A 143,686-nucleotide genomic window follows, 5' to 3' on the forward strand; every position below is an offset into this window, starting at 1 on the left:
TTCAAAGAACTTTCTGCTACATCTTCCCCATTCACTTCAAAACCTCAACCTGAAAGTGCTTGATCTGAGGGACAACAGACTTTCTACCATCCCCTCTGGTCAGGCTAATGCATTAGCCCCAAAGCTGCAGACTATTTTCCTCACAGGAAATCAATTCAACTGTTGCCAGACCGAATGGTTCAGGACATTTGAAGCAACAAACACCATCCACATGGTCGAACAGTCAGCCATCACATGCAAGGATCTCTTCCTAAGGACACACAGAGTGGAGAATCCACAGTCGTTTTTGTGCTTTGATGACGGGGAGTCGATCTTTTGGTACATTCTGCTGTTTGTCCCCGTCTTTCTTTTTTTCACAGGAGTCTCTATCATTGTTCTCCTCACCTTTAAGCCCACACTGCTACAAAAGTCCATCAAAAAGAAGTGTTTGAAGCCAACGTCTTACTGATGTCACCATAACTGTATTTTGTCCAGTACATTATTTAGAAATGTAGCCGAATACATATCTGAAATAAATACATTTACCGAAAAGGTGTGTGGGTATATGAAGTATCTAAAAAAGAAAAAGGTCAGTTGTTGTTTTTTTTAGATTGCTCGGTTCAGTGAAGTGTGGTTTAAAACAAGGCCCTCATCCTGATAACCCAATGTAAAAAATGTGGCTGCGCTCTGGGACTTGACTTGGTGAGTGTGTGAGCGTGTGTGGGCGTATATGTGTATGTGTGTTTGTATGTGAAGATATGCAGAAGTACTGTGATGCAAGCTGTTGCTATAAGCAGCAGAGGAAACATGAAATTTCCTGTTTTGCTAAGATGTGCAGCAACTGCCCAGTTTTGTATCTCAAAGAGGAGGGGTTTGAGGTTTCCTTCCTATCAGTGAGACCAAGAAGCATCATCAGTGTGAAATTCCAGTAAGTCAGGAAATGATTTGGACCCCCCCAAAAATGATTGATTCACACGACTGGTTCAGTTTACTGTGCTGGGAGCACGTACACACACGAACAAACACACACATGTACAAATGGGTGCACACAAACACACAAACATGCATACGCCTTCACAGACACACGCACATTCACACATATTTATATATATACGTGCAATGCATTTAACGCATTTTCTTCGAGTTTTATGTAAGTACTCAGGGGCGTAGGAGTGGGAAGGCTGGTAGATTACTGTGTAGCTGTACAGCGTGCTGGAGGCCTAACCAGAAAGTAACCAAAATACCGCTGTGGTGATGCTCAGGGTCATGGTGGTTGGAACGTAAGAAGAGAAACCAGAGTAAAGCCTTGTCAAAGCCTCGAAATGTTATTAATATTGACATATCTTCTACGATATGAAGTTGCCAGTAAATCAGTTGCAGAGAAACTGAATGAAGTTTTTATTTCCTTTGTTGTTCATTTGAATTGATGAAAACTGGTTTAAAATATGCAAAGCTTTAAGAACTGAAGTCGTTGATGAGAGATTCATTACTCGAAGGCTTTTCATTTGAATGTCATTAGGTCACAGATAATGGTTGGGAACAACGACTTGTCTTGGATTTCCAAACTAATTTCCACAGGTATCTGGAACTCAAAACTGACAGATACTTTAGGGATGCCAATTAAACCTATATATTTCCCGTATAGCGGTGATGTATCACCTCTATGGAAGCAGGAAGTGGTTAAACTGGGCTGACAAAATGGCTTAAGGGCTGGATTACACTGAAAAATACATTTGAGGAAGGCACTTTGGCACTGGTTGCAGATTGCTGACCAAGAGGAACTTTATTTGATTACTCAGCTATAACAGTTAAAAAGTTAAAGGACAGGGGAAAAAAGGGGGTTAAAGGGGGCATTCACAAACGCAGCTAGACTCAGTTTTCTAAGACATGTTCAGACCACATATACAGTATATGAAATCAGGTTAGCCACAGGCATGTACCATACTACAAAGCTGCCAAACACGCATTCATGCAGCTGCATTTTCTTTGCAAAACAGCTCAGCTGTGGTTACGGGGTCCATAGTCGAGGTAAGTTGCCAAATGTACGTCACACGGGCAAGCAAGTGTGAATTAGTGAAAGTGCCGTGTGTTTATTTCTTCTCTCATAGTCATAGTTTCTTGCAGATTAATCAATGGAAATGTGAAAAGAGAAGTGACATGTGACTGGATTGGTCTAATGCAGGTGTGCACACTGTCACATATAGGTATAGCATTTTGAGTTAAAGGCTTCACATCTTTAGCCTGTTTAGCATGCTAAACAAATAGCAAGCTGACTTTAGCATGTTTGACGCGCTTTTAGCAAGTGTGCTAAACATATAGTATGCATATAGATTTGGGGGTTTTGTTTTTTAGATTTAGCAGGCCAACAGAAGCAGAGAAACTATTATAAGAGAGGGAATATCAAATAATCCTTTGATATTCTTCATTGTTGTTGAGTTGTTGCAGAAATAACACTGCAAAAAAAGTTACAAAAAAACAAAACCAAGCAGTTCTTTCCAGTTGTTAACTGCCACACAAATCATGAAACAATTCAAATGTCACAGATAAGTTGAGCAAGTAAACAGTACAAACAGAATTTAAGCCAAAGTCATATAGATCAGTCTTCCCAGATGAATAATTCAATGTGCCCCATCACATTGAAAAAATTTCCTTCCCTATAACTGCTGCTTTAATTGCCTTTTACCACTTTTTGCACTCTTAATCTGAACTTGATACAGCTTGATACAATAGTTGATACAAAACTCTAATACTTAATACTTTTAACACTTATCTGTGTTGGGCAAAGGTAATGTAAAATGTCCCATAATTGCATCATCAATAGGAATCGATAGGCACCAAGGTGGGATTTGTCTGTATCTCTCTCTAAAGGCTGAACCAGCAATCAACATTCAAATAGAAAATTATCTGCCTCTTTATTAGGTACGCCTTGGCAGTACGGGGTTGCACCTCCTTTTGCCTCAAGGCTTTATTGCACAGATTCAACAAAGTGCAGGAAAAAGTGATACCAAGCAAGATGATGATCTATGCTTACATGTTGTTTACAGCAATTCCAAACCTACTATCTGTACGTCTCAACAGACCAGGCAACATTTTTCCAGTCTTTTGTTTTCTAATTTTGCGAGAATTGTAGCCTCTGTTTTCTGTTCTCAGCAGAGCAGCACCAGCTGGGGTCATCTGCTTGTGTAACCCATCTGCTTCGAGGTTCACCGTGTTGTGCTTTCAGATAAGTTCTTCTTCATACAAGTAAGGAGTGATTAGTTGAGTTACTGTTGCAGTTTATCAATTCTACAACCCCTGATGTATCCATTAGAGGACGGATGTGTGTTAGAAGCTTTCTTTTAGCTAGTTTACCATTTGTATACCATTTTATTAACTCGTGACCAATTACAGTTATGTCTCTATCACATTTCATTTATATACAGGTTTCAAAGGTAATGCCCAGAGAAATTACCAGGATGCCCCGAGTGGCAAGACTTCCTTGGCAACTGACAGTAAGGTTGTTTTCAGGTCTTTGGTTAATTAAAACAATGAGCATTTGACCTGGTGTGGCACCAGAAGAAACCTTTAAGAATCACCACAGACATTTCCATTTTATCCAGAAAACAAAAATTTGCGTCACATTTGACTGTAATCTATTCAGTATCTGCAGCTATTGTCACTCAAAGTCATAAACGTCAGCAGCAAAAGTAGATAAGATATAACCTTTGTACATATTTTTGCTCTGACACATCCAGGAGAGATCTCATGAAGGTTCATGCACTTGACTTGCCCTTCTAATCTGTATAATTTAGCTGCTGCGTGGCAAAAACATGTGGCCAAGACGTTGCCATATCTGAACTGGCTTATTCAGCAGATGTACCAGATGAGCATCGGTACATTTCAGGTTATCACACTTCACATTTTCACCCTGATTTTTCCTGCGCCATCCTTTGCCGATAAAAACGGACAAATACGTGACTTTTTGCACTTCGAAAAACATTGTTGCCCCTATACAGGATATTGTCGAGGCATCTGTCAAAAAGATGAAACCGTCTGATGTCAAGCTGAGATCCACTGCTGAAATGGCAGATGTTAACAAGTGCTTTTAGTGCAGCATCTGAAAGTCAATAAGGACGGATGAAAGAGGAAATCCCTCTTCTCTGACAGGCTATCACTCATCTGATCATCTGCATGAAGTGTGTGGGTTATTTTTAGAAAGGCAACAATATGAATTGTGAAAGATCTGGAAAAACATAAATGCAGAGTTAGGGATTACTGAGCGCTGCGCAACCGACGAGTTAATGTAACTGTGGTTTTACTGGGGCCAGTGAGTCACTGTCAGGCTGCTGCTTCATTTCAGAGTTCACATGATTCAACGGATCTTATTCTTACTGTCAGAAGATTTTCTCTTTCACCGTTTAAGTAATTCGTGTTAACAATACACTCAAAAAACCCTTTCGGTAAGTGCTACTGAAGGCTGCTGAGGCCAAAGGGAAGCAGTTAATGTCTGAAGTTTCGCTGATGAGTGCATGCTGGAAAATGAAAATATTGCCCTGTGTATATTAATGTTGAGGCAACTTCTTAGTCAACAGGCAGTTTGCAAAATTCCACTTCCTCTTAACCCTTCCTGCTCCTCTGAAAGGCCAGGATGAGGCCCCTTTGTGCTGGACTTACTGTTGAGCTAGAAAAGAGCTTTCTTGATTATCTGGCTAACAGAAGCTAGAGACAACTTTACAGGCTCATTTAATGAAATTACTGTGACATGTTAAGGTCAAAAAAGGCAAAAACTACTACGGTACACAGATTAATGTACACAGACCAAGAGGATTTAGCTAACCCTTTAAATCATCTTCAGATAAAGATATTATGTTCAGCTGGGTCAGTTATTATCTGGGGATTTGTAGCTAGGTTTGTGGTCCACAGCTGCTAGCGCTGCAGCATGAGGCTCTTCTGGGAGATGTGGAAGTCACCGGAGAATAGGTCAGGAGAGAGCCCAAACACCGGGGTAAAGATAGTATGCTATATTTTCAAATTAAAGTAGCCTGAGAATCAGTGGGGTCAGTTTTACATTAACAAAATCTCTGCAGTGATCGAAGCAGCTGGCTCTAAAGTATAGTGGACATTATGAATTTATTTTAGTCCTCGGGTTCAACCTCTCCTCCCAGTTGTGGCCCAGTAACTGCCTTGTAAATACTGTTGCGGTAGCACGTGTTCAAACCAAAGAACGCTTTTGAAATAAGTCTTCCGATGTCTGAATTTTTACTTCAACAAAAATCTGTTTAGTATGTTCTTCTGCACATAAAAGAAGGAAGCAGTTGCTACAAATGTATCATCCAGCTGATTCGAGACTGTGTGTGTTCCCTGCTTGTCCTGCCCTCTGGTGGTTCCATCAGTGAACATGAACACTCGAGAGTGAGGGGAGCAAATTTACACGCATCCAGTCTCTAAACACTTTATTTTATGCATCTTATTGGGGTTTTTTCTTCTTTTTACAACTGTGTCATCTTATCAGTTACACGCACAAAACAAAAAAGCAGCCGAGGGATAGCATACTGAAATCTCCCAGAATGTAACAAAATATTTTGGAGAAATTGTCTACATAATAGTTTGAAATGCATGTTTATGGGAAACTGATGAGGGATGTTAGTAATGGAAAAAAGGTAGATTAAATGTTAAATGTTTTCTTTCAGGCCTTTAAATAAAAATAAAAAAATCAAACACCAAGCTGACCAAAATCACCAATGTGTCAAACGCAGTCGCTGTTTGTGGATGATAAATATTCGACCTAAATTGTGCATGAGCCGAGTACAAATATCAGGATTGAACACTTGTAGAGGAGGCTTATCTGACAGCCTCAATACTGCTGGTTTAGCTGCAAAAAGGCACTGACTGTGAGAGGGCACATGTTGTCTCGAGGCTCCGTGTGAGTAAAGCTGACTGACAACACTGTTACAAACAATTCATATTCAGGCTAAACCACAACAGCTGCTACTGCATCACAAGATCATTTATAAAATAAGACTTTAAGAAGATCAGCATCACTTCAAACTGAAGTGCTTTTTTTTTTTTTTCACCAAATTAAAAGTCTTCTCTGTATCACTACTTACACACAAGAACAAAAATGCAAGGGAAAAACATGACGGTCACCATCTGAGATATATATATATGCTGTAAACAAAGTTTGTTTTTCCAAAGTTACAGTTTGGGAGATGTTCTGGCACATGTTTCAGGTCGTATGGCATCAAAGAGAAAAAAAGGCAAGGAAGCAGGTTTTACAAATGTATGGCATACACATGAGAGGATGGGTCAGTTTGCTTTCCCTTCTCTCCATTTTATTCATCCCAATTCATGTCTGCAACAAGTGGCACGCCTCCTTCCTGCAAATAAAACTCATTCTAAACGGCTGAATGGAGGAGAAAGTGACGCCTGCCCCTGCATATAAATATGAGATCACAGCTGGTTACTGAGGGCTGGACAGATAGAGGGGCAGAGAGAGAGAGAGAGAAGGGACTGTGGGTCTCAGTTAAGCAGCTCCAGGTAGGTGATTGGCACTTTGCCTTTCTGGCTGCCTCGCTCGCCCATGAGCCAGTCTGAATCCATGCCTGGGACGCTGCTGACTACAATCACCTGGAAGCACAAATGCAAAACTGCATTAAATGATCACATCTGTTTTTCTATTACAGGCACTCTCTGAGATGCACATTTGTTATAGATAGTGCTATTTTCAGGCGGCTCAGGCTGCAACGTTAGCTCACAATTGCAGCGTCAGACTGGGGTTTTTTCTGAATGTAAAATAAGGTAAACTTGCTTCATGGTTACTCAACCGCAAGGAAGAGGAGTGGCCTATGTTCTGCTGAATAGAGGTTATGATAGAGGAACTGCTACAGGACCATGCGGTTAAAGACACGTGAAGAAAATGACTAAAATAGGCTTCTCAATCTTCTGGATTCTTGCATGAAGTTAAACTGAGAAGGAACAGTGAATATTTCATCCTCACCTCATCAGCCAGCAGGGAAAGCTCACTGCTGTTGCCAGCATCGTAGTCATAAAGGACCCGGGCTTTCCGGCTGCCGTTGGAGCTGCGCAATTCACTGAATCCACCTGAAGCCGAGGAGCTGCTGCGGCCTGCAGACACACTGGGCAGGGAGGCGGACATTGGTATGGTGGGCACCGAGATGCTGGCCCCGCCCGACACTGACGATTGGTTGTTGTTAGAGAATGATGTGGGGAAACTGGAGGGAGGAGGAGACGATAAGCAACTGTGGACTGCTGGGGAACCCCAGAACCACAATGAGTGTTTGAGTTCAAGTTCAGTGTTATCTCTCTCTCAATTAAATTTGTCAGCATTACTCTTTCATTTTTTTACAGTTCAAAGGGAGGAAATTTTTTGCAACCCCTCCTCAGACTTGCTAACTTAGATATTAACAAACACAAATGACAAAAACATCGTTAAAACACTTTTGTTTGACGAGTCAGGCTCTAAAAGTGAATAACATCAAAATGATAAGGAGTAGAATGACTCAGCTTCTTTACAGTCAGAGTACATTAAAACTATTATGAGTAATAACAAAACACAGGTTCTGTTTGAAAAATACTGATGAGGATTGCTTGTGCACTTTTCACAGATGCTCCAGTCGTGTGGTTCAGAACAGCTACGTATCATCGCTGATATCAAAAACCTCATGTTTTCTAACAGCAGAGTAAGATATATTCTTGACATAAGGAATGAAACGTAGCAGTAGTATTTCACCTGCCAAGCTGCTTTTGGAGATCCACCATGTAATGGTAACACTGTGCGTAGTAAGTAGTCTCGGCCTCCACAAAGTCATTCAAGCAGCGTAGGTGGTGTGCCTAGAGGTGAGACGGCATTAGTGAAACATCAATAAGAGGAAAACAAGAGTGCAGTCCTCCCAGTGTTAAACAATGTTTTATTTACTTGGTTTCATTTTTCAGACAGGCAGCAGCACAGAAAGCAGCACTATAACACAGTAACAGTGTTAGCTGGGCTACATTAGGGCCGTACACCACACGTCGACTAATCGTTGCCATTCTTACTAGTAGGTACCACATGTACTAGTCGTGTAATCTAATTGTTAACATTTTAACTGAAGCCCAATGCTGGTAAATTGTTGTGTCTTCCACAAGATGGAGCTGCAGCCTCCACATGTTGTAGGAAAAAAAACACCATAAATATTTGTTAAGCCTATTATTGTTAGTTATTTTGAACGCAAATAAATGAGATCATGATACAAGCGGTGGAAACGAGCTTCCTCCTAAAGGTGGCTGGCCTCTGCCTTAGAGATAAGCTGAGGAACTCAGTCATTTGGGAGGGGCTCAGAGTACAGTTGCTGCTCCTCTACATTGAAAGGAGCCAGTTGAGGTGGTTTCCTCCTGGGGTAGAACCAGGACACGCTGCAGAAAACACATCTCTCAGCTGGCCTGGGAACGCCTCTGTGTTCCCCCCAGATAAGCTGGAGGAGATGGCTGTAGAGAGCGAGGTCTGGGCTTCATATCATGTTTAATATCAGTTTTTTCAAGGGTTTTTCTTCTTCTTCATCGTCTGTGTGAAATGTTCACAATGTGCAACGTTCCTTATGCACAGTATGAGGTGCCACATAGTGTACCGGCACTGAAACTAGGATTCATTACTGAAGAATGTGGTTAATGGTTTCAAATGGATTTGTTTAGACAGACATTGTACATGAAAGGATCCTGAAACCTAACTTGATATCTGAGTGTTTGTAGACTAACTAGTCAGTCAGTTTAATTAAGAACTAAGAAATCAGTCACCAGGAACATCCTTACTACATACATGGGTGCTGCTGACGCCTTCTAACAGCAGTCTGGTGATTTCTGCCTGCCGGTCGAACTCGCTCTGGGTCATCTTGAGTTCCTGCTCTGCCTGTGAATGAAGAAAGGAAACTATAATTTACAGAAAAACCTCATTTGAAAACTTTCAAGGCTATGGATGACAAAGATGACACAGATAAGGAAAAGCGTAGGCGAGGCTAAAGGAAATATGATTTAAAGATGAAAAAAAAAAAAAGATGGGTTTAGTTGGCAGAGTGTGGATCTGTGCTTTTCATAATATACGACTTTTATGGAATGAGTCAGATGTCTTTAAAAAAAGGAAAAATAACACGATTTGCAGTATGGATAAACAGGGACAAAGACACAGCTGAACATGACGTTTCCTTTTCCGTATACTGAGCAAGCCAATTCAATATGAGGTCTGCTGGGATGGCTAAGAGGTCCAATAAACATGTGGACAATGGCCTCACTGTCCTGCGCGCGCCACAGCCTACTTCACAGGCTGAGGGAGAGCTGTGGAGGATGGAAGCTTCTGCAGTGTTTGGTCCCTGTCAGGTTTGTCTGCAAGGATTTCATTTCCATGAGGTATCACAGCATGTGTGATGGAGGAGATGGAGAAATCGACAGCAGCTGTTGACACTACTACCAGGAGGCTTGGTCTGTGCGTGTGTGTTCAGTTCAAAGATGGCTCCAACATTCCACTCACCTCTGTCACTTCCTCTGCTCACATCTGCTGCTTTGCGTTTTAAAAACAGTGACACAGTAGTTAGAGCTCCAGCTGCTGCACAGCCACAGCCAACACAAAACAAGCGTACACACTGCGTTTGTGCGAAAGTGCAACAGTGGCATGCTCTGACAAAACCGCACCGTGATCATGTAGCACATCAACCGTTTCTCCTCAGACGCCCGCTGATCTGTGTGCTACCCTCCTTATGTCACACCATGATTCAGCTTAAGATTAGAGAAACGACTATTTACGTCTCACATGTTTAGTTTACAGTGTTCTCACTCATGAGTGAACATGTTTACTCAGATAATGTGGATACAAAAAGCTGTTTTTAGAGATTTAACACACAATTAAAGCAACAGTACTCACTAGACTGTGCTGTTTGAAAATGCTACATTAAAACACTTTAAATATCCTACAAGAGATAATAGAACAGACGATCATAAGGAGGAGGAAGTTATGCTCACTCTGTTTCAGTGAGATTGTTTCTTCCCAAAGGAAACTGTGAGCAAAAGATACGAATGTTTTCTGGAAACACTGAAGACTGGGACTGCTGGGATACTGTCATCTACGGCTCTTACATGATACTGTACTGCTTCTGTTCAGTATTTGTACAGCAACACCGGCTCAGACACATCTAACCTATTTCCTTACTGACAACCTGAATGCTTTAGATGTAAGCTGAAAATAATTCAAGCCTAAGATGATAAAAAAAACTGAGGTCATTAGTGAGACCATCTTCAGACAGTCTTAGCTGTGAGAGTCATATCCCCTTAAACAAAATCAAAGCACATAAATACCCATTAACATTACAGAAAACTCTTTTTGCTTGTAGACAAAAACAGTTGAGCACTACACATTATGCACGTAGATTAAAAATGAATACATACCATTATATTTAGCACTTAATAACTTAAATGTTTAAACAACTTTCTGAGCTCAGTTTGAGTGGGAGAGCAGAGAAAAATAGGGGCAGCTTTGAATTTGTAGTAATACACACATTACAAGACATTACAGCCAAATATGCACTCCTCATATACGGTTTAATGTTATATTGTTAATTGGCAATTATGTGACAACAGTGGAGAAGAACACAAGAGTTTCTACTAAGAGCGAATATGTAATAAAATATTTTTAAACACGTCACCACTTATATTTCATTCATTGGACAGTTTATTAGGTTCAACCACTCATTAACACAAACCTAAATCAGCCAATCACATAGCTGATGGCTTACAGCCTTGCTGAAGTTCAAACAGAGCATTAAAATGAGCATTAAAACTATTCAGTGACCTTTTTTAACATGGCTCAGGATAACGTACCATATCTCACACAGAGTTATCAGATGTCAATCCAAACTAGCATCCTTGGGATGTTGTGGATTTGCATTATAGACCAAAATCTCTGAAGATTGTTTCCAGCTCCTTGTTTTATGCTTGCCAGGAAGAATTAAGGAGGTTATGATGGCAGAAGAAGGTCCAACCTAATAGTAACAACGTGTACCTAATCAATTGGCCAGTGAGCTTACATATTAAACAAGGCTTTTACGTGCAAACTGTGGCACACCATGCGGTACAAGGACAAATACATGCTCCTCACACCCACACACACCTACACCCACACACCTGGCCACCTCACAACCAGAATAAGGACATGCTTTGTTGCCACACTTGGTTTAATCAAGAGTTTCAACAGTCTGTCTGAAGAACATGAACACAAAGCATGAGATTAAATTAAGAAAAGGGAACTCTAAAACTTCCCATGGTGGCTCATGTGACTCTTTGCATGTCACAAGAAATAAAATGGTCAGCCTTGTGTTGTGTAACATAGTGTGTCAGGCAGTACTTGTGTGACTTCAGACAGAGTGACAGTGGGACACGCCCAATAGATTTTCTTCCCCAGTGAAGACGTTAGCCAGTGAATGTACTAAAAGCAGAATTCACTAAGCTGTTCTATCAGCGTGTGTGTGTGTCCTTACTGCAGCTCTTGCATCAGCCATCCTGGCTTTCTTTAGTCTGGTTTTGGCTGCATCCAGATCCAGGCGTTTAACCTGCAGCAGCTTCCTCTCTTTCTGGACACAAATCACAACACAAAAGTCTCACAGATAAACGACACATGGACACAGCACAGTGTAAACAAGGCTTCTACTTCATTCATCAGGTGTTTACTTTAGATTATAACACGATTATAAGGGCTTGTTTTCTATAATCACAGTGTGGGTTTGCACACACCTGACAGTCTGAACACTAGACTCTAAACTGAAGTGAGCATAAAGTACAGACTTCAACAGGATCTTTCACTACTTTGTAAAATAATGGCTATAATCATTAAAGCTATACTCGTTGACCCTCTGCAGCCGTCACTGTTGTGAATGAGATCCAGATTTAAAGGTCAAAGTCCGGGAAAAAGCGAAAGTGATTCAGGACAGGTAGCCTGCGGGTCCAACTCACCAGAATAGTTTTGAAGTCGCCCTCTAAAAAGTTTCTGAACGGTGTCAGGAAGTTGATGGCGGCACTCTGGATGAACTCCCGTTCTGCCCCACCAATCTGCTTCTCCGTCTCTCCACATTTTATCAGAGCGTTTCCTACAATGGTCAGCAGCAAAAGGAAAGTTTAGTTCCAGCAGAAAACCTGGGAGGGAGAATGGTGATATTGTTTCAGCTTGACACTGATAAAGGGCCTGGCTGGGACTGAAAATAGCAGAAGATGGTTCTCAAATCATCAAAATGTTCTTTAAAGCAAACAAACCAGAGTTTAACTCTGTTTTACACGTTTTCATGAGACAGAATACTGGAATACCAAACAAGCTGATGATGTTTTGAGAAATATTTAGAGATTTTTAAGATTAGGCTTAAAAATCTTTCCTTCTGATAAAGCTTATAGTTAGGGCTGGACCAGGTGACTGGATCCTTAGTGATGCTGCAACAGACCTAGGCTACTGGGAGCGACCCATGATGCACTGCATTTCCTCTTTGTTCACACCACCCTGCATGTAACCAGTAGTTATTATTAATCTCTGGCTCTCTTCCACAGTGTGTCTTTTGTCCTGTCTCCCTCCCCTCCCTGCTAACCAAGTAACTGCCTCCCCCTGAGCCTGGTTCTGTGGGATGTTTCTTCCTGTTAAAAGGGTGTTTTTCCTTCCCACTGTCAATCGTGCATTTATATTCTATTAACAACTGAACATCTAGAGCGACCGTAATTTCTTTTAGTCTTTTGTCCATTGTGTAATGTCAGGAGGCTTGCTAATGATCAAACAGCTACTCTGACCTGAGTTGCTATAAGGCCTCTTTTAGTTGCCTTTGTAGGGTTTAAACTAATTTTTTGTTAAAGATTCAAATCAGCGAAATAAAGACCACAAAGTTTCAGCTCAGCTGGTGCTCCCAGTAGGACTGGGGTTATCTCAGGTTGATTGCTCCGACTGTGCAAATTCTCATTAAACTCACAACAACATTACTTTAAGAAGGACAACAAAAAAAATCTCCATCAATAGTAGCTAATTATTTCTGGAAAAGGAACAGACTACCTGGGAAAACTGGGGCATGATTTAGGTTTTTCTGCCAGATTTGCTGTTTGATGTATGAAGCTTTGTGAGTGAACAAATCAAAGCCAGAGTAGCTTTGGTCTATCGGCTTTCTAACGGCAGATGCATCCAGCCACAGCTGAGACAGGCCTATTAGCATTATTCAGATATCATGAGCCTATGTGCAAGTGCAGAGTACCTGGCTCAAAGTCTTTTCCCATTTTAATACAAAAAACAAAGTGAAAATCATTAAATATGGTGCAAATATTAGGTTTTTATGCGTATTTATAATTCATGCAGTCTAACTGGGCTAGCCGCTCTGTAGCTGATTTATTTAATCTGGAGGTAATGTGCAGACTTTCTTTCCCTGAGCAAAGACAGTCTTTGATCGACTACAGCCCCAGTACTTGTCAGTGTTTCACCGTGGCACTCACCATAGGCAGTTCCAGGACCAAATTCATTCCCTGATTCAATCATGGACTGTCCCAGCAGCTCATGGTTGTTCATACGTGTGGGGACCTTCTTCTCCAGTTTCTCATAAACAAATTCTTCTAGCCGGACATCTGCAGAGCGCAAGGAGAAAACTCAATTACAAAGTCACAGGACTACAGTGAGCGAGCCAAATGCAGGGAGTGACTTTAGTATGCTTCAGACAGCCCGACTTAAAGACCCACACTGAAAGCTTTCATTGTGACAGCTATGACAAACTACAAGCCAGCGTCTCTCGGAAACCGCTGTAATTTGTTTCATGTTACTACATCACGTGAAAGATTATCTGTGCTGTGTTTAACGTGAACACAGTAAAATCCCGTTTCTATGACTGTTGCACAAGACTGCAACCGCCAGATGGTCGGTCTGTGTTTGTTGTGCCTATGCTGGTGTTCGGCTGCAGAGATGCAACATCATGGTGTGAAGTGAGGAGGATGCACAGCTGAGTTTACAGACTTCACAGGCACCCTACATACCCGTGGAAGTCAAACACCCTCTCTGAGAAGTAAAGCTTTTAATGTGAGCCTTAGTGGCAGCGACAAATCTTTCATCTTTATTGAGCTGCTCATCAGGGAATTCCTGATTCCTGAATATCAGGTTGCAGGTCTATAAGAACATTGTGTGGGTGGGTGCCCTGTGCTGCTTAGAGATGTCAGTGTCAGTCCTTCGAAAGTCAAAAAGAGTGATCTTACTGGGGTTGGGCTGTAGTAAGACTTCTGTCTGCTTCATAATCTTTTCTGTCCATTGCTTGGTGCTCTCAGCTCTGATCAAAAGTTTCTCCAAATGGGCATCCAATTCTGTCTTTTCAGCCTGACCAAGCTTCTCTTCTGTAAACTGAAAAATTAAAAAAATATGCGTTTACATTGCGCATGCGAGTTGTAGCTTTCACAGATGTATTCAAAGATACACACAAGACGACTGAGAGTAAAGAGCTAAGCAACGTTATTAAGCTCGGAAAATAAAGGTTAGCGCTATCTGCCAGCTGCTGTTGATAGCTTCATGTGACGGTGTTGAGGCCTTCAATGATAGTTAAGTTGAACAAATAGCTTAGTGTTAACACAACCTGGGTGACGCACGTGCTTTTTAAATACATCCTACAATGCAAATTATAGAAATTAAGTTACAATTAGGTGTAACTGCTAAGCTACAAAGTAACAATCACGGTAACGTTAGCTCTTTAGCAAGGAAGCTAAGGCTACCTCACAGTGGCTAACATTGGCTAGCAACAATTCCTATGAACTAAATGAGTAGACTTACTTGTACCGCTCGGCTCAGAAAAGTACCGGCGTCTGCGGCTAGCCGTTTTACATTAAAATCCATGGCACAGCAGCGAAAATAAACACTTAATGTTAACAACTGGCTTGTCTCGCCCTCAAAGAGCCATCACTATACAAAATGTCATTGAAGCAACTTTTTTTTGTCCAAGTTCCACCCAGCTGTTGAGCCAGGCAAAGATAGTATAGTGACAAGATTGTTCCCTTCCATCCATCCATCCATTCGCTTCCGCTTATCCTTTTCAGGGTCGCGGGGGGCGCTGGAGCCTATCCCAGCTGTCATAGGGCGAGAGGCGGGCTACACCCTGGACAGGTCGCCAGTCTGTCGCAGGGCCCTTCTATAACTTGTCAGTGGATATTGCCAATGCGCATAATAATATACGACGATGGGTGGGGACGTTGAAAATGCAGTTTAGATGATGCGAGGGACAGCACTTGCCTGAAATTATATGCAACTGCTGAAGCAAGTGATTTTTGTTCTAACAGCCAAACAGTACCCTGAATATTCAAAGGTCGCCGTATGACCAAAGGAATACAGTAGCGAGTAGGAGATTTCTCTCTTGCTTTACAAGTAATCTTTGGATGCATTCACGTCACACGGAAACATTAGCCGCCATTGTATTTATTTTGATTTTGTACTTCTTAAAAAAAAGCGAATTTTAAATTTTTTGTCTTTTTTTTTTAAATTCTGCTTTTTAATTTAACTGAGCCCGATTTCCTTTTATTTTATTTACTTATTCTAATTTTCTCCTGCAACACAGGAATGTCCCAGCCTTTGGGAAAAATAAACTATTTTTTATCTTCTAAACTATAACAACTTTTTCATTTTATACTTCTCACTCATTCTGTAAACATTTCAATATAAGCTAGACATGGGGGGAATTCAGTTTTAACGAGGGCAAGTTTTTATCAGGGTGCTAACAGTAAAAAAACAAAAAAAAAAAATTTCTTTTTTAAGTCACGTTAAGTTTCTTTTTTAAGGCCTCTGCCATTTACTTTCTCATGTGCCTTTGGTAACTGTGTGAAACTATTCTGTGAATCTTTCGTTATTATACCATAAATACAAATACAAAAGATTGTTGTTAATAATAATAATAATAATAATAATAATAATAATAATAATAATAATTCTTATTATTATTATTATTATTATTATTTAAGGATACATTATTTCTATGTTTGACATCAACAGGAGGAGGTGGTGTTGGTTGGGTTTGTGGAGGCTCATTTGCCTCCTATAAATTAATTTGCAATTCCACTGAAAGTAAAGTGCACATTAGTGCACACACAGAACTGTTAAGTACACTTTTTCCATAAAATCTGCTGACACATGTGCTGTACCCCATCAGTAACACAATATCTTTTGCAAACATCAGCCCTTTCTCCAAAAACATCTTAACAAAAGCAGAATTTGGAATAACAAAAACACTCTTCAGGTCTGGATGTGATTATGCCAAAGTGAGCCTGTTACCTGCTGTGTGGGAGGAAGTCAGGCAGAGGGAGACATCAAATGACTTCCCCTTGCAGGCTACCAATGCACAGTCAGCCTCAACCTTTCCACTCACCAAAGCCTTGGCTCTGAGATTTCTTCATCCAAACATTAGTGCAGTCAGTGTTTAGGAAACATAGCTTAAATTCACACATAGCTCCCTTTATTTCTTTGCTAAGATAACAAACAGTGCCAGTTTAAATACATTGACTGACTGCGTTAACCAGTCAATCTCTGCATGTAAAACTTTGACTGGAAAAGCAACCCAGAGTCTCCAACGGCAGCCTTTTTTCTTAACTAAACTCACCCCATGTCAAAGATATCAAGGATTTGGCACTGCCTTATGTTTGGCTAACTTTCAGAAGTGTTGGGGCGGGTGCATTAAACATGTGAATATTAATGTCAGCACTTTCAGGAAGGCAGAACAGCTCCTGTGAGAGAGAAATAAGTGGCAGTCTCTGCGTGTTCCAGTAGTAAGTAAAGTGTATCTGCTCTTTCACTTCACAATAACAGAAAGTTCTCAAAGGAGTAAGAAGACAGAAACCCACTTAATGGTTCAGCAAAACTACTCTCTCTCATCAGACATGCTTCCTGAGATTAGGAAATCCCTACTTTCCACTCCGCAGGAAAGCAAACAGCAGACAAATACAAACGTCTCAGTAACACAAGTTTTTATTTGAGAATAGGTTATACAACGTTATTATTTAATTTCATTTTTTTTACATGATGCAGCTTCGACCGAGCAAATAGATTCGAGTTTCATTCAGCACAAGACTTTAGAATGCAACTGTCATGGATGGCTGTGCCAAAGTACATCTGCAACTTGAGAAAGTCTCTTAAAATGCAATTATCCACAAATTCTACATAGATGATGAATTTATGGGGGCAAAAAAATTAAAACTGAACTATGATTACTGAATCTTTTTGAGCACTTTTTCAGCTAGCTCCAACAGCAGAGGGTATCTGAGCGTCCTCTTCCTCCAAGACTCTGGGATTCCCCGGAGGCCGGTCTGAAAGCACATCAAGATGACAGCTGAAAGTATCAAGCAAGCACAAAGCTCTCCGAATATCTGAGCTCACTGTGAAACTCATCAAAGGAGCTCCAGGAGTGCACAGAACAACATGCAAAAAAGGATGGATTTTCATGTCTCTTGCAGAGTAGATACATTTGGACTGGATTGTGCTTGATGGCAATAAATAAGTAGAATATTTTCTCCCATTAGTGCTGTATACCTCACATCTGTGCTGGAAGCTTGTGGCTATTCTGACGCTGGTGATATCCCACCTACAGCTGTGCAAATATTGGTATTGATGCAATGTCGTCTGGCTGACGAGCTCGCAGTTGAATGTCTTCACATTCTGGTGGTGTCACAGCTGTATGAGGTGCCGTTAATGTCTTTTCCCGATTCTGACTTTGCTGATTTTGTTTGTACAAAAGTAGCAACAGTATCCACTTACTCCATGTTGCCTTATCTTTTCAATGAGCAACATGTAAAAAGTGTCAGTGTTGAATGTAAACACTTTTTTTCTAGTCATACACTAATTTGGATAAGTGACCCATGGCTCTTTTTACGTATCCAACAACCATGTTCCTACAGTACCTGTGCCCCAAAACAGGCTCCAATGAAGGAGGCTCGACTGGCGGTGCATCCCCCGCAGCGCATGGTGTCTCTGACTGCTTCGTCCAGCTGGTTGAGTGTCAGGACTCCATGAAGCGCTCCCTGGAACGCACCGGGCAAAGCTGGAAACAGATGCAGTATGAATGGCACATGGTTGTATCCACGTTACTGGGCTCTTTAATGTTTTTACTCTTCCTTATGACGCCACACTATGCTGTAATTCAGTTCAAATTAGTTTCATTTATATAGTGCCAATTCCCATCAGCCAGTCAACACAAGATGCTTTATATTGTAAAGTAAAGACAATATAACAATGCAATATTAGATAGAACCCCATTGGACGACCCCTGTGCGCAAGCACTTGGCAACAGTGGGAAGGAAAAACTATGTTTTAACAGGATGAAACCTCTGGTAGAACCAGAAGGGAGGGAAAAGAGAGCAGAGAGAGAGACAGGACAAAAGGCACAGTATGGAAGAAAGAGACAGAGTTTGATAATAGTAAGTACAGCAGTGGTATAAAAGCACACAGGAAGTGAAGAAGAAAAGCTCGGTGCATCGTGGGAAGCCTCCAGCAGCGTAACTAAGGGAGGGTTTAACTGTAAAAGCTCTATCACAAAAGTAGAGACAGAGTTTGTTTCCTGACTCCAAACTGGGAGCTGGTTCCAAAGAGAAAGGCTCTGAAAGCTGAAGGTTCTCCCTCCCAGTCTACTTTTAAATACCCTAGGAACCACAAGTTAGCCTGCAGTCTGAGAGTGAAGTGCCCTGTTAGCATATTAAGATACTATGAGGTCTTTAGCGGCTTTACAGTATACTTAAAATGTACATTATATTAATGGTGTGAACTGGCAAGCAGAACTTTCCACGTGTACATTAAGTATCTGAACCCTTTTAGCCCTGTAAAACCTGAGACACTCAACTCAGCGGGAACGGGAGAATGAAAAGCCAGGAGGAGGGATACCATTAGTCAGGAGATCAAAGACTGGAGCGCTACACTGACAGGAAGGGTCCTGCTGCTGCCTGCTAGCTTACCTCATGTGTTTGTGAACACGGCAGGTATGAGCTGTTGGGATGTCTTGGTGAGGTTGTCCTTCACCTGGCTGATATGAGCTTGAGTGGAGACACGGGAACAGAGATGAGATTTTTGTTTGTTATTGTTTTTCTTGTAACAAATGACTTTTGACTCTGAAATACAAACTGCCAATTTTAAATGTAACCGTGTCCTGGTATGCAATATCTTCAAGTCTTAAACGAAAAGTTGATTTCTGTCGACATGCTTATTTAAAGGACATAATGGAGAAGTAATGCAAAGAGAACCACCAATATGCAGCTTTTTTGTAACAAAACCTACGATAGTGCCTTACATGGACTGTATGTACAGGTATGCAATGTACAGGCTTCAGTCAGCTGTGACCTTGGACTTGTTCATGGCTACAGATCACACCACATAGCAGCGTGTTGCCTCCTTCCTGACCATGTCTATACTGTCCTACCAAATCATATCTATAAAAGATAAATGCAGCTTATGTCAAGATAGTGGTGGACTGTGACCAATGCTACAATTAATCACTGCACTTAAGTGCAAACTTAAGGTTTGATTTAATGCAGTTTTATCACTCTTTTCATGCCATTTCTGCCCAGTGCAAGCTGGATATTTCCAAATGCGGTGATTATGAATGTTTGTGATAAACTGGATCTGGGTTTGGAAACTTAAGTTAAACAAAATATTTCATAACCCCTTGGATTAGCTGCAAAATGCGATAAAGCTGAAGCAAGACTTTTTATTTTTTGAGCTCATGGAAGCTGACTTTATAGGAATGTGGTTCTCACAGTTAAAGCAGTTAAAACATCTGTAAACATAAATAAAGCAGTCAAATACAACAAAACCATGAATGCAGCATACTTTAAATTCACATGCTAATAATGTTTTCTACTTTTTCCTGTTAAGTTTGTGAATGCAATTATTGTAAAGTATGATTAAAGTGAGGCATAAGCACTTTTGCTGTAGTAAAGGATTTAAAGACAGTCCATCCTGTGTGTTAATATTAGTAGTTAAGACAGATGCACCAGTTAGCATAAACTAACAGATGCACCAGTTAGCATAAACTAACAGATGCACCAGTAAGCTTAAGCTAACTGGTACATATGGACAAAAAGCTTAATATCTTTATCCTTTTTCTAGCTTCTGAGTTAAAGCTAGCTTGACATTTTGTGATTTTCTATGAGTAAATATGCTACTACCTTTTCATTTTATTGTGAAATGTTAACTGTCAAATAGAAAAGTGATGCCATTTGTTGATTGAATCTAAAGCTATGAAGCTAGAAACTGCTAACCTTGGTTTAACATAAAGGCTTAAAGGGAAACTTTAGACAGTATCAAAGATGGACTTAGCTTTCTAGTCAGAAAAATGAAGCCAATGCATTCTATGTAAAGGCCACCAGATGGCGATATGCTTTGGTGGCAAAAACGTCCTATAGAAATCTATGGGAAATTGCTTTGTGTCTCGCTCTCTGTGAACACTTTTTGGATGATTTCCCTGGCTCAGTCACTCAATTTAAGCTATGCTAAGTAAAAATTGAACAAATCTAAGTTATACTTTGTTTTGAAATATGGTATGAAACTACACACTAGTTGGCTAAGAATTTAGTCATTAGCCAATGTTTACAGTCAAAATTTATAGCCAGATCCTCCTCTCACTGTTACATTCCTTTTTTTCCCTTTTGTGCAACAAAGATGAAACACTTATCTCGAGGCTTCAAAGCAGGACTTGGAAACTAATGGCTGATTTTGCTGTAGCTCTTTTATACTGTCTCTGTCCAAGGGTTAAAAACATCGGCTAATCAGCAGCTCTATAGCTCATTAGTTGTTTGTTTAAACTGCTCACTCTTGGGCTATTTATAAGATTTAGTGAGAGTTGAGCTAGCCATTTCCCTCATATGCCAAACCAAAGCAGGCTAATCAAACTTTGGTTCTAGCTTTATATTTATATCCGTCTGTTTTCACGGCTGCTTCTCCTGTTCAAGAGTAACCTGCAGCCTATCACAGCTGTCACTGGGGAAGAGCCTATCACATGGTTAACAAGGACGGTCATTCAGAGCTAAGGCCATTTAGACTCACGAGTCAACCAGAAACACTCATATAGGTACTGGGAGAACATGCTAAAATCCACCCAGAAAGGTTCACCCAGAACATTCTTGTTTTTTATAGTGATCCTTTTATTTAAGAGTAGCATCAATCTTCTCCTGTATTCTTCTTGCATTATTCCTTTAAATTCCATATTGAATGAGTCTTCAAACCCTTACCAATGACAGCCTTGTCCAGCTCTTGAGGATTCGGTCTATCGGGGTCATTCAGCTGAGCCAGAACTGCATCCAGAGCGTTGGGATCTGGACCATTCACAATGAAATGCTCCAAAAACCTAATGTTGCACAAACAAAGTCAGACAGATGGATAGAGGCTTGCAATTCCCTAGCCTGCCATGACGTATCCACTTACCTCGCTGCAGCCAGTGTGACAGCCACACACATGTCATTATTCTGGGTCACGCGAATGGCTTTTTCCACTTTCTCCAGCATCTCAGGTCGCCCGGCGTACATAGACACCACAGGAGCGATTTTAGTGACACCGTCTATCTGACAGTCCACGTCACAGCCTCAAAGACAAAACACATGAAGATCACAACCTTGCAAATCAGGGCATGGAAAAGTCTTTGTGCAGTTGTGATATTTACCAGTTTCTTCTTTGCCAGCATCGACATTTCTGATGAAAGCCTTCAGGCTCGCATTCCTCCATGGGCCATCGATGGGGAGAATTGCCTTAGGGCCTATCAAATGCAACAAACAGCTGCTTTATGAGGGAGGGAAGAATTGGTAGATATACAGCAGGAAGAAGAGGAAAAGAAACATTCCCTTGGATATCCTGATGGAGCTGTTTAAGTTTCTGCAGGTGGAGCTCTGTTCTCTGTTCAGTCATGATGGCTATCGCTGATGACACAGCTCTTCTTATACTATTCCAAGAAGACATAAAACCATCTGCAGTTCATTGTACCCAAAGTGCCCCGTGGTGCTGTGGCAATTTACTGCACAACAATATTTATACGACACCCTGACAGCAGAAAAAACAGCCAATATTCAAAGTGCTGGACAAAAACCAACTAAAGAAGAAAAAAGGAAGTCTGACTGTGGAACATTTTCATGGAAAGGGAATGCCCCCATCAGCAGGAGGAAAAACAGCACGCACAGAGTTATCATGCAGAAACACAGGCTCCCACAAAGTTAATCACCACCTGTTAAGCTGGTGATTAACTCATGGAAATTGCAAAATTGATAGATGGCAGCCACACAAGCACAGTACCTCCTTTCTTTCTGTATGGATCATTCAGGGGCAGATCGTAGACCGTTCCCGGTCCAAAGAACTCATGAAAGCGCTTGGTCAAGTCTTCCACATTAACGCCTGTCGAAACGGGGCAATACTCTGCGTCAGTGTAAGTGGTTGTCACAGGCTGCACGTTAAAAGGTCATGGTTTAACAATGTTATAATCTAATAATATAAATGTTGGGTAACACTTTATAACACAGCTGATGACTGAGGGCACAATTCCCCAATAATTAAAAGGAATTTAAATGTATTTGCAATTATGTTACCTATAAATACTTAAAGGTAGGCACACTAGACAAGGAGGGTAACAAAGACATAATTACACTGTGAGGAAAACCTAAGTAGTATGTAAGTCATTTTTGTTTAAGTAGTAGTACATGACTTTTGGGTTTTTACAAGAAAGGGGCAGAAATATATTATTTAAGTAATCTTAAATGCTGCATAATTTCCTCGTAAAATTTCCACATATGACATCATAAGTATGCTAAATTTTCATATCATGGTTTACCTCGTCTAAATTGGAGGTGTTTTACAGGAAAGGAGACTTTCAAGTTATGCAGAACTTAAAATTACCCATACACTATATAAAATTATTTATGATCACTTAAAAGTATTTGCACACTACCTAAATTTACTTACAGTAAAAATGTGATTTGTTACCATCTTATTCTAAATTCTAAATTAAACACGCTGGCAGGTGTATGACACACAGTTGCCGCCTGTCTGAGCGACTTTCACTACCTCCACACCGACTCAGCGACTCCAGCAGGACGTATGCCTGGTCTCCATAGCAGGTCTGCTCGCCCGTCGTCCTGCGGTAGAACGGATTCGCTGACTGAGGCCGAAACTCTGGACAGGGCTCCAGATCACGGAGCACTTCTTTCAGTTTGTCCAGGTCGTAGATCCAGTGCATGGGCTGGGCTGTATGTGTGTGGAACATTCAGTAATGGATATATTATTTCCCAGAGTTATTGAAAATACAGACATCCTAATGCATTACAATAACAAGCATGTTTTAACAATGGCAAACGGCAGTATGTGGTGTTTGGTTGCTATGCAGAAACTCTGGTTCCATAACATCATGGGTGAAGATGACATCCAGGCACCACCCCTGTGCTTTATCAGTCAATACAGATGCTGCTTAATTGTACTGAACACCAAACAAGGGAGAAAATGTGACGTATAAAGGCTTCTCAGTTTTACTCTAAGAAATAAACATGAATTCAACATGAACCCTGTGAAAGTATCAGGCCTATGAATTATTAGGATTCGGGGGACTAAAAGAGAAAGATCTGCAATATGTAAAACTCTGTTGCTAATTAACTCACTCCCGGTATCTGCACTCGGTTTATCTTACCTGCTGCATCTGCCACTGCTGCCCCGATAATGGCCCCAATGGCTCTGTCTGCAACACTTGAGGACATCTGCTTTCATTACAGCCAAACAGCAGTATAAACAGGAAATGCTGCATTCTTATATAAAATGGTTATTCTTATGATAATAAAGCATAAGCCATAAAAAGCAACTCTTGTCTGAAATGTCTGTAATTTTCATTAAAGAAACAGGAATGTTTCTCCGTGACGTTGGAAATGCTTTTATGTTGCCAGCAACTAAAATGCTTTGACATGTTTAATTTTAATTCCCTGCTTTCGGTGGGTAATGCTGCTATTGAAAATCCAGATGCACAAATAGATCTTTTATAATGGGATCAAACTTGCCTTCATGGACTTAAATGCCACCTATTTTGACAAGAAAAAGACGTTACCATGTAAACTTATACAACACAGCTTTGACTATATGTGATTATGTAACGTCTGGTGAAAAGATTAGAGGTATTCATGTCTATTCCAGACTTTATATCTATAGGGAGAGCATGCATTTACTGTATATGGTGCATCATAAAGTATAACTTCTGTTAATAACAAGAAAATGTTTTATTGGTTCCTACCTTACGTCCAGTCTTCTCCCTTTGCCATACCGCTTTAAGTGCTCTTGTGTCACTGACAGTTTAGGATAAGGGGAGGGCAATGATAAGCACACGGCAACTCAAGAAAAATGGAGGCCAACTGGACGTTGAAATGCAAAGAAAAGTATAAACGGAATACACGGGGAGGCTGATGATAATGTCATCAGTTCTAATGACATTATCAAATGAGATGAGAGTCTAAGATAGCCATTTAATAAGATTGCTGTAAAACATCCAGCCATTATAGATAGACAGACTGATTTCTCACAGAACCACACGAATGTCGAGTTTATGGTACATATAGTGAGAATCACTAAACTACAAATATCTCCAGCAAGCCATCCAGTTACTTCACACAATTAAAAACTAGACAACCTTGAATAATTTGGGTTCATCTCAGGAGTCCATGGTCATTTTGTATTTAAGGAGAAGTGAGAGTACACTTTCAGAGGAAGGAAACACACATTTCACATTCTGCAGACCTAACACTGGGGGTCACACCCTTCATCGTCTCAGTCTGGCTCTTTTATCACGCATAGAGTTTCCTCATTTGACTGCATGTGTTTAAACTCAAAACTGTTTGAATAACCTCTTTTTTTTCTTTTTGGTTAACTTGCACTTAATAAACTCTACTCCAATACCGCCTGGCAAATTGCTCCCTGCAGAAAATAGCCCTCATAGACTCTCTTTGTCACTTTGATTTGGTATGCTCTTTTTCTATGTATCTTCCACTCCATTGCCTCCATTCTGACACTTTCCCAGCTGATCCTCTCCGCTGCACTGCTGCAGTAAAGCCTGGCCGGTCTCCATTTATCCCAGACCTCTCATGGGTATCCCAGGGCATTGATTTCTCTTCTGGCCTCCTAAAACAGCAAAATAGAGTACTAAGGGTAAGGTCAGACAATCAATACCAGTTACAGTTGCCGCCGTTGTTACGGTCGCCTTCAGTGTTACCTCTGGGTTATACAACCCCAATTCCAAAAGAGCTGGGACGCTGTGTAAAATGTAATCGCAATAGAATAGAGAAACCATATGAAATGTCTCAGAGAACTTGGGATGGGGCCATGTTTACCACTGTGTAGCGTCCCCTCTTCTTTTTTTAAAAGCAGTCCGTGAGCATCTGGGAACTGAGGAGACCAGCTGCTGGATATTTTGGATATTAGTGTTCTTGTTCTTGCTGCTCCGTAGTCCTGGGTCTTCTTTGTTATAGTTTTTCATTTCATGATGTGCCAGATGTTTTTAGTTGCTCCGGACTGCAGACAGGCCAGTTCAGCAACGGGACTCTTCTACTACAAAGGTTTTCAATTCAACTCAGTTTTATTTATATATATTATATATCATCAAATATTTTCATGAAATTGTGAAATATCTCATTTTCACCATTACAACACAACATCTGTGTAATAGTGGGAGCTTATAAGATTTGGAAATCATTGAAGTAAGTTTTAAATGTACCTTTTATACAGTGAATGAAATGAGGAATTGCATATAGTAAAACATTCACTCAGATAAGAGGCTTCAAACAAGGGCGGTTTAATGAACACATACAGCCCGTTTGAATTCATGTAAATATATTGAGCCACAGATAGATCAATATTCAGAAGGCAAATGGAGAGCATTCGCTTTCTCTGTCAGGGAGCTAGCACACCTTTCACAGAGGGGATGCAAGAGCTGCACATAACAGATCACATGCTGTCACTAGATCAAGTGACACAGTGAGAGGGCTGAAGCGCCATAATTTACAGGCGGACAAGATGATATTGATAGAGTGTGAACAACGCTGCAACGCCCGCATGCTCGGGGCACTGCTAAAGCTTGGGTGCTCTGATCATCTAGCAAGACAGTGGGGAGTGGAGGAGATGCCACTCAGTTAGCAGATGTCAATATTAGCTAAGTGTCAATGTGTAAGGGGTGTGAATGCTGACAGCACGGAGTAACACATACAGGATGGCTAAAACAGGAGTAGTTAATTTAGGTTTGGGTCTCTTTTCTGTGTCATAAAGTAGCATAAGAGTGAATACAAATGTACCTCAGGCACCACTTCGAGTTAAACAGGTACAGGTGGTTAATGTGGTGACAGGGCCACTTCCATATCCACAGGTCAAAAGGAGAAATATTATGTAAACCATGCTGTGTGAAACATTAGATTCTTGTATGAGAGTGAAAAAGAACGTTTTTACAGGATTCTGTGCAGTCCTGTAAAAAACTACCAGTACCTTTAGCCTCAATAACTGGTTTCTGTTTGACTTTATCAGTCTGTTGTGTCAGTGTGGCCCAATCTTCCTTTTAACAGTGCTTCAGGTCTTTGAGGTTTGTAGGAATTCATTCATGCACAGCTCTCCTAAGGTCCTGCTACAGTCGGATTGAAGTCTGGACATTGACAGGACCATTGCAACTTCTTGATTCTTTTCTTGTTCTAGCGTTGATGCTGCACTTCAGATCTTTGTCCTGTTGGATGACCCAATTTCAATATAACCAATATAAACATATTTTTCTTGTCATTTTTCTCTGGTTGACTGCATCTAAACAGCTGTATTACTTTAAATTATATAAGGGTCTTTGATAGTTTTACAGCAGTAAGATAATCCAAATCATCATGGTTATTTGTAGAAAAAGCTCAGCTAGTAAAACATTTTAAACACCCAATGAAGCAGGAGGAAAAACCAAGTTGATCTCTGGTGAAGAGGAGTCTTCTTATAATATCCTTTTTGTTCCTTATCTTCTTTTTCTGCCATATTTTTGGTTTTGCTTCTCCTCAGTAGCTCAGTGAACCTTACAGCTCGTTGACTTGATTGTTGACTTTAATTATGTGCTGTGACAAGACAAGAAAATTAAAAAAAATCCTGGCACTGAGATCACATCTGCCATATGTGCCCAGACATTATCATGTTGTTTCTTGGACGCTCAAATGGTTAGTCATTACCTTTCAGTTCTAAGCAGCAAAATAACCCAGAAACACTCAGATCAGTTGTTTGTGCAATAAGGGAAAATCGAAGGCAGTAATACCACGGTTTGGTGCATTTACTTCAGATCACTGGGTTTTTGCATCTCTGTGTAGCTGCGATTTGAGCTGAATATAACATTTTTATGAAAAAGGCTGAAAATGCATGGCAGAAAATCCTCCATTACACTTTAAACTCTTGTGTGTTTACCCACAGTCCCCATGGACACTAATCAGAGGTATGCTGATAATTGTCATGGCTGTCCACTCTGGGAGAGGAAGCTGAAACAGGAGAAGGGTGCAGAGAGGTCCGCCAGCATCCGGCTGCTAGCCATCTCTCCGGTCATCTGTGCTATGCCAGCCATGGCATCCAGAGGGAAGCCTGTGGAAGACAAAGCTGGATGCTCACAACCAAACCGCACAACCTCCCTCCATATTTAATCACACTAAATCTAAATCCAATGTGGATAAACAAACGAGCAGGCATTCCTGTTCCAACCCTGACATTCATCCAAGTCCAAATCTGCACAAATAAGAGCAGAAGAAGCGGAGATGAGGAGATGAGGAGCTGAGATGCGGGGTGGGGATCACAGAAGTGTTTACAACCGCAAAATGCTGGAGACTAATCTTCACAGCATTGTTTGCACGGACCCCATGTGTTCAGTCATTTCATGGAAATAGACTCGGCAGTATTCATCTGCACGCATTCTTTGCATTGCATTTATATATATATATACATATATATTTATGAGTGGTTATCTGCTTTAGTGCACTGAGAATCTTACTGAAAACGAAATTAAACTGGAAGACGTGCGTCTCATCTCTTCTCATCTTCTCTAATTTCTGGGCCCACTCTGAGAGCAGCCTCATGTAGCCCTGTTAATGAGATTACCAGCACTTTCTTCTTAGGGGATTGTATTAACTTTCACATGCTGGACTCTCACATTCCAGTCGCTGTTATGTAATTCATACAGTTTTTGCAATGGGCAGGTAGATCGCTCCACTTTTTAAATCTTTCTGTAGCAGTATATAGTTCTGCTATTAACTTTTCAGGCTTTTTTTGTCTCCTCTGCAGACTTTCTGTTGTGTATTGTTTTTTATTGTGCTAGCACACCAACAGGAATCAATAAAAGTAGTCTAATTTCTCACACAGGTGCACTCTCCTGCTCCACATTCATGCCTGGAGCTTAATTGCATTGCTCAACAACATCATGCCAGCCACATGGGATGGAGTCTAGGTGTGTGTTGGGCCAAATAACTGTGTAAGGCTACCCAATAATCTCACACGTGGTAAAAGATGAAAAGGCAGCTCGCACGTGCTGTACTACCCCACATCCTTTCCATTTCCATTACCAAGCAGTTCAGTACACTTGATCTGATGCATGTAAGTCTGAAGAGTCAGCGACTAGCGTTCTAGTCTAAATCTAGTCAATTTTTCTTTCTTTCCCCACACAGAACCAATAAAAAATGAATCCATCTTCAGATAGAACCATGTGTTGGCTCAGTCATGCCACTCTTTTGGAAGAAATAGCAGACTGCAGCATACATTCGCCTTTTCCACTATTATATCAAAATGATCATTAAACATGAACTCTAAAAACAAGCCAATCTGTACTGTTTTATGGTAAAGATCACTGGGTTGTTCAGTTGTTTATGGTGTTTATTTAGTGACTGTTTGAAGCTTTATTAGGATGGAAGTAGATGCAAAAACAGAAGTATTTGTTTCATAATCAGGTAATGCAGGTTCCATAATAATTCATGTTCCTGGAATGGTTTCATCTGATAAGGAATAAATAACAAAAACATAAGAAAATACTTTCCAGGATGACAAAGTCAGACAAAAAGCGTGAGTTCTCCTTTCCTACAGATGACAAATCAGCGGCAGCGCCGTTGAAATCTTCCTGGTTAAAAGTTGAGTGCGCAGCGTGTCTCCAGCATATTGAACATCAGCAAATAAGGCACATCTGCCTTCTTGTGCATTCACTCATGCAGGATTTCTTCTTCAAACGCCCTCGATGCATCACTGAACAGGAGCGTGTGGCCACCCTTGACTGCAGAAAATACAAAGCAGACACATGCAGACAAAATGCTTCAGTTCAATACTGTCCTGGCGTGGAAGGTGATGGGAAAGGATCAGCAGGGGCGCACCACATAGTAGTACACCACATACTTAATGCAACAGATATAACTGCTGTAAAACACTCCACTGTGGCTTATCTCAAAAGAGGGTACAAATAGATATTAAGCAAAAAAAGTATTTAAATAATATCACATTTTATGGGAAGCAAAAATGCATGTGTGCTAAGTGGAATGAAAGTGGGTTCCGTGTCTCACGCAGATATTCATTTAGTGTGTGTAATCATTAAAGCATTTAAGCAGCACCTCCCATTACTCTGTCTGTGCAGCTGGAATATTTGCAGTTTGTAGTTCTGATACTTGACGGTGAACAGGAGTTTAAAATGCTTTAGCGCCTGTGTGTATTTAGTGTAAGTGTTACTGTATGCTTTATGTGGTTATTTCTTGCATTGCAATAGACGCATCTCCACGAGCCTATGGGTGGCAAGCGGAAGAGGTGAAGAGCTGGGTGAGGGGGAGGGAAGAGAGTCATAGTGAGATGGAGAGAGAGCGTGAGTGAGTGAGAGAGGGAGCGAGGGAGGGAGAGAGAGAGATAGGAAGGGTGCAGGGTGCGCTCCATCCACAGCCTCTCTCACTGTGTCGGACTGTCATCCCTGGAGCAGTCGCCTGAATCTCCGCCACCCTGTGCAGCGGTCCTCCTCAGCTTTCATCGGGTTTTTAGAGTTGTAGCATGGATACGATTTAGGCTAACGCGTAAGACACCACCTAACAGTCATTAGTTTCATTTAAAGAAACCTCCTGAAGCTCTCCCGGCCGAAGTCACAATAATGATGGAGTACTGGAGGCAATGCGCGCTGTGGCTGATAAACTGCAAGGTGCTCCCAGCTAACCACCGGGTTACGTGGGACTCTGCTCAGGTATTTGACTTGGCTCAAACCCTCCGGGATGGAGTCCTCCTGTGCCATCTGCTCAACAACCTCAGACCCCAGACCATCAACCTGAAGGAGATCAACCTCCGGCCGCAAATGTCACAGGTAAGAAGCGGACCGCAGACACCCCCCTATTGTCCGTTCCTCCCTTTCGTCGCCGAAACTTGGTCCCGGTTGAGAGGGCCAGACTCCGTTAGAACTGAGCGTCTTTAAAGTTTCACTGCTTTTCGGTAAAAAATGAACTTCTGCTACAACACCATCAAATCTTAACTCGACTGCAGAGCCTTCATTTGTAATTCGGCACAACGTGGTTCACAAATAAAGGCACGGTTTCAACAAATGTCGAACTTTTCCAAAGATCTTGGTTGCCGCCGATCCCCAAACTGTGAGGTTCAGCGGCGGAAAGCGGCACAAAAGCGACGGTGTCAGCTCACGTTTGTTGCCGTGTCGTCAACTTGAGGGCCTTGTCCCTGTGCGAAACGTATGCCGAAGAAAAAAACGTGCTCCTTTCCATTTCAGAGAGCTCATATTCGCTGTTTTACGGAGTGAACAGGTTTGACAGACGGAGGGGGAAATCGCTAAAATATAGGAAAAAATGGACGGACTTTGGTAGCCAACTTTGCGCTGCATGAAAGTTGTAGCGTGAGCGAAAACGACCACAAGCTGACTTTCTCAAATTCTGTCACTTCACTTAGTAGCTGGTGGGTGGTGGTTGCTCTACAAGAGACAGGTCAGAAAATAAACATGGGCTCTTCAGCAGGCCTTTTGCGCATGATGTTTGTACACAGGGCATAAGATTAAGCCGTTCTTGTAAACGATGCTAATTAGAGAATTGTTTTTTGTTTTAAAGAAAAGATGATTCAAGATGACAGATAGGAGTGCAGTGCTTTAAAAAAGAAAAGAAAAGAGAAACCAAGCAAAAATGGCTTGTTTGGCTTGCCTAAGGAAGAGTAAGAGTTAACAAAGGCAACCATATAATCTCCTTTGTCTTTAGTTTATGGGATAGATAGATAGACAGATAGATGTGGCCATGTGGCTCTACTTTTATTTTGGTACCATCTGCTTCAATGACAGGACAGCTTGAACCAGGACCAGATTAATATTCACCTTCATAACAGTGAATCTGGGCGTCTGGCGTGGTGACAGCACACACAGTGACATAGCCACTCACCTACTGAGTCTGCAGGCCTGTTGTAGGAGTATTAAGCTGCCTGAATAACACACACAGCCGTGCACACACATTACCGTGTGTTACCTGTAATCGATGCTCTAATGCTCTCATCCACTCCAAACAGGTGATTAAGGTATGATATCTGTACCGTGATGTACTGCACGTCTAAAGGAGAGGAGGGGATTAGGCTTGTTTCCTGGAAAAAAGGCACAGTCGATATGATATGCAGTTACCGCTCGTTCACAATTGAATTGGGAATCCGCTGTTTGAGCTCTGCGTCCGGGTCAAGTGGCCGTTTTAAGAAAGCCTAGAAGATTTTAATGTTATCAGGGGCAGTGGAAGTAATCCTTTTCAAGGATCTGCTTACACAGTCAGTTGTGTAAACCTGATCGGGGCTGTAAGAGAAGCCTATTAGTCCATTTACTGGCAGATGCTACGTTTGAATCAATGTCACTGCTCTAACACAGAGTTATCAGTAGTTGAGTGTTGTCTGTCAGCCGTGACATAATGACATGCTGTGTGTGGAAAGGTTATGAACTGCATTTACGCTCAGTGCCCGGCCTGGCCCGGCCTAGACTAGCTTATTTATAGACAGACTGTGTTTTATGCACGGTTGGATGGCTTACACAAACCGAGTCAGTGATGAAGCCACACTCAAAGGCAAATGAGCATTAGTAGTAGGCTTGAGCACGATCCCATACGTTTACAAAGTCCATTCGGTGATGTTGCCACTGTGTTTTTGTATTTCCCAAATTCAAGTTAAACAGTGTGAAATGGCTTTCTCTGTTAAGTCCGAGGTTTCTAGGTGGGTGTTATTCTGTTGTAATTGCTAACGCAACACACATATTGTAGTTCACCTTTTGTTTTTTGCAGTAGGGTGTGAAGTGCATTACTTCCCATTGGCTGAACAGAATATCTACGAGATCATAGCAGCAGTTATACACCTTTACGACCTCTTTATAGGTTCAGGTACTCGAAGCTTTGGTTCTGCTTACAAGGTATTACTATGAGCAGCGAGTATTTGTTCTCAGGCTGGCATGTCAGTAAAACCATAACTCATAGCTTTTCCTTTCAAGCACATTCACACCACATGAGGCTGGATATAAGCACCCCCAACTCCTCCTACATGCACATAATCGTAAAAAAAAGGGTGACAGAAGCCCCCTTACAACTTTCCTCCCTCTGTCTCCTCTAAGTTAAATTTATGAAACTGAGGGTGGAGCTGCTTCCCTCTTTCACCCTGCATAATTCATGAGGACCGTGGCAGCTACTTTATCATTGGCCAATAATAACACATGGGACGCCACTGTGGCCTCACCCATGGGACCTACGAGAGGGAAAGACAAAGGCAGTGGTAGGACAGGGCTACAAAGGGCCTGTCTAGCCTCCACAGAGGCATCTCAGAGGACATAATGGGACCTGCAGGGCTAGCCTGCTGCGTTGAGGTTGGCTGCTTTAATTAATGTATGATGCTTCAGAATCTCTGGAGAGCTCATGTGCATGATGTCGAAATCAGGGCTGCTTCTCTCTCTGCACCATTAATTGTGTTTAGGTTATTGGTAAGGTCTATATTGTGTTTCATTTCTGTTAGGAAATGGACCATGTCAGGCCATCAGAGACCCAGTAGGTCACTCGGATGTTGGATGAAAAAGCTGTGAAATGATCAAATAAAGTACCTGATGTCTGTATATTTTTTATTTATATAGCACCAAATAACAACAATAGTTGACCAAGATCTTACAATAATGCAGAGAAAACAGCAGCAATCAGACGACTATGATCAAGCATTTGGCGACAGTGGGAAGGAAAAACGTCCTTTTAATAGGAAGAAATTTCTGGCAGACTTAGGGAGGGGCAACAATCTATTGGGGATTCTCAGCTCATACTAATGAAATGAGTTGATGTGTACTGTAGCTTTTTTTCTGGTGAAGGCTACTTTTTTAAAGCTTTGAGTTTAGCATTTTTTCTGTTGCTCTTGGTTCTTGGAGCCTGAAGTGGCCATATTTGGCTAAGAAGTTGGAGGGCTAAGTTAACGCTAATGCTTACTTGGTTAGCAAAGTGCATCCATCAGTTATAGGGAACACAGTCATATATGCATGTTATCAACCTCTTAGGTGGTCTATTGCTACCAACTGGACAGCAAAGAATACTTTTTTATCAGGTAAAGATTCCCGACACAGTGAAAACACCACAAACACGATTATGAGGTCTAGTTCACTGACTCCAGTTAGCTACGGTGAAGCTTTGAAGACAACTGTTGTCTTTGTGGCTGATGTCTCATGTATTTAGGCTTCAATACAATATAAATAAATGAGGTATGTAAAAATGCACCTCTGCTGCAGTTGTCATTAAAGGGAAGTTGTCCAAAAAGAGAGTAAACATGCTTATTTCTTAAGCGACGTTGGGCAATGGAAGAGTCTGTGGGGGATGACTTGTTTTTAAGCCTTCTAGAAAACTGCAGTTTATGTTTTGGCACTGGTGTGTAGGCATCATTTTTCAAACTAAGAGGTTGCCCTTTGGTGAAAGGAAAAAAAAAAGATGTCAGTACAATGAACAAAGATTGGTTAAGTAGACATTCGTCTGTTTGTGTGTCTGGAATTGTGCAAACGGCACAGCATTTGCTTTTACCTAGCATCAGTATATCAGTATCAGGACCTAGTGTCAATATAAAGCAAGTTTTTGACCCATTTTGATCAGAGCTTTTACATTGCAGGGACGACCATAATTGTAGTCTAGACACAGCTCAACCACAGCCCAAGCAGCATTCTGGTTTTCTACCCAACAAAGACCACATAATCAGTAGTTGTTTTTGACTCAGTGGAATTCAGGCTTTAGCTTTAAGAGGAACCGTGGATTGCTTGTCATGGTGCAACCAGCAAACCCTCCCTGTGTGAGCTGGTTGCATTTGTCTGAGTGTCTGTCACAGAATGTACACAATAGTGAAAGGATAGGGTAAAGGACAACCAGTGACTGGCTGTGAATTTGCAAAGAACGCCATGAAATTGTTACTGCGTTGGGTTTAAAAGCATATAATTATATCATTTGATTGAAGTTGAAATCTGTCCTTGTGCCCCAAACTTGTCTAGCCTGCTGTTGCGTTCCATGACACAGGATTTTAAACTGCAGCTTCAGAGTGAGCACGCTGCCGCAAAACCAACCAGCTGCTAAAAGTCTGTCAGTCAGAGCGGCCGTGAGCTTCAACGTGCACAGGAAATCAGGAAATGGAATAGAGGAAGGAAGTGAAACTAAACATGCCCTCGATCAAGCTCAGACCAAAGAACGCAATTAAGAGAAAAGAAACTTCTCTCTTCACAGTGCACGAAAGAAGAAGAAGAAGAAAAAAAGAATTGTTCTTTATAGAATTGTCTTCAAAGATGTCAAGGCCGAGTCTTCATTTTTGGAAAGCGAAAGTGAGAGAATGACGGCGTGAGAATGACAGTCTGGTCTAATTTTAACACGCCTCAAACAGCAGAGAGGTTTTCAGAGAGCACTGAAGCTGATTAACAGTCAAAAAAAGCAACAGAGGATGCTTTCTTAATTTTTGCGCAGATACCAGCGAAGACCCGATTAACACATTTATGAATTCTATTAATGCGATGCAGACTAGTGTGATGTAATCTATCCATTATACTCTTTAAAACAACTAATAAACAGCAAATGTATTTATTTTTGATCATTTTCCATAATACATTTTGACAGGTGTGTGGTTTCACCTGACCTGGATCTGACTCTTTAAAGGTCTTGTACACATGGTGCGCTTAGAGAATGGTATTATACGCTATACATGGCACATATGTATATTTTATTGGACTCAGACCAAAGTTCTGTGATGCAAATCAAAGAAGCCACTTTCCCACTGTGAGCTCTGTGTACAGCAGGCTTCAAAGACTCAGAGGCTCGCGCTTCAGTTGCAGAACAAAAGTCAGATACAGAGATTTGAGTGGGAGAATGAGAAAGACAGAGAGAGGATGTCTTCATTTTCTTTTCAGTGCCTGTGCAATGAGGCAAGTCATATAAGCTGAGCAAAAGGGGCCTGCATCTACACAACAGATTGCGATCCTGTTTAAAGACGTGTAAGAGGTGCCTCAGATATCAGCATCTAAATTTGCATTTGCAGGAATGTTTAGAGTAGCAAAGTTGAGGGTTTGGTGTGAAGTATCAGAGTGCAATTACAATGTGTTTATAGAGGAATAAAGCTTAGTGAATGGAATATCTAATGTAGTTTTTAATAAAAAGCAAGGGTATAGACAGGAAGGATGGGGGGAAATGGAGACAGGACAGAATAGTGATATTTCACATAGTGACCTTATATTGATATTGAGACACCAAATATTGATATTTTACTGTGAAAATACTATGAAGAAAAGGGCTAATCTTATGCACTGCAATCCTGAGATAATGTTAGCCAAGCAAACTTAAATCATCTCAACCGAAAAACAAAAGGCTGGACTGCTTACCTGGACAAAGCTTTGTCCTAATCCAGAGCAAGCCAAAAGACTCAGTCACACGAGTAAAAATTGAACAAAAAAACTCACTGACAATAGTGTGACATCGGACTGATATCAGACCAATAGATTATTGATATCAGATCGACAGCAGACTAACTCTGCCTTATGACAACATTTATGGCAGGTTTTAGTGACAGTGTTGTGTATGTGTGCTTGACAATTTTATCTTTTTTGACACCGATATTGTACATCAGACAGATATTGACAAAACTGAACTCTGAGGACATTATTTCCAGTAATGAAAAGGTTATAAAATACAACATGTGCTGTTGCAATACTCAGCATATCACAAAATGTTAAATAGTAGCTGTTAGATTCAATGTAAATGCTTTATTTGTGCGTCACAGACTCGCATCTCACAAAGACCTGCTCTGTGGGTTATATGGACACTACGAAGTGTGCTTTTCTTGTTATAACAAGTCTGAAAAGAACTTCTAATGTTTTTGTGGGAGTAAGAAGCTGAAGTTGAGTCTTCTTGCTTATCAAGCACAATGAGGTTTGTGGAGTTTTATACATAGAATCAGAAAGTGTGAGTTTTATATCTGAAAGGATTTAACCTTCTCAGCCAGCTTCCAGTGACGTCACTTTGCTTCTCTGGTATCATATCTCATTAAGGTTTTGCACTGAAGTGTACTTTTTCAGCTTTTCTTCTTCTTTCTGTTGTTATGCAGAAAATTAGCACCAGTGACCGTCCTTAATACTTAATATTCTCATCCTTATTGTATGCGCACTCACACCTGTGAGTCCGCGTTGCATGCTAATTTTGCACACGCGACTAAGCGCATGCTATTAGTATGCAGTATGCAAGGGTTCAGAGACAGCTCATGAGTCCCATGATGACTCCATCTGAGCTGCTGGAGCTCGGCTGCCCTCGTTGGTTCATTTTGAAGCAAAGATTGCACCTGTCAGAGTGTAAACACCACATTACTGCGCTCATGCACGCCACGTTGTTGCAAGGCTCCACGGCCTTCAATTTACAATTCCGGTGCAGTCGCGTTAGTTTGTTCCAGCGTGTCACCCCGATGACGTGCACGTACATGTGCGGCTTTATGTACAGTGACATGGATATAGACATTTGCAAAGACGCCATTGCGTTGCATCGCACTTGTGCACAGAGCAAACTGACCTTTCTTCCTGTCACCAAGGTAACAAGCCGAACCACAGCCAACCGGTAAAGGCTACGCTCCACGTTAAAACTATATGTAATGTATATGTATGTAATGTATATGCTGATTTAATTAGGAGCTATTCGCTGGTGGAGAATGTACTTGCAATCAATATTTATTATGTTACTCAGTTGTGGTGCTTTGGATTCAGTTAATCACTATTGAGTGCTCTGAGAGCTTTAAGAAAGTCAATACTGTCTGTTGTCTTTACTGGCAAACAATCATCATCACAAGTGGCATTCAGTTTTCAAGGAGACCCTCAGCGTACACTATGATTATGAACATTTAAAGAGGCGCATTAGTAAACAACAACTGCAGTTTTACCTTTTTTCCAAGCTCGGAAATGTCAGGATACTATTTGGAAGATAGTCTGGAGCTGCAGATGTACACATTGATGATACCAGCGTACAACCACCAACCACGCTCATAACCTTTTACTGACAGGTTTACTGTTGTAGGAAGCCTGGAGCTGGGAGAGATGGGTGGAAATGAATGGAGCTGCATATATCTGTTGTGCACATGAGGGAGATACATTTTCGTACAAGTGTATGGACCCGGAATAGAAAAACCGTCTGCAGTTCACGAGATTATTGTCTTTTCCTGCAGGGACAGTAATGTGTAAGGTGCCCTGTGCTGACAGTGCGGAGGTGATGGATGGCCTTTGTCTGTCGGAAATGGGAATGTCTGCATTTGTGTAATGGAGACAGAGAGGGGGTGAGTCCCTGAAATAGATTAGGAGCTGTTGTGACTCAATACATGTATAACACAGCACATGCAGGTGATGAGGACAAGGGACAAGGTCAATTAAAGGCCTGAAAGGTCGAATTAAAGGCTCTAATTTGCCAGAAATAAACCTTTGTGGAAGGTGTAAACGGAAAAACGTTCAGTTTATCCTTCTAAATGCGCGTCTTTTCGCAGCGTGGTTCCAAAAATAGGCCCTGCACAAACCCATATCAGTCAAAGCCCACTCGCCTGAATGGGCAGCGGCACACACGCATGCACACGCACGGGTCAGATAGCCATTGACCTCGCTCTGTCAAGTAACACGGCAGAGTTGTTCACATTTTTGAACACAATCTTCCAAGAGGCAGAAAATAAGGGAGAGGAGGAAAGAGGAGGAGAAGGAGGAGGGATGCTGTCTGCTCACCATTCACGCTTCAGTGTTTGCTCATTCAGTGTGTACGTTTTATTTAGCGCTTGACACAGTTTATATGACATTCAACTCTCCACTTTCCACAACCCTGACTCCTTTTAATCCTGCCGAGCCGGTCACAGTTGAGTTGAAACTGCTTGACCTGCGTTGCCGCAGCCACGAGGGTTCATATCTCACACAGTAACACTAATTCACTCGGCTTATCGTCAGGGGTGGGGGCAGGGGTAAGCTTTGTGTACATGTGGGGGTCATCTGGGTTCAAACCAGGATTTAATGGAAAATGGCTTCCGAGTCACGTACTGGTGTTGTGGGGGAGGTAGCAGGGTTTTTCCCCTTTTGCCTCTTTGTTGCCACAGAGAGGCTCGGGGAGCTGTACTGTAAGCGTGCGCCTGGCTCTTTTGTGTGGATGTCAGAAATGTCACGAGAAAGACTTCCTGTCATCTTCACTTCTTCCTGTGATTTCTCACTTTAAGAATCGGGGGAGCTGAGCGTGCAGTTTAGAGTGCCATTCACCTTCATGTATGTAAATGTCATCAGGTGACGCTGATGACATTTACATACATGAATTTCAAAACTCTGCCTGGGCAACATGATGGTATTTGAATTACTGATCGTTCTGGCCTTTATTTTTAGGAAACTTTAATGCAATTGTGTGGTTTGGAGCACCTCTTATAAAAATGAAAGACTTGTGGACTTAAGCTTGAATCATTTGTTGTTTAGTTGCACAAAATCCAAAGAGGGCATCAACCATTTGTTTCATAATCTTGGTTGACTGTTTAGTACCAACTCAAAAACACTACAGCAAAGAGTGGAGTTACAGTTACGTCTGTGGCACAAACTCGGTTATTGCGATCAAATACAATGAATTTTCGATCTCACATGTCTTTGAATCAAAGACAGGATCAAGGTCTGCAACCACTTGGAGACCACTTGCAGTCTGCAGAATGACTTTGGTGGTAAAAGGGCAATAAGATGGAGTCAGTCTGATACGAGTTTGTTATTGAATGGGTTGACAACTGCATAAAGCAGCAATTAACAGTGAATAATCCAAAAATTAAAGCCTGTATGTATAAATTCGATGGTTTGCAGTTGCTTGCAAACCTTTGCCAGTCCCTCTGACAGTCTTTACAGTATGTCAAAATTGGACCGTGATTGTTTGGAAATAGATTACCTCCCACAAAGCGACCTGTGCAATCACCTTGCAGTTGAAACTGGTCATCCAGACGAGTGTGTTGCACGCTCCACCTCTGTTTGCTGCAACTACTTGTAATCAGGTGCTGAAATGTGAAGAAAAGTAAATCATCAGCCAACCACCGATTTCTTTTGTAGTTTCTTGGGTGGTTGTGGACCTATTTTTACTCTAGTGTGACTGAGGTTTGACTCAGTGATGCTTACTATTCTGTATATTTACAATGAAACATTAACGTTAACATGGCAACTTTTTCTCATAAACAGCTCTTTGGCCGTTTATGAGACATGTACCTAATTTTTCTGTATTTTTTTGCTGTTAGGAAGGTTGTATATGATGCAGAACATCTGCATTGAAAATAACTGGCTGCTTCATCTGTGATTCAGGCTGATCAGATCAATGATCCTAAACAGTCAGCTGAAAGAACCTGTAGAGTGACGGGGGTGTCAATAAAGTGATGTGGTGATCAGAGACTATAGAAAACCAACGACATTCACGAACTTTTAACAGTTTATTTTACCAGATAAACTTTTTTCAATTTTGAGGGAAGGGAGTGAAGTGACTACCAATGAGAGCGAAGGATGTAGTTGATTAGATATGACAGGGTGGTAAAAACATTAGTGGGTTACCTAGGCGACGGGAACATGGACCATCTGCTCGTGACCAACCATCATCGACAGAGTGATTAATAATGACAAAGGTTCATGTTTCTGCCATCATAAATTACCCTTTTTAAATTACACACTTTTCCATTCTTAGTTCAAAATGAGTGTTTAGCTTGAGTCATTCAGCTGGGAAAAACCTGCACATTCTCATTTTCTCTCACTCTCGTTGATACCATAATGCTTGTCCGTCACAATTACTCTGCATACTGAATGGAAGGATTAGCTGGAGCACCACGTAGAGCTCCTGGACACACAGATGATTTTTAAAGCTCGCCACGTCCAAAGGGAGTGGGAACCAATGAGCCTAGTCACATATGAAAAAAAAAAAAGCTGTTGATGAAGAGGTGGTAAAGAAGTTGTCGTTAACTAGCAGGGAATATTCAGAGTCACGAGTGAATGGGAGAATAATGGGGAATGAGACACTGCGTTGAATTTTATTGTAAAGCAAAAGCTGTGCAGTTTTAGTGCACTTTAAAAAACGGGGTTATTGCTTTACACCAGAAAGAAAAGCTGCTGAATGCTCGCTGATAATATTCTGTGAGGCTGAGTAAGATGATGAGCGTCTGGCTGGCTAGGCTGCCTGTTGTGATGATCCCAAGCCCAGGCGGAGAGAGAAAGGAGTGTTTTTGACAGTGTCAGCAGACCTCTGCCTGCCTCCCACCTCCCGTTTCCTGGTTACACAGCTGACAAAAGCTCCTACATGACATGGATGTGACCCGAGCGCTTGGATAGTGATATCTCACCCACCGGTTATGACTTAAGAGTCTTGGCAAAAGAGCTCCACAGATCAGGCCTGCGCACATGATGTAATTCACACTGGATACAATATCTGAGTGATGGAAAGTGGCAAGACAGTCAAACACAATACACCTAATGTATATATCTCCTCTACATTTCATGGTTTCCTCTTTGTTGTCCCATTTTGCTGTCAGCAAGCAGATGACATTTGGGGAGCTCTTACCTGAGAATTTGAATTCTTTGCACAAAGCTTTGGGTCCCTCTGCAAAATATGCTTTGTAATTAATTGATCATAAACAAGGTTCATGTGGGGCGATGGCCAAACATCTGGCTGTATTTCATTGTGTATATCTATGAGAGAATGAGACCAGGATTTCATTAAGCAACACAATCCACACAGGGCCCATAAAAGGCTCCGGCTTGTTGCTATGGAACTTAGGCTTGTATCAAGGAATACATGAGCAGAAACTGGAGACTTACTGTGGATACAGGGACAGGGGACAAAAACACTACATTGATATACAGGATTTTTTCTCTTTGACTTCCACATGGTTGGTCTCAGAAATGAAATGCACTTGTAAGATTTTAAGCCCACCATACATCAGTCTTGTACTGTATAAACTATGCATTTTATCCAAACCTAACTGGCGCGTGTTTGGAGCTCCCTGCTGAGACTTCACAGCCTAATCTGTCTTTAAATCCTTGTTCTCCACAATGAAGCTGTTTGCTGTTTTCACTGAAGTACAGAAATAGGTGCATGAACATCGTTGGATGCATCTGCCTTGGATGCTGTGCAGTTTCAGTAGGAACATATTTGAATTGAAGGCTTTTAAATAAAGCTACTGCTCGTCCTATTTCGTAAATACACGACAAAAACAAGCGTGTTTGATAAGGGTCGCTGCAGGGGACACCGTGTCACAACGTCACGTCATAAGTTTTACTTGCAAAATAGAGTAAAATCTGTTTTTGGGACTGGATGTGAGAGACATAAAACCCCAAAGATACTGCAAATGTTAACCCTGTTTTAACAGCATTTTAAAGACGTTTTCAGTTCAACCAGGCTTAGTTGGGGTCTGAAAAGGAAAAGACATAAAAGAAAAGCATCAAATAAATAAGACAAAGTACAAACTTCGAACAAGCCCTTATTTAGACTTATTTAGCAGGAAATCTTTGTAGAGCCTAGAACGTAATCTACACAAGTGGTCGACATCGTTGCTTTAATCTTTTGGCGGTGCATTATTTGTTAATTACCTTGTACTCCTGTCCTGGTGTTTTATATGCAGTACCAGCCAAAAGTAACAATCAACCTGCTGGGATTTTTAAAAAGCCTTTGTTGTAGTCAGTTTTTTTAGAGGCTAACATATTTCATCCTCAAGGTTTTTCACTTTGTACATTACCTCAATTGATACAAGACAGACTAGTGACAATTGTGAAGTCACAATCGAACAGGACATTGACGATAGTTGCGGACTGTAGCGTCCTGATGTGTAGTTACATTGCACATAGTTTACGCTGTAGGTTGCGGTAAAGGTTTTCAGAGTTTTACGGTCTAGATATAGCTAGCAACGATCTAGCTTTCCAGCCAGAGGATCGATCCCCAGTGAGTGTAGTAGTAAAGGAAGTCTGTAATCTCAGGGGACTCTGTTTACTTAAACTATTTAATTCTTGGATCTTTCTGAAACATCTTTTTAGTTCATCTTCTCTACGCACTTAGCTTCCACCTGCAAGCTAATGTTAGCTTGCGTGTGGGTTAGCCACAGATGCTAAAACCACTTTAAACTGGGATATTCTGAAGCTCTAAGTTTTTTTGGACTTCATGGGTTGAGCTGCTGATTTGTGAATCTTTTCTCACATTAGGGATTTTGGCCATGCAATTGTCTCCAGCTCTCAAGTCTGTTTTTTGAGCTGTTTTGACGTTATGGCAAGGCACAATCTCTCCTTGTGCTTGCTGGATGAGGCTGCTGCCACTGGGAAATGCAGTTTGGTTGATGTTCTTGGTGTCTAAGGTTTAAGTGGGTCGCCTCGTCATGTTAACATCCGCGTGAATGCGGAAGATCGCACTGAAACATGACTGATGTTATTCACCCCACCTGTCAGTGGTCTTAATGTTATGGCTGACTGGTGAATATCAGACTTTCTCTTAATGGCAAATTCAGATTTTTTGAAATTTTCTTTTAGAACTCACTCTCTCATTGGCCTGGACATGGAGTCTGGATTCATATGTACGCACACACACGCATGCACACACTTACACATAAGGCCCTTCGATTCTTGCGCCCCAGAGAGTCACTATTGCAGAACAAAAGCTGCCAGTGGAACAGTTAGCGGTTGCCTCATCCTGCTCCACTCTTGTTAATACAATTCCCTCTTTGCTGTCTTCGGCTCAGTGCAGTAGAGAAGCTGTCTTTCATATAGCATGTCCTCTGTGAAGCTGCTTCCCTTAGATAATATAGTGAGGTCCTTTGGGACTCTCCAGAGACTCCAGGCAGACAAGATGTGCTTGTCTGATAAAAGAAAGTGATGTGTACAAGTGTAAACATTCAATATTATTCACTCAGTGCTTGCTTGCTGCTCTACTCTTATCTGGAGCTCGCTGGCTGGGGGCTTTTCTTTCTCCTGTGAAGCCATCTGTAAAGTGTAATTCAGTTGCGGCAGAGAGGCATTTTATATTTGATGCGTGGACATGCTCCGCACAGACAAATCTGATTCTGCGTCGTACCATGAGAGGGAAGGTGTGTCACGCATAACAGAGTAACTCTGGGCTGCTTTGCATCCTTTCCCGTGCTCCTAGTTTTCTGAGGCGACACTGACTCAATTAGTTTACCAAAAGTTGCCATACATGATTGCAGTCAGGCCTAAAGGTATGGACTCATATATGTGGTCTGTTTAGCAAGCAGGAAACAGCGAATGAAATCTGTTTCCTGCGAACTTGTTACCCAAGAAGAAAAAGAAGAAGACAGTCTCTTTTAAGATACTCAAATAAAAAACTAAAAAAAAGGACCTATAGAAAGATCGTGGCCTTTAGAAAAACAAGCTGTATTTCTCCTAAAATGCTTCCACGCAATTAAACATGGCTGTCACCTAAAGTAACCGAGTGTTTCTGCCCCTAATTCAGATGCTCCTGAGATTTTTCAGACATTTTACAAAGCTGACGGTGCTGATGGGCAATGAAGTTAGTCTATCTTACTTCACAGCTGCTGATATATACACAGCAGTGCAGTGCTTTCAGTTGTCTACATTCATTGTAGACTCTGATCCCTTTGTCCTGGTTTGACCATAAGTCGTCACTGCTCAAATGCACAAGCTGAAACCACACAGCCGTTCCTGTTGTGACTCTGTGTTGGCTGTGATATTGTGTTGTCTTAGTACCTGACGTGTAAGTATTGATTTACTGATAGTTCCATCACGTAAGTGTCATTTTGTCATGTAACACGTCTAATAATGCTCGGATGTAAAACAAACAAACAACCAAAAAAGTGTTCCCAGCAATTTGGTGCATAGTGGTGTGGCCAAAACCAGTACAAAATCAGAACTTTCGGAAACATCTCTTACATCAGCATCCTTTTTTTGTCTTCCATCCTGTATTAACTACGGGAAGGCTAAGTCGCGGATGCTGCATGCTGGTTAAGCCCTGTGTGTTGACATCACCCCCCTTCACTCACTTAGTGCCAGCAGTTCTACGAAAACAGTGTTAAACATCTTTTACTTAATACTTTAGACCTTTCCCCCCCCACCTGTGTTTTTCAGTGGTTCCACATAATATGGATAAACAGTTTCTGGGCTGAACTCCATTAAGATCATTAGCAAAAGTTTCAAGCTGCAGATGAAGCAAAACACTTGCACGCTCAGTAAATGACCTTGTTTATTAGTAGAGTTACTTATTGATCATTTGATTCAATTTTCACGTGTCAACGTGCACCCTCAGCTGTAATTAAGCTCTAAGGCTCAGAAAGAGTTTCTTTTCATCTTCATTAGTGTATTTGCATTGTGCTGCTTGCCTGCTAATAACCTTGTTGCCTAGTATGGAAAATAGGCGTCTGTGCTCAGCAGAAAAATTACTATAGTGGCAGATTTTGAGGTGAAATCCTCAGATCCTCAGTTTGGTCCTCGGAAGAGACAAATCTCCATTAGGCTGCATCATTAAGAGCCAAATCAAACACGCTATGGTTACACCTTGTGAATAAAAGAGCAGCTGAAAGTAGCTTTAGAGTATTCACATTCAGTCTGTGGTCAGACCAAATCAGCTATTTGCTAATCTGTCATTATCAGACTGAAATATTCAATAAACAAAAGGGTAAAAAAGAGACGGAAGAAACACCCTTCATCCATCTAACTAGTGTTGATTTTGCATAATTTGTCCTCAAGAGGGCACTCCACAGTCTCCCTGTTGGCAACACAACAATGAAACAATGGCGTCAGATGTTACAGATGTCTGTTACGCGTACCGGTGGTGAGGTTTAAAACAACACTTTGTCCATACCTAGTAGAGCCCAACAGATATAGGATTTTTAAGAACAGTACCGATATTTGTTGATTTTACAATGTGATATATCGATATATGAGCCAATAATTCTTTTCCATACACATGATACATAAACAGATTTCCTTAACATTTACTATGTACGATTATTTACTTGTTCACACTCTATCTGACTCTGTTTGAATCAGCTGGTTGTTGTATTTGTGGCGTTCCAAACACGTGTTGCCAACTGGGAAATTGCCCTCTAGTGGACAAAATATACGTATATATATATATATATATATATACGTATATAAACTACCCAAAATATGTTGACAGAGGCATTTCAGGGATTTTGAATCAATCTGAGCTCCAGATGGGTTAATTGTTAATCACGTTAGCCATGATGACGCCGTTAACGCCACATTAACTTGTTATCGCCGAGTAACCCCTTACACGGATTGATCTGCTTGTAACGCGGATTAGCCCATTTTAATGCATTAACGCGGATCAGTCTGCGTCAATGCTGACTGATATATATATAGAGAGATAAATTTATATAGATAAATCTATTGGACAATATAAATGCTGATACTGATAGATTGGCAAATAGCGAATATTAGCTGATAATATTTAAATATTATCTGGCTCCAATAGCTAGTGCCAATACCAATAAATGCTTCTGTTTTCTTCAGTTTTTGTACTTATTTACTTCCAACTTTATATCAGGGACACAATAAACCTTCAGTTTAAAAATAAATAACGCTAGTGTAACGTCTTTCAGCTCTTTCTCAAACTATCTTTCAACATTTAGCCACTTTGAAAGTGATTTAACGCAGCACATTGTCCAAAGCTGAAATGGAGGCTGAACATAAACACACCACAACAGTATATATACAGATGTACTTGCCTGTGCGCCCAATATTATCAAATGTACAAGAGTTATGTAGCTATGCATTAATGTTAGTGATGTACTTTTGAATTTGGAAATGCAGCAACTATAACCAGCCAGCTTATATGTTTGGTGATTGTTAATGAGCTGTGTTTGAAGCATTGCTTTTTAAATTGTATTTGAAATAACCAATTTCTCTTGGGATTTTAGCTTTTAATTTGCTCTTGTGCAGCAATTTGCTGAAGATAAACATCACAATCATAACTTTATGGAGGTTTTGACTCAGTTTAGACTGTGAGATCCAGATAATGCAATGACATAATTAGTGTATACACGTGGCATGTGCAGTTAGCCAACTATTCAACTGATAAGTCAATAATAAGGACGTTTCTTAAAATTTCTGTTTCGTTTACATGACGATAGCAGAGACGATGTACTGTATGGGGAGGAGTAACCAAGATCTCGGCCTTTCTCTCCCTGCTCTGTTGAATTATCTTTTCCTTTATTATGTAGTACTTATTTCAACAGCAGATACATCATATTAGTGAAACACGACGCCTTTAAGCACAGCTTCCCCCCTCTCTCAGAGCTGCGGCCCTCCATTGTCTTAAACTGCGTGGCCTGATTTGACAGCGAGAGTGAAAGCTGTCAAGCACTATCCAAAAAGCAGAAACTGTACAGTGATGTCATAAAGACACGCGCACAGACACGCAGCCATTTGGAAAGAAAAGTGAAACATCACGATACTGCCTGTAAATTTACCGTCCTGCCACTGACACATGAACCTTTTCTGTCTCCCCGACACAGTTCCTGTGCCTGAAGAACATCAGGACTTTCCTGGCAGCGTGCAGCGACGTCTTTGGCATGAAGAAAAGCGAGCTCTTTGAGGCCTTTGACCTCTTTGACGTCAGGGACTTTGGAAAGGTAAGGCACGACTGCTACAGGCCCGATAAAGAACGTGACGGAGGCTTTGGCATCGGCAGCCTGCATCCACCCTCGCTGTGTGCGCCAGCTGTCCCCAAAGACTGTTCTGAATTAGTCAAATGTGCTGTTACACCCACTTTTGCCTTTGTCTTTAAGTCACGCAACTTGGAGCTACATTTTTATTAGTCTTTCAGTGATTTCTTTCTTAAAAGGCAGACTTGGTCTTTGTGAGAGCATCTGAAGTGTAATTAGAAGACACCGGTTTTCCCATCACAGGTGCTAATAAATGCAGTCTGAGGCCACAGTTTGGCTTGCTTCACACTCCCAAATCACGAGTAAAGCTGAAGTCAGCAACATGACCCAGCACTTTAATCGCTTCCTCTCATTAAAGTAAAAAAGTCAGCGTGCAGACGTTAAACGGGGGGGTTAAACGTCTGGCCTCCGGTTCGTTACTTTGATAGGGCTCTCAGTCTTCACTCGCAGGGCTGTGGAAGCGTCTGCGGCTCTCCGGCAGCCCTCGGGAAGTCCCCAGGAGGTTAATTTAGAAATACCAGGCTTGAGCAGAAAGAGGGTGCTGCTGCATTTTGGTGCACACGATGTGTTTACAAGATGACAGGGTCATAAATCCAGAGCTTAAAATGTGTGTATGTGAGAGCGAAAGACTGAAAAGCATCGATAGGAATGAAAAGTTACTCTGAAACACTAACTACTGGAGCACTGCGAGCTCACCGGTCAGGTGGCAACACTTGAGAGGAAAAAGTTAAAATGGGGTACTTCAGAAGAGCACAGCAACAACACTCAGTGCTCACCTTGTGTTAGAGTTCAACTCTGTGTTTCAGCTACACTTTCACAGCTCGCTTTGAATTATTGGAACATAATGAAGATCTTCTCCATCTTCTCTCTAGCTTTTGTTTTTAAACTGGTGTACTAAACTGAATTAAGTAGCTGAGAAAATTAAGCCAACCATTCATTAAGTCAGTTATAATTAAAAGATATTTGGACTGAGGCATGTTCCTTTCTTTATTTCCTGGTAGAGCGAAATACAAATACAAATCTGTATCCTTGCTTCTCAGAAACAAACAAATGTTAAGGTTGATTTATGCTTGTAATTGTACATTCTCATATTTTACTATTCAATTGTTAACTCCTGTCCTTCCAATAGGATAAACACAGATTTGTACAGGGCTTCAGTTCTGTGTTAACCAGATACGATTTGGTGGCAGGTCCATGCTAGCTGTTTTGTTTCTAGTCTTTATCCTGGGTTAGCTAGCTACAGCAATGTGAAAGAGAACAGTTTCACAGGATTGTATAAGGTCCTGTGTACCCTTACTGACTCCATAGGAATTAAGAGGTTAAGTAGCAGTCGGGGGCTTCTAATGGACTCGATTAACTGATCATCAGTGAGTGTGAGCACCTCTATAAAGCGGTCTTGGCAGTTTGTTGGTCTGAAGCATTCATACCAAATCATCACCCCTCATTGTGTGTGTTAACACAGTGTCACAATCTTTACAGGAATGGACGTCCCAGTAGAGTCAGAGCCTCATGTTCGTGACAGTACAGTTAGAAAAAGACCGAACAGGGATGGCTTGCTTTGAAAGATGACCAAGAAAAAGCCTCTTCACTCTATAAAGAACATGGCAGCGCAGCTTATGTTTGCAAATCAAAATCTGAACAAGCCTCATGACTTCTGTAACAACATCCTTTGTACGGATGAGACTGAAGTGGCGATATCTGGCCATGATGATGTACAGTGGGGCAAAAAAGTATTTAGTCAGCCACCGATTGTGCAAGTTCCCCCACCTAAAATGATGACAGAGGTCAGTAATTTGCACCAGAGGTACACTTCAACTGTGAGAGACAGAATGTGAAAAAAAAATCCATGAATCCACATGGTAGGATTTGTAAAGAATTTATTCGTAAATCAGGGTAGAAAATAAGTATTTGGTCAATAACAAAAATACAACTCAATACTTTGTAACATAACCTTTGTTGGCAATAACAGAGGTCAAACGTTTACTATAGGTCTTTACCAGGTTTGCACACACAGTAGCTGGTATTTTGGCCCATTCCTCCATGCAGATCTTCTCGAGAGCAGTGATGTTTTGGGGCTGTCGCCGAGCAACACGGACTTTCAACTCCCGCCACAGATTTTCTATGGGGTTGAGGTCTGGAGACTGGCTAGGCCACTCCAGGACTTTCAAATGCTTCTTACGGAGCCACTCCTTTGTTGCCCGGGCGGTGTGTTTTGGATCATTGTCATGTTGGAAGACCCAGCCTCGTTTCATCTTCAAAGTTCTCACTGATAGAAGGAGGTTTTGGCTCAAAATCTCACGATACATGGCCCCATTCATTCTGTCCTTAACACGGATCAGTCGTCCTGTCCCCTTGGCAGAAAAACAGCCCCATAGCATGATGTTTCCACCCCCATGCTTCACAGTAGGTATGGTGTTCTTGGGATGCAACTCAGTATTCTTCTTCCTCCAAACACGACGAGTTGAGTTTATACCAAAAAGTTCTACTTTGGTTTCATCTGACCACATGACATTCTCCCAATCCTCTGCTGTATCATCCATGTGCTCTCTGGCAAACTTCAGACGGGCCTGGACATGCACTGGCTTCAGCAGCAGAACACGTCTGGCACTGCGGGATTTGATTCCCTGCCGTTGTAGTGTGTTACTGATGGTGACCTTTGTTACTTTGGTCCCAGCTCTCTGCAGGTCATTCACCAGGTCCCCCCGTGTGGTTCTGGGATCTTTGCTCACCGTTCTCATGATCATTTTGACCCCACGGGATGAGATCTTGCGTGGAGCCCCAGATCGAGGGAGATTATCAGTGGTCTTGTATGTCTTCCATTTTCTGATGATTGCTCCCACAGTTGATTTTTTCACACCAAGCTGCTTGCCTATTGTAGATTCACTCTTCCCAGTCTGGTGCAGGTCTACAATACTTTTCCTGGTGTCCTTCGAAAGCTCTTTGGTCTTGGCCATGGCGGAGTTTGGAGTCTGACTGTTTGAGGCTGTGGACAGGTGTCTTTTATACAGATGATGAGTTCAAACAGGTGCCATTCATACAGGTAACGAGTGGGGGACAGAAAAGCTTCTTACAGAAGACGTTACAGGTCTGTGAGAGCCAGAGATTTTCCTTGTTTGAGGTGACCAAATACTTATTTTCCACCCTGATTTACGAATAAATTCTTTACAAATCCTACCATGTGGATTCATGGATTTTTTTTTTCACATTCTGTCTCTCACAGTTGAAGTGTACCTCTGGTGCAAATTACTGACCTCTGTCATCATTTTAAGTGGGGGAACTTGCACAATCGATGGCTGACTAAATACTTTTTTGCCCCACTGTACAAGCACCACATATGGTAAATGAATGGCCTCAAACCTCAATGAGCCGAGGCGATGCTGTAACGAGTGGGTTGTGTTCCCTCTAAGATGATGTACAAACTCATGTAGAAAACGTCTTGCTACTAAAGGTGGTTCTACCAGCTATTGAATCATGGGATGTTGTTTTTTACAGTACTGTAGAGAGTCCTGTGACTATATTTCACATGACTATATTTGGTTCGAAGCTTTCAAACAGGAAATTAAAATGTTCTCACATAGAAGGATTTACATAGAATTTGCTTTTTTGATATTGGCCACATTAACCCGCTGCTACTATTTATTTGGAAGTAGTACATGAGGTAGAGCTTTTTTTGGTGCATGGTTACAGTTTCAATGGCTTACAGAACCTGTCAGTGAGAGACTGATAGAGTCAGACAGAAAGCAATAAGTTCAGGGTGTTGCTGCTGAAGAATCATTCTGGGGTCTGATTTTGGCCGGATTTTTCTCCACTGGTTTCAGTTGGTGGAGGGAGAACTTCGATGATTCTTGAGTGAATCCCACTTTGCCCTGAGTGACTCTACCATCTCTGAAATTAGACTGGAAGCTGGTTGGTAATCCTTGCTCGGCTGGCTCCGCAGAGGCTAATGGAGCGAGGCGGGCAGGCGATGAGCGAAGCTGCCATTTACGTGACTTTTTCAGTTTTTTTTATTTATTTATTTTTTTTTTTGTTGTTTTAAAAATAGCTGCCGGCCTGCTTCTGAATAAAACATCAGCTGGCCTGTTTATTTGAGAGTTTATAGACTTAGATATAGAGTCTGTGCTGGGAATATCTCTGTCTGCTTCAGCAGTCGCACTGTGTAATCTGAAAGGTATTAAAGTCCTTGACTCTGCTACTTTAGAAGCTGGGAAGGAGCATTAAAGGGAGAAATCCTTAGAAAACATGACCAGACTAGGAAAATCAAGGGCGCGTTTAATTTGTAAAACTGCATCTGTCTGACTGCTTTTGAAATTTGAACGCGCCTCGGCACAGCGCCGTGATATCAGCCAGTCACAGAGACAAAAGCAGCAGGTCTGTCTGCAGACCTTTCTGTTCGGTGCAAGAACATCTGGTTTGAACATCTGTCTTGTAGACACATGAGGGCTTGTGGGTTCTGCAGGGAGAACAGAAACTTGGATGTGCAGGCCGTGCACACACTGACACACACCTGGCTGACAGAGAGGAAGAGCGAGAGGGCTCCAGAGTTGATCTGTGTGCGATATTTAGGGCAATAGAGCTGTGATATATCCCCTCACTGTTATATCTGTGGAAGTGTTTGGCAGCGTGGGCGAAGAATCCACAACGTGTGTTTCACTGTAAGGGTTACAGTCATTTTACCATACTGTGTGTCCACTGAATGTATAATAATACAATGCATAGCTATTACATGGGTGTAATCAGTGTACTGTCTACATCCTGAAGCTTATGTGCCCCAGATGACATCACTAGCCTGATTGTGTTGCACACACACTGAAACAATATTGTTTTGTCTCCAAGCTCTTTTGTGTGCTAAGATGTGCACAAAATGCATGAGCTTTTAAAAAGACCTTTTCCTTACATATCATAGGAAAAATGTGCCATCTTGTGCTTAGTGTGAAAGTTTTACATGTTAGGAAAGTTTTAATGAATGAAAACACATACTGCCATCATCATCTCTGTCAGTGACTAATTGTCTCATTTCTATTTTATTGCTAATTCCAACTTGTGTTTTTTAAATAGAATCAAAGTGCTGACGGGATCTTTCCATGCTCACACAGTCACATGGTGGGCAGTTTATCCTGGAAACAATGACTCGCTTTTTTTTTTCTCAGCTTCAGTTTTTACACTTCAAGGAAACAAGATCGTGCAACAACCGGTAGCTTAAGAAGTGCTGGCTAGTTGATTTTTGTTTCCAGTCTTTAAAGAGTATTGCGCTGACCAAGCTTTTTTGGTTCTGTGGTCATCTGGATGACTGGTGGATGCTCAGGCCTCCACCCCTGTATAGTAACCCTCCATTATGTACTGTATCCCATTTTCTACAGCTTTGCATGTGCCAGAAGATGCTACACCTGCATATTGTTAGCTGTGTGTCATGTAAATCATCTGGTAATGAGTGACTACTCTTGCATGCTGTTGTTTTCGCAGCTGCGCCCGACTCATTCATCTGCTTCCAGATCCCTGCGTTTTCATTACGCGTTCTAGTTTCATTAATCAGGCAAGGGTTTCCAGGTTTCCACAGTCCTACGGTTACAGTTTGATTTCGTCTTCATATAATATCAGCAAGAGGTTACAACGGAGCAGGTATCCAGTCAGGAATCAACCTCTAACACAGCAATCCCCAACCCCCGGGCCACGGACCCGTTTGGTACCAGGCCGTGAGAGTTGACCCAGTACTGACCCACACATATGGTTCTTACACACACACTGGACTTTCTGGACATTGTTTTTGCTCAACACTGGTCACTATATTCTTCATTTCCAGTTAATTGTACAGCTGCTGTTATTGTGTATATATTTATTTATATTTAGATTTCTTCATACATTCTTATATAGTTCTATATTGTGTATTGTGTATTTTGTTGTACAGTTATTTTATTTTCAATTTAATTTATATATTTTATCTTATTCTTTCCCAGTGTGTTGTACAGTTATTTCATTTTTAACCTTAATTTATATTTTATTCCTTCCTAGTTAAATTTACCCTTTTTAATTTTTCATATTTATTTCCTATCTTATTCATAGCCTTTCCTTTTTTGTTTTCTTTAGGTCACGAGCAGTTGTCCAAGCATTTCACTACATATCGTACTGTGTATGACTGTGTACGTGACAAATAAAATTTGAATTTGAATTTGAATTTGAAATTTGAGGCTCGGGTGTGAAATTTATGGTTTTCAGGGTTTTTATTGTCATTTTTTATCGCTAACCCGGTTTCCCTTCTCCCGTGTGTTATGAATAAATCTTTTTTTTTTTGTACGGGTTTTATTTTGTTGTATTTATCCACGACACCTTAAAGGCCGGTCGGTGAAAATATTGTCAGGCATAAACCGGTCCGTGGCGCAGAAAAGGTTGAGGTCCGTTGCTCTAACAGTGGCTTTCTAGCTTTTCTTTCTTTTTTAAATATAATATGATGCAGGTTGTTTTGGGTTATTTCTTTTTTTTGTTCTTTATGTTTTGGATGGGGTGTCTAAAAGAGGTCTGGACCCTTGAAAGCAACTGTCCTTCTTGGAGGACAGCAGGGAGATAGGGGTTATTGATTGCTGTCTTCCTCCTCAGTTGACTGTGATAAATTTAACTGTGGAAATCCACTAAAGCCTGATGCATCTCCTGACCAGCCACCCCCCCATCATTTCTCCCTCTCTGTCTATTTCCTTTGTCCTTCAGCTGTACTGCTGATCACTGTGGTCAGATATCATATGTCTAATGGATCCTCGGGTTGTATCCCTGCACCACAGGGCTGAGCTGCAGGAACAGTGAGTCGCAACTGCTTCGGAGGCACATTTTAAAGGCTACAATTAGGTTATGATCAGAGTAATTGCTGGTCATTATTTTGTTCTCCGCCCCAGATATGGTAGAGATACCTCACGGGTTGTTGCTAACATCTTTCCAGCATGGCGTTGGAGGTTGGTGGTGTCGTAGGTGTCAGTCGATTAAACCTGCAATTAAACTCTCAGCCTCGCGGAGCAGTGAACCCACCTACAACAGACTAATTAGTCTGGCTTTGAAAGTGTAGCCTTCTCTCCCATCATGGTGTAATGACTTTTCTGCTTTGTGACAACACAACAAAAGGTTACAAAGATGTCAGTAACACAGAAAGGAGCTCGGTTTATGGCTGTTTTGTGTGGTTTTTTTAATGCTAAATGAGGCCTTCAGAGAGAGAAGCCAGTCCAAACCTCTGCAAAAGCAATTAATCAGATTTTATTGGCAGGCGGCTCGAGACCACAGCTTTCTCTGGTGGACATTTCAACGTACAGAATGCATGTGCAAGCCTTAACTTTAAAAATCACTGCATTCCAGTTGCATTGTGCATGCTGGCTGACTGGCACATCTACTTTTAATGGAGCTGCAAAATTTATACTCCTTCCGCTCTTGGTGTGCTGCAGTGACTTTGTGCATGAAGAGAATCTGTTCTTCATCCTCAATCCATAGATCTGTGTACGTGGCTCGCTGTAATTAGCTCAGAGATGCAAGGGTGTCATCCACAAATATCTGAAACTTCACACAGGTGAATGGCTCAAGGACTCTAACATTTTAACCACGAAGGATGCTATCATATCCTACATCCCTTTGAGTTCAGTAGGTGTTCCAGAGAATTCTCCACAGTCTTGTTACCAGAGAAATGTTGGCCATTCAGTGCTTTTTGTAGACCTTGAGTTCCAGCGTGTGTGAAAAAGCTTCCTTGGTTCACTTGCTGTGCACTTGGGTTTAAAATCAATCCCAAAACAATTTGACAGAACCTGCTGAAAGCTCTGTGGATAATTCATGGACTCCTGGTGACTGACTGCACGGCAGCTGATTTCACTGGAAACACACTTCTCATAACAACTGGCTTCTTCAAGCATGAGCGCGTGCACTCGTGCAAAAAACAGAAAACCCATCACGCACACACACACACCAACTGCCCGAGCCCAGTTGTGTCTTTCTAAAGACCCCCCCCCCCCCGCAGCTCTGCTTGCCGGCTGCAGTCTCTTTGATTGTTTCAGAGTGTGAAAGAAAAAAACTTGATGATTGTGGACATCTGTTGGAGCTCTCCGTGTGAGCTGAGTTGAAGCCTAGCTTGTGGCAACCATCACCTTACTCTGTGCACACACAAACGGAGCTGAAGAGTAGGCTGTCATGGGAACTCGGGATCTTTTGGTTATGGATGTGTGAGCTGAAGACAACATATGCTTAATTTCTTGCTCTGTCCAATTTCTGCATTGCAAATTTTTCCTTGGATTACATTTTTCATTTAGTCAACTCACAGGTGACAAAACATACACAGATTTCTCCAACAACCCTTTCTTTGCTTTTGGTTATACTCCATCCACTATGATCATATTTGACTTTCTTTTAAATATATCAGGGAGGCAACTGAATGTCTGCAATTAAGCTGATTAAGAGAAGAATGGAAGCACGAGGCTCACTGTAATAGCTTTTGTGGACAATTAGATGAAACCGGGGAAGGCCGGCACTCACATGGCCAGAGTGAGGCAGAAGCTAAGACTCATCACCACGGCTACCAGCGTCCTCAAAGAAAAGCTAAAACTTGCCCTCAAACAATAATTCTGTGACATTTGAAAAGCCTCACTGGCCTTCTAACGTTGAATTAGGGAAAAACTTGCCTGATAGTGTAGGTTGTAGTGTTTGCATACGAGTGTGTGAGAGTGCCTCTATATTTGCGTGCATGCTACAGTGACTCCTCCGAAGACTGATTCATCTCAAGTCTCAGTAAGCAGCAGGAAACAGGAAGAGGAAACGGTCACCACAGAACCCCTCTGGGGTTGTTTCTATATTCAAATTTGCCTTCAGGTGTAAGGGTGCATGTGCACTGCTATCTGTCTGCATGTGCTGCATTTTGACTCATGCCTTTAAAATCCAAACCACCCATGGTGGCCCCATGGTGCCAACCAGCCTGTCGAGGCCTACAGTATATTTTGTGTAAGTGTGCTCTGGTGAGCCAGGCCTAGACAATTGGACTCCTCCCCACCACCCCCACCACCACTCTCCACCTCCTCAGTCTTGTTCTGCCACAGGCTCTATCAAGCCCGCACTCTTCCTGTGACCGGGCTCCGGCCCTGGAAGTGGAAGTGTGTGTGTGAATGTGGGAGAGTTTATGACACAGAGAGGAAAAAGAGTGTGCTCTGACTGGAAAACTGGGTGGAAGGGGAATTTATATTTATATTCTTGCCACTTTTGGTCAGTGGTGTGTGTGTGTGTATCTTTGTGTAAAGACATTGTGTTGTATGTCCCTGCCCCATACCAGTTCAAAAGGGAGCCTCCCGTTGAGCATGAAACACATTAACCCTTCAGGTAGTGCTACTGTAAAAAGATTTAAAAGGAGCTCACTACTAAACCGATCCTTCAGTGAAGGTTTTTTTTTACTTATAAAAGCAACACCGTCATTCTAATTCTTTGCGTTTGCATCTCAAATGAGAGTTGTGGCCTTCTTGTCATGTCGATTGACATCAGGAAACAGTAAGAGGCCAACGGCGGTTGTGCTTGCAGCGTTCTTATGGTAAAGGCTTTGTGTGTTAGGCTGCTGTTCGGTATTGAGGTTACCAGGGCGTTTAAACATGGCAGGTATTTTTAGGCCACTGCCGACACCGGGCCAGCCAGAGAGCATGTGAAGCTAAGCCACCGCGGTCAGGAAAGACGACAGAGACTGAAGCGAAGGACTGAAAACCTCCCTCCTCCCCTCTCTGCCCTACATTCTGACAGATTTTCTTCTTACCCCTGCTTCAATATGGACTGTTTCGCTACCTGGAATTACTGACCTACATCGCAGTGTGGCTAAATGCTACAGATGCATTTGAGGGCATTTTTGTTATTTTCTTTTTTCCATTCTTAAGACAATGACGTAAATGTTTGGTTTAACTGTTATTTCGAGCAGTAATGGACTACATTTCATCGGCGGGGATTGCTTCAGTTTTTGACATTAGTTTAGTGTCTTTTCCAACCTTACAAGCAACTTCCATTATCTCTTGTTTTGCGTGAATACCTGTTGGGACCTGGAAATTGTAGCTGGAGATCTGCTCTTAAAATTTGTAGTGGGACGATTGTTGCTTGTACAAACTGGATAATGAGGAGTCTTTTCATCCGGCTGTGAAGGCAACAAAAAACTTGATCTTTCTCTGTTACGTAAAAGTTCATACAATTCATGCAAAATCAAAGATGCTCACATTTTTAAAACAACACATTTTGCTGTTAGATGTCTTAAGCGTGTGGCTCGAGTTCCTGAAGTCTTGTTGCAATACGATTTGTAAGCAACCCCTGGAGACTCAAGAACAGTCAAATTTTGAACAGGACGTCTTATTTTTGCAGTTTGCTAAAAAAAAGAAGACAAAATCCAGATTTCTTGTAATGTTACTGTTCCATCTCTTTTGATCTCATCACTCCGTAGATACAGTTACATTTGTGCAAACTGCCATATCAGACCTTACTGTACCCACATACAGTAAGGTCTGATAGTGGGTCTCAGGATTTCATTCAGCAGTCGGGGTGATGTCGGCCACCACACTGAGGTCAGTGAGACCCTCCAAACCAGTCATTGTGAATGATGCTTCAGGCAGACGTCTCCAGACTCTTTCACGCCTGTCACATTTCCTCAGTGTGAATCTGCTGCCATCAGTGAAAACAACAAGGTGGTGGATCTCCCAGTTCTGGTGTTCCCCGAAAAATGCCAGTTGAGCCATGCAATGCTGGACTGTAAGCACCGATCGCACTTAAACTTACAGTTTGGTGAAAACAAGCATATGAGTGGCCCTGAAGGTCATTTTGTAGGTTTCCTGGCGGACTTCTCCCATTCCAAATACCAGATATACCAGTTCCACTTCTAAGTTAATGCTTCTATCCAGCTCTCCTCATGTAGTGGGTGATCTGGGTATCTCCACGTATGTGCCATCCTGAAGAAGTTGGACTGTCTGTGCCACATGAATGGGCTGCAGGTGTCATCTTAAGCTACCAGCAGTATCAAGGACATTAGTAACAATACAAAAAAGTACTAGGAGGTATCAGTCAGGAGGGAGAAAGAGAGAGCAGCAGTCCTTGGCCACCATATGCAAATCTGTTTCCTTTTTGGAGCTTGTCTAGTTTTTGCCTCTCAGGTGCACCTGTTGTCAGTTAAATGTGCGTCAAAGGAGTTAAAATTGATTCACAAAGGTTTATATTTCCTAACTGGGTAGATATCCAACTGATCAACTGATTAACTGATTAACTGATTAACTGATCAAGCACACACATCCATACATATGCAATAATACTAAGTGCAATAATCCTTTCTGTCATCGTTGTATTTTTACTCAGTTGTATATAGTATTTGTATTTGTATTCTATTTTTATCTTATCGTATATTTATTTTATTTTATTCTACTGTATATAGTATTTGTATTTGTATTCTATTTTTATCTTATCGTATATTTATTTTATTTTATTCTACTGTATATAGTATTTGTATTTGTATTCTATTTTTATCTTATCGTATATTTATTTTATTTTATTCTACTGTATATAGTATTTTATTTTATTCTATTCTGTACAGTTGTGTACTGTATTTATTCTTATTGTATTCTAATTTTTGCCTCATAACTTTTGCACTGTCCACTTCCTGCTGTGACAAAACAAATTTCCCACGTGTGGGACTAATAAAGGTTATCTTATCTTATCTTATCCTTGCAGTTTAGCTGACCTGGTGCCATACTGTGAGTTTCATGTGTTAATTGACACGAAACTCCACTTTTTTTCAAGTTTTCTGACACAATAAACTCAGATTTCTCCATACTAGCCGTATTTATACACACTATTCATAGACGAAACACCCAAACTCCACTGTGCTGCTTACAGATGAGCGTTGGAGGTGAATTTATTCAGAACGTGAGTTGCCTGTGGTCAGTGTTCTCTTCCAGATGAGCAGCGATTCACCGAGAATGTTTAGATTCTGCATGTTTATTTCGCTCTCTTCAATCCACTTTCTCCCCGCTGTGCAGCCAGTTTCCCCTGGGCGCCCGCTAGCTTCATCTGAAAGGAGATGAATGAGGGAGATTTTGTTTTCAACAAGGGCAATCCCTCGCTGACACATCTTTAAAAACTTTCACCAAAAACCTGTCAAGAGGTGCCGGAGGCAGCATCTGTCATCTCTGCGTCAGAGCTAACGGCACTGAATCACAGGGACGTTTACGTCCTTCTGATTTCGCCGAGATGCTTTTCTGTAATGTAAAGATTGTGCAGAATCGTTGCAGAGGACTGTGTGCGTGTCAACAAAGCTTTTTCCAGATGCAACTGTGGAGAAGGAAGGGGGGGTTGGGGTCTTTTCCTCTTTGTGTTGCTTCGGAGTGGTGGAGGTGGAGTGGGTGGATGCGCTGTCATTCAAAAGTGGGGGCGATTCTAAATAGCTAATCTCCATCCTCCACGCTCTTTGAATTCTATCCCATCGTAGCAACTGCTCCGAGTTATATAATATCCAAAAAAGAGGCAGTTTTGATGAGCTCACATGGGGAGAAGTTTGCGCAGTAAATGAAATAATGCATGAAGGCAGCCGTGTGATTCATCTTACATGAAAAGCTGCAGTTTGGGTTTCTGGGTGAACGTGGTCAAGATTCTGATGGGGATTATAGTAATATAATATTAATCACTGTGTGGTTATTTGATGAGATTTAATCCATAAATCCATCAAAACAATATCCACGAAACAAGAGAAGCAGCTAAAATTGCTTTTGTTGGACATAAGACAGTTTAAGAAACGATGATTTTGGCTTGACTTTAGCGGCAGACATGCAACAGAGGAGTATTCCTTTTGTTTAAACACAATGAAGCGCCCTCATTTAATTAGGAAACGTGTGTTTACTTCAATTAAAATCCTAATAGGATTCAGTAAATTCAACAACAGCCTCCAAATGGACAGTTTTTCATTAGTTTCTAGGGACATGTCATCATAAAAAGAAGCATGATGGAAGATGGCGTGCGTGATGCATTGCAGATCGTGTCTTCGGGGAGGTGTTAATCAATGGAGTCTGATGTGTGCGATTTCTCAAACGGTGCAGCTGTTTTATGTGCACTCGCTTTCTTAGGTTTGACTGTTTAAGCTTCTACTTGTAACACGGAAGCAGCTCGAAAAATATCCAGTGAGCAGCAGTTCGCTGGGGGAAAATCCCATGTTGTTGCCAGAGGTTAGAGGAGAATGGACAGACTGGAAATGATGGGAAGGGAACAGTAACTTCAACCCAAGATATGCAGATGACCATCTCTGAACGCACACCATGTCAGACTTGAGGCGGATGGGCCAGAGCAGCAGAAGACCACAGCGAGTGTAACTCCTGTCAGCTAAGAACGGGAACACGAGGCTGTGATTGCTGAGTGAGTTCTCAAAGGTTGCCTGGTCTGACGTTTGGAGGGTAGAGTCAGAATTTGGCATAAACAGATTACACCCTACTATCATTTACTTTCCATTTAAATTCTCAGCCTGGCTTTTGTTCTTGCTCTTTTTTGCATTTCTTTATTCATTTCTCATTTTTCTTCTGCTTTTTTCCACTCAAAACTATGTATAAAATTGAATGTTAACTGCAAATATATGATGAGACCCTAAAAATAACCCTCTACAAACAAGTTTATTAGAGTTGATGTACTCACCAGAAAGCTGCTTTTCTGTAGCTGAGTTCCTCTAAGCCTTCGTAATGGACAGATGAGTGATGTATTTTCCTTTATGGCGTTTAATTATTCAAGCAAAAGTAAAACACCATAACAAGATTGCACACAGCTGCATGACTAATGCGCAGAATCTGCACAGGCTGATTGAAACAGTGCCTTTTTAAGCACTCGTGATTATGATGGTAACTCCTCGGGGTATGCTAAATGATGCTAACCCACTTATGCCATATAGATCTGACAAGCTGGCTATTTGCGGCCAGCGCGTTAGCAACACAGATCCAGAAGTGCCGACACGTTTGTTGCATTATAGAGGATACGAATGTATTTGGTTATTCAGTCTGGCCTTTTTTTGGCTGCAGTTTCAGAGTCAGTTTACGATTTCATCAGTTGGTTTGATGTGTCATGTTATGTACATCAAGAAGAGCTTCCACATTACCATAACTTACATCAGAATTAACTCGGGCTGCTTTCGCAGCTCTACTTTTTCATCTGCACAGGTCTGTCGAACTCATTTTAGTCTGTGAACCACATATAGTTTTGATAACAAATGTGGGCTGAACCAATAATGCGATTACATAACTTCCCTTCTTTGCATACAGAAAAATTACCAATCATATTTTCACAACAATTTTCAAAACATTTGGTGTAGGACAGTGGTGTCCAAATCCAGGCCTCAAAGGCTGCTGTCCTGCAAGTTTTAGATGTGTCCTTGATCCATCACAGCTGATTTAAATGGCTAAATTACCTCCTCAACATGTCTTGAAGTTCTCCAGAGGCCTGGTGATGAACTTATCATTTGATTCAGGTGTGTAGACTCAGGGTGAGACCTGAGGTTTGCCAAGCCTGGCCGAGGAGGCAGCATCGGCCCGCCAAAGGCTCCAATCTGGCCCCTTGGAAGGTTTTGGAGAATGTGAAGGAGGAAATAAACGGCCATTCATATCACACCTAAATAAAAAAGTAATGGATCAACAATTAAATAACAGAACTATCTAGTCTAGTGATTTATGATTTTTACACTGGGTTTTCAGTGCAATGAGCTGTAATTTTACACATGTATTTTTTACAATTTAAGCCCAAAGCAGCATTTCTTTATTATGTGGAAAAACTATAGCACGCCTTAAATGTGTAGTAAAACGTCTTTACACTCTCAGAAAGGGAAGTTTCACTTTACAGGCCTCCTTCATTGCACAGTTTAATTTGACAATCCTGGATGAGATGATTAGCTTTAATCCAGCTTGTTGAATCTTGTATACACTACCCTTGATAATAAGATGACCAATAAAAGGTGGTATATTAATATACGCTTCTGGCCTGACATGAGGAAAGTCTGCATTTACTTTGCTTTTATTGTCTGGAGCCAATATGAAAGGCGTTATTACTTTATACAGGGCTCTAGACTAACTTTTTGACATGGGCGCACCGGTACGCCTAACTTTAAAAAGTTAGGCGTACCGGCACAAAAGTTAGGCGCACTCAAATTTTTCAACCGCATCGCTTAACACCGCAGTTTTACATGTGCACTTTCTTTGGGGGGGGAAGTCCATACAGACAATATTAATTTCTAAATTATTAACTAACAAACTTGTGCTTAAAGTGCTTTGTCAATATTGTAGAAAATGTTAAAAACTTAATCATCATCTTGGCCTCCTCTGACGACCTGTTTGCTGCTGTCTGCTGCTGAAAGGCCGTGGGGAGAGGGGACACTTGGGCAGTGCATTTACTGCAGCATATAATGTGTTTTCTGGATACACTGTGCTTTTTCAGCATTCAAATATTGATGGCACCGTGTCAGAGCACTGGCTATGAATTTCAGACAGATCAGGCCTTAACTTAACAAAAAAGTTATCAATAGTTCTTTTCATCTTTTCTTATTACCCACAGCTACAGTACATCCACTTCTCTCAGGCCTAGGCTGCTCACTAGGGCTGAGTATCATCACTGATTTCTATAATCCATTCAATTCCGGTTCTCAAAGTCCTGATTTGATTCAATTTAGCCTCAGACAGTCAGAAATATTATAATTCTGATCATTTATCAGTACTGATACACATGAGACTTCATCAGAATTGTGAAAATCACAGCAGATGCCTTTGTGTGAAAGTAACTGAGAATAAAACACAGGAAAACATGAAGGAGATTTTCCTGGTCTGGCTTTGTATAGCAGATAACCTTAAAAATATTCTGCAATTTTGCACAATTTTAAGAAATTTAAATTTCTTCAGTATTGAACAGCAGAAATTAGGCTTTCTTGTCCGAGGTCATTTAAGTGAAAAAAGAAAAAGCGCTGTAAACAACGGTAGACTGGTGGGTAATAAGCGAATGAATAATGCAGAAAACAGATTTGAGACGGGAAACTGTTCCTGAAGTACAGAGAGAGAGAGAGCTGTGCAGGAAGTGTGATTTTTATCGTGGTGGAAGCAAAACAGCAAAAGTCAGAGGGAATTCATGACGACATTGATCAAATGTGAAGCGCAGTTTGCTGCTTCTTTTGCTGCAGGCTCGGTGAATTTTGGTTGGAGAGAGGCAAAACCTGCAGCTCAGAATCAGCGCAAAAAGACGTAAACACAGCGCGGACCCGAAGAATCGCTAAGCTCCGACAGCGTGTCCGTGTTCAGGCCGTCGGGTGAGAAAGACGAAGCTGATTCTGATGTGTTGGGTCCGCTCCGTGTTTAGGTCTTTGTGTGGAATCCGTTAATGAATTGATATCGCTTTATTCAAGCTACTCACCTCTCTTCCACCTGCACTTTCAACTGGACCACGGCCAATCAGAGAGGTCCTGCCCCTGACTATCTCTGATTGGTTTAGTCCACGATAGGGGCATAATGTGTGTCTGTTGTTGACCACACGGAGAGTTACAGAGATTTTTTTTTTGTTACCGGAACAGTTGGTCGCACCTGTGCGACCAAATATTTATTTTTAGTCGCACCACTGAAAAATTTGGTCGCATTTGCGACCAAATTGGTCGCACTCTAGAGCCCTGTTTATACCACCGAGATTTGGATTTATGGTAACATTTCATTGAGGATTTAGCTCATGCCGCTCGACAGTCGACAGTATAATCCGGCGATGACGAAAAGAGGTCGTAAAATACCTGACATGTAAACTAGCACGATGAATAGCTCTGCGAAGTGCAACAAGATTGATAACCCTGATTCAGTCTTTGTTTACCTACATTCAGAGCGGCTGTAAATCAAGAAAAAAGCAGAGCGAAGGATGTGTCTTCTGAAGCTCCCGGCTCTATGTTTCTTCTCTGAACTGGGCGACAGTTTCCTCTTCTGAGTGGCTCCTAAGACTCGGCTCTCTGGTGCACCACAGATCTGTCGACTTTTCTGACCTTCCAGCTCTTAATTACATTCTCCTGGTGTCCCCGGTGGATTCAGCCCCCAATTAAACGACTGAAGTAAAAGCGAATAAAAGTTTGAGTTTTAAATTCAAGTCAATTTGGCCAATGCTGTTAAAAAACAACCCAGCTATTTTATATAAAGCGGTTTACATGTTTCTTTGTTAGTCTGCCAGCTGTGGAGAATCTTTAGCGAGTAACGATCGTTGCTGTTGTCATTCATCAGCGCTCCCGTCGTGCTACTGCAGTTTGTCAGCCTACATAAAAGCAGCAGACATTCGAGGACGTGTTTGTGTCCCAGTCCTGACCCAAACAGATCTCAAACTTGTTTTCTAATTAATTTGCCTGTGATTCCATTTTCACAGCACTCACTCACATCCCCCGTTTGGGTTCATAATATCCTGTGGGTTGAGACGGGGCAGACTAAAACTGAGGCGTATGCTGAAGCTCTTTGAAGGACGCTGCAGGATCAAAGGCTCTCAAAAAAAAAAAATTGCCGAGGAATGTCCATATGGATTTTCACTGACCGCCTTAGGACGTCGTTTTCAGCACAGACATCCCACTCGAGCTTGCTCTTACACTTTGTTAAGGTTTCTGGCAGTCTTTCAAGTCTCTGCTCGCCAAATGATCCCAACTAGGAGCTGAAATGTGCAGCCTTTAAACACTGTCCTTGTAGCTTCACTTAAAGAAAAGCACTACTAAAACCAGTTTGTATTTTCCCCTCAAAGAGGCTTTGGGGAGATTGTTTTCCCCTCGTTTGCTTCATTTCATCCCCAGTTAACTGCGAGATAGTATTTCAGCAGCGAGGGACTGATATTGTCATGTCAACGTGATGAAACAATGGAGATTGTGCTGCAGATTGGCTCAGGAGTGGGTGGAAGAGATGAGGTTATGTCTTTAGCACGGCTGCTGCAATGAAGTCAATGATAATACCAGCAGTGAACACAATAGCAAGAAGCTCTGGCTTGTGTCGTACTAACTTCGAGTGGGGGGTCCTCCATGAAGGATTCATCTCTGTATGTAGGATCTTAGCCTGCAAGGACTGCTGAGAATCTTTTGTGTAAACATTTTTGTTGAGCATAAAAGTGGATTAAAAAAATAGAGTGGAAATGTAGCCATAAAATATCAAAATGTACCACAGTTTCGCTGCTCAAGGACAGCAAGGACAACCTTAAGACCTCGACACAGTTGACCTGTAAAATCTGCACGAATTATCTGAATGTTAAAAGCATTTTTTAGACTCGCTTGTTCTTTTTTGGCCTTTTTCAACTTCATTCAATCCGGTTGTTCAGTGATGACGCGACGAATCCTACTTCCGGGTCTAAAGTAGTCTGCGTTTAATATGGCTTTTGTGTTGTTAACATGTTTAATGCTATGTATTTTCTTCTATTTGATCTCAAAAAGCTCCTAAAACAGTCAGTGATCCCTGTTGACCTCCCTCGGCTTTTATCACCGCTAATCATTTATTTAAGCTCAGTTTTTAAAACCTTAGGATGTAACTACAGCCCAGCCCATGCAGCAGTATATGAATGACTAACTTTGTATTGTAGATGAATTATCTCAGTTGTTCTCCTGGCTGAAGTTTGGTCCTTTTACAGCATCCTGCCATGTGATTACATTTGTTTCTGACCACCGAGAAAACTCACGTTAACTTTTATCGAGTGGAAAAAAAGTTAGCTTGTTTATATTATGCTAACATAGCTGTGTCGCTAGCGGTCACGTAGCACATCATTATATACCAGCTAGCCAAACTTCAGTAACCCTACAAACGTTACTGCTGTTTAGTTTTCTGTCTTCATTTATGCTGGAAGTGATAAGAAAGCTGTACGTTTTAATTAGTTTCCAAAACCCCGCAGTCAGGACATGCTATATTGTATTTAGATAGAAGCTAGCGAGCTAACTCCCTGCTAACTTCTAACTCCGTTAAATGTCATAAATTCCGTTTTCATGGATGCCTGGATGTTAAACTCAATTGTTACACCTGGTAGAGCAGAACGCTGATCATTTTATTAAAGATGAAAGACTTTAGACAGTTTTTCAACTCTCAGTAATGCCACAGTGATCGTTTGATATATGGACCTGCAGCGGAGTTTAGACCCAGACACGGCTAGTGACGTCAGACTGAACAACCGGATAGACACAATGAAGAGAGGACAGGAAAGCAGGGGCAAAGACAGAAGACACGCGGCGAAGGACGCAGGTTGGACTCGAACCCGGCCTGGCTGCTCTCAGCCCTTTGGCATGTGATCACCCGCTCAACGCATTGAGCTAAGCTGGCGCCCAGGTTTGCTGCTTTTTAATGCAGCTGTTCACACTTTTTTTTTTTTACTTTTTTTTTACTTTTTGGTGCTTTTTCCGAACATCCAATCTGACCAATCAAATGCTGCATTTGGCAATAAGTTTGCTGTGTCTCAAAACACAGAGCAGTACTGAATATCTAATGATGTGGAAATAGTAAAATAAAACTATTTTACCTCAGGCGCACAGCTAGACGCCGCTCCTGGTCAATCAGATCTCTGAAATGATTCCTCTGCCCGCGCAGATGTGGTCCCAGCTCTGCCAGCAAGAACTCAAGCTGCCCCGCTGACATCCTGAAATATGTATGAAAGTTTTCAGTTTTTTGTGGTCAGTTTGTAGTCAGGTTTGTATTCACCGAACACCTTTGAACAGGCTTTGGATGCATGCAGGTAAAGTGTCTTTAGAGCTAAAGGGAAACGGGATGTGAACATATCTGACAAACATTTAGCTTTTTGTTAGCTTTTAAAATAATTTGCACGAATAAACAATGACAGATGCAAAGATTTCTGCTTGCTCTACTAGAAGCCTGAAAAAACTGGTGCTTGCTCTCAAGACATCAGACTGGATAAAATGCTAAAGACTGTCCAAAGAAACGACATTGAACTAGCATTCATATACAGAGATGTGAATCGTTAACAAGATGAAAGACATGAGCAATATTGGCAATATTGATTCTAAATGAGCAAAAACCTTTATTAGTTATATTTATGTACAAAAACATAAAATTTATGACAGAGCCCAGGTTTTAGATGTGCACAGGGGTTTCACTGCATGGCAGGTATTCCCTAAAGAAGAAAGCCAAGGTGTTTCAGTCTTCCACCACGTCATGTTCACTTATGAGGTCTTCCTTGATTTCACGGCGCTCTCTATGTGCATGTATGTGCTGGCGCGTCTGCTTACTGCTGGCCAGTTGTGAGCAGCCTGCTGATTCAGGCACTGTGAAGCTCAGCTGGAGTTAAATAATCTGCCAGAAAAGTGAGGATTTGGCAGATCAGATGTGTGTATTTGGGAACATCACTTGTTTTGTGTTTTTTCACGTTGTGTGAAAACCATGCAAATGTGTGATCACATGTGAAAAACGCTCCCCCACTGATGTGAATGTCAACCATTCAGAGAGGCTGAAGACAAGCATGTGTGTGAGTGAAGGATCTGCTTGTGAGGCTGGGACTACATGTGTGAGCGACTGTGTGTGTGTGTCCTGAGGGGCTGCGGTCCGTGGAGGTTGATGTGATTTACCTGGACAGTGAGGATGACCTTACTTCTAACCTTACTCTGCTGAGAGAAAGAAATGAAGGCAAAACTCAGACGCTTGTTGTTTGTTGTGAATATTTGCTCTAGGATTACACAGAGACTGATGAGCTCAAATTAAGACATGGAGTGAAGCTGCGATGTTAAATTAGCTGTCAGCTATCACACTAATTTCATGCTGGAATACAAGTTCTTGAGCATCAAACAGCCCTCAAACTTACATATAATTAGTTAATTAGTTATTAATAGCACTTTCAAAATCTTGTTTTGGTAAGGAAAATCCCTGCTTGTTTCCAGTTATCAGCACATCTGTTATTAATTGGAATAGATAGAAACCAAAGCTGTTTTTACTTGGCTAGGCTGTGGGACATTTTCACGATAGATGGAAATAACTAATATGCGAGCATAGGGAGAAACGAGAGAGAAATGCAAGCAAGCTGGTTTAAAAGCTACCACATAGGTACATTACACACACGCACAGAGATACACGCTAAGTGCTAAGTAACTTGATCGACCTCTGTCAGTCAAAGTGGCCATGTCCTCGAGTCCAGTATGAAGGTGGATGAGATAAAAAAAAGCTCTGTTGAGTTGAGCCTAGTCTATAGTGCTCCTCTTGGAAAAACAAATGTGTTTGGCACAATAAAACACCGGGAGAGGTTTAGTAAAGATAAAAAGATTTTTAAAAAGTTACTTTATACCTATTCTGTAAATGTGTTTTGTGATCATCAATGGTATAAAATGTGGATGTAGCATCTGAAGGCCACCAGGTGGCGATAGCTGTGTTTGCAAAAACACTTCCAGTCCTGTGGACGTCAGTGAGAAAACCGCTTCCTGTCTCGACCTAATGAGTTTATGGGCTCAGTCACTCATGTCGGGTCACACTGAGTAACGTCCATGCTGTGTTTCAAATTGGAAGATGATCTAATAATGTGCTAACGGCTAACAACTTGTCAACCACAAGTCTTTTAATAGTGAGCTCGCTGTTTCACGCCCCCTTCTGGCCACACCCACTGCTCATCAAAATAGCACCTTAGAAACCTGTTAGTGACATCACGGCAGCTATGTCCATGTTTTTAATGTTATGAAGTCAGGAGTGTGCGGGGACTGACTCGCTTTTGGAGCCAGTCTCTAGTGACCACTGTCAAACCTGCAATTATTTAAGAGATCTGATTTTTTGAACTTTTGAGCTAAACTGGTTCCCTGGTTCATTTTTAAGTCCTTGAGTCTGACACTTGATTAAACCTGAAAGTCCCTGCGGTTTGACTCAGAAGCCGTCTCAAAGAGCTGAAGAGGAGGAACTCTGCAGTCTCTGAGGTTTCTGAGACTGCCTCTTGTTGTCATTTAAAAGAAGTTGTTTTTGCCATAGAAATAATGGAAAGCAGTGTTAGCTTGATGCAGAGAATGGCTGTCTAAATGACGCAGGCAGCAAAACACAGGGAAATGGCCGACGTGTGCTGCATTCCAATCAGCTATACATCTGTATATCCAAACACACTAATGATGTATTATGGGCCTTAATGAGCCGTGGCACTGATTGTCAAACACGCTCTCGCTCTCTCTTTCTGTGCCAATCAGGTTTTTATTCTCCCCTTTATATCTGGATTAGATTTTATGCACCAGCTGCATCCGTCAACTGGATGTACTCCCAAACAAGCATACACCCACATCCACGTGTGTGTGTGTGTGTAGACACAAATAACAATAATAAATCTCACGCCCAACAGCACAGTCACAAAACACAAGAAGCAAACTGAGATCAATTAGTCTAAGTAACACGTGTACTCCACCCCCCATGTCTCACTTACACCTACACCCGATATAAACCAGAGTGCATCGTGTTCACTCTCTCTGTGGTGCCGTTTGATGGCTTTTTCTTCTACATTGTTCCACTTTAACAGTAAATGTTTGATGGGAAAAGCAGTTGAACTGGAAGAGCTTTTTGGTTTTTCTTGCTGAAAATACAAACAAGATTTTTTTTTGGACGTACTGAAAGCTTCTTGCTTTCATTAAAGTTTCATCAAGCGCGGCCTCCGACAGAGGCAGTGGAGAAAAAGCAAACAAAGCGACCGATTGATATGAAAAAAAGACATTTGTGGATGAGACTAACAGAACTTTATAATATTGTTTTGCATGTTTTAGCAGAGCTAGTTAGTTTTTTTGTTTGGGCCAAAAGATAAATCGGAGCTTTAAGTTTCTCCTCTGCTGCAGCGACTCACACACAGAGCATCCTTCACTTTAACACCCTCAAACTCATCCTCTTAGACACAGTCTTTGTGCAGAGAGCAAACCCAAGCTGTTCCAAACACAGGCGGCTTCAAGACAGCGAGCGTCGCAATCGTTGAAATAACTGCTACAGCAGCGAGAGAAGAATGCAGCCGACGCCAACACGCTGCAAGATGCTTTCACACCTGTTTGTTTGGTGTGGTTTAAACTGGCCCCTCAAGTGTTACACCTCTGGTTTGTTTTACACAAGAAAAATCTTAAATGTGGAGTTTGCCAGACAGCTGATCGTGTAGATGGAAGTCTATATGCAAAGCATGTAATATGATGAGCTTCATGTGTTCCACAGTGGTGCCTATTTTTAGCTGGCAATCGGTGATTTAGAAATAAAGAAAAGGAGAAACAGAAAGGAGGAGTAAAAGCAGAGAGCAGGAAACTGGGACAGCGTGCTGGGCTGTGTGTGAAACCAATAAAGCTGTTGACATGTTATACGTTCACAATGCATCAACCATTTGCTTGATCTGCTCTCCGCCACGAGAGGAAGGAAAGGATGAGCGAGGATAAACAAAGAAGAGGCCGTCGATGGAGATCAGAAATAGGCTCCGATTGATCTCCAGGACAGATATATGGGTTACTATTGATCTTCCTCTAAATAGAGCAAACATGGCACTCGTGTCATTACAATCCAACCAGTGGCGTCGCTGTGTGACAGTGATCCAATTTTAAGATTAAATATTAATGCACAAGTCATATCTATCTATCTATCTATCTATCTATCTATCTATCTATCTATCTATCTATCTATCTACATACATACATACATACATACATACATACATACATACATACATACATACATACATTAGGGCTGCCACGATTACGTCGACTATCAAAATCGTCGACGACTGATTTAATAGTCGACGCGTCGTTTGAAGCTTTGTAAGATCCCAAAAGACGCAGGAATAAGTAGCAGGATTTAAGAGTGTAATAACGGACTGAAACAGAAGATGGCAGCACAGCATGTACAAGGATGCCAGCTGCCGTTAAACCCCGAAGAAGAAGAAGAAGAAGAAGAAGCAGCTGTGTCCCAGAATTCATAGCGCGGCCCAGCTCAGTTTCCAACAATGGCGGCAGCTAGTTAGTTTTAATATTACTCTTATTATTCTTTCTGGGTCACAAAATAAACGTTTAACATATTTTCAGCCGAGAATGTAGCTGTGTAAACCTCAAATATCAGCTCAGTTTATCAGGACACCACATATTTTCAAAAGCGCTCCGACGTTTTCAGAGTCGTCTGTTACCCACTAGCTCGATAGCTAGCCGGGGGCTAGGTCACTAGCGCGGTGAGAACACCGGACTCCCGGCAAATTGTTTTCAAACCCACCGCCGTCTTTCGCTACTCAGGTTAAATATATGAGTCACTTAGATAAATTAAAAATGTTGTTGTTTGGCTTTTTTTTTTTTTTTGTATTTTATTTGTTCCTGAGTAAATCGGTTTGTCTGAGATTAAAGTTATAGTTTTTACACAGCTGAATAAATGTCAAGCAGACAGCTGATTATCAGAAGTGTGAGATGCTGGAGAATATACTCCGTTGTCCTGTTATATTTTAGATAGCAAGGAGTTTATTAAACTCCACCGAAACAATCTGCAAATTTCATTAAAATTTAATAAACTATCATCTTGTCTTTATTTTTAGTTAGCACCTTAAAAGCTTAAAGCTGTAAGCTAATGATAGTTATATAAGAGCAGATGCTGCTGGTGCAATAAGCTGTAGTTTTACGTCCAGTGGATGATGATCTGATTAGTCGACTAATCGCATAAATAATCGGTGACTAGTCGACTATCAAAATAATCGTTTGTGGCAGCCCTAACATACATACATACATACATACATGTGTGATTTCTGTGTCAGCCCACCCATGCAGGCTCTGTGTGCTTGTCTTCCATTCTTGTGGGCAGACACATCCTTCATCCTGCTTTAATTGGCCTGATGTGAATCACTTAATCCAGGGGTGCAGCCACAGTCAGACAGGGCAGGCTTATTAGCCTCCATCAAAGGACCTGTGAGCCTTCATCATCTGCTGCTGCAGTACAGTACGTGTCTGCTGCTGAGCCCGTGACCTCTGGACACCAAATCTAACGCTTGATCTTCTGTGTGTGTGTGTGTTTTTAACTTTGAGTTCTTACAGTAGATGCTGCTTTCACGTAGGATTTCGATGTGTGTTACAGTCTTACATAACATCTTTACTTTGCTGACCAATTAAGTTTTGCACCAAAATCATGCCGTCTTGTAAAAAGTCCCATTTCATTTATGGACATTTTCCTGACATTTCTATTATTAGCGGCGCGACTGCAGATGGATGTAATGCTGGCGAGCCTTCCAAAAGTCTTGTGCAGATGGTCAGTTTAGTTGCGTGTGACTCATGTAGTCAGCGGAGCCAAAACAGCACAGCGCTTCGCAGAACTCGTCCCCTAAAATCGCCTGCCAGCTACAGCTGGAGGGCCTCCAGAAGCTCGCGGCCGAGTCGCAGCATTTGAACATGTTGTACCTGCCAACACGCTCTCCGGATGTCAAGCCCTTCATTCATTATTAGAGAGAAAGAGAGAGCGCTACATCAGCTTTGTCTAATAACTGTACGCATGTCGCCAGCTCTTTATTATCTCATTCGCGGCTCTGTTTAGATCGCAATACCAACATGCATGCCCATTTCTGTATTCATAAAACAAGCAAGAGCACTGCCTAGACTGCATTAAAGCATTAGTGCTGTCTAAAGTCTGAATCCTTATTATCATCCTTCTTTGCTTGATAAAGGGCTAATTATTGTCTAACCTTCACGTACCTGCTTCAGGACTTGCGTCTTCTGTGTGACAACTCTACATCCAGTGTGTGTGTGTGTTTGGATTTTGCCACTAAATTAGTTTTATTAGTGTTCTACCTGTCCAAACCAAATAAAAGAGCGTCTGACAAAAACATGTGTCAGTGCCCTCAGAGCAGTGATCTTAAATAGCTGCGCGGTGCTTGACATACTCTTTTTTTCTTTTTGTGTTTTGCCTGGATTTTGTCTGTCAAGCTGTCATAGCTTATTTGTGAAGGTTGAGGTGGCTTGCAGGTGTACTTGTAAACAACAACAATAGCACATTCTACACGCATGTTTAGGGTGTGAGCGATTTAGAAGCACCAAGTAGCCCAACAAGCCATTTAATCCCCCCTGACACACACATAAAGACCCCAGTCCTTCACTGGGCAGCTACTTCAGTACTGCTGGTTTGATTTGAAATGCCTCCTTTGCATCCTCCCACTCTTTATTTTGCGCATTCTCAATGTGTTGCTGCTCGTGACGCATCAGGATTTCACAAGATTTCCATCATCACGTGAAAATGATAAGCAGCAGACGACTCATCTATCAGACATCCTTTCCAGCTGATACTGGTATTAAAAACAACCCACAGTTCTGCACATATGTCACACTCTCTGTCTGTCCTCTCTGTGTGCCTCTTAGAGGCGGGCCGATCGATCCAGATATCGATAGTATTGATACTGACGCTGGTATCGGTCTCAGATCGATACTAGCGTGATGAGATGGATTCATTGTTTCTGTCCTCCAAGTTCACTCTGTAGCCTGCTGATTTATGTTAAACTAATTTTTGGGAAATCAAAAAATATACCTCAAACATGCACTATGAAAAATGTGTTGACTGTCACATTTATTTTATTTATAGCCTATAGCACATTTAAACAACAGAAGTTGAGCCAAAGTGCCGTAGAGACACCCACATTTATATTCCAGGTCCCCAAAACCCCAGACACGAAAAGCTGATGTAGCTGAAAGATGTGTTTTTTTGTGTAAAGTAATTGTGGAAAAAAAATCACAGTGATTCAGTGTCCATTAAAATTAGATCAAATTTTGAAAATCAGTGATGATTCATCACATAAGTCATACCACACTGCTCTACCCTACATGAACTGCCTTGATAGAGTAAAAGTACCGGTATTGTATCGGCAGTACTGGCCCTATGTTTACTTGGTATCGGACTGATACCGAAATCTGCAGTATCGCGCAGCACTAGTGCCTCTGTTTTCAGGAGGGGGGAAGGGAGCCGTGTGATCAGTATTGATCTCAGAAAGCTCCCAGGCAAATTTATCTGTATTATATCTGTGATGTGTTAGCGTGAGTGCAGGCTTGGCCTCAAAAAGGAGGTTTGTGGGCCGTTTGGCAGGTTTCAAAAACGGAGAATAAACAGAGTTCCCCTGTTGAGTTTTGACTCACATAACATATCTACATTCAGCCAGCTGAGTTCAGTGGTAATTAGTCAATCTGGTCTCACACACACACACACACACACACACGCACACAGGTAGAGATGTTTAAACACACTGGAAGCAGCTTTAAATGACATATCACACTAACAGCCTCAGCTGACACACAGTTTACATCACACCTACTGACAGTAGGTCATGTGACACTGCTTTGTTGTTGGTGTACTGCTGCAGCTGTTGACTGGGAGCCAAAGCAATATTTTTTTGTGTGTATTACACTTCTCTTCTCTCTTTCTGTTCCTTGTTTCTTTTCTATTTGATTTAAATATAAAGTGAGTATTTTAGGAGGCAACGCAGTACAAAAATAATTCCACATGAAGATGTAAAAACAACACAGCATATGAACGTGTTCCTGTAAAATATGCCCCAGTTTGTTTGTTGAGCAACACAGAAGTGTTTGAAAATGCTGCCCTCGTGTGTCTGTTATCAGAAATGCACCTTTGTGATGTCCTGAAACGTGTTTTATGTTTCAGGTTATGGACACACTTTCTAAACTCTCCCACACTGTGATTGTACAACAGACTGGAATCAGGTATGTGGAAGTGAAATGTTTTAATACAAAACAATGCATTTCTTTCATTGCATCTTGTGATCTTAGTAGTGAACAATAAAATCTAATGTAATGGATGCATTATACTGCCACTGGAAGCTTGTGAGGTATTTTAATCCTAAAACACGGACTGCTTTCTCCTCTCAGGCCCTTTCCAACAGAGGACAGTGTTGAAGATGAGGACATCTACAACCACCTGGAGGACCTCATAGAGTATGCTCTCCACCCTTTTGTTTCCAGCCATATCCTTAAGAACATTTTAAGATGGATTTCTAATACACATGTTACATTTTAAAAAGTCAGCAACCTTGTGAGTCTTTATGTGCACATGTGTGTGTCATTATGGCACGCTGAGTAAATGTAAAATGAGCATACTCCAACAAAAAGGGGTTTCTGAGCTCTTTTGCAGATGTTTACACGTCTTTCCGGATGTGTGCAGACAGCTTTTGTCAGCATAGCTGCACAAGATGCAGTCATTAAACCTTTCACATGTCAAGATGCAGTCTGGGGTCTGACAGCTCACCGCTGTGATCCCATTGCACCGCAGTCTCTCTACTTTAGTGTTCGGCTTCCTCTTAAAACTCTCCACGCCTGTGAGGATAAAGCTGCCATTTGTTCCCTGGGTGTTGTCTGGAAGGCAGCCATTTTCAGCATCAACTCGCCCCGCTCTTTTCCTTAGTTAGCTACAAGTGGGGTGTGTGGGACTGTGAATTAATCATTTGTTGTTCAAGCCCTGCTCTGCAGACACCTGTTAACTTAGCAGATTTAAATGACAGATTTTTCTGTCTAAAAATACCCTTTAAAGTTCATAGAGAGGGTGTTAGCTATACTGCGTGCAACCAATGTAGGTCGGTCGGTGTTCGATACCAACTAAAACCAACCTTTTTTTCACCTTTGGAAATAAAGCAGGGACAAAATAATAACATGACATAATCCTCCTCCGTTGCAGACAGAATGTCTGGCACAGTCCCATTCACAGGCCTTCCTCTAAATGCAGCTGTAGGACTATTGACTCTGGCCTATCTGATATGGATTTTTGAATGCATTTTTGTTTAGACTGAATGCGTCAGATGCCAATTCATGGACAGATTTTTTGTCGCTTCTCTGTTTTTCCAGTTCATAGCTCATAACACTGCAGTTTCCTGTCTGTTTCTGATCAGAAATACTGGCACTTGCATGGTAATTGAAGTCAGCAGAGAGCCATAATCCTACAGCAGAAATGCTGTTGGAAACCTTTACAGTGACACAGTGGTTTGGCCCGTGTTTAACGCTGACAGCTCCTACAGAAGGAAGCGGCACACTAAGAGTAGTGACAGCAAAACAGTGGCTTGATAGCAGCCAGCACGGGAGGTTTGATGTGTCAGCCTGGATCTCACTGAACTGAGCCACATTCTCCCATCTGCTCAGCGTTTAGCAGCCATATAACGGACACAACAGAAACACGCGCACGCCGTTCCACACAACAAGAGGTTTCATTTCATTTGGGTTTTTTTAGCCAAGCATACAATGTTGTTGCCCATCTAGAACCAAAATAAAGCTTTATATGTGCAAAGCATTTAGGATTAAGAGCAAATTCTTCTCTCTCATCACTGGAGATTTCATCTGTTCTAATCTGTTTTAATGTGCAAGGCTAACAAAGTGTTTAAATTCACTGCACTAATTTTTGAAGAGATAGTATAAGTTAAAAGTAATAGTTAAGGGCATTATTTCTCTGTATTCTAGATATCTAGTAATGCCCACTAAAACACTAAAATTGAAATAGACTAGCTTGGCTATTAGCTATGAAGCTTTATGCTAGGCTGTTAGCTATGAGGCCTTATGCTAGGCTGTTGGCTATCAGTCTTTGTACTAGACTATTAACCAAACCTAGCATGAAAAAAATAGTTGTTTTTTTTTTACTACTACTTACTACTGTTTCTTAACAAAAGTAACAAAATCCCTCACACAAAAGCTGCTTATAAAACAGGAAGTGCAGCTTAGCATTTACATATTTTGTTTATGATAAAGATGAATTAAAGTAGATTAGATTATTTCTACCTATATCTTCTTTTTACGATAACGTCAAGCTAAGCTGTCTTTCTCTATCATATTGAGACTGAGAAATAGTCTCTCACTCAGAGAAACAAGGTTACAACGTAACCTTATGTTCTGTAGCTCCTTTGTTAGCTTACAGAGGCCCACTTTACCCTCAAGTCCTAAATGAATTTTGACACATTGTCTCGTCTCTGTTTGAGTTATTGCCCTTTACTATAAGACATGACAATAATACATTAGGTGAAACAGAGCAGCAAACCACAGAGAGAAATATTTTTTTTTCCTTTATGGTCCACCACCTATGCTGTAGATCTCTTATCCTTGACCTCACCTCCTGCTCCTTACCCTAATAAAACATGCTAATTGTTTACGTCCAATTATCCCCTTAGGTTTCTTTGAACTTGGGAACATTTGGTTCTAAAATAAATGTATGAAAAGTAAAGAAGACGCACACAAACACTGAGTCACATCATGTTAGCCCACCTGCTAAGGCTGCAGTAATTGGCTCCGATGTGAGCAGTCAGAACAGGCTGGTGGCGTCACACATAAAAGTCTTTTCTTGTCTGCGTGTTCCTCAGCCACTTTCACAGCAAGGGATTAAGTTTTGTCCCCTTCTAACAAGATTTGTAGTGTGGTATTAAAATCCACATCTGTAAAACCAGAACCGTGTGTGCTTGTCAAGAGAAGTGAAAACCATTTCATCCCACTCACTCAGGATCAAACAGCAGCGTGATGTAATGCAGTGTCACTGCCTTATTCTTTCATTTGTCCTGCAGTGAGAATGGAGTGGAGGATGAGGAGGACCTTTATGACTGTGTGTACGATGACGAAGAAGGCGGCGAGATCTACGAGGACCTGATGAAGACAGAAGCTGTCCCTCCTCCGGTTTGTCCACCTCTGTAACTTCACTTGAAAATGTGTTTTTTTGTTCTTGTTGTCAAAGACTGCAAAGAAAGACTGGTGAAAGAAGTGATGCTACCATCATATCTGACGTCTTAGGCCAGGGGTGAGGAACTCCAGGGCTCAAGGGCAGGTTTTAGATATCACCCTGGGTCAACACACCCTAATCAAATGACTAGTTCATTACCAGGCCTCTGGAAAACTTCAAGACATGTTGAGGACGTAGTGTAGCAATTTAAATCAGCTGTGTTGGATCAAGGACTCATCTAAAACCTGCAGGAGACCAGTCCTTGAGGCCTGGAGTTCCCCTACCCCTGTCTTAGGTGATGGGATCAGACATGGATAGCACTTCCCTACTTGTGTCTCCAAGTGTTCAGCTGACCACATCTTATTTTAAGCTCAATAAATCTTTTATGGGCAGTTTCAGGCAAAATGTAATGCAATGTGTGGTTTGTAAAAGCATTGGGGACAGTATGGAAAAATAACACCACATCCTGCACCGATGGCATATTTTTTTGTAGGTTCTTGTTTGGAAACCATTTAAAACATTAGTCATTGCAATAAAAATGAAATGCTCAGAATGTGGTATCTGTTTGAGAAAATATAGTTTGAGAAATTGAACTTTTTTGAATTCTGAATGGACGTTTGATTATGTGGAGCTGGTCTTCATTGCTTTGTGGTTTCCATGAAACTTGGAATTGAAAATTTACAAAATAAAAATTGGCCTTCTTTTATCTTTCCATCTGAAATATCCTTCAAAAGAGTTCTTCTGAAACTTGGCAAACTTGAACAAAAGCACTGAAAGAAAGTCAGATGAACCTTGGTGCCAAAGCAGATTCTGAATGCCTTTAAAATGCTGTTTAAATTTCAAATATACATTTTTTAAATTTAAGTGATTATTTATCAATGTATCTATTCAAGTGTATAATGTGTGCGTGTGTGCGTAGGCGTTCCAGAAGCAAGCAGAGACTGACATCAGGAGTTGCTGCTTGACAGAGATCAAGCAGACAGAGGAGAAATACACTGAGACCCTGGAGTCTATAGAGAAGGTACACACTGGCTGACTGGTGGTTGTCATTGTACAGCCCAGGCTTCCTCACATTGCTACGTGCTGACTGAAATTTTAAGCAGGTAATCTCATCTGCATCCCATGCTGAGTTTGTACGCTGGCGATACTTGGAAACATCGTCTCGTTGAAGTAATCAGAATTATAACTGCCAGTTATTGTGATTTGGTTACATCTCAGAAGTAAAAAAGCGGCCCCTGATCACAGGTTTAATGTGACATGACTGAATTAGTTTGAAGCTGCGGGCCCTCCAGAGTTCTCTATTAAACCTGCTGAGCGAGTGTGTCTCAGTTAGCTTGAGTGACGAGTACTTACCCACAAAGCTGTTGTGAAAGAACATAGGATGAAGCGCTTTTGGACATCTTTCACTAATATCCAGGTTGCCAGCACTGTTTCATAAATTGGTGTCAGTCTAACTAACTTTATTTCATTAGGTGGAAGTATTATCGCTCTGTTTCCCTTTACGAAGGATGACTGGAAATCAATTTGGCCTCTTTATCACCTTCAATATGAGAAACTGTGAAACTGTAATGTCCTCTTTTCGGGTGTAATGGAAACAAAAAAAAGCGGTGTAACACTCCGCACACCCAGAGAAAGAAGCGAGGTGAAGGATGTATTTATATTTTTGAAATTAGCCGTGAGTAAAATGTAATCCCAGCACTCCTTCCAACAAACGCCCTAACAGAGAGCTCTGAGAGCAGCCGCTCGCCTGTGGATGTGTTCCACCTTACCCGGCACTTTTTACAGGACTGTCTTGGACTACTTGTCTTCTACCTCTTGTGTACGTTCACGTCTGCTAAAAGACCTCGCCTGATTTCCCAGAGGAGCGCCTCAGTAGATGACTTTCGATATGAAGTGGATGGTGGAATTTAGTTTGTGCTCGCCCGCTCCTTTGAAATGTAGAGGTGACTACACTGTGGGAGTTTTCTGAGAGGAAATCATTAAATTGCAAACTCTGAAAATGAGATTATTGTCGTGACCCAGACGCTCCTGCTTGTTTTCGCTGACTGCAGCTCTTTGCAACTTAGCCCTATAATATAATAGCGTCTCACGCAAAATGACTTTCCCACTCTTACTCTAGAGGAACGAGGCTCTTTGTCTTCATTCATTCCCTCTCTGTGTTTCTCTCCTGCAGCACTTTATGATTCCCCTCAACACGTTCTTGTCCCCAGCTGAGATGGAGAAGGTGTTTGTGAATATTCCGGTAAGTCAACGCCTTTGGAAGCGGTCATTGTTGAGGGGGTTGCAAAATTCTCCTTTAAATGGTCTTTTCCCCCACCGACTGTCACAATAGGAGGAATGTAGAAGTGTAAATAATGAAAGGAATGATGGCTTAGCTTCACACCTACATGGCAAAATTCAATAAAAAAAAGATTTTAAACCTTTTTTAAATGTGCATTAAATTAACATTACAAAGAGACTACTACTACTATTTAAGAGCCTTAACTGTCCAAAAACAGGTCACTGTTTTGTGTTGCATGCTAACATGCCAACATACTGACATCAAATATGCTGACTGATTGATTTACGTTCACTGTTTGACTGTGAAATGCTAACAGTGACCAGAAAGTAGCAAGAACACCTCAAGATAATAGCAGTGTCTTTAGTTTTTAGGTAGGTTTGCAAAGGCAACATGATATCAGTTTTGCTGCAGGCCTATACAATAAAAAAAAAAGGTTTTTTTTTTAACCTCAATAAACATGAAGCATGAAAATTAAATGAATATAGTTAAAGTCAGAATTTTGGTCAAAGATTCTTATTGTGTGTTGACATATTTGAGGGTGGTACCTCAACATTTAGTGAGCTGTGATGAGCATTTCTAATGATTTTCTTAGTCATAGATCATTAATGGAGTTCTTGGAATGATCTGTAGCTTAGGGGAAAGAAATTGTTAGATGCAGGAGTTTAATGATCAGCACTGAAGATTTGCTCTTGTTGTTGTTCAGGACCTGGTTAAAGTCCACAAGTGTTTACTGCTGGAAATCCAAGATTCAGTCCACCACAGAAGTGCCCAGAACCTTTACCAGATCTTCATCACTTTCAAAGAGAGGTGCACACGGGGAACTTTATCTAAAAACATTGTAGTTTATTGTATTTAGTGTTTTATGTAATCCTTTAACAGTTCTGTAAAGCTCTTATAATTCTTTCTGTACATCCAAGAAGCTGCAAACTTTTATGTATATGCTGTGTTATGACAGGTTTCTGTGTGTTGTGTAAACAGTGTGTAGGTGTGAACCTATGTATGCACCTAAGATCATCACTGTGAAGACTGAGAAAACATTTAAAGTCCTACATGTTGTGTTTAGACTTCTTTCCAGTCCTGCTGTAGTTTCTTCACTTGTCAAATCTACCCCAGGTTGTTGATCTATGGGAAATACTGCAGCCATGTGGAGACAGCCATCGCCACCCTCGATGACATCAGCAAAAACAGAGAAGACGTACGCATGAAGCTAGAGGTAAATAGTTTTGTGCTCTTCTTAAAGGATGAGTGAGTGGTTATTGTGCACTGCAGTGGAAGCTGTTTGCTTCCACAGCTTCTCAGGATGGTCAGACTACGCCCTCAAGTGTCTACCTGAGACATTGCCGGTGATGACACTGCAGCTGGAAGCAGAAATTACTCTAAAAAGCTGTGATGCTCGAGTTTGCTTGCATTTACTTCTAGAAAGTAAAATAAAACCATTTTTTCAAAGTGAATTTAGTATTTTATTGATCCTTGTCTTTGTGCAGGAATGCTCAAAAAGAGCCAACTATGGCAAGTTCACACTGAGAGATCTGCTAGTGGTTCCTATGCAGCGAGTCTTGAAGTACCACCTCCTCCTGCAGGTACTGTACTCCGTCCTAGTGCATCCTCGCTTGTAAATCTCAGCCCAAGTTTTCTTGAACAAACCTTTGAACCCTTTGCAGTAAACATTTATAGTGTTTAAAATATGTTTTATTTTTGTATCACGTAGATGACATCAGGCCCTCACACAGCATCTTGCTGTCTGTAGACCATCAGAGTTAATATTTTTTAAACCTGGACTGGCCTATAAATACATTTTAAATGTGTATCCCTGGAGATTAAGATACTTTTCTATGTCTGTGTCATCTTTGCTTTGTGTCACTCACTTTGTTAAATAGGCAGAATGATAAGGCGAGGATGCAGTTTGTGGTATAATGTATGGGATAAAAGAGACATGAAAAGATGCTATAACTCACAAATGATTGCGGATTGTCTAATTGCGCGTCCTCTTATTTCTACCTAAGCACCTGCTTCACAGCTGCACAGTTACTGTTCTCGTGGATGTCTTTGTAAGTGACAGGGAGCTCACCGAGTTTACAGCTGCATCCCTGTGACCGAGAGAGAGAGAAGTTTGTTTCCTTCTCGATTATAAAATCAGTTTATAAGCAAGTGGACTCCCTGACACTACTCCTTGCAACCACCAGAGGCAGTGTTGACCACATTTTCTCCTTTGCTCCCCTCCTCTTTGCCTTCACTGCTCAGGCTCCGGGGCTCTTCTCTGCTCCTGTAGCTCCTTGATGACTGCGAGTCTCAAACGACCCGCACGTAATTGTCATCTGATGGAGACAATCAAGGAGGCGGTGAGAGAAAATAGATAAAGTGAAGTAGGGACTGAAAGGGAGAGCGGCAGACAGAACAAGATAAATAAGCAGCGAGACGAACAAACAGAAAGGGGAAGTATTATTTTGAACCGCTGGAAGCTCGGCCAGACTCAGCGACAAGTTACTAATGTGTCACCGAAAACGAAAACATTCCCCATTTGGGCCTTTTTAATCATCCAAAACCTTGCCATCCTTGTCTTTTATAATACATTTTGAATGGACCACATATAATGGCCTGTTGAGTTTTTCAATTATTTTCATTTGGACATATTTGACACATTTCACACAATCCCAGAGACAAACCAGTTGTGTTGCAGGGAAGAGTATGCATAAATGTGTGACAGTTAACAATGTCTCCATCATGCTTTCTCCTCTCTTCATGATAGCTGTGTGTGTGCACGTGTTGAATCTATGAGGAGGGTTTATATAGAAAAGCAATTAATATTATAGTCATCTGTGCGTCTGCAGCTGGATGACAGCAAAGTCGACGCGTGCGCTGCTTCTTTCACTTCGAAGCGCTCATTTACTCCTTTTTTTCAGGCAGAAATGTGCTTATTCCAACAGGGTTCCATAAAAAGCAACAAGAAAGTAGCGCCAAAAATAAAAAAAATATATCTGTAGGAACAAAGTGATTCTGTTTGTGTCAACATGGGCTGAGATCCCCTCGGAACAGCCGGGTAATAGCTAGCTGCAGCGAATAAAGCATCCGCTGAGTTACTTTCCCACACGGTGACAGCCAGAATCTGTACAACTAATGTCTTGTCACTTCCTCTCGCTCCCCGAGTACCTCTCTTAGCTGGTTTCTTTCTCTCTTTTTTTCTCATCAATCTCTTGCTCTTTCATCTTCGCTGCCTCCGCTCATCACGGGCCCCCTCCCGCTGTACCTGCAGCGACACGATTCCCTGAATGAGTCCATCGTGCACGGGCCCCCGATATCAGTGTGACCACACCCTTACTGTGTATCTCGGGGGCTGCGTGGAGGTGGGAGCAAGCCTTGATAAATAGGCCTCTGTCGTCTTGCTAGTGATAATAATGCCCAGGTCGAGCTTGACTGACACCGGGGATTTCAGCAGCGCCGAGCGGACACATATATCTCCCTTAGCGGCTCAGTGTGTGTGGACACAGTGGGTGTGCGCCCGTGTGAAGGACATGCATGGCATCCTTCCTTATCCTCTGCCGCCGAGGTCTAGATGTCTTGTTTACGCTGCGGCGAGGCACCGCCAAGCAATTTCAGATACTTACTTGCGCACACACTCCTGCAATAGATGAGTGCACACATACGCAGTATCTGATTCACTTCCACAGCGGCCGTTTTCCTGTCGTATCTGGAAAGCTAAAGCCTCCAGTCCACGCGTGGCGTGTGGCATGTGTATATCTCTGTAACCCTTGTTTTATGATTCACAGCCTTTCCCTCCTTTTCACATTTTATCTACTTTGTGTTTGTGGTTTGTTTTTTTTGTCCAACAGGAGCTTGTGAAACACACCCACGATGGCACTGAGAAGACGAATTTACGGACCGCCTTAGATGCAATGAAGGTACGTTTTCTTTTCATATGCTCTTATCCTTGGGTGCACTGAAGGTCCAGAACAGGGCCATTCACCCAAAACGTACAAAAACTAATCCTGAAAATGAAAGAGAAATAAGAGTTTTAAAAAGGTAAGTGCAGACAAAGCTACATGGGCTCTTTTGATGAGAAACGATGAGGCTTCAGTATAAGCCTGAACAGTAGGTGGATGAACTGAAGGACCAGATATCTGGTCCTTCAGTTCATCTGCTGTTTCCACTTTCAAAGTAAATGACAATCGGAAGCAGATTGGCTCAAGACTCAAGCCCAGTACTGAATGCAGATGAAGAAATACATACCCCCAACACTAGTTTCACAGAACAACCCATCAAGAGCTAATAAAATGTACAAAAAAACCAGCTCATATCAGAAAATGTTATTTTGATTTTACTTCACATTGTACTCAAAATTCCTTCTGGTAAGAAACACAGTGCGTTCATGTTTGTTTAGGGTACCTGACATGATAATTGTGTTTTGAGAGCTGAAGGTGGTCGTTAGAAACATGAAGAAAAACATTTCAGAATATAATTGCCTAGTTTGTTCATGTGTTTTGGGGACTCTGGTTCCATTGTAAACAATAAACGCAGCTTTGTTTTGTGTGTTTTGTACCTCAGGGGTCACCATATAATATCTAATAAAGTTACCATAAAAAGTTCCACTTCATTTCACTTGCTCGACTTTTTGTAACTGCAGATAAATAAAGAAGCCTTCAGTGAATGCAGTGTTTAGTCCTAATTTTGTAACCCTGAAAATCTGTTCAGTAAAGCTGAACGCTCAGCTTAATTAAAGTCAAGTTTATTTCATTGCACAAGATCTTTTTGGAACAGAGAGACATAAAACTGCACATAAAAGAAACAAACTCCTCGGCACAGCTGGATACTCTGTACCGTATGTAAGTAAGTTAAAAGATGCTTCTTTGTTTTCCTTTGTGTGTGCATGTGTGTGTGTGTGCATGTGTGTGTGTGCGTGTGTGTGTGCGTGTGTGTGTGTGTGTGTGTGTGTGTGTGTGTGTGTGTGTGCGTGTGTGTGTGTGTGTAGGATTTGGCGCAGTATGTTAACGAAGTCAAGAGGGACAACGAGACATTGCGAGAAATAGATCAGTACCAGAAATCCATTGAAAATCTGGTAGGGTACAGCTTTCTTTGAGATAATGACTGACAGCTTTTCAGAATGTCTTTCCTCCAGATAACCTTCATTTTTCTCGCCTGCAGAATCAGCGTCTGAGTAACTACGGGAGACCCAAAGTTGACGGGGAAGTACGGGTGGCCTCGGTGGACAAACGAGCCAAGCAGGACAGGTGAGATGCCGCGAATGGCTGGATGACTGCAGTCGAAATGGAATCAGGTGTTACGCTTGTTGTTTCAGACTAAACCTGTGAGATTTGTGCAAACTGAAGCCAGTGAAGTATTATTACTCAGTTAATACAAAGCACATGCTATGAGCATTTAGCTTATGCTGTTGTTCTTTAGGAGCTTAACAATAACATTGAACCAGTCATATAGATGAAACTGGGCTGGGCGTCTTTTTCCATTAGAGAGATTTTGTATTGTTAGCTACGCCTTGAAACTTAAATTTGCCTGTTAAAATAACAGCCAGCCTGAGAGTCTCTGCAAAGCCATTACAGGAACTGCAGAAGCCGGCTGCTTCCAAATGCACTACTTTACAAAAGTCTCGTGTCACCCCTCATTTCTTTATATTTTGCTTCCAAGGAGCCAGACTTTCTTTTGTCTTGAGTAATAGTTCTCCAGGCCTTGTCACTCAGTCCAGTCCTTGTACCTGAACATTTTCACAGGAATGTTTTTTTGCTTTATTTGTTAAACCACTTAACACTGACCTGCGAACAATTCAAGCATAAAAAGGGCACTTCACCCAAGAGATGAACCAGCGTTGTGTCAACACAAAGCAGACACCCTAGCAAAGAACCAGTTTTAAAAACATGGATTTTTTTCTGATTTCTTTAGTTGATACTGTGAATCAGTTGAGTCGGTCTGACAGACATGAAATAGTATTTCAGTGGCAACAAACTGACTCCCAAAGAGTTGTTAGCTAAAAAGGTGGCATACCTCAGCATGATGTGCAGCATGTCTTTAAAAATAGAGTGGTACCTGCACAAACTACTACCTACAGCACATGAACCGTATCTGAAAATCTTGCAAAAATCTAGAAAGTAAAGGCCTGACACCAGACCTGAAAGATATATCCGGTCCTTTGTCTCATCAGAAATGGTCTCAGTGAAAGGGTGGCTGTCAAGAAGCCATTCTTAAGGAGGAGAAACAGGGAGAAGAGGCTGAGATATGCCAGAATACACATATGTCTGTGAAGGTTCTCAGTCATCCAGGTCATCGTAGTCTAAGGAGCTTGGAAAGAAAAGCGTCTGGACTTCTTTAAGTTGCTTGAAGACGTTTCACCTCTCATCCGAGAAGCTTCTTCAGTTCTAATTCACCTGTTTTCACACCTTGGCTCATGTGATTAGGTAGAAGATCATCAAAGAGAGTTCAGTCTGTGTTGAAGAATAAAGGTGGTCATACCAAATATTGACCTTCAAGCTTGTTAGAATCATAAAAATCACTTTTTGCTTTAAATACTGAATTTGACATAACTCCTCGGTGTGAATAACATGAACTATTAAGTAAGATGTGCTTGAATTTACTGGAACATTTTTGGATTGCAGGCACATCTTCCTGTTTGACGCTGCGGTCATTGTTTGTAAGCGGCGAGGAGACAACTACGAGATGAAAGAAGTGATCGACTTGCACCTCTTCAAAGTCACCAACAATCCCACGTCGGACAAAGAGAACCGAAAGGTCTGTGCACACACAGACACGAACAGCCAATAAATATGTCTAAGATGCATTTACTGAATTTGTATCATTATTAAATAGTAAACAATCGTGCTTTAGCTTTAGCTTCTTACTTTAGCTTTGCTGTTGGTGTGAGTGTGTTCACACACACACTGGCATGTCACGTGTAGCTGACAGCAGACAGGTGTAGTGAATCGATATTAATCGAGTTGATGACAAACGTTATGTTACTGCAGGTGTAATAAAAGCTTCCCATGTGTTACACCAAACAAAACAAGAGAGAGAGAGGCCAATAGGGAAATCATTAGAGCTTTCAAATCTTGTCAACTTGCTTGACCACAGCGTGCGCTTAAATGAAAAACTACCGCAAACATATGAAGGAGAACCACTGGTATCGTAGGTGTGAAAATGCCTCCAAACCACAAACCCCTTAATGTTACCTCGCTATGTGAGCTCTCCCACTAACACATGGTGCATTGCTGCTTAGCAAACACAGAATACAGAACTGACGAATAGATCGGCCCCCTTGTGTCAGAGACTGTATCAAGCTTTGTGAGTCTGGACTGAACCAGTATCTGATCCAAATATTGAATTGGTAAATCACTAGCAATGAGCTGAACCTGGATCTATATGGGCATCTGCTGCAGGCGCAACACAGTCACAAAGTGCAGAAATTACAGCTCGTAAAGCAGTGTGGCTCTAATGATTTCAAGAAATCTGAATAAGAAAAGCTTTCACAGAGTGGAAAGCTGAAGGGCCCATAAAGAGCTGATGTGGGATCCTAGTCTAGCTGTCACAGGGCAAGAGGCAGGGTGCACACTGGACAGGTCACCACTCTGTCACAGGGCTAACGCAGAGAGCGAGGCAGCTGCATGCTCACATGCACAACCTTGCACTGTTTCCTGTTAAAAGGGTGTTTTTCCTTCCCACTGTCACCAAGTACCTGCTCACAGGGGGTCATCTGATTATTGTAGGTTCTTTACCTTACAAAATAAAGTGTCTTGAGGCAACTGCTGAACTAAATTGAATGAATAGTGTTGGATGAAGGCACAGAGCGAACGTGCAAACTTCACACAGAAAGGCTCCAGCCAGTGGATTCAAACCCAGGCCCTTCTTGGGCATCAGCCATACTTTTCTAAAATCTTTGAACAATAATAATAAAAGTATGTGGTTATAAATAGGGACAAGAGGTAAACGTGATTTTAAATGAGGTTTTTGCAGAGCCAAAATAACACCGGGCTGTTTTGTTGCCGACATTCGGATTTGTCATGTCTCAATAAAACACAGGTAACTGAGAATCTTTGTACGCATGACTCTATACTACATAATGTTAATTAATACTATTAGATGTTAGGTGTACTTATGTTTGACAGGCGTTCAGTGTAAGAAAGAGCTGGCTGTTGAATGACCTCCAGCAGTGTTTAATGGTATTTGAGAAGCAGTTCAATATCAGGTCAGGGAACTGGGAAAGTGAACAAATACATAGAAGAACTGTGCATCACATCACATATACCAATCACTCAGGAGTAATACAGTAAACACAATGGTGCATCAATATTGAGAAGATGTGTTCAGATTTTATTATGTAAAGACATGAGGAATTTTATAATGTTGTAGAACATGGCCAGGCGAGGACCCCCCCACACTGCTCATGAATAAGTCTCTCAGGTGAATTCAGCTAGCATGTACCTGCCAAGGAACATGCTTTTCTACTTTCAGGAAAGATATTGGCATTTCTCAGTCCTTTTTTTCTTTTTGTTTTATCTTTCTTTGGTTCCAAAAGAAGTAACTCTATTCCACTTTTGGCAAGGCCACAGTGGTGATGTTGTACCACAGACACGCGGAAACATTAGCCACAATTCAATCAAGCTGTCAAAAATGAACCAACGCTGGCATTTTATGTCTCTACCAGCCGCACAGGGTTTATTCCTCACAGCTGCACAAAAACAAGCGTGTTAAGCGCTTTAAAAACTGGTTGATTAGGCTGGAGACTGACTTGTGGAAGAAAATGTCAGTCAACTTCTTTGACCTGACACATCACAGCTGACAGAGAAGTATGATTGTGACTAAGTCCCGTTGAAGCCGCACTGATCCGCTTCATTAACTGAATAAGAAAATATGCCCTGAACATTTAGCTTTTAATTTTATGGCGTGTTATCATCTTTCAGAAAGCAATAACCCACTTTAAGCTGTGAGTTACAGTGATTTTATAACAGCTAAAAAGAGCTTTAGATGACATTTAATTTCACCCAGGGCTCCGTGCCATCGAGTCTGTCCTAGCTCGACTTCATTCTACATTGTGGCTTTTCTGCTGCTGTAATAGACGATGTGAAAAAGTAATAAAATAATAACAAAACTTGCTTATTATTGTGCTGTAAAACAAAACAGAACAAAACAACAATCTGATATAACAACCAGTCAGCTATAATGGAGGCAAGTCTTGCACTGTTGAGCCCATTATCGCCTCTTTACGACTGAGTCAGCAAAGCTCCGAAACCGCGTTGGACTCCTGACAAACCAATTAACAGCGCTAGTTCTGCATAATGAGGCGCCATAACAATTTATCAGTTAAATGCGAGTTCACGAAATTGACTCAACTTGCTTCTTCACAGCTATTTTCTAACCACCTGTAACAGCAACCTCTCCGCCCCGGTGCTGCCGTCTGTGCCGCGAGTCCCTGAATGTGCTGCTTAAATAGGTTCTGTGCAAAAAATCTTTCCAGCTCGCGACATAAACAATGAAATAATCAGCTGCAAAGAATCTTTCTTAAATAATTTGGTGCACGCTTATTCCAGCACATGTTTTACATTGTCTTGTTCATTTGCAAGGATCACACTGACACAGTGTCGGACTACAACAGTCTGCCTCCTCCCAGATGGTGTTATCATTAAACCTCGCTTTGGGCCTGACTACACACAAACACACGGTGAATACTAAATGCCAAGTGGGGGAAATATTGCCAATCATAATGAGGAATGATATCTAAGGCGTTCCAAGAAACAGTGATTTGGGTAATAATGATGCTGTAAATAGCAGACATTAGGAAGCTTAGACCCATATGGGTTTATATGGTTATATTTTATGAAACTTACAGCCAACTCTGTGTCATTTACCTCTGACTTGATGGATATAAAGCAGTTTGTTTGATTACATATTTATGTTTGAGATGATGGAGGTGACAGTGGTGTCTGAGGGAAGTGGCAATAAGAACCTCCATCAAACCAGCGGCATTTATGTGCAAGTCATCTGGAGGTAAAAGAGTCTTAAACTCCTTTAACTCATAAGCCAAATGCAAACAACAATAAGAAAACTTTTGCCAAATTACCGTCATTGTGTGAAAGCCAACTTCTCAATGCTATAGCCTACGGTTTTGTAGCAAATAATCAAAGCTCAAATAATTACATGCAGGGCGTCACAAATATTCACAACAACTGTCGCCTCAAGGTGCTTTATATTGTAAGGTAAAGACCATCGATAATACAGAGAAAACCCCAACAACTTGACCACCCCCTGTGAGCAAGTGCTGGGCGACAGTGGAAAGGAAAAACTCCCTTTTAACAGGAAGAAACCTCAAGCTAAACCAGGATCAGGGAGTGACCTGTTGGGGGTGGGAAGGACAAAAGATGATCAGGAGGGGGAGCTGGGGTTCAGGAGGCAGCACGGAACTAAAGGGTCGGTTATTTGATCCCTGGCTACGACTAACTGCATCGCTTCCAGTAGATCCAACACGTGTGAATCTTAGACAGAGCACATAAAAAGGCTCTGTGATTGGATTTGTAGCCACAATTTCTTGAGTGCTCAGCTAAAATCAAAAAGTGCTACATTAATACCAGACTAGTACAGAGTTCAAATTAGGCTGGATTATATCTCAAAAAGGTAAATGCTAATGCTACTGCTAATGACGCTTAGCATCTTCTGAGTGTGTAAACAGCTAGTTGTAAGGAAAGATTACTGCTTTACTGTCAACATTACTGTTGGACAATATTCCCTCAATATTGTATCAAGATGTTTTTAATGAAATTTGCAATACTGCAATTTTTGATAATACAGAAGGTTTTTGTAGTTGCTCCCTTTCTAGATGCTAAATTGTTGTGAGGCTGGGATGCAGCTCTCACTCTCAGACATGTTTGGGCTTGTTTCGTTGTATAAACATGTGAGTGGCTATATCATTAATATCACAGTGTTACATCTTTTTGTCACATAAAAATGCCCAAAACACTGTCAAATAATACAGTATATTGCTTTTCGCAAAAAAATTGCCTATTACATGTTTAATTATAAGTCAGTGTGTTGTAGCTGGCACTTTGCTAATTATCATAGGTGTTTCTGTCTTTAATGGAGTGTTTCCGGGAGTACGGGGGAAAAAATAAAGAGTGAATTTTGAATATGTTTCATGAGTATCGAGTAGATCTACTCATGTATTAATGTAGCAATGACTTTTGAGTACTCATGGGTCTGAACTCCACCACCAGTTAGTCTCTAGCATTTTATAATCTTTCTGAAATACCACAGTTCACTCTCGACATTGATTCACATGACAAAGATATAAGCATGGGTCAAAATAATTGATATTTTGGCAAGATCCACAAAGAAATATTTGACATTATAAGCCTTGGTGTGTAATCCTTTTGAATGCCAAGCAAAAGCATAGGAACTGACAGAAAGACAGACAAGCACCTCCTGCTTCTCTTTACAAATTGGTAGCTAGATGATATCTTTGCTGAGTGCAAGTGTTGGTGTCCACTGGGAATGCTTCTGTAGAGCGCTGCTTTCCTTTTCTCTTTTCATTCAATAGAGAAGATGAGCCGCTGTGCTTCGCTGACAGCGCTGTGAGTTTGGCTTGTTTTGAGCTTTCAGAACTGAGTGCTACAAGTTCAAAACCACAACTGCGAGTCATAAAAAGTGCATCTCTCGAGCACCTGTCTTGTAATGTTGTCTAAAAAAACCCCAGATGCCTGTGTTGACACAGAGGCTAATGGACTAATATTTAGCCTTTGAAGTGGATAATGGTAACAGATTACAGGCCTGTTCACTACTTGGGTCTGTGCATGCAGTCTGATGCCTAGCAGTTATATGGCACAGCCACCTCGCACTCATTTTCTCCTTCACGCTCTGCCTCGATGTTTTGTCTCTTTCTGTCATTTCTTCTGCCCTCCAACCCTTCAGCCTTTGTGTTTGCTCTCCCTGGGGCATCCCTCTTTCATTTTGCATCTCTTTGTCTCCATCTGTCTCCCTGCATCCTGTCTCATTCGGCTCTCTCCCGCTCTGTTCGTCTTTCTCCGAAACCCTCCGTTTTTTTATTTGGCATTGTTGCACCTTGTGAGTCAAGTGTTTTTCTTTTTCTCTGTTGCAGTGGTCCTACGGATTCTACCTCACTCATAACCAGGGCCAGAGCGGCTTTGAGTTCTTTTTCAAGACCAAAGACCTGAAAAAGAAGTGGTTGGAACAGTTCAGCATGGCCATGTGAGTGAGCAGCTGCGTCACAACAATGTCAGGACATCAAAATGCCGAGCGCTTTTAGTCCTGTTATTCAAGTTAGGCCACTTGATTTATGAGGAACTTTGTCTCCATCTCCATTTATGAGGAACTTGACACCGTGACACAAAGATGAACAGACGATAGTGTGCGCTAACACGAAACTTTATACTCAGAAAGCTTAACTTGGATGCGTTTCATTAAAACATCAGGTGTCAACCGCATCAACCACCCTTCACCCTGAAATGCATTCATATTTACCCAAAGTGGCAAACTGGTTCCAAGAAAGTCAAACTAGTGCTTCACTTGTAGAGCCAAGAAAGAAGACGCAACCAGCTGTATTCTCTGACTCACAATTAGATAATATACTAGGAAGGGCAGTATTACATTATTACATGAAGAAGCAGACTTTATTTTCATATGGAGTCTTATCCCATCACACAGTACACACAGTTACTTTCATATTTCATTATAATCATTGAAATGCAGCCACACAAGGACACTAGCTGCTGCATACTTCAGTCTAAGTGAAGATGGTTAGGGAGGACTGTGAAGCCCACGTGAAACACGAGTTACAGTAATCTGTATGTAGACCTCTGCATCATTAGTGTAAAAAATGAACAATACATTTAAAATAATAAATTGCACAAAGTGTCAGATATAGCAAAAATTATTAAAACTTACAATTAAAACCCACATGTGCAAATTAATATTTAATTTAATTTAATTTTTTTAGTTTGTCAGAAGGTTAAATAAACAGTTGACATTTAAAAAACAAAGAATTTTATGACATTTACAGTATTTCGTGATTCAGACTTTAAAGTGGGTGTAATAAAATCTCCAATTGGCTGATTCAGATTTTTTGCAGCTTCTCAGATGTAAGATACAGGACTGGATGGATTCAGAGATGTTATGTTTAAAATTCAAATGCTGTTAAACAATAATACCAAGATTGTTAGTAGAAGATGTGATTCGGGGCCGACACAAGAATATCAGATGCAGAGGTGCCGAAAGTACAGATAGCTCTGTACTTAAGTAGAAGTACAGATGCTACTATTGGAAAATACTCCACTAAAATTTGAAGTGCTGATTCAACTTCTTTACTCAAGTAAAAGTGAAAACTTTGAGTATTTTCTCTGCAATCAAAGTAAGAAAGTAAAAAGTAGCTCTTTCGAGGACATTTATACCTGATGTGTTTGTGCAAGGCTAACTGAACCTTGTGGTATATTGATGTAATAATAAATAATATTAGTAGATACATTTCAATTCTAATAAATGTACTCGGCTTGAATCAGTTAAGTAGAAAATGAACAGAGAAAAGGAAAGAAAGTCAAAAATAGCTCTATTTTCTGTTGTGTACTTGCATGTCTTTATCTGTAAACAGGAAAATGAGTAAATCTGGTGATTCATACACAAACAGGATTGCCAGTCATGTGTTACTGTTTAGGCTCAAATCCATTTAATAATGACTCCCCTCAATGTCAAAGCAAAAGTAACGAGCCCGTTTTGAAAATGTAAGGAGTAGAAGTACAGTTATTTGCTTCAAAATGTAGGGAGTGAAAGTAAAAGTACAGACACCTGATCATTCTCCTGAAGTACAATAATGAAGTATTTGTACTTTGTTACTTCCCACCTCTGCTGAGATGGAGTAAAAGTTGAAATCTGTAATTATTCCAATTATTATTCCAATCTGTTATAAAAACTTTTTTTTAAATCACTGAGGTTGTTGTGATTGTTTTGATCGTCAGAACAGCAAAATTAGGCGGTGCCACTGCTGTTAGGTAGATGGGAGACTGCATATAGGAGAGGAGCTGGTGAAGACAGGTAGTTATTGTTATATATTATGACGTGTCTGTCACATAAGTATGATGACAATCTACAGTGACAACTTCACACACTGACTCTTGGCCAAGAACCCCGTCTCAGCATACTTAAACACAAGCAGAACCCCTGCACAGTGATGTGCCTTTTTAGGGCCGATTTTCATTGTGTGAAAGAATAAAATAGAAAAATCCTGCAGAAATCTTCTTGGTATCACTTGACCTTTACTGTTTTATCTGACTTTTCCTTTTTTGTTGCATTTGGGACTCCAGTTGAACTCTGTTGGAGTCACTGCACGCTGACAAACGATGCTAAAAGGGCCTACCCAGTGCCTTACAATGTGAAACCTGCAGGTCCTGACCAAGCATGAGTGATAGTCCTGCACAATGATGCGATAATGCACAGTGTAACAGCACGGGGCTCAAACATGAAATAAAGCTGTGATTCTGTTAATCAGGATTATTGTAATTTTATTTGTCGAGACCAAGAGGTGCACCAGAATCCCTCTTTCAAAACGGAGAAAGAAAAACACTGAGGGCAGAGGCTTAGACAGGGAAGTATTACAGTGCAGGACAGTGTTATATTTAGTGAAGTTTTGGGCACCAACACTGATGAAATGAATATGACATCTACAGAGCCACAGAGGAGATTATACAGATGTTTTCACACACTAACTGGTTTTCCTCCAGCTGAGTAAACATGTGTAAATATATTACATAAATATACGAAGTATTTGATCAGTGTTAGTGGTGCTGACTTTATGTGAGTATTTATCTGCCAAATCAGACATGCGGCGCTACCTGCTGTGGTGACCCCTTGTGAATAAGTGAGCAGCTGAAAGTGGCTTTAAAGTGTAAAAGACCAACACCCCCTCAGAAGTGTGGAGGGCCACGAGTGCCAAAATGAATTAACTAAATACATAATTAAATATAATTAAATATGTAATTAATTAATTAATTAATTAATATAGTAATTAATAGTAGCAGAGATGACAAAAGTACAGACATTTTCCTCTGTAGGACAGATGCCAACAACTTATGGACACCTGAGTCCTGTTGTTGTGCCAATAAAACAAACAAAGAAAAAATCCTGCCCATGTTAACTCCTGACTATGGCGCATGGTTTTGCCTCTTTTATCTCTTTTTATGCGACATGCTCTGGTGAGTAATACACGAACAGGATTTCCTTTCATGTGTTACTAAATGCTCATAGTGACGTGAAATAATAACTCCCCTCAAACACGTCATGGCCATTGATCAAAGACCACTGATCAATGGCCATGAGTACCATGTCAGTCACAGCATTGTAAGATGGTGAAAGACGTACCCTTAGGCCCCCTCCTCAATTCAGAGGTGGTCTTTCCCTTTTCACATAAATAGCCTCGTTGACTCCGTGCTCAAGCCAGTGTTCCTCCCTGTCCAGGATGTGTACATCCTTATCACTGAAAGAGTGTCCACTGGTCTGTAGGTGTAAATCACCTTTTGGGAATTACTTACCTGGATGACTGAGCATGCATCAAGACATTTAAATAATAATATATGTATTTATCTCTAATTAATTATTGACAGATTTTAATTTTTTTTGATTTTTTTTTTTAAATTTACTTCATTTTGGCACTCTTGGCCCTTCATACAGAAGCAGTATCAGTTTTATTATCATTAAATAAACATTAGTGTCATTAAATCTGTGGATTACTACATTTTCCTGTAGATCGATGGCATAGGGCAGCTGTTATTGTATTAGTTTGTTGTTACACTTCTCACTGTAGTGAGTTGACAACAGTCTGCTTCTCCTGCAGGCTCTGCCTCAATTAAAACATAAAAATAAAAAAAAAACAGACAACAATAGGACAAAATCTGTGAAATAACATCTTCAAGAAGGTATCAGGAAGTGAGGATCAAAAACATGAAGTGATGTGAAACTGAGAAAACTGGAGCTTTGGTTGATTAATATTTGGGGCTCAGCTAACGAGCTATGAGACTTGAGAGGCGTTGCCAAACAGCGACGCGCTCCCACGGCGATGCTTAATAGATGATCTGTGAACAGTTGTTTTCTTACTCGCTGCCTTTGTGTCCAAACCACCCAGAATTTACTGCTTGACTAAGATTTAGCAGCCACGAGAGGTGGTCACACCGTGTATGTACCGAAGCAGGGAAATGAAAATTCAACATAAACCTTTGCTTGAACAGCACACAGTAAGGGCTCTATCCTTGAAGATAAATTCAAATGAAGTCACACTGTGAGTTTATAAGTCTTTAAAATCGAGGCTCAATTTCAAGTCAGGTTTACGCTGCACAATGTTGCACTGGATAGCTTTACAAGCTTCGAATCGAAGAAAAAATGAAGCTGTGCAAATGTTTTTACAATGACACAGTTACAAATTTCATCTATTTTAAATTCTGTATTTTTCAAGCAGACCTCCTTCTTCTGGTACACAATTTCTAGCCAGTGACAGTGTTGACCTCAAAGCTGATGTCTTGGTTGACCCGGGTACAGAAGAGAAGACAGCACTGAAATTCCCCTTTCTGCTATTTTATTCGGTCTCAGCCCTGTTTGTCCTGTTTTCCACTGAGCATGTTGTAGCCCATTACCTTAGTCTGAGATTAAGCACTTGTACATAAAAACCTAAATTCTTATGTAAACACTTATGCCGAAAACAAAGAGATGACCTCTGGAAGATAAATATATGGACAAAGCTGAGACATGTCTTTCTTTTCTTGTTTCCTTTTTGCTTTCCTCCGTACTCCCACCCATGCAACCATGTCCCAAGGGGCCGAGAACACCTCCCGTGTTCACTCCTAGTAGACCTTGGCTGTGTGCTTGCAATTCTCTCCTTCCCACTTCAAAGAAGCGTGTCAGGGAAATGTTGCTGTAGCCATGGAGGAGTTTGTTGGCTGCAATTATAAGTGGGGGAAAAAATGTACTTTTTTGTTCTTTGAAACATTTTCATCAAAGAGCGCAGCTGATTGGAAAGTGTAACAAATAGGGGAGCAAGCAAGAATTAATTTTCATTCACTAATTGACTGAAGAGTGGTCATTGTATATTATAGTTTGATTTTTGCTAATCAGGTACATCCATAACTTGTAGGCTTAGAGTTAAACAAAAGTTTGTTGTGCAGTACTGTGCAAAAGTCTTGAGCTACCCCTCTTTTTTTAATTCCATGGAGTCGCACTTCTTTATTATTATTTTTTTAAATTGTGATTCCAGACACCTCAGCAAATAATCAATTTTAATGGTATCTTTAGCACTTTGTAACTAGCCTCCTACACGTAACTTGTTCCCATTTTTTTGTTGAATCTATGAAAAATGCCAAAGATTACACAGTTTGACAGGAATAAAACGGTAATTTTGTAACAACAAGCTAATTCCCAAAGAGCTATTAGCCAAAGACTTGCATCTCTGCATGGTGTGCAGTCTACCCTCAAAAAAGTTGAGGAAATTAGACAAGTGGAGAACAAAAAATTAGAGATAGAGGTCTTCCACTTCAGTAGCAAACAGTATCTAAAGAAACAGATAAATAATGTTTAGAAATGTGGAAAAAAACTGAAGTAGGCTGCGCTATGCCAAATTTGGTAAGAACATGACTGAAAATCTTTTGCAAAAGATCTTAATTTGAAACTTTTGGTTCAAACTATTGAATGTATGGAGGAGGTCAGTAGTGAGGTACAATAGTTAGTATCTAGAACAATCTGTAGCAATCTGGTGGACGCTCTGTCATGGGTTGAGGCTGTATTCAGGCAGTGGCGCTGGAGGTCTTTCAAAATTGATAGAATTTTGAACTCAGTATTTTCAGATTTTGATCCACCAATACAATACAATGACATCTGGAGAGCCTCTGATTGGCAGTGGCTCAGTTTTTCAGCATAGCAATGATCCCAAACACACTGCCAATACAGTAAAAACATACCAAGATAGAAAAAACCCACATAATTGGACACTATCAGCCTTTATACATGTTCGTCCTGACCCAGGGTAACATTTATAAAGAAAACAGAATGGGTTTAGGATTGAGCCCTGGGGGACTCCACGTATGAAGGGGTGCAGATGAGGTTGTTAATATGAATTCTAAGTAAGTGCAATGTATGATGAAAACCAGTGATGCCATCTCATTTCTGTAATCTGTTAGTAAGAACGGAATGATCAGTGGTGTCAAAAGCTGCAGTTTAGCATTACATTAGTGCCCGATGTGCCTGGTTTATACGGAGTAAATTGAGATGTCTGTGAATCTAGTATTTATCGTGCATTGTATCTCTTTTAGATCCAACATTCGGCCAGAGAATGCGACCAACAACCACCATGAATTTCGTATGCACACCTTTGAAAGAATCACCTCCTGCAATTCTTGCCACATGCTGCTTAGGTAAGAGATTGCTATCCCACACACACACACACACACACACACACACACACACACACTGTACAAGCAGAACAAAATCTGCTTTGAGGCTATTGGCAGACATAAAGACCGAGGCGCTGTGGACCCTTTCCCTTCAGACAACTGTCAGGATTCCTTTGAAAGACCTCGGCTCTTCCTGTTCCTCTCCAGTGTACCCTAACAATCTATTCGTCACTTTGCCTTTGCCCCTCTTCTTCTCTGCACATGTGCCTTGGCTACACAAAGTTCCTTTTGAATTCACTGAATGGTATCGGCACCCAAAGGACCGCGGCTCATGGTCTCTCTCACAGTGGGAACGACTGAGTGGTCTCACCTTCCACAGACGGTGAAGAAAAATGTCTGTCACACTTCAGCACTTCTTCAAGGCAATGGATGTGGAACGGGGACAAGATTATTGCACTGTGAATATACAGAGCCATGCAGCAGATTCACCAACAGAATAATAAAAATGTCTGAAGTGTATCTTTTCTTTTTTAGGACGCTGGACTGCATCTTTTATCATACCTCAAGTTTTTCCTCTAATAGTTATTCTTCCTTTAGAGTATTGTGTTACGGCTATTGTTCCAGAGCTCTTCATTTATCTCTAGCTGTGTGTATGCATTTGAATGGAGTCACTGAGAAGTCACGTTTATCCTGTGACTGTAAGATTATTTTCTAAAACTTTAAAGTATTTCTTAAACAAGACTGGGATCTACTTTACCTTGTGTAGGGGAGAGTGTGGGTAATTGTAACACACCAAATTCCTCAAAGCAGAAAGAAGCCAGAGTGATTACACTTATTCTGCACATGCTCATTTGCATTCTGTGTCTGCCTGTGGAAGATACAGAGATTACTTTGGCAGAAATTCTCAGGGCCGAAACAAAATTTTGATTTAAGAAAGTCCATTTTTGGATCGACAGCATTTCTCTTCTGCTGCCTAATGTTTAGATGATTGTGAATTTAACCTTGCATCAATTTTATCTGTAGGTTAACGTGAGAGCAGGGGAGCTATTGTAACACTCTGGCTTCTTTCTGCGACAGACAAAGCGTGATCTCCTCGTGTTTTAATGCTTTACATCTCAGATGTCCCTGGACTGGGACCATGGTGTACCTGTTATTATTGTAGCTGCCACCATTTGTCAAAGGCTGTCACCTTTAGTGAAAAGGCCACCAAACACTAATTTGATTCAAGTGGGTTTGGTGTTAAAAGAGTTGAAATAATGTTGGTGTTTGCTGAGTTGCTCTTATTTGCTCTCCAAATACAAAGTTGCTTTTAAATTTCTCTTTGGTCCAGTGATGAGGATAAGAAGGCTTATTGTATTTCAGAATTTAATTTAAATGTTACTCGCAGAGCTCAAGGTTGTTTATTTTTGTCTTACGCTTGTCGCTGATGTTTCTTCAGGTAGAAGGAGGGCTTAAGAGGTTACATTCGCTTTCCTGCTTCGCTCTCCAAATAAGAAAATAAGTCTTTGCTTTCATCTCGTTATGTTTTTTAGAGTTGTCCTTCCATCCTATTCCCATAAACAGTGTGCAGCAGAAACACAGTGAAAAACGTTAGCTTGGACTCAAGCTTAAGGATAAGCACACTTGATTTTAATGATTAAAGGTCAAAGGTCAGGGTGGCCATGAAAATTCTACACCGTGTTTTAGGAACTTGTAAAAAGATAAAATGATACTTTACATCTAAAATGGTCACGAGGAGACCGTGATCATGGTTGGTTGAATGCTGAAGTATCATAGAGCTTAGTAGCTTCTTTGTAGCAACATTTACATTCAAGGCCTTGTCTACTGTTAATGCTTCGTGTCAGATCAACCATGTGACCACACACATAAGATCAGCGACTGTTTTATCTGTATATCTCGATGTCCCTCTGGTGGCTTAGCCATCTGCTGAGCAATTGGCATCCTCAATCCATGGACGCTTAAAATAGGTGAGGAAGAAGTTAGTAATTGTAACAAATTTGAAACAATCTGCCCTTCAACTAAACTGGCAACTCCCCCCCAATTGTTTATGAGGCATTTCACTCAACACCCCAAATGTCACAAGTCATGTCGGTGCAAATGGAAGTAAGGTGATCGCCATAGTCCTCAGGGTTACACTATCAAGCTGCCATAAATGTCAAACTTCGCAGCACCCCTAAATGAAATGGAAAGGCAGTGCTGCAGCGTCAGTCAGTATAAATTATTTGCACAGGTCGCTTTGCAAACTATACAAACTGACAGAAAAAAAGGCAGCGAACTTTTCCACATGACACTGAATCCTTTGACCGCCTGCAAACACGCAGCTCCGATTATTTTGTTCCTCCACAGGCATTACTGCCCCTGTTTGTGACTGCCATGTATTCTTATGATGAACTTTCCTGTGTCTGCAGGGGCGTCTTTTACCAGGGCTACTGGTGCTCCAAGTGTGGTCTAGGTGCCCATAAAGAATGCCTGGGCCGTTTCGGCTGCTGTGGAAAAACAGGTAAGTTTATTGCACGACCCCAGATCGAGTCTGCAAAACTTCTGCACCACGCGACTCACAGCTGCACGTCACCGAGTGAAATGTTTTTAAGAGGAGACAGTAAATCTAATTGCACGAATAGCACTGCACCTTTATGGCCGCATTAACACGATGACAGATGACGCAAAGTGGCGCATAAAACCTGATGTACGAGTGTCTTGTGACAACTTATGGGCATGGGTGGGATTTGTTGCGGTGCGATTTGAAAAAAGAAAGCGCTGCACTGTGGCATTCTAAACAGGACGAGGGTTTGTTACTTTGCACGTGTCCTTGCGCCTCTGCACCAAGGTCATCCACGTATTCGATCGCTACTGCAGTCGCTCATTCTGAAGCTCACTGTGTGTCATTGCACATATTCCCCAAACCTAATAGTAGTTTTACTGAGGAGTTTAAGAAACTCCTGACTTTGTTATTATGCCCCTGTTGTGTATCTGTCACTCAGCTCCCTGTGCAGAAGCGCTGACAGCTCTGAGAGACATGGAGGGAAAACTTCAGACATGTGGAATCAAACAAAGGCCTTCAGAAACCCAACATGTTGTCCTTTGCGTGCGTGAGTGAGTGCGTGCGTGTCTATGCGTGTGTGTTTGTCTCAAAGTGAGCGCGAAGGGGCGAAAAACTAAATTCACTTTGTTTAAGTTTCTTTTTTAGGTTTTGAGAGTGCACGAAAAAAACTCTGCACAATATTTTTACAAGCAATTTTTACAGCCTGAAACAGCCTGTTGCAATTGCATGAGGGTGTGTTTGTATTCCCCGTGGCAAGCTGCCAGCTCCTGTTGGACCTGGCATCTGTCATGGTGCTATCAGGTCGCAGAGGCAATAACGCCACTGCCAGGCCCACCTGGGCACACTGTGTACCTGAGTAGATTGGGGCGACACCAGTGGCTGGGATGTTGGCTTGAATTCGCCCTCTCATTACTCCACACAGTATTCAACCTCTGCCGGTGCAGGGAATATATGCAGGGCTGTGGACCAGCATTTCATAGCACACTTATATCAAAATATTGTAAGAGATGTGGAACTTTCCTTGCAGAGGATAACTATAAGAAGAAGTGGTCCACTTCTTCTTATAGTTATCCTATATATTAGCTAGCTCTTTATTCTATTTATTTATTTATATCAATACACCAGAGGTTTTGCTACGTGTGCAAACACGCAATCACAGTGAACGAACGTTTTTGTGCTGCCTGAGTGTATCTGTCTGTGCGTGCAAGAGGGAGAGAGATAAGCCATTGTTTACTTGCATTTGTCCCTGTTATCAGCTCACTCGCTGTGATTTTGCATAACAGGTCATAGTTCACTTTAGGAACTGAGGGAGGCGTGCGTATGTGTAAACCCTGCTTGCATGTGCACAGGTGCTTTAGGTACAGAGTGTATATTTGTGGCTTTCTGCCAGTTAGCCCGCCTGTGGAGGTATGCAATAGTTCTGTTTGCACAGGTACCGAAGTGTGTTTGCGTGTGTGCACAGGCATGCGGTTGTGTGCATGCACAGAGGGGTGTAACCCATCCCAGAGGGAGCCAATGAAAGAAACTGGTGGAGCAAAACCTACAGGTCTACCCCCCCACCCACCACACCCCACCTCCTTGCTTGCTCGCTCGCTCCTTCCCTCCCCACCCCCTGCTTCGTTACCTCCTTTATTCTGGCTGTCAGGTAGTGGCAGCGCAGCAAAACAAAGTGAGCCGCGGTCAGACATGAGCGTCCGCCTTCTCCACTAATGAGGGAGTGTTGCCTTGTACCGATGAGTGTGTGCAAGTGTTTGCGTGCACCCGCTAACCCGTCATTCACTATGCCTGTTCTCAAACTTCTTTCAGATTCCGGCTCCGTCAGAACTCAGGTGAGCTTCTGCTATGTGTGTGTGTGTGTGTGTCTGCTGTTTGTCTCCTCTCCAAAGCTTTGCTGCACTTTGAAAACTGCTCTCTCCTGCAGCTATTTGCCAAGGAGACTCCAATTGACTTTAGTTGTTGCAGCCCTGCCTGATGCCAAACTAGAATGTTTGGGGAGATTTTTTTTCGAGTTGTGTGTGCTGCTTCTGAAACTGTTTTGCACTTTACTGCTACAATGCTTACAAGTAACCCCAAGCAGGAAATTAAACTGCTTGCAGCACTTTACTTTAGTAGTATGACAGCAACTGTGGCTGTGGCTGAAACTGTACTTTGTGGCTAAGAGTTTTGTGCACTTTTGAAGTTTGTTTATTTCTGGTTCTGATTCAGAAATGCTCTTAAGCACAGGTTTAATTATTTCTGCAACTTTAAAACTTGCTCCTGGAGTCATGAGACATGAGCCTATGCCAGTCTAACCATATAAGGTCTGTATGTGGGGGTTAGCAGGCCAGATTCAATGCAACTTCACACTTAATGTGTAAAGTAGTAAGTTTCATAACTGATTTATTTTTGAAGCGTGTACAAAATGATGCAGGTTGCTTGTTTAGGTGCTTGAGATGGAGAAACTGATGAACTTTGACCCAAAATGCATTTAATGAATACAAAAAAAATGTTGTTAGTCCGTCCCTGTAAGTCTATGTCTAACGATGTTTCTGTATGTTTACAGGGCAAAGATCGAGATCCAGGTAAGAAAATTTCACATCTCCCAACATCCCACTACCTCGCATATGCCATCTTTCCTTACTCAGGAGGGAAATTATTCATCTTAGACAGCTATTGAGATGCACTAATACTGTCTGTCAGCCTGCTGTATACTGTAGGCTGTATAGGCTGAACAAGCTTTGTTTACTAATGTTTCACTTGATGGGTGTCACAACAGTCAAGCTATTGTTGTCGATCTATGTCAACAGTATGATGAACATAAAAAGACCCTTTAAACGCAGACTTTTAGGACTTCACATAACAATCTTTTAAACTTTTGTACTGATGTGAAGATATTTTTCCAACAAACCTATTAATGGATTAGGTAAAAAAGTACAAGAGAAAACAAAAACAAGGAAAAACAAAAAATGCCTGAAAGACAAACACTAAAAATGACTTTGGCATTGTGAAAACAAAACCAAGAACAAAAACAAATGTGTTGCATTTTCATGTATTTGAAGGTACATGTGATAGTGACAAAACCAATGTCAGATACATTTTTGGCGAAAAGACACCAGATTGAAGAGAGGATAAAAGGAGAACAGACAACATAAACAGCATCAGTTGAAATTAAAAAATTGCTAGTTCACAGAATATCCAGATAACACTGTTTAATAGCATTTTCCCGATATTATTTTTAGCACCACACAAGTTATCGACTTTTACTAAGATCAACCATGTCACTTCAGTTCCTGTGAGTCCGGACACAACAACTTGTTTTCTCAATAAGGTGACACAGAGTCATCTGAGCACCAGAAATAACATATTCATCCCAGTCCACCACGTAACTGTGCAGAACGTAGCGGGAAAAGAGATGTTATTGACTCGTAAATGTTCTCTAACCAATCAGAGGAGGGATCATTTTACAAAGTAGCTATGTATCAAAATAAGAGATGAATAAGATACTTTGTAACCGTGCAATCATCACACCACACTAAAAATAAAAGATAACCCGTCGGGCTTCAAATAAAACGTCGTAAATGTGAACTATTAGACTACATGCTGGATTAAGATGAGTAAAGGCAGAAAGTGTTCTTGCATCTTCACCAATGTTTCCATCAACGTTTAAACCCAGCATCGTTTGTAGTTCCAGTGTAATTGTAGTTCTGACTGTCATTCACGTCTTGTTCCTTTAGCGCCCCGACCGAGTTGCCATATAAACAAAGACAAAAACAAAAACAACCACGTCGTGTCCTCGTGAGGTTATTTTTAGTCCGTGCTGGGCTTCCTCGTGATTGCGTTCTCCCCCGACTTTACATAACGAGATCACCCAGAAAATATTTCTTAATAATTAAGTGGTTCATCAGGATTGGCAGTAGGTTTGCGTGAAATGCCGCTGGCGTGGTGTCAGCTTGTGTTTTTCCTCGAAGTAGAGGCAACCTTGTTTAGTGAAAGAAGAAGGTGCGCCAGGCAGCTGTTAAGTGGTTTTGCCATTGCAGCTCAGTCTTAATCTATAACTAAAAGAGCCTTGTTAAACTGAAGAAGACCAAACCCAGAATGCATAACTTAGCTAGCAAAGTTACTCCTGCACCTACAGTAAATGTAGCCATTGCACATATGCCTGTCTCCCTCTTTTTGATTTCTGTCTCTCAGTCTTTCTGCAAAAGAACATGACTAACAACTGCACCAAGGGGCTCTAATCTCTTATAAACCTGGCTTCAACACTCATTTTTCCACCCCTCCATCCATTATGCTGCAGAAAATCATTTCTGACTGAAGACGCATTAAAATCAATAGGCGTTTGATTGCCCCAGCCCTCGGCGTTTCATAATATTTCAATGCTCCTCTCTTTGTCTATTTTCAAAGGTGCACTAACACGCTGTCCTTGTGTGGATAGGAATGCAATTCATGCCCCCGAGACTCAATTCTCCATGGCCCTGTGTCTTTAGAAGTCCTATTCAGGCAAGATCGCACATGTCAGGCTGCCAGCCACAGTGCTACAGCACTGGAACAGATCCTGAAAGAGAAGCACAACAGATAGAGATGTACAGTATTAGCTTTCAATACAATGTTGTTGACTTCTCTGTTGTTTGCCTGTAGCCCTACGTCTTTCTTCGTGCTATCGCTTTATTATTAATTTATTTTTCTTTATCATAATACTCCAGAACATTATCACCTGATAAGGCAAAGAAAGAAATGCACAGTTCATTTGATTGTGTTGGAAATGATACGAACCTGGGATTTGTTTGCTTGGCATGGGCGGATGCTTCATAACGACAAATTATTCAGTCTCAGTGGATAATAGGATTAATAAGGTATTGAAATCAAATAGTGCCTGCTGACAGCAAATCCAGCTTGATTGTGATGTACTCCACTTTTTAGTGCACGAGTAAACCTTACTGCTGTATATTGGAGTAAATATCTCACCCTGGACTGGTGCAGTTTAATCGAAGAAAAATGTGCGCTCTACATGATTGAATATAGTCGGGAAAATAAGGAAGTGGTTTTTTGGTTTTTTTTGAGCGGTGTTACTGTATTAGTCACATCAAATTACTTTTCATCACATCTCATTAATGCGACAAGATGTGTCTGACTGGAATTCAGTGAAAACTAGCAGAAAACATCATTAAGCAGTAAACAGGGCTCATTGCTGCTTATCTTTTATCTGAGGGCTCGATAGCCTGCCATGCTCCATGGTGTACTGTTGCTTATCTGGAATATGATAATGAATAATGGGTCGAGATGATTTGCAAGGGCAGTGCACTGCTGACAAGAGCTGCATCTGTGTGTGTGTGTGTGTGTGTACAAATGTATACTCCTCTCATTACCACCTGTAATGGGGCCATGAATAGTTTAGTAGAACAAAGACTCACTCAGACTCTCAGACTTGAGGTCACGGCATTACTTTTGATCAATTAATTTGTTTGTGTTACATAAAAGTTTCATAAAAATGATCTCACTTTAAAACAGCTGTACCTTGGTCTACAGGATTAATTATAGATCAGTCAGTATAATCAGTATTTTGTTTCCATGACGGCTAATATTTAGGTTTCCAGACTAATTTACCAGACATAGAAATGACCGTCGCTCCCTCTCAGGTTCCAACCACTAATCTGTAGACCTGTATCTAATTCCTATAATATATCGAAAGACACGTTTGTTCACATTTTTCAGACAGTAGTTTCACTCATGCTGTCCATCTTGCAGGTCTGCCCAAGATGCTGGTAATCAGGAACTACTTTGGATCGCCAAGCCCCGCTTCAGGTCCAGCGCTCCACATCCAGACGGGTGACATCATTGAATTAATCTGCGCCGACATTCACAGCCCCTGGTGGCAGGTCAGAGGTCACGCTATCTCTTAATCACTCATTTTGCAGAACTGTAAAATGGACGCGCTGTGTTTAAATCTTCAATTTCCCCCCCCTACTGTCGCTCCATCTAACCTTTATCCCCGCCTAATATTTCATAATGGTTTTAGAATAATATATGATAAGACACAGTTTGTAGCTACGTCCTGTTCATCTACTTCCTCATCGGTCAAATATATGTTTGTGGACGTTTCATGAGTTAAGCAAGCAATTATTATTATGCGAAAGCAGCACATGCGATTTAAGCCTCGCAAGAGGAGGGAAGATAAACAGTTTCTTGAAAAGTCGCAGCAGCGCCATGTAGCAGTCACTTACTCTGTCCACGTGAAGCTGAATAAAAGTCATCATAATAATTATACAAGATGTAAGATTTTTACCTGAGGCGCTCAAAAGGGCGTCTTATTGATGCAAACTATTATTGTATTATAATCAGTTTGGAATCCAACAACTCTTACTGCGGTTCATACAAAACAGACAAAATAGATAAAGAATTCAATTAACTGTGTGTAAAAAGGCTTACTGGAGGCAGCTACGGCCTGGCAGCCAGTATGCATTCAATATCCATCACCTTTGTGGCAAACAGACCGTAATCATTTCTGTTCTGGGCTTGTGTGACAAATAGAATCGATCCCTGTAATTTCATTTCATTCAATAGCAACCATCTGTTTACTCTGTCAATGTTACCGGCTCTAAACATTATCAAACTCTTAGCAGCCATGCAGCAGAAAGCACTGCTTTATGCAAGAGCTGATACAACGTCCTGAGGTGGCAGCGATGACCAGAGCATTGAAAAAAATAGACTTCGCTGCTAGTCTGCCTCCAAGGTGGGCCGCCTCAGACACCTAATTAACACCTAGGACACCCCTAAAACATCAAACTCTGATTGGTGGGGGTGACAGTCAGGAGGCAGCTGATATACAGCTTAGTGGTGCTAAAGCTGTTGGCTTGGTCATTCTTCTGCATCTATATAAATATAATGCGTTCTTCTCCGTAAGAGAGCCGAATTCGTGCATTTATGCTTTACATAGGCAGGTGGATATGCAAAATATCAACGAATGCTTCAGGTACTATAATTATTATAAGCCTCTGTGTCGCACACAGTAAAGTGACAACGCCGCGTGCACTTTTTTTTTGTTTTCTGCACGCCTGCCTTTTTAGCACACGGCGTCACGACTGCGCTGTGTGAGGGAGACGGATGCACTCTGGCTTCCACAAAACTCGTGTTTATTTGGACTGCATCTCCCCACTGTTAGTAAATCAAGACGCTGAGCTTTAAGAGTCTTCGCCATGGGAGGAATAAGGAAGTCATCCTGTTTTATTCCTCATGCCAGGAATTATTTAAACAATAGATAACTGCTGGTGTAAATTTGCACCGCTGCGTTGCAAGGCTAATTGTTCCTGAATTATAGAGATGCAGTCAGCCAGATGTATGTAACGCAATTATCTCTGTGTGGTTTCAGGGCAAAATCCTGTCAACGAAAGAGGTTGGCTTCTTTCCAAGCGATGCTGTGAAGCCTTGCCCCTGCGTAAGTAGCATTTCCTTCCAGTCCTCTTGTAGTTCTAACTCACATTTGGCTACATTTATTCACCAGGCGTGTGGAGATAATTGGGAATTACGCTTATTTTACCTGGCAAAAGTAGAAAAACAACCCACAAGCTTCTATGTTTAAAGCACGAGGAGTCCGGGTTGTTTTATGAGACACGAGCAGTTCACCACTTAATTTAAGCAAAGTACAAAATGATCTTTTAAGGAACAAGCAATGCTTCATGTTGTTCAGACTAATCCGGAGAAGGAAGGAAGGAAAAATTCCATGCATCTTCACCGACACGAGGGAACTATGAATTGTTTTGCTGGACTGTCATGTTCTGTTTGATAAAATGAAAATCAGACTCTGTCCCAGCTGCCTTAGGAACATGAGGCCTCCAGTAAATAACAAACTGTTATCACCTTATCTCACTGTTGTAAAGATAAGAAGTGCATTAAGCTGTGTTATTGAGGTTGCACAGTGGAAAAGCTTGTGTTTTATAGAGGAGCGATGCACTCGCTTTTAAACAGGCACCAAGATTTTATTGGAGTGGTTTGTCTGCGTTGTGTCTGATAAGTGTCAGCATCGTGAGAATAACAAAAACACGTGTTCGTGTTTTTTTTCAGGTCCCGAAGCCCGTCGATTATTCCTCTCAACCTTGGTAGGTTCACCAAACAGCCCTCCCACTTTGTGCTGTTTTCACCTTCTTTTATCCACATGTAGTCGGAGTTTTAGTCTTTTTTACAACTGGACCTGTTTGGCTGCTGTGCTGTAGGTTTGCAGGCCCTATGGAGAGGCTGCAGGCAGAGGCGGAGCTTATCAACAGAGTCAACAGCACTTACCTGGTGCGCCATCGCAGCAGAGAGTACACAGAGTACGCCATCAGCATTAAGTAAGTCTGCTACTCTGTGCCACTAATAAAAGTTGCTACCTCAGATGCAGATTTGTGACAGAGGACAGTCAAGACTTGATTCTTGGCCATCAAATATCAGATCAAAGCTTTTATTTCCATTAATTTTAATACATTTTAATGTTGAGCTTGTGCAACAAATTACGTGTAATCAGAGTATGTAAAGTCAGCTGGGTATAAAACATTATTTGACTGTAGTGCCGAAACCTCGATTAATTGCTTGAATTTTACATCTTTGTATTAAATGTTGTCGCTTATGAAAGCAGCTTCTAAAAATAGTATCCACAAAAGTAAGAAACAAATAATTCCTTCATATTTTTCTGCAATTTTTGAGTGGGGAGCTTTGTAGTATATAGATTTTATTGTCTTTGTTTTACATGGCAGTGTTTCTTGCCCCACTGTTGTTAGATTCCTCTGATGATGCCTTAAGCCAAACCACAGTATTGACCAATTGAACTCCCAGCTTTGCTCCATAAGTTGACAGATCGATTTATAGTCCTTTGTAAGGATGATGGGCTTTTCCTCTGAGGTTGAGTCTGTGGTTAACCACAGTGATATGTGTGAGATTTACCAAACCAGATGCCTATCATGGAGCAGCTTCTGGCTTAAGGCACATGTAATAGTATTCATTATGGTTTGACCTAAAACCCACAAAACAGCCTCAGTGGTTTATAATTAGAAGCATACAGCCATTTTAATCTTGGTAAGGAGGAATTAACAAAGCCTTAGGGTGCTGGTGACCGTACTGATCTCTGTAACGTATCTCCGTGCTGTGAAAAGAGTCCCGTCATGTCCTCCTGTGGAGCCTCTGAGCTGGAATGCTTTCCTTAACAAGGAGTAAGCATGCTTCTCAGCAAGCAGTGGACACTACTTTGGACTTAATTTGAGTTTTTTTCCCCTCAAAGAAAGGAGCGCTTTCATGTTCCTTTTACGCTGAAGTCTTAATTGCATGTATGCACACAGACACTGAGCTCTGAGTAGCACAGAAAATGAATAAGACTGTTCAAGGTCATTAAAACCTCCCCATGGAGAGAGGCAGGATATAAAGAGGCACGTGTGGCTATGTGGCAATGACCACTGGAAATTATTACTCTCAAATGAAAATGCCCTCTGCTGCATTTCCTGTTTGTCATAGCAGAGCTGGCACAGGATTGTTTTTGATGATTTTGTCCAAATCGCCATGAGGCCTCGGTTACGTTTGAATTAGGCTGTAGCATTGTACCCTCTTATATTCTCCAGAAATAACACACAGTTCTGCCCGCGGAGAAGAGGGTTGGGTTTTTATTTAGCTCTGTATATAAATCATAAACAAGTATTATATTGCTAAAATCTTAAAATCCATAACCACATAATTTCCTCAGGGATTAATAATTTCCTGTTTCTGATTCTAAAATTTCTGAGCGCATTTTCAAACTGTTACAGGGTTATTTTTTTTAACACTAACAGCTAGTACGATTGAAAATGTTTAGCTCTAGTGTGTCACTGTTTGATTTCATTGGATTTCAATTGAATTTTCATGGTTTGACAAAGACATTGAATTGTTATGTTGCTGAGACTAAGATGAAAAGCCCAATATTGTTGACGACTGCGCGCTACACATGTAGCTAAAGCTGAGCACGTTAGCCTAGCTTAGCACAGGCTAGCATAGGATGTGTACCAGTGCTGTGTCACACTTCAGTAAGTGCGCTAAATACAGCAAATCCACCATAAATAGTTACTACACAACTTCAAGTCTTTGGTGTTAGCGTAGCTTTAATAAAAGATGATACAGCGGGTTAATTATTAAGATTTGCTCTCTCTACGGTTTCATCAGTTTATAGAATAAAGTCACTCTTTAAGTTTTGCTGTTTCATCTGTGTTTGCACCAAAAAAGACAATTCTAAAAATACTGAAAGAATCGCATAACCTGAAACAACCGTCATCTGATTTCATGCATTTATGCACAAAAATGTTAAATGGAGTAAAAAATCCCTGATATTGTTGTCAAAGCACCTCTAAAAATGTTTTTTTATTCCTGCAGCCTTAGACCCCTATCAGCCACCCTGTTAATGCAAACACAAACATGCAGCTTTCAGTTACACACATGCGCACACTCGCTCCTGACCACCCATCATTCACATGTCACAAACCTTTGGGATCCTATGCATTACTGCGACGGCCCGGCTCTCCACGGGGGCTAGATGCCGGCCACCGATCGATGGCGGTGATCAGAGAGGGAAATTACACTCATAACTTATTCAATGGCCCACAGGTACAACAACGATGTGAAGCACATAAAGATCCTGACCAAGGAGGGCTCCTTCTACATTGCAGAGAACAAAAAGTTCAGGAGCATAGTAGTGAGTATTTTTCAGTCTTTTATTTTTTTTTTAAACTTCCACCACTGCAGTTCATAAATAAATAATCCTGTTCACTTAATGAAGTGTCAAAAACCTGAATTTTATTTCAGCAATGTGCACAAAAATAGCTATGATTAGAGCCGTGTTTATACTGACCCGAGGGCTTCAGCCTTATAGAGTCCAGAGCATATTGGAAAGGTTTACCATTTATGTGCCAGTTACTGAGGTTTTCAATATAATATTAAGATACTGGTTGCAAAACCAAATTTAAAAGGATATGGTTAAAGGCAACTTTTATTTGCTATAACTGGGGGAAAATAAGAATCCTCTTAAGGACATAAATGTGTTGATATGATTTCAAAATACTTGGATGTGTGTTTGAATGTGTTCAGGAGCTGATTGAGTACTACAAACATCACTCCCTGAGAGAAGGCTTTAGGAGTCTAGACACCACGCTGCAGTTTCCTTACCGAGAAACGGAGAACGCTGCTATGCACCGCTTCAACCGATCCGGTGGCAACAGTGAGTATACCGAGAATGACCTAGAATGGAAATAACGCAATAAACTAAAACACCACATTTTTTCAAATGAAAGCAGTGCGACTGGACCCCAATACATCCTTCATGTTAAAGGCCATCGCAGTCAGAGAGGAGCTAAAGTAAAAATATGATAGTTGTTTGCTTTTGTTTGTCCAGTGGAGACTCCCTCTCAATCGGAGCCTAGTGGCTCTCAGTGTTTTCATTAGCAGATTGTCTATGGATCTTTAATTTCCATGCATTTGAGGGACGACAGCAACCATCATACTAAACACAGCAAACATGGCCATGAATGGTAAATACACTGATTCTTATAGAGCGCTTTTCTACTCTCCCGGAGTACTCAAAGCATTCTATACAACATGCCTCATTCAGCCATTCACACCCACTCATACAAGCACTTCTAAACTCAAGTGCAACCTAAACTACATTCACACACATTCATACTCCGATGAACGCATTGGAGGGCAACTCGGGGTTAGTATCTTGCCCAAGGATATTTGGCATGCAGACTGGGGAAGCCAAGGATCGAACCACCAACCTTCCGATCAGTAGCTGATCTGCTCCACCACCTGAGCCACAGCCACCCAGAAGCAATGGTTGCCTAGTTTTTGCGTCAAAGCAGACTTTAACAGTTGGTTAACCAAAATAGTTAGCAATTAAGTAATTTCATGTGCAGCCATGACTTTTTAAGCCTGAGACATCTGCCGTCAGCTCACCAGCATCAGTGGACTCACACTGAAGCCAGTCATTCTTTTGATTGTTAAGTTTTTGTTTCATCCGGCAACACGCTGCTATTGCTGTTTCTGCCGATTTCCCACCATCTCTGCTCTTGTTTTCTCTTCTATTTTCTCATCTGTCATCCTTCACAGCTCTGTTACACACTGCTTCAATTCACACAGGAGGATCTTTTAAGCCCTGAAAGAACTGGATGGCTCTTTAACAACTGTTATAAACAGCCCAGCCTCCTGACTTTAATTGTTTTTGACTCGGCTGTCAAACGGTGGTTGGCGAGTCTACTAAGCATGTCATTAGATTTGATAACAGTCTCTGGCCGATTGCTGAAGATCAAATCAATTTGAATGCCAGGGGAAAAGGGGGGAAACCAGTTAGAACTCTAAATAAGTTTGCACTATTAATCTGACTTAAGTTTAAATGGAATCTATTTCTCGTCACTTTTTAAATCTGTGTTATTTTGGATGATCTATTTAAGAAAAATTTAAATTCAGTACAATTCAGTTTTGATTATCTAGCACCAAATCACAGGTGTAAGGTCAAGTATAACCTCAATATAAGAAAGCACTTGGCAATGGCGGGAAGGAAAAACTCCCTTTTAGCAGGAAGAAACGCGCAGCAGAACAAGGCTTATGGAGGGGCGGCCATCAGAGGGGAAAGATGAGAGAAAAAGGAGAGCACAGGGAAACAGGACAAAACAAAAACTACAGGAGAAAAATTTTATCACATGCTGGCGGTGATGAATAAACACTAGGGGAGTGAACAGAGGCGAGTGGAAAGGAGAGACTCGGTTTATCAAAGGAAGTCCTGCAGCAGTCTGAGCATCATAACTAAGAGAGGGTTCAGGGTCACCTGAGCCAGCCTTAACTATAAGCTTTATCAAAAAGGAAACTTTTAAGTCTAATCATAAAAGTAGAGAGTGTCTGTCTCTTGAATCCAAACTAGGAAGCTGAAGTCTCTGCCTCTACCTTTACTTTAAGAACTCTGGAAACTCTACAAACCACAAGTTAAGCCTGTAGTCTGAGAGCAAAGTGGTACTATGAGGTCATCAAGACATAAAATGTTGCAGAAGTTAAAACAGTGTCAGTATAGATGCTAATTTTAGTCCACGAAGGACTTCTGTAGCTGATTCTGTATATTTTTTTAAACAATTTGAACATGTAACATGCGTTATATAATATGATATAATATTAGGACTTTTATTTTTATTATTTTTATTAATTTTTACCCTAATCTATTCGTTATTTTAAGAGTAAAAAAGATTTTTAAAAAATGCTGATAATAAGATAGCATTTCACATGGGAGTAATTGTATCGAATGTGGGATATTTCACATCATTTCACATGCCAGACAGCCGGAAACCTTTAAGCATCCTCACCGGTGACGATTTAAGCAGCAGGATTTCTTTTTCTACCCGTGTCATAATGAAAAAACGTGTGACATCTCAAGACAAAGCAGCTGTTGACAGCAACACTTCTGATAGGTTTGGGGCTGTACAAGAACACAGTGATGATTAAGATTATTTATGTATCCAGCCGCTGCTTTGATTTATAATGAATGAATAAAGGAGAATGCAGTATCCGATAACACGGTTTCTTCTTTGTAATTGAACAATTCGGTTCGACTCAGTTTTATTTATATAGAGCCAATTCACAGCAACAGCGCCTTTATATTGTAAGGTAAAGGTCACACAACATTAGAAAGAAACCCCATCATATGGCCTCCTATGAGCAAGCACTTGGCAACAGTGGTAAGGAAAAACTCCCTTTAAACAGGAAGAAACTTCAAGCAGGCGTGGGGTTTGTAACTGTGAAGAAATGTGTTTTTAGACAAAGACAAACAAAAACAAACAAGCTTTTGTTGTGGGAAAAGCTGGCATGCATAAATCCCTTTATCTTTGACTAGAAATGGAAAAAATTCATTATCTGGGGTTTAAATCCACTCAGTTAACTGTTTGCAATCTTCAAACTGAAGTAGAGAGGGATCCTTGCCTTAAAAACCATAAATGTTTACCCCACGCAAGAAGAAACATAAATATTAAGCTCAGCCCGCCAGGCAAAGCACTACTGCCCATTGACTGCTAAATGGAAAATCAACCAAATGATCACAGTCAGTGGTAAAATGATGATTTCATTTGATGCCTGCATGCCGCTGCGTGCTTTGGAGAAGTCCCTGGCTTGCAGACGATCACGTTTCAAGCGGCAGAAATGTGAACAGATTGTACTGAGCTGTTTGCTTGTTCTAAAGCGGGGCCTGTTGTTCAAACTCAGCATCAAGACACAAGTTGAGACAGCTCCAATCCAAATTTGTTTTGGAGGGTTGTTGTGGTGTGCCCCTCTGTCTTGTAGGCAGCCTGCTCCCAGTGTGCAGACTTCATTTTTCTCGCTTTCACTTTTAAACGACTCGTGTTTTGATTTCTACTTTCCCAAAGCACTGCTGGAAATCTCCCAATTAACGTTTGTGCTTTGTTTTTGTCGACTGCTTCGTAGTTAGAGAAACTGATTGATTGATATTTCCTTTTTTGCCCATCGTTACAAAGGAAGAAATACTGGCGTTTAGTTAGCTGAAATGTATCCGTGGTGTGCAGGTTTCTAACTCTCGTCCTCATCTTGTGGGAAGCCGCAGCGTGTATGTGTGTGTGTGAGTGTGTGTGTGTGTGTGTGAGTGTGCTGTCGGTCTTCCTCCCCTCTATTATTCACCCGGCTCACATTGTGCATTCCGGTGTGGTCCACAAATCAGATTGTGCAAAAATGAAGCATGTAAGATGCAGCTGGTGTTTCGGTGGCTGTTTGAAGTGGAGCGCGATCCCTCTTCATATTGCTCGTACCTAGACACCATTAGGGGTTGCTGAGCTGTCTCTCAGTGCGCTGATTAGTATTCATTTTAAAAACCACTAGAGCCCTGCTCCTCTTACAGCATATCAATAACCCAGGCCAGTTAACTTGCCAGCAGTATTGTTGGGAGCGGCACATTTTTCATAAAGTTTGGGCATTTATCAGTCATTGCGGGGATTAGATTTTCTATTCCCACTGGCTGAAATGTAGGCTCCTGTGCAGAGGTGGCTTTAGAAACCCAAATGAGGGGTAGACTGGGGGCACGCTTTTAAAAGAACGGCAGCAGATTTGAAAAATGAGCAGAAGACTTGAATTTAAAGTGCTCGTTCTGTTCTCGGAAATAATGAACTGTGCATTGGTCATAATTACTTACTGTATGACATACACTATATTGCCAAAAGCATTCACTCCCCCAACCATATCACTGAATTCAGGTATTCCAGTCACCTCCATGGACACAGATGTATAAATTCAGGCATGCAGACTGCTTCTACAAACATTTGTGAAAGAGTGGGTCTCTCTCAGGAGCTCAGAGAATTCCAGGATGGCCAGTCATAATATTTCATCACTACTAAATATTCCACAGTCAGCTGTTAGTGGTATTATAACAACTCAGCCGTGAAAGTGGTAGGCCATGTAACATCACAGAGCAGGGTGAGTGGATGCTGAGGCGCGTGGTGGAGAGAGGTCACCAACGTTCTGCAGACCTCCAAACGTCATGAGGCCTTCAGATTAGCTCAAGAACAGTGCATAGAGAGCTTCAGTGCAGAAGTGCTTTCTGGATGCATCAGAGAGCAACTTGGGGTGGTTGGTCTCTTACCCAAGGATATTTGGCATGCAGAAAAGGCAGCCAGGAATTGAACCACCAACCTTCCGATCAGTACACCTGCTCTACAGCCACCCCGCTCATAAGAGTATGACACAGCTCCATTTAGGCGAGGTTTGTGTCATTTCAGGATTCATGTATGATCATTTTGGTTGTTCTGGATGTTGTTGAATTGCAACACTGCACTCTGCATACTATATGTATGTGGAATACGTTTTCCATGATCCTTTCTTTTTTGGTTGTTTTGTTCACCACAGTTTAACTTTTCTGGACTAAAATAATCACTGGCATCTGTTTAAGTCGACTACATTTATTCTCTGCGGTCTGTTTCTGTACTTTAGCAACACAACTGAGCAAAAAAGAACCCTTTTCATTGTTAGCATTTTACCCTGACTGTTCTCATGCCAAACTTTCTCTGCTTCTTTAGTTACGTTCCAAAAAAACCCCACGAACACCAAGGTGCTAATACTGTCAGGGTTAGAGGTTCTATTTCCCACAGCAAGGCAGTGACACTGCCAACTCTCAGACGTTACTGGAACAGGATCAGTTTCTGTAGCTGCCTCCTCTGCCAATAGGAGACAGACTGGAAGACAGACGGAAATACAAATGCAGTGGTTCTCTGGTGGGTTGTTTTTCAAGCTGTACGCCGAGATAAAGGCACAGTTAGTCTTTGTAAAGAAGAATCTGCGACATTTTCAGGTTCAGAAACAGCCTGCACAAAAGCAATTAGAGCACCCTCGAAAAATCCTGTAATAGTGGAATGTGAAATAAAGAAACGGGGTACATTACCGTGTTTTTTGAGCATCTGCAAGTCGGGGAGAATATTACAGCTACGTCTCCAACTGTGCAAAAATCCCCCTTCGCGCTGTAATTGTGAGTAGACTGCATGTTCTTCTCAATTAAATGCAATAAAGCGAAGATGTCATCCCTCATTAGCGAGGCAGAAGTCCTTTTAGCAAAGTGGAACAAGATATGTCATCGCTTTGTGTCTCAACAACATTTTAGGAGCAGTGCACATTTTTAGGACCTTCAGTGTTTCCTTTAATTCAGCGATGGCAATTAGACAAAGACCCTCTTCTCGCTTTTGCACATTTATAACGGCCGTTTGATAGCTTGTTACTGTGTTTTCTATTCCATATCAAGTGACTGTAGAAGATTTTTGAACGTGAGAGGCTTTTAGAATTCAAAATTCTCACTTTTAGTCATCGACAAATTGCTGCAAGTTTTGATAAATGTTATGGTTTGATCTCATATTTCAGTTTGGGAGAAAAAAGATTAGAATTATAATTATAGTTCCAAAAACACAGTAAATACTTTTAGGGGCACAAATTAATTAACCACCGAACATCAGTGAAAGAGCTGCTTCCAGTGGCTGTGTAGATAAGTCTCACTGGCTCTCCCCCTGTGCCTGTCATCATTTATTTTTCATCAAACTGCGACTGTGTGGTTTTTTTTTTAAATACCTCTGAAAAAGAAAGATCTAATTTTTTTTTACAAAACATGCTTTTTTTTCCCTTCTCCTTTGCTTCTCTCTCCTTCCATCCCTACCCATTCCTGCCCTCCTCTACCCCGTCTTGCATCTCTCCACCCCCCTGCCTGGCCTGCACTGCCTCCGCCCTGCCATAGCCCCATTGCTCTGCGGCCTCTCTCTTCTAACTCCTGCCGGCTACAGCTTTGTACCTCCTTCCTCTGCTCCCTTCTGGTCAGGTACAGGTATTGGTTCTCTCTCTCTCTCCCTGTCTTTGCCTGTCACTTTAACACTGGGTCTCTTTCTCTCTTCACCTCGCCTGTTGATGGCTGCTCGGGAACGCTGGCTGTCCGTTTGCGTCACTGCATGAAAATCTGGGCCTTTTCCATCTTTCATGTAGCTTCTCATTGAACCGTCTCACCTCTTGTGTAGTTTTGCACACATACATGCCATTCTGTACAAATTGCATGTTTGTACGATGTGTGTCCACATTTTTGCATGTGCCTGCTTGTGTGTGTGTGTGTGAGGTGCACCTTTAAGAGTAGAGTGTGTGAGATGTTTTCCACAGTTGGTATGTGGCTGGGTTTTGTGTGTGCTTGTCCAGGTCTGTCTGTCAAAGTAAAGGTGGAAGTGTCCAAATACACAGAGCTCCTCTATATTAGATATTCTATCCCTACGGCCAGCTTGTAGAGGTCTGACATTCCATTTCCACATGTCAGCTTTGCCCAGTCGGACCACCGGTCAGCGTCTGAAAGGGAAGAGAGCCGGCAGGGTGGGATGGAGCTAGCTAGCCGGCTCCACATGTGTCTCTCACACCGCTGTCTGCTCAGCAGGAGACATGTAGTCTAACACAGACTGCTGTCAGAACCCTGCTAAAGCTAAAGCTATGACTCTAAAGCTATGCACAGCTCTTACACTCAGAGTAGTGAGTTTGTACAAAGTCGCCAGAAGTCAAATTACCTGGCTGAAATTCCAGCTTGATGTACAAAATTGGCAGTTTTTTACATAAAATAGTTCCTTTTGTTCATACTAGATTCTAGCTAGTTTTATGAAGAACAGCTGGCTGAATTTGGCTGCGTAATTAAAACTTTTCCTTCATTATATTTGCTCTGTGGTTTTATTTTCTTGAATACTTTAGATGAAAGGATCAGAGACGCTGGAATTTTATTGACGCTGTGGGGGAGGGGCGGTGAAGGTCCTTTCTATCTTTGTCTGAAAGGAAGAAAAATAAAATTGGTGTAGTTGTCAAAGTTAGACGTGTGTAACTCCAGGCCTCTCCACCTCTCTGTCCGTATGAGCGTCTACATGTTGCAACCGATGTGTTTGAACTCGTCGTCAGCAAAAACCATGGATGAGCACATTCTCTCTTTTTCGTCCTGTTTTGCATCCCCCTCATTTTCTTTTCTCTTCCTGCAGTGTTTACCCCCAAAGTGATTGGTGTGGCAATAGCGCGGTACGACTTCAGCTCACGCGACACCCGGGAGCTCTCTCTGCAGGAGGGAGACGTGGTTAAGATCTACACCAAGTCGGGAGCTAATGGCTGGTGGAGGGGCGAGGTCAACGGCAGGGTGAGTGGAAACCTTAAGGTGCTCAATGGCAAATTGTGGGAGGGGGGGCTTGGTTTTGCCTTCCAGGATATCATCTTTTTCTAAAATTCCCAAAAATCCCCATGTTGGTGGGCAGCATGCCATTATTCTCCTTTAAAAACAATCAACCTTGATATAAAGTATGTATCTGTCAGTATTGTTTAATCAAGGCACAGAAGTTTGTATTAGCAGTCTTCACTCTGAAATGATTCTAGCTGCTAAATTCTTAAATCCAATTTTGGGTAGCAGTAAAAGCGGGCGTTTTGCAGAAGAAAAATTTGGCAGATATTTTTGTCTGTGGCTACCTGGAAGGGGCTGTTCAGACTCAGTCTATTTTTTCATTAGTCAGTTGTGTGCAGTATTTATGTTTCCACATATCCTGTTGGAAGGATTCATTTGCTGCTCTTACATCACTTAAATGCATACGTTTTTCCAATGCCAGGAGCGCTCTCTAATCAGGTGTTAAATTCTGAGCGAAAAGGCAGGAAATCTGTGCGTCGACTCCCACTCGTGGCTGGAGTTTAGGTCGGCGGCGAGCGGCGGACTGAGTGCGTGCTTGTGTGTAAATAATGTGTTTGTGCTGCGAGTGTGAAGTGAACAGCTGCAGTAAATGGAGCTTTTCACTTTTACTAAGCCTGATGTGTGCACTGATGCCACTCTTAAAAAAACTAAGGAGGGGGAGAAGAGTCTGTGAAGTGCTGCTAGTGTCTCTTTAGGGCAAGCAGCCAGTAAAAACAGTTGGTATTACTTTTGTTGGCTCTTTCTATTTAAAATTCCAATATATCAGTACAATAATATCACATCATTAAAGCAATACAACAGTTTTTTTTATTTTACCAAGTTGCTATTGGCCAATCAGTATCTGCATGTATCTCGTCTGGTATGTGCTGATTTAAACAATTTTTCTGAGCATAATGCAGATAAATATGCTATATAGTTTCTTTAAAGTCAGTTACCCCATTATTTTTTCCCTTTGCCACTGACCCACTGTAGACAGATATGTAAAATAATCAGTTGATTATGTGTGGTTTTATGACATGTCATGGGCGTTGACTCACAGTTTAACTACACTTCTCAAAAAATGAAGGAAACCATCACAATAGCACTAAAACAGGAGGATGTAAACACAGACCAGACCTGTGGCGTTTAAAGACGAGGATGACCGTGACAGAAACACTTGATCAGCTCAGTATAACACAAGGCCAAGTGAACACAGCTGCACTGGAGAGGAAACGCCCAAAAAAGGGAATGGTTTTGGAAGTGGTGACGACAAACCGGGGCTTTGTCCTTATCCCGACTGTTTTTCCCTAGTTTTGCTTTTTGTTAGATTCGTAGCTGCTGACGGCGTTTGATGGTACTTGCAAACCATTCAGGTTGTACTGGTAGTCCAGCTCCTCCAAGATGGCGCATCTATATGTGCTTTTGTTAAAAATGTTTGCTGTGCTTTCCAGCACACACTCATCAGCATGGAGGAGATACCAGGAGGTGAGCTTTAAATGAGGAGAGCTGGACAGGGCAGTAGAAAGGCATCAAAGCAGCAGCAACAGCTCTTTACTGGGTCCTGGTTACATCTGCAAAGTGTCTGAAGTAGCAACAGCTGAAGCAGACTGAGAAAATGATGACTGATGGCGACATTCGACCCCTGTCTGGTTACTAATCTCAGTCTCTTTTCCCCCCTCAGGTGGGCTGGTTTCCATCCACATACGTTGAAGAGTGCGAGGAGTGAAAGGGCCCGCGTGAGGGAAAAAAGAGGAAGATAAAAGAAGAAGGGCAGCGGTGGAGTAAGCAAACCGATCTCATGACAGTGACTGAGTGAGCTTTTGCACCCCCGTCTGCTCCCGCGTTACTTTTCAGAGTGAAGCAGACGGCTTCGCTCACCTCCACGGTGCCCTGTTGCCTAAAACCATCCCGGAAGCCTTTGTACGCTGCAGATGCAGAGATGCACAGTCATTTCTGCTTGACTCTGTGTGGCTAAGCGACTCCACCGACTAGCAGCTTGCCTGTCAGCAGGGCACAGGTCTTCGCCAGACACCCCCAACCCACCCCCTCGCCCTCCTCCTCTCCCCCTCACTTCATCCGTCCATCCATAATTCATCCTCCACTTCCTTCCTCCCTGCCCTAGCCAGCCGCAGCGCCACAACTCCCACCTGTTTCCGCTTGCCAAGTCGGCCGTTGCCTGAACTGTCAGCAGCAGATACTCAAACGCCGCTCTTCCATTCATCCGCTCATCCATTCATCCATCTACACCCCCCCCTTATCGCTCTGTGTGGGAATAGAGTCATCTGAGAGTTGGGAGACACTTCAGTTTTCCTTTTTTTCCCCTTTCATCCTCATGTCTGAAGGGATTTCAGTCAGTTTTGACCTTGCCTGCCTGTTTTTTTCCACTAATGCAGGTGGATATTGATGACTTGATGACCCAGATTCATACACACATACGCGCGCGCGTACCACCCACCTCTCCTCTCCCTTCAGATTATTATCGCCGCACACTTGCACACGCACTCTTCCAGGAGATGTAAGAGAGGAATGGTGTCGGATAGCATCGCTGCACAGTGCCAGCAATTGATCGCTGTTGTTCCTATTTTCCTTCCACCTCCTACATTCTTTATCTCCAGACCAGCCTCTCATGTTTTTTAGTTGTCTTGGCCGTTAGCGATCCCCACGCTCTTATCGGTGGCAGCTCTGTCAACAAGAGCCCATCCGCCAAGGGTTTATCTTATTGGAGGCATTAGCGGCTCGTCGGGGGTGGTGGTGGCGGTGGAAGGGGGAGGGGACAAACCACGCTACCTGGAAGCCACCTGCTACCTTAGCACTGAACGGCAGAAAAGAAAAGCACATACAACGTCTCATCGTTTCTTAGCATGTTTTGAGCTGTTGTTCCAGTTTCATCGTGTGCAGGTTTGATAAACACGGCTGATTACGTTCCAGAGGCTGCACTGGTCGACCAGGAGAGGCTATACTAACACCGACACCTGTCTCACAGAAATGGACTAGAAAAAAAATATAAAAAATATATATTTTAAGTAGTCTAGAAGGACTAACGTCATCTTTTAGAAACCTTTCTGTCACGCTTATATCTGCCTTCCCCCACCGCCCTCACCCCGGTTGTGCACAATGCTTCCTTAGTAAGAGTAAAAGCGGATTTTCCCACATTTGAAGGAATAAAAACCTTCACAGAGACGCAAGCTGTGCACGCTTTTAATGTTAACATCAATGGCAGAAAGGAGAAAGGTGCCAGAGGACACAGATCCAACATAGTGATCATGCACGCTGGACATGGAGGACTCCTCAGTAGCTGGCTTTGTGTAGCTTTGTTTAGCAATGAAATATTTGTTGGCTGTAACCTCAAATCATGTCTTTTTTCTATTTTTCAATGTGTACATACTGAAACTTTTATTTAATCGATGGTTGGTGATGTCTTTCCTCACAGTCGCCCTGTCATAGAGCAGTCCACATCGCATGTATTATGTAAGGATGGTCAAAACACTACTTTGAACTAGTCCTTTAATGTCTAGTAAGTTGTTGTTTGTCTGCATTTCTTCATTTTTCCTTCTTTTTTTTTTAACCATGCAGTTCAGCTAAAATATGATCGCATTTGTCATTGGAGCACACTGCAGGGAAGCTTAAGGAGCAGCTTAAGTGGAAACTATGGTGAAATTCTCTTGTAGACGTTGAGTTTTCAGAGTTTGTATTGATTTGACGAGATGAAAGAAACCATCGCTCTTCAGCTAACTCGAGAATCAGCCCGCAGGGCAATCCTTCCAGTCAGAGCTAGCCACTGTCACGTCTGCACTGCGGTGATGCCACTGAGTATCACATTTTCTGAATTTAAGTAACGATTTATTATGAAGCAAGCCATTTATATACGCTTAATGGAGCCATTATAGTTGAAAGTCATTAATAACTCCTTGTCAGCGCCGTCTCTCCACGCCTTTTGTGATATGTAGGAGAAATGTGTTTTATATGCAGACATTTTCTTAAAGAACTAGACCGAAGGATCGCGTTGTCATATGTTTGTGCCGTCTCCCTGCCTACCCGACACACTTTCCTCTGCTCATCAACAGTGTCGTTAAGTGACCACTAGATGGAAGCATTTTAAACACAGCCTAGCAGCCACTTCTCACTCTGCAAAAGTTTGGGCATGACATCATCTGATTAGGAGGTGAACGATATTAAAGGAAACAGCTGGCAGCAGGCTCAGACGTGCTGCTGCGAGCGTGAGAAACAGAGGAAGCTGTGAAAGACAAGCCCAGAGTATCAAAGTACAAAAGGAGGGTTGTTTAAACTGCTCCTTGGGCAGATACCACCATGACTTTTATTTATTTATTTTTTTGACGTGTATTGATCATTTCTGATGTTCGAGAAACTTCTCATCAAGTAAGAGCCTTCAGGACCTCCTGCTCTCCAGCACGACTGCTGTCTCCGAACAGTCAAACATGAGATTTGAGAGTGAGAGAGAGTTGTGCTGCAGAAGGAGCACACCTCTCTCCCGTCTGGGGAGAACTGGAGAGCTGGAGTGGGCTCCTCTAATCGCAGACTCTGGTAATCCACTCCTGCTCTCCCTCCTCCACCCAGATGAACTCTGACAGCGGGGCCATTTACAGCTGCAGGCTTTCCTCTCGTCCAAGTGTGCCTCCAGATTTTTTCTTTTCTTTTTTTTTGTGGGCAGGAGGGACGGGAGGAAGGCTCAAGGGTATCTGTGATCTAATCATTACACCATCTCCTCACCTCAGCGACCCTGCTGCATCCATCTCTCTGTCGGCTCCCCTCTCTCTTGCTCTATCTCACCGTGTCACTCCCCTCCTCTCTCTCCCACTCGCTCTTTACTGCTCTCTTTCCCCATCTATCTTTCATCCAATCTCCGTCTCCTCTGTTTCTCTCTGTATTCCGTCCCTCAACCCGACGCTCTGTAGGCTGTGACCGCCGCTGTGTGTTGGTGGGAGGAGAATCGGAGATTCTGTATTACGAGGAGGCAGAGAGGCTCCATCGGAAAACAAACCCAGCAAAATGAGGACTAGTTTAATTTTACCGCAAATTAATAGGCTGGGAGAAATGATGCCAGTTAGAGAATGAATTAGAATTTACTCTCGCTATTGTGATCCCCTTGGTGTATGCACAGATTATTTCCATATGCACAGGCACATCCCACGTGGGAAAATCATTTTGACTGAATTCAGGGCTGTGTTGTTGTATTAACCTGAAACACAACTCAAATATGAAGAAAACATGGATTTTTTTTTTTCTTCCTTCTGTTTTTTTTTTTTTTTTAGTCAGTACTTCCTGTGGACTAAAGTTTGCATTGTCTGTGTTCATGCTTTTGTTATTTCAATGAAGCCAAAGATGTATGCTGTACTTACTGTTATGTCTCATAACCACGGTACCCAACCGCTGTGGCCTAACTCTAAAACTGTGCAATCCTGAGTGTGTAGCATATCCCTGTATTGTTGCTGTACTATACTGTAAATGATGTACATAGCACATAATAAAGATATACAGTACACAGCTTCTTCTGATGCACTTGTATTTCATGTCTTTTTTTAATAGATTTTTCTTAATTTTGAGAGATTGTAGTTTGAGTGTCAAGCCCTGGAGCTGAAACAACACAAATGCCAAAAATGTCAGTTCCTCAAATGTCCACATGAGGCTGACTCCAAACGTGAGTCAAATCCAATTGATCCCCACTGTTAAAATGCACATTTTTACAGCACAAATAAAGATGTTTAAAGTCTGATTAAAAATATATTTTTATATCTATTGCATATTTACACCATGACAGCTTTATAGGGGTTGAATTTTTATATATGTCACTCTATATTTAATTTGAATTAAAGTATGCATTATGTGAGGCGTGGTTTCTTTGTATGACAGGTGGATGTCAATCCGGTTGTTCAGTCTGACGTCACTAGCCGTGTCTGGGTCTAAACTCCGCTGCAGGTCCATATATCAAACGATCACTATGACGTTACTGAGAGTTGAAAAACTGTCTAAAGTCTTTCATCTTTAATAAAATGATCAGCGTTCTGCTCTACCAGGTGTAACAATTGAGTTTAGCATCCAGGCATCCATGAAAACGGAATTTATGACATTTAACGGAGTTAGAAGTTAGCAGGGAGTTAGCTCGCTAGCTTCTATCTAAATACAATATAGCATGTCCTGACTGCGGGGTTTTGGAAACAAATTAAAACGTACAGCTCTGTTATCACTTCCAACATAACTGAAGACAGGAAACTAAACAGCAGTGACGTTTGTAGGGTTACTGAAGTTTGGCTAGCTGGTATATAATGATGTGCTACCGCTAGCGACACAGCTATGTTAGCATAATATAAACAAGCTAACTTTTTTTCCACTCGATAAAAGTTAACATGAGTGTTTTCGGTGGTCAGGAACAAATGTAATCGCATGGCAGGATGCTGTAAAAGGACCAAACTTCAGCCAGGAGAACAACTGAGATAATCCATCCACAATATGAGGTTAGTCATTCATATACTGCTGCATGGGCTGGGCTGTAGTTACATCCTAAGGTTTTAAAAACTGAGCTTAAATAAATGATTAGCGGTGATAAAAGCCGAGGGAGGTGAACAGTGATCACTGACTGTTTTAGGAGCTTTTTGGAATTAAATAGAAGAAAATACAAAACATTAAACATGTTAACAACACAAAAGCCATATTAAACGCAGACTACTTTATACCTGGAAGTAGGATTCGTCGCGTCATCACTGAACAACCGGATGCTGCTACCTCTTGATCATGCTTTTTATTTTGTGCAAAATAATGAATAAACGAGGACATGAAACATCCTGTGAACTTCACTATGGTCAGTTTCATCTTTGTTAACTCAGTCAGCCTGGAAGTGACTTTTTTCTTGAAATTAGGAGCTTAAATTGCGCAGCTCCCATGCTGTCACTGACGCATTCTGTTGCTGTTTCCTCCACAGGACTTAAATAACCTGCAGCCAGTGGGGTGCTGTTTCTCACCAGCGTATTGGCTAATAAGTGTGAATGAATGTGGGGATAAACAGTGGGTCTTGTTGCTGTGATCATGCTGATAATTATGAACCGACTTCTAAAGTCTCTACTTCTAAAAATAGTAATAAATGAATACAAAAAAGGTAAACACTACCAGTACTGTGACTGTGCAAAAACACGCAGTGAATAGTTGTATTCGTGTCAAAAACAACAAAAAAAATATGTACAAAAGTTGTGTGTACAAGCCACAGACCATATGCTTGCTGTGGCTTCTATGTAAAAGTGATCTGAATCAGGTCTTGTTTATTTGGTTGTGCATATGTGGGTGCCCGTGTGTGGGCGGTGGTCTCTTTGGCCATCTGGTGCCTGGTTACCTGCCACTGCTGCTCGGTCTCCAAATGGATCAATAGTGGCGGGCTGTAACAGCCAGTGCCCTTGGCACTGCAGGGGTGGAGAGTGAAGCTGTACTAAATGCCCACCAGGTGGGCTTCGCCTTGGCTGGGCCAGTCTGGATCACGCCGGTCCACTTCCAGCTGAGGTTTAGACCACCAGTGTGACAGATGGCTGCATGACATCACCCTTCTTCGCCACTCTGAAAGAATGTTAGGCCCAACTCTTGGACTGCTGTAGTCGTGCTTGATATGATATTTTAACGATGAGCAAATATTTGTTTTATGTGCTGCAGGAAACAGGGTGGACTCATTTCTGTCAAAGATAAGACCCAAAGATGCCTGCTCAGTGGAAGTCCATCTTATCCTTTAGAGAGAAATGTTACTCCTCATTTATAATATTAATCCTTTTTGCTGTGTTAGGTTAACACAATGAGGACCAGCCATTCAAAACTCTGCTCAACTACCTGAACTGGTTTCACTTTAGCACTGCAGCCATTTTTCTTTTCTTTTCTTTTTTCAAATCCTTCATAAGAGCTGCCGTGTTTTGACTTCTTCGACTGCACTCCACATATCCCGCTCTATTTCTCACTCTGCCTCGCTCATGCCTTCTCTGGGTTTATTGCTGTCTTTTGGGGCCATGAGGGAGCCATCATCATTGCCAGACGGTATGGCTGCTGTGTATAAATATCAAGCAGCACTCTTTCCCCAATGTTTTCCTGGAGACTATCAGCACTGCATAAACATTGAGGTGCTGTCTACAGAACACACTCAGACAGCTCATCACCATAAAACCACACATACACCTGTCCATTCAGAAAAAAACAGAGCCACACAAACACACGCACGCTTGCTTTCCTTACTGGTTGGAGCCAGTACATTATTGTAGCCTCTAGCTTATTTTCTTACAAATGTTATGTATGCAGTGTTTTTTAAGGAAACATATGTCTGCTGTAGCCCTGCTTGCATGTTAACATGGCTCGGCATTGCTCAGAAACAAAAGCGATTGCATTTATTCCATCTGACACCTGCACGAAATACACTCATGCATACTGTAGTGCACTTTTCAGAGCCTCACTTCTCAGTCTTCGCTGTTATTCACACATGCAATCACAAACAATCTATAGCGCGTGTCCCCCAACGCACACGGCGGTGACAGATGGTAGCGAAAAACTGCCTTCAATAATAACCGCCGTTACAAAACGGTTAAAAATGTATCCTTTCGTCAGCTCAGAGACTCCCTCCAAAATGTATTCGCCACATTACACTTGCTGCATTTAACAGGTTCAGCTCTTTTCTTCTCTGAGCCTCCTTAGAGTCGTAGAGGTGTTTGTCCTTCCAGATCCACGTTCAAGGTCAACCTGAAAGCTTCCCGCGTAGCCGGGAGTGTGGATGTAAATGTACTGAAACACAAATACGAACCTGATAATAAGAATCTTAAGCTGATGCATGCCGTTATATTCTAATACATGTGTCATCACACTCAAGTATTTACAGTGTGATGACGCCCTTTAGTTCGTTCTCCAACATTTCTTTTTCATTGCAAGAAAAACAAGATGAAAACAAGAAAAGCCTGGGATGATTGTGTGTTTGTGCACATGCATCACACCTGTGACCTATTCATGCTGTCTGGAGGTTGCTGTAATACAGAGGCAGAAGGTTATATATGATTATATATAGTCGCCTTGAGGTGACTGCTGTCATTGTTGCTCTTGTGCTGTATAAACAAACCTGAACTCAGCTGAATATTGGCCTTCTGTATTATTACAGTTAAAGTTATACTAACTCATTCCAGTGTGTTACCATGGCTACATGACAGCAAATTACCACAGAAAAGCACAATGCTTTTAAAAATATATAAATGAAAAATAAATAATACATGCATGCACTATGCATTTGTGTAAAATGTACTTGTGCACATTCTTGCAGAATACAATCGTTCTCGCCTCAGATCAGAGCAGATTCAGATACAGTCGTGAAAAAGTTTGGAGACTCTCAGCAACAGTACCCTGACTATTGTCAGTGGTCAGAATGTGTAGACACTTCCTGCAAAAAGAAGACATTGATGCCATTGACCGGCCCTTACATTCTCAGACCTGAATCCAATTGCGAACCTCTGGGACATTGCATATAACTGCATTTGACATCCCCTAATAGCACCACAGACTGTCCAGCAGCTCACTAATGATCTGATCTAGATCTGAGAGGAGATTCCTTCATCTACTTCCCTACTGTTTCATGCTATTAGTAGTAATAAGGACACTAGCAAAAAAAAAGCAAAACTCGAGAAAAATCGGTCTGGTGGGATAAGTAGAATTCAATTCAATGTATTTATATAGCACCAAATCACGACAACAGTTGCCTCAAGGCACTTGCTACTGTACAGTAAAGACCCTACAATAATACAGAGAAAACCCCAACAATCAAATGACCTGCTGTGAGGAAGCACTTGGCAATAAAGGGAAGAAAAAACTTCTTTTTAGCAGGAAGAAACGTCCAGCAGAATCAGGCTCAGGGAGGGGCGGCAATCTGTCGCAACTGGCTGGGGCTGAGGGCAAGAAGAGGGGATGGTCTGTGGTCACCACCTGCAAAACCATTCAGTTATGAGGCTTTATGTGGCCTGCTGTCACTTTATTTAACGCTGAAGCCGATAATATAATTTCACAATGGTTTATGCTTCCTAACTGGACTGAATGATATCCCTGAAGTTTCACTGATTGTGCTAAACTGTGATGATCAAGTCATGTTTTAATGGGTTTTTTGAGCAGTGGATTAGATTTTCCTCGAGGCGAGCACATCCTGGATGAGCTGTAACACAGAGGAAGTCAAGAAGTACAGTTTGGTGTCTTAAGAAGAAATTAGCTATAGAGAAATTAAATGTTTTTATGCCACGGTGTAAACGTGTAAATTTCACTATCAGAAATGGGTATTTTAGCATCTTTAAGGGTTGACTCAATTTGGAGGAAGCCTCTAGTGGCCATTTGTGTCCCTGCAGTTTTTGGAAGCGCTTTGCAACCTGACATCATTTCTTTCAATCATATAGTGCAACCTAACGTGTATGCAGAAAAATTGAGAATAAAATTGTAGTTTGGGTGGATTATATTCATGAAATTCCATTTTAATTATATATTTACAGTGACTGACTCATTTTTATTTGTACGTGATTTTAGAATTTTCTCATGCGATCACCTTTTGACCTTAGCACTTTCACTTACAACAATATAAGATCCCCTAAAACCGAAAACTTTCATATAATTTAGATGAGTAAGAACTTTATTTAAACTTTTATTAGGCTTTCAAAAGTTTTCAAAAATATCAAATAAAAATGTGGATTAAAGGGCAAATATAATTCAGTGCCTCATGCAGTGGCACTGACATAAAAAAAAACATGGGTGTCTTAGATTGGAATATTTACCTCACTACAAATGTGCTATTGCTTCAAGGCACCGCTGGGACACGCAGATACAGAATATATATGTGATGTTAGTTAACAGGCTAGAAAGGGTTGAAGCCGCCTCAGGGCGAATATAAGAGAAATATTAGGAACATTAATTTTAAAGTGTGTAAATGAACTCCAAGTAGCCTTTTATTTTCACTCCAGCGGATTTAAATTTTAAATCAGTGTTTTGACTCATGCACAAGTGCAAGTTCATCACAGCAGAGGTCTCCGGGAGATCCTGGAATTCTTCCGTCCCCTGTGATTTGTACCGGGAGGCTGGAGCTCACAATGATCCACTCCAATTTGGCAGAGGAGATGAGGGAAGGTCTCACTCTGCGTGGTAAGCCACTGTCTCGGTTACATTTCATTTGCCCCTGTCTTCCAACTGCATTAGCCCATCACGCCTTGTAATATTGAAGTGGGACTGGAAGGATTTTCCGGCAGCGTATAACTTGAGTTACAGGATCCTCACCGCTGTAATGAACGCTGCAGACGGGCGGTATGACATGCCATTTGCCTGACATCAATTATCTACATGACTATCACATTTCTAATTTGACATGTTAACCACTTGATTGCATTTACTCCACCGAGATGTTTGGTTCTGAGCAAGTGTGCTGTTTTAATGTGGGGACATTATGGCAGTATCATGAATAAATGTTCAGTTTTTTCCCCCTCCCTATGATTTAGATGCTGCAGAGACACAATTTACTGCTACACTTAGCTAATACCTTAATTCTGTAATGTACTTCTTCAATTACAGGGAAGAAGAAAGAGGATGAATTCAGCTATTTATAGTTGTGTTGTTTTTTTTTAATATGAAAAGCACAGAGCCCTGGAGGCCCTGTTAAAAACATGCTGGTTAACACTTGACACACAAACGCAGCACAAAGCCATCTGTTTCAAGTCACAGATATTTCAATCAACGCTTAAGAATAAGACGATGGGGAAAAAAAGTGATATGGGAGCAAAAAAGAAGTTTTCTGTACTTGAGATCCTCATACACCCAGTTCGATCTCTGATAACAAGAAGTCCCTGTTAGGGCTTTACTTTAGCAACGTTTCACATCTGTGCTGCTGCAAATAATGAAAGGACTCAAAAGCCAGGGAAGAAGGAGAAAAATCGTTTATTGAAAACAAATGTGGCTAATCAGCTAACATTAGAGAGCCGCTTTACATCAATCCATCAGATCATCTTATAACATCATACCAATCAAAGCCTACTTCTAGTGTCCGTTTAAACAGGAGTCGCTGTTGAGAAGAAGGGATTGGCTGCTGGGCTTGCACATGCAGCTCTTTGCTTTGCTAGACGTTCATGAATGCAGCGTCAATACTGCTAATAAAATATTAAAAAGACATATAAGCCCTTATTAAAGTTTTTAATTTGGTAAAACAGAAAAAAAAAACCTTTAAATATGCATCTTAGTTTTGTTTACGTGTATTTTGGCTTATATGACACAGCAGATAGTGAATATATTATAGCATATCTCTCTCAGATTGACTTCTCTTTTTATTGGCTCACTGTTATATCCAGAATTGAATTTAAAATTCTTCTTCTCACATACCAGGGCTTGAGTAATCAGACCACATTTCTTCTTAAACACCTCATAGTCACAGTTCCTATGGTTTAAAAGTAGAATTGGAGGCCGAGTCTTCAGCTTTTAGGCCCCTTTTCAGAGAAACAAGCTCCCAGTTTAGATTTAGGAGACAGACTACTTTTCTACTCATAAGATTAGCTCTAAAACTTTCCTTTTTGATAAAGTCTGTCACTGGGGCTGGATCAGGTGACTCTGAATCCTCCCTCAGTTATGCTGCAATAGCTTTCTGGGAGGTGCTGCGCCCCCGCTACCCGGCCCTGGATAAGCGGTAGAAGATGGATGTATGGTGTTTATACACCACTCTGCATTTCATCATTAGTTATTATTAATCTCTGGCTCTCTCTCCCACAGTGTATTTTGTCTTGTCTCCCTCCCTTCACCCCCAGCTGGTTGTGACAGATGGCCGCCCTGGAACAGGAAAAAGAAAAACTCCCTCTTCCTGTCAAAAGGGAGTTTTTCCTTCACATTGTCGCCAAGGGCTTGCTCAGAAGGAATGTTGAATTGAACTATAGCATAAAGAAACATGAAAGTCTGAGGATCCTTGATGTTAGATGTAACTTTTAAATGCTCTTTGAGAATCAGTGAGGATGCGTCTTGTCTGACACGCGACTGTGGTTCAGGGTTGTTGATATGATGCACTTACACTTGGTAAGTATATATGTATGCAGACCCCTACCCCCACCTCCCCCACCCCCAAGCCCATGTGGCAGAGGGATGATGGAGATGTGAGAGGCAGCGCTTCTATTTTGGGGTCTTTGAGTCTAGCTCACGCTTCGCTCTGCCTCTCTCCTTCCCCCCAAACCTCAACTGGCAATTGTGCCATTCACAGCGCACCCATTCCCCAGTGTCCCCTGAAGCACCTCCAGTTGTATTCAGCTCCCATTTGTCATTCCTGGGAATGTGGTGGCGTCAGCAGTTATGCCCCAACCTCAACTGACGGTACCACACCAACAGAACGGGAAAATTTCAGCCCCTGCCTAAGGTCACCCTACTCCCTTATTACAGTTTTATATCTTCAGAGTGATGGATAATGATGATGTTGTTGCCCTATTTCGTCTGCTGTGGTAACCAAGCTCACGCGTGAATTGCTCATTCAGTTGCATTTCATTTATGCGCTGGCTCACTGCTCACAGATGTGTTAGCTCCAGCGGTGCATTTAAAAGCAGACCCAAACTCTGCTTCATACCAATGTGGTTCTGCTAATTGTATGCAAATGTCAGGGCTACCGTCCGTGCATAATTTAAGACGTTTTGTGCACTACAGAGTTTTTAGCAGAAGACTTCTGAGTTAAAAATAGTACAGGTGTAATTAGTGTGAATGCTTGAAAAGCATTCACAGTATTGTTGTTGTAATCTTTATTATTATTATTATATTTTATTCTGTATTCCGTACGTTTTTTGTAATCCTACTCCTTCAAAACCGTTCAACTTAGAAAAACCATTCCAACACCGTTAGATTCCTATTCTTTTGGACAACACTGCTTCCATTTTTCATATTTTTAACATTTATATTTTTAATTTTATTCAACTTTATTCAACAAAAATTTATAATGTATTTCAATGGGGAGACCCTTCAAATCCTCATTCAACTTACTCATTTTTAAACTCTTACTACTTCCACATACATTGACATAGAGCCACCATTCAAACTTTAAAACGAAGACAAGACATTCAACTATTCAACTTGCATTTATCTTTTCAATATCTATTATACTTTTTCTTCAGTTCCAGTTTAAGTTTCATGATGTTTTTTCACCCGTTTCAGAGTTTATAATGGGTGTGTATGGGACGGAATGTTGGGGCTAGAGTGAGGCAGCTCAACTGCTAGAGTGAGAGGAGCAAAAAAAATAATCTTAAAATCTTTTTTAAAACTGCTGCTGTGTCCGCAGCGTTTGCTCTACAGGTATGATTTTACCCTCAAAACGTAGCCATGGCTGTCCTCTTTCATCCAATGTGTTTACTATTGTACTAGGTGTTATGGTTCTTTCATAAATGTCACCAATGCACAGCCTCCTCCCTCCAACTCTTCCATAGACTCTAATGTTAAAATGGCTCAGAAGGTTCGTTTGAAAATCAGAAGAGCATGGTGTCTTTCCACTGTCACCACGTCCATATAATAAACTCCACAGACATGAAAACTGAGAATTTGGTAGACTAGACATTGCTGTCGCTCACAGTGAAAGAATTTTGTCAATACGACTTTTACTTTTCATTTGGGAGCGATTTGTTTCGGCCTGACTTTTCTGTTCATTTTAAGCAGCAAAAGTGAGGTGCATGTCTGTGTCCGTGTGTATGGAGCCATTGGGTGCGGTCACTATAGCAACCAGGCTCACACCTGCCTGCTTAACGAGCTCTGCCTGCCACTGTACCAAGATTCATCTTAAGCACTTCTCTTTCAACTGCTGCTGTGTCCACAGTGTTAAAGCCATCATTTTACCCTCAAAACGTCGCCATCGTTGTTCTTTTTCCAACATCTTGTCTTTCAAAGCTCAGAGATGTAAACTTTTTAAACTGTGTGGGTCCAAGTGGAGGGATCACATTTTAGTCATTCAGTGATTCAAAGAATATGACCTTTTAATATTCATTCAGATGTTTTCTGACTCTAAATGTTCTTTTCTCATTTCTTAGGTTTTTCTAATTTACAATTAAAACATTTTCAGCTTTTTTCCAACTTCTTCTTCTGTGTAACCTTCAGCTTTTAGCAGTTCAGCACTGTTGTTTTCAGGTTAAATTCAGGTTGTTGTTTTTTTTTTTATCTCATTCAAAATTTTTAACTCAAAATTCAGCAATTAATTCATTTCAGTCCATACATTCAGATTCAAGCATTCACACTGCAGTTTCTTCAGAAAATGCACTTTCTAGTTAATAACAAGCTGTTTTAGTGAGGCAGCTAAATGGACACCCTACTCATTCAGTTTCTTTCTTCTTGAACTGAGACATGCATTCATTTGTTACTATAAAAATAAAAATGTTGATTAGATTAGGGGTAGACACATTGTAGTATATAATGTGCTTTGATATTGTATGTGTTTATTGTACAAGCTCTGATTGTAACAGGGGTGCAAGAACAGGAGGAAAAGCCAGTTAAGAAAAAATAAAAACAACAACTGCAGCAAAAAATGAGTCCAGACTAGAACAAAGAAAACAAAGTGGCTTTAGTTTAAATTAGAAAAACTATCTTCCTAATTACAAATATATAATAAGCAAAGCACTTAAAGAAAACACAGTTTAAAAGATCTGACAGCAGGCACTCCTTTGTGTACCAACACGGAGCCTCATGCGGCAAACTAAAGAGCTGTGGAAAAAAAAGCTTAATATCTCAACATTTAGATATTGTTGTTGTAAGCAGGGAGCAGAAAATGGAAAAGCGGCTCAGATGGTCTGTGATAGGCTGCGCGATCCCAGATTCACCTGCCAACTGCATGAGGTAGGAGGATGACCTATAACTAGTGCCCACAGAGCCTGAGCAAGCACAGAGGAACAGAGCAGGGCGATGAAGTCATTTTGGCCTGTTGTAGCCACACATGGTATACGCCGTTTGCTCACCATTTTCTTTCTTTTTTTTCACCCCCTATTTTTTGCCAAGCATTTGCCTCACTACACTAAATCCTCTTAAACACAACAGTGGGCGAGCGTGCCATCATTCATAACGCCCAGCCCTGATTCAGAGCGTTTCGAGCCCAAGCTGCCACATTTAGTTGAACTGTACGAAAACAGCCTTGAAGCTCACAAGTTTGGCTGCAGATTTGGATGATAATTCTCTTGGTCCATCACAATGAGAGGCCCAAATTAGCATCTAATAAACAACAATCCTCCATCCATCTTTTCTATTTATCCAGGTCAGGGTCACAGGCGGGCTGGAGCCTGTCATATGGTGGTATAACCTGGACAGGTCACCAGTCTGTTGCAGGCTAAGATGGAAATGCAGACAATCATGCCTAACTCATTATGATTAAAGGAGGAACCCAGAGTTCCTGGAGAGAATTCAGTTACTTTTTATTGTCTCTATATTGTGCTAGATCACAGCAACAGTTGCCTCAATACTTTAAATATGGTAAGGTAAAGACTCTACAGCATTACAGAGAAAACACCAGCAATCAGACAGCACCCTATGAGCAAGCACTTGGCGACATGGAGGAGGAAAAACTCCCTTTTAACAGGAAGAACCCTCCAGCATCACAGATAGGTGTCTATCTTCTGTGATGGGTTGGGGGTGAGGGGAGGGAAGTAAGACCAAAGACACGATGTGGGGAAGAGTGAGAGATTAATAATAACAAATAATTAAAATGCACACAATATCTGCAGAGGCTATTTAAACCCAGGTACTTCTTGCTGTGAGGCAGCGGCACTAATCGGCTCACCACCCTAAGCAACAACCAGATATGTTAAAAATTCACACACGAGAAGACGTTTTCCTTAACTGATTAGATTCTGCACACAAACAGTTAGACGTGAGGATCTCTGAATAATGGATCACGGTGGCTACAGAGACAAGATGTTGAGGCCTCCAGTAACTTGTTGAGCAGCTAACGGCGGCCCTCATTTAAAAGGTTGACAGCTCTGCTCTCATCCCTCGCAGCTACAGCGTTCACCTACAGAAACACAAAGGCCCAGCAGCAGCAGCACACACTGTCGACAATCTAATAAATTAAACTCAATTAATTACCGTATTTAGCATAACTCTGGAGTTTAACAAAGGTCTTTGTGGTAGATGTATACATTATAACAATTGTTCATTTTGATGAGCAGGGATTATAAATGAGGCAATTAACGTGCTGTCAGATCGGAGGGGAAAGGGCCTCGCTGCTCATTCTCTGAATCCTTCATTTTTTTTGCATGTAAACTTCAGCCTAGAGTGCAGCGGCGCCAGGCTGTCAGATGGGGGGGCAAGGTGGGGCGAGGGGTCAGCCGGGCGCTGGAGTGACCGGGACAGCAGTGGACGGTTGACCCCATCAGCTGAGATGCTTCGTCCTTCCATCTTCTCATGTTAACCTGATTTAACTGAACGACGCGCACACACTCGCACACACACTCGCACACACACTCGCACACACACACACGCGCGCGCGCATGCAGGCTGCCAGCGAGTTAGGTCCCCAGGCGAGAACTGGGGCTGCAGAGAGGGGGAACACATTAGCCTAATAAGGGCCATCTGGTGGCCATTCATTAACTTGACCATCCTTGAAGTCCCCGACCCAAAATGTCATTTTTCACTTTGCAGAGAAATCCGTTAGGTGACAAGAAAGAACTTGGGCCAAATTACCGGAGATGGAAAACGGTAAGACAGAGAGCAGAAAAAGAGGTGGGACTGAGGAAGAGCGGCGGAGCCAGCCAGAGTTTGTGGGTAAAAAGAGAGTGACGGGGAGTGGGAGCTCAAGTGAGGCCAGAAAGGGAGGTTAATTAGCAGATACTGTGTACACTGTGGACTCATCCAAAGCATAGCATTAGTGGCACAGTGAAACACTTTCACACCATTAGCCGACTCTTTATTTTTATACATCCATTCAACCGTGCGAGTCTGAGCGGTCGACTTTTTTCTATACAAAAACACAGCGAAATGTACCAGTGAAAATAACACCATGTGAGATCCTGTGAAAAACAGCTTCTGGTGGAAATGTGTCTTTTTGTGGAAGGATTAATGCAAAGACACTGTGACAGATGACTTTGTAGTGTATCTCAGACCTTGACTGACACTCATTTGCTATGATCAGTGATTTTTAAATGAGTGTACGCTCGCACTCGCGAGACGCAACGCCCTCGTGCAACGGGGGGTCTGCGTGGGTTTAATCAAGCTGTCTGAGTCGATGCCTGCGCGGAGAAGCGCCATTCATTCTCAAAGCAAAACATTCTGCAAGGTCATATGCAAATGCTCTTATTATTTCTCACATCTTAAAATGTTTTCAAGTGGTAACGTGAGTCATCTGTATCTTTTTTTTCTTTCCTTTTTAATCCACGGCGTTAGGCGGTCATTTCTTTTCTCTGCATTTCCCAGAGCAGATGTGTGTATTTATGTTCAAGGTTGTTGTTGGTCCTGCAGGTAATATTATGTTTGTAGTGGGACAGTTTCATTAGAGCACACCGAGAGCCTTATTGGAGTAAATTGTTACACATCTCTTCTCTGAGACCTTCCCAGCATGCAAGGACACACAATCTGTCTGTTCAAAATGTCCTTACTGAATCATAATCTCAACACAACTGATGTTTACAGTAACAAATGGTGGGGAGGATAACATTACCCATCCCCGCTCAGCGCTGCTGTCAATACTCTATTATTACATTGTTGTGTACTTGAATGGTTGCTTGAGAGTCAGCTCTTTCTCTTGGCGATCATTATCTAACATTTCTTTAGTTCATGTTCTCAGTAACAGTCGAGCCTTCGCCCTTTTCCTCTGTGCATGTGTAGTGCACTTGTGGCTCCTGTATGCCACACATGTATGTATGAGTTTTGCCGAGGTCTGTATGGACTAGAGTTGTTACGGGCATCAATTAGCTTGTTAACAAGATCAGTACCACAACTTTCTTGACAATATAAAAGCAAATCAAGAAAGTTACCACAATGTGTCAGTAAGGAAACATCAATGTGTGGTATTGCCAAATACAAAGACAGTGGGAAAGTATGTAAAATTAATTTAAAGGTCTGCGACAGCCTGGCAGCCCATCCAGCAGCCTCTCGCCCTGTGGCAGCTGGGATACGCTGCAGCCCTCTGCACTGGATAAACAGAATAAAATGAATGCATAGTTTAAAGTTTTGGAAACTCCAGGACAGTGCGTTGTCAGAAACAAAGTAACACATTACTGTAATCACATTACATTTTCCAGTGATGTGGTAATGTAACACATTACTGTACTGAATTCAGTAACAGTGTCCAACAAACATGTTTTTCCCCACACGTCACACACTGATAATCAGCTGATTTCAGTTCCAGTTTGGGAGGAGGAAAATGGTGGAGCGATACAGATTTAGAGGAGGGACATATGGACGTTACTTTTATTTTATTTATTTTTTTATTTTTACTGCACAAAAGGACAAGAGCACAATCAGGACAGAAACAGTTGCATTTCTCTGCTAACACAACTTCAGGTCTTTGAAAGCATCTGCACAGACAGCATGCTAACTAGGGCTGGGTATCGTCACTGATTTCTAGAATCGATTCAATTCCGATTCACAAGGTCCCGAATCGATTCGATTTAATTTGATTCGATTCAATTCGATTTGAATCTGGGAAATTTTGACAGTCAGAAATATTATAATTCAGATCAGTACATTTACATATTTTTGTATCTATAAAAAGGAAGCTGACACTTTCGAGACTTTATCAAAGGTGTGAGCATCACAGCAGATGCCTTTGTGTCAACGTAGCTGAAGATAAAACAGAAAAACATGAAGGTGATTTTCCTGGCCTGGAATTTTATAAAAATATTCTGCAGTACATCAAAAACCAAAGAAAACCATTAATCAATATATGAACTTACCTCTGAAGTTACAGCGGTTTTATTAGAGACACGGCTGAGCGTTTTGCATTTTGCATAATTTTAAAAAGTTTAAATTTGTTCAGTATTGAACAGCAGAAATTAGGTTTTCTTTTCGGAAGTATATAAAACAAAAAAAAAAAAACGTCGGCCGACAGCGCTGTAAACAACGGTAGTCTTGTGCGTAACAAGCAAGCGAATAATGCAGAAAACAGATTTTTAGACGGGAAACTGTTCTTGAAGTACAGAGAGAGAGAGAGAGAGCTGTGGATAGTGGTGGAAGCAAAACAGTAAAAGTAAGAGTGAATACATGACGATGTTTATGTGAAGCGTAGTTTGGATCTTCTTTTGCTGCTGGTTCGGTCAATATTGTTTGTAGAGAGATCAAACTAACAGCTTTAGAATCGGCGCAAAAAGGGCGTGAACACAAAGCGCGGACCCGCCAACAGATCAGAATCAGCGAACCGTCGGCTTTCAGCCCCGACTGTGAGAAAGGCGACATCTAACTGATTCTGATCCGCGGGTTGCGCTGTGTGTTTAAGTCTTTGTGCAGAATCCGTGTTCCTGCTCTCATTTACTGTCATGGTCCTGGGTCATTTTGACCCAGCGTTTTGTGTTTTGTGATTATTTCCCTCTGTTCTAGTTATTCTGTGTCCTCCCCCCTTGTGTCCGGTTCGGGTCTAGATTTCCTGGTTTGTTCTGAAAGTCTGTCTGTTGTCATTGTGTTCAGCTTGTCTCCTCCGGTCCTCATGTGTATTAGGTTCAGCTGTTCTTCCCTCTTGTGTGTGATTACCTGATTACCTTGTGTGTGTGTATATTTAGTGGGTGTCGGTCTGTGTTCGTTGTCGGCTCGTCTGCGTTCTATGGTGTTCCTGTCTCTGCGTCTCTCTGCCCCGCACCCCTTTTGTATGGTCCCAGGTTTGTCACTTAGTTTCTCCCAGTTTAGGTTTCCGTTTGTAATTACTCATGCTTCATTGCCTGTTTTTGCCACTACCACCCTGTAAATAAACGTCACTCGTATCATCAGTTTGCTGCATTTTGGGTCCTCCTTTTCCTCCACTCCACACGGCTCTCCGCCAGCCGTGACATTTACTGTCTTAGCTGTTTGGTGGTTGTTGAAATTTTGTGAGATTTCACCTGAGATTCTGGCATTTCAGGCAAAATAAATTTATATTAAAAAATCGATTCACGATTTTAATGAATTGATTTTACGTTATCCAAGCCAGAATCGATTTTAATCGATAAATCGATTATAAAAACCCACCCCTAATGCTAACATAGTGAATTACTTTTAGGAAAAGTAATTTCTCTGTGAATTTCATATTCCCGTGGCAGCATGCTAGGTGCTTGCTCAGATTTGAAGTTTAATTTTTGACTATAGAAACAAGTTTTCGTCCCACACAGAGTGTTCAGCGGATGCTAATGTTTTTGTCACTTTTTAGGGACTCAAACTCAAAGTAATGTCAGTACTTCCAAGCTTTAAACCAGGGGTGGGGAACTCCAGGCCTCAAGGGCCGGTGTCCTGCAAGGTTTTAGATCTCACTCTGGGTCAACACACCTGATTCAAATGCTTAGTTGGTTGCCAGGCCTCTGGAGAACTTCAAGACATTTTGAGACGGTAATTTAGGCATTTAAATCAGATGTGTTGGATCAAGGACACATCTAAAACCTGCAGCACACCGGCCCTTGAGCCATGGAGTTCCCCCACCCCCACTTTAAACGCTGCATGGTCGCACTCTCTCCCTCACTCCATATTATCCATTGTTGATCAACACACGTCTGTTGCTACCATGGACATCGCGTGCTTGTACGTCATTGTCATGAGACACTCTCACAACCAAAATCGCATTTAGTAACGTAGCAACATAGCGTACTAACAGGAAAGGAACAGTAATCTAATTACATTTTTTGCAACAGTAATCCCTTACTTTACTTGTTACCAGAGATGGGCAGTAACACGTGACTTGTAACGTGATACTGCCCATCTCTGGTAATGTCCCCAGCACTAAATATGATAAACACAGCTAGTATGTTAGCAGTTTAACCCTTTAAGACCTATCATAGAACCAAGTCCGCCAGAGCTTATATTATATTTTTCATGCTGTGGAGCCATTTTTGGGAGCATTTCAAGTTGCTATACATCAATACAACCATTATAGCCCAGATTTTAATAATATGTATTCATTAAGTGCATAGTAATTACATAAATTGCAAAAACGTGCAATAAACTACAAAAAAAATTGAAAATCGTTTTTGTTTTTTAACATATATTTCTAGTTAGAGAAATTTAAGAGGCTTATCCCTCAAAACTGTAAATACAAAAAAGTTGCACAAAATAGTTTCCCACCACAGGAAATTTATTTTGAGTGTCTTCATAGTTTTATTTTTGAAATACACCAATTTTTATACACTGCAGGAAAAACGAAAATAAATATTATACTGCAAATTTGCAAAAAAGCAGCATATGCATCAAACTAAACTATTTCCAGCAGTGCAATATGAGTCCTAAGCATCCCAGAAACGACACAGAAAGTCATAAAGTCAAAGATAACTTTTAAAAAGACGAGTATAGGCTCTGAGGGCCTGATAGTAAAAAAGACTACATTTCCGCGAAAATGACGTCACTTCCGGTTTCGGGCAGGTAATGGCGGAAATGCAAAAGTTCGCGCTGACGTCTATTCCAACGTAGGAAGTGTTATGAACAGCTGATCGGACCGGCACAGCGTGTTTCTGGAATATTATGTTTTTGTTCCTGAAAGCGCTTTTTATGCAGTTTTTGCAAAGCTTTATGTGGAAGAAAACCGTGACCTAGGACAAGCTGATGGCATAAGATGTGAGTACAACTCCTCCGGTTTCATATGCAAAAAAAATTTTTGCGCTAGCTTACGTGGTTGCAGTGCTACTGGGATTTAAAAATAGTTACGCAAAACAGAGCGTGCCCGCTCCGATCGGCTGTAAAGGGTTAAAGGTCTAGCAACCCATCCAGGGTGCAGCCCGTCTTGTGCCATATGACGACATGACATTGGTACCTGATTGGTGAGTTAGTTGATTATATAGTAATAAGTAGGGGTGCAACGATACACAAAATTCACGGTTCAGTTCGGTTCGATACTTTGGTGTCACGGTTCGATATTTTTTCGATACAAAAAAAAATGTTCATGCCTTTTTAATTTGTCATTTATTAAAATTATAAATATATATTTTGACTCAAAAGTACAGTTTTTAAATTTAATGTTGCTGAAACAACAAAGTAATAAAAAAAAAAATCTATCTGATCGAGAAATCGCTCATCTTTGGAAAAGAGAGTTTATTACAGAGAAATGGCTCTTTCCAAAATAAAAGCTATACTATACGCTTCTTCTGGGCTATATTTTCAGCAGCATATTAAACATACCAGGTCCCCATAAGGAGAATCATGTGCTAACGGCTGTCTAAATGACTCGGCTAAAGTTAGTAGCATGCTTGTTGTTTTTGTCTTTGCACTAGGATGATGTCGGAGTAAATGTGCAGTCATATTCGTTGTGTTCCCACTAGTGCTGTCAGCGTTAATCTCGTTGAAATGACGTTAACGCCACAACACGGCAAATCTCCGTTAACGAGCTACCGCGGATCGCCCCGTGCGTGGGGCTGGACGGCCAACACGTTAACGAGCTAACTGCGCTAACGCACTAGTTCCCACTAATGTAATTGAGCATTGCGTGGCACATCCGACATACTGTTTTACTTTTGTCCATGACGCGCTTACCTTCAGGGTCATACGTCACATGAAAACCAAAATAGTTCCAAACGCCAGATCTCAATGAGGGTGGGGGAGGTTCAATTTGCCATGTTGCAAAGAGAGCTTAACTTCTGTCTCGCTAGCTTGCCCTGCGCTCAGTGAATCTGCGTTCGACTGCTCCGCCTAGGCTGCACTGTCGAGCGCAGATCCACTGAGCGCTCAACACAGACAGCATCGTCAGAAGGAAAGTTGATAAAATAAATTAAAAAGTTTGTATTGTTCGATACATATGCGTACCAAACTGAAAGCACTGTATCGAACGGTCGTTGCACCCCTAGTAATAAGGTATAGAGTCAAACTATACCCATATATATAAAACACACCCAGCACGCCCCTGCGGGCGGTTTATCCTTCAAGCTCGGGTCCTCTACCAGAGGCCTGGGAGCTTGAGGGTCCTGCGCAGTATCTTAGCTGTTCCCAGGACTGCGCTCTTCTGGACAGAGATCTCCGATGTTGTTCCCGGGATCTGCTGGAGCCACTCGCCTAGCTTGGGAGTCACCGCACCTAGTGCTCCGATTACCACTGGGACCACCGTCACCTTCACCCTCCACATCTTC

The 143,686-nt window shown here is 41.5% G+C and overlaps 3 protein-coding genes and 1 pseudogene across 6 annotated transcripts in view; 2 read left to right on the top strand and 2 right to left on the bottom strand.

The window, feature by feature from the left end:
- Positions 1–525, top strand: part of nrros (negative regulator of reactive oxygen species) — a 4,827-nt gene extending 4,302 nt beyond the window's left edge. The window contains exon 3 of the mRNA XM_085467741.1: positions 1–525. This exon is cut by the window's left edge and continues 1,508 nt beyond it. Within this exon, the coding sequence (XP_085323867.1) occupies positions 1–448 (448 nt within the window). The 3' untranslated portion in view covers positions 449–525.
- A 4,871-nt stretch (positions 526–5,396) lies between these two features.
- On the bottom strand, positions 5,397–15,010 carry sh3glb1a (SH3-domain GRB2-like endophilin B1a). Its single transcript, XM_085467742.1, has 9 exons — positions 14,762–15,010; positions 14,197–14,338; positions 13,450–13,578; positions 11,947–12,080; positions 11,475–11,567; positions 8,771–8,860; positions 7,709–7,809; positions 6,956–7,190; positions 5,397–6,585 (listed from the first exon to the last, which is right to left on the bottom strand). The coding sequence occupies exons 1-9, from the start codon at positions 14,822–14,824 to the stop codon at positions 6,478–6,480; spliced, it is 1,095 nt and encodes a 364-aa protein (XP_085323868.1). The 5' UTR covers positions 14,825–15,010; the 3' UTR covers positions 5,397–6,477.
- A 1,907-nt stretch (positions 15,011–16,917) lies between these two features.
- Positions 16,918–24,273, bottom strand: LOC146701340 (crystallin J1C-like; annotated as a pseudogene). The gene is made up of 10 exons (XR_014922176.1): positions 24,210–24,273; positions 23,619–23,685; positions 23,003–23,182; positions 22,238–22,336; positions 21,615–21,707; positions 21,380–21,536; positions 21,187–21,302; positions 18,916–18,993; positions 17,869–18,008; positions 16,918–17,277 (listed from the first exon to the last, which is right to left on the bottom strand). The product of XR_014922176.1 is annotated as a crystallin J1C-like (transcript).
- A 5,572-nt stretch (positions 24,274–29,845) lies between these two features.
- vav3a (vav guanine nucleotide exchange factor 3a) lies at positions 29,846–121,523 on the top strand. 3 transcript variants are annotated; one of them, XM_085467743.1, is made up of 28 exons: positions 29,846–30,278; positions 46,922–47,038; positions 74,623–74,681; positions 74,847–74,912; positions 77,510–77,618; positions 78,581–78,682; positions 79,835–79,903; positions 80,646–80,749; positions 81,056–81,155; positions 81,427–81,522; positions 83,770–83,838; positions 84,906–84,992; positions 85,079–85,164; positions 86,539–86,671; positions 92,022–92,131; positions 98,224–98,325; positions 100,713–100,804; positions 102,653–102,675; positions 103,389–103,407; positions 106,571–106,701; positions 108,192–108,257; positions 108,884–108,918; positions 109,033–109,149; positions 111,419–111,506; positions 111,899–112,028; positions 118,065–118,151; positions 119,323–119,474; positions 121,174–121,523. In XM_085467743.1, the coding sequence occupies exons 1-28, from the start codon at positions 30,072–30,074 to the stop codon at positions 121,216–121,218; spliced, it is 2,601 nt and encodes an 866-aa protein (XP_085323869.1). In that variant the 5' UTR covers positions 29,846–30,071; the 3' UTR covers positions 121,219–121,523. The 3 variants fall into 3 exon arrangements, with proteins under 3 accessions (XP_085323869.1, XP_085323870.1, XP_085323871.1); XM_085467744.1 differs by having other exon boundaries at positions 118,065–118,145; XM_085467745.1 differs by lacking the exon at positions 118,065–118,151.
- The last annotated feature ends 22,163 nt before the right edge of the window (positions 121,524–143,686 follow it).

The sequence above is a fragment of the Copadichromis virginalis genome, linkage group LG9 (genome assembly GCF_057382275.1).
Source record: "Copadichromis virginalis isolate Kocher_CV1m ecotype Utaka linkage group LG9, C_Virginalis_male_GT1.1, whole genome shotgun sequence".
Lineage (NCBI taxonomy): Eukaryota > Metazoa > Chordata > Actinopteri > Cichliformes > Cichlidae > Copadichromis > Copadichromis virginalis.

Coding starts and splice junctions, on each gene's coding strand:
- vav3a (XM_085467743.1), top strand. CDS start 30,072: ATGATGGAGTACTGGAGGCAATGCGCGCTGTGGCTGATAAACTGCAAG. Junction 84,993..85,078: donor AGAAATCCATTGAAAATCTG/GTAGGGTACAGC, acceptor TCTCGCCTGCAG/AATCAGCGTCTGAGTAACTA. Junction 118,152..119,322: donor TCCCTTCTGGTCAGGTACAG/GTATTGGTTCTC, acceptor CTCTTCCTGCAG/TGTTTACCCCCAAAGTGATT.
- sh3glb1a (XM_085467742.1), bottom strand. CDS start 14,824: ATGGATTTTAATGTAAAACGGCTAGCCGCAGACGCCGGTACTTTTCTG. Junction 8,861..11,474: donor TGGCTGATGCAAGAGCTGCA/GTAAGGACACAC, acceptor CTTCATTCACAG/GCAGAGCAGGAACTCAAGAT. Junction 7,810..8,770: donor AAGGCGTCAGCAGCACCCAT/GTATGTAGTAAG, acceptor TCTCACCTCTAG/GCACACCACCTACGCTGCTT.